General features: G+C 40.1%; 2 protein-coding genes and 1 long non-coding RNA gene across 3 annotated transcripts; all 3 read left to right on the top strand.

Annotated features, from left to right (window-relative positions):
* Positions 1 to 1,694: 1,694 nt before the first annotated feature.
* Positions 1,695 to 13,279, top strand: stx12 (syntaxin 12). The gene is made up of 10 exons (XM_084379531.1): positions 1,695 to 1,785; positions 2,494 to 2,635; positions 5,845 to 5,914; positions 6,258 to 6,357; positions 7,869 to 8,006; positions 8,166 to 8,209; positions 9,258 to 9,363; positions 9,517 to 9,589; positions 12,215 to 12,297; positions 12,383 to 13,279. The coding sequence occupies exons 2-10, from the start codon at positions 2,536 to 2,538 to the stop codon at positions 12,473 to 12,475; spliced, it is 807 nt and encodes a 268-aa protein (XP_084235657.1). The 5' UTR covers positions 1,695 to 1,785; positions 2,494 to 2,535; the 3' UTR covers positions 12,476 to 13,279.
* A 3,782-nt stretch (positions 13,280 to 17,061) lies between these two features.
* LOC311272346 lies at positions 17,062 to 19,877 on the top strand. Its single transcript, XR_014624552.1, has 4 exons — positions 17,062 to 17,318; positions 17,760 to 17,850; positions 18,027 to 18,109; positions 18,276 to 19,877. It is a non-coding gene; the product is annotated as an uncharacterized lncRNA (long non-coding RNA).
* An 8,908-nt stretch (positions 19,878 to 28,785) lies between these two features.
* epb41a (erythrocyte membrane protein band 4.1a) lies at positions 28,786 to 97,573 on the top strand. Its single transcript, XM_084378569.1, has 21 exons — positions 28,786 to 28,870; positions 43,070 to 43,390; positions 45,977 to 46,279; positions 51,714 to 51,818; positions 53,367 to 53,409; positions 53,505 to 53,580; positions 55,179 to 55,397; positions 58,748 to 58,835; positions 60,988 to 61,140; positions 62,010 to 62,107; positions 62,704 to 62,879; positions 65,964 to 66,211; positions 68,221 to 68,295; positions 69,670 to 69,717; positions 70,816 to 70,878; positions 73,098 to 73,268; positions 79,864 to 79,992; positions 88,956 to 89,057; positions 92,212 to 92,292; positions 92,606 to 92,725; positions 94,149 to 97,573. Exons 2-20 carry the CDS (start codon positions 43,082 to 43,084, stop codon positions 92,702 to 92,704), a joined length of 2,586 nt encoding a protein of 861 aa, XP_084234695.1. The 5' UTR covers positions 28,786 to 28,870; positions 43,070 to 43,081; the 3' UTR covers positions 92,705 to 92,725; positions 94,149 to 97,573.
* Positions 97,574 to 124,359: the final 26,786 nt, after the last annotated feature.

Below are 124,359 nucleotides of genomic sequence, written 5' to 3'. Positions count from 1 at the left end.
ACCTTTCCCAATGTAGCCTGTTGTTGCACTGCCACAAATGGGGCACAATGGGGCAATGAATCTTGATCAGGAATTGTTGGATTTTGGACATGTCCATAGTTTAATGGAGTACCCCTACATTTCCAGCACGCAGAATTTTAAACTATCTTTCAAGCTAAATCTATTTAAGCCACAGAAGTCCAGTAGTAGTACAAGTTTAAATAGTTTGAGCCGTTCCTTTAATCTTTTTAAACCAAAATCTCTTTCCCAAGCACAATTAAGGGCTGTAGTTGTTCTATTACCCTATAATCCAACAGCGATTATCACACTTTTTGCTTGTTTGCATAAATAATGCTAAATTTAAAGCAGCTCTTTCTAGTGATATTATATTGTTATATTTCTAACAATTTTCTTTCACCCCCTTTCCCTCTCCATGTGTCTCCTGTGTGTTAGTATTACACTTGTAATTAACTGATTCCAATTAATTGTAAGCTTTGCTGAGAGAGACATTTAATCTGTGGTCAGCAGCAGGTCAGCTGAACATGCAAAAATGTGAAATTTGCAAAATGAATAGAAAGAATAAAAATAAAGAAAACCTTATTTTCCCATATCATAATACCGCTACAACAAAACAACACAAAGGGTTACATGTTTTATTTTGACCATTTCAGCAGTCATATAATCACCATATTAAATTGTACTGGCAAATGTGTTGGCAAACAGTTGATAAATTACACATCTAGAAGATACGTGTTTAGGGTTGTGTTTTGACCACACAATGGCCGTAAGTCCAGTATTAACTCTCTTTATAGCTCTGGTTTAGTTTCCACCAACTCCTGAGAAAAATATAATCTTTGACTCAATATCACAGTATTTGTAGCAGCTAGTTGCTACCTGTGTCTGCTGTTGGGTGCTGAGCAGGAAGTGTTAGATTAGTTAGTTTTTGTTGTTCTACCAACAACGCGAGTGTTTTGCAGGGAATGAATTCAGCAGCTACTCAGATGCAGCCTTTTTTTCTTTCTTGCACGTCTTTTTTTTATATGCAGTAACTGGAAAGGCATTTCAGTCGAATTTCACAAAAGCATCGAGTTGTAATCAAACTAGATCATTTTAACATATGATTAGTGTCTGTGTTTAAATAAGATTACATTTATCATTGGTCAGTTGTCTTATGTCCATACCCATAACCCACACACAGTGTGTGTGTATGATTACAGTGGCACTCAGGAAGATGTGTGTCTCCCATAGATAGCCATAACAAAAAAATGATTAAAAAATCAAACAGTCCATTACTATAACATATCAGCAAGACTTCACGAGAAGAATATTCTTGATATATGAAAATTGGAACAATGTGTTTGGACATGTGTGTTGTTATTTGTGTTTCATTGATTATTTGATCTTGTCCACTTTTTTAGTCTGCTCTAACCTAAATGTAGGTTAGTTATAGTCTTAGTTTAAAAGCCAGATTAGACAACAGCTCTGGCTTTGGTATGAGTGATGCCTTGTCTCATGCGAGTTGGGAGTGAAAATAGATTATTTTAGCTTCTCTAAATATCTGGAAAAGAAAATTCCGAAGTCGTCTTCAAAAATGCCTTTAACGGTTTGCTGTGAGCCCATCGGAGCCCTCCGGAAGACTCTACTTGCGCCTTTTGAAAATGTCAGTTCACATTTTGTAAATAAAGTTCATAAAAAACCTCTCTCCGCGTGCGTCATTTTACGCAATGACGTCACGGATCAGGAAAGGCAGTATTTTCACAGCAGACCTCATTAAGCCTATGTGTTCATTTTTAAACAGCCAAATACGTAAGTATGTTTTTGTATTAAGCGCTTTAACGTTTCTCTGTTGACAATATGTTGTTGTTTCTCAGTCTCTGATGGTGAAGAACACGCGTACTGCTTTATAGACAGCTAGTTTATCCTAAACAACTGAAAGCTGACAAGTTAGCGTTAGTTAGCTAGAAAGCCGACAGCGAAGCATAATTGTGTACAGCCTTCTGGTAGATGATCAGGAAGATATAGAGCCCGTTGAGTTTACTGGCTTAAATTGTAGACTGTGTATAGAAGCCATTGTAATATAAGTTCCCATTAACTTTAACAGATATCCATTGCCTGACAGGGTCGTTGATTCTAATCAGCTTGAATGATACGACATTGGCAGCTAACATGTTAGTAGCGTTAAGCTAACAGTTGTTATTCGGTCCAAGTTAGATGCGCTTAATCTCTCCTGTCATTAACATCTTATCATTCCGGAACTGAGAGTGGACTGTGACACGTTGTAAGAGTGAGTAAACTAGACTGCCATAATATTAAAAAAAGAATCGATTGGTAATCGTAACTGACAAATGGTTAGTTTACACCTGCTGTACTGATGCTCTTTGTAAGTTGTCAACTGGTCTGACACTATGATTATCTTGCCTGTTCAAATCTTATAATAAATATGACCGTTAAATCACCTGACAAACTCTGCACCTATAGATGGTTTCTACCTTTTTTTTCTCTGTTTATCTTCAGCCATAGCTCAACGCCCAAGGCACAAAGCACCCTCTGGCAGACATGTCATCCAGCAAAGCAGAGGCCTACCGCCCTGTCCCACGGGACTTCAACACCCTCATACAGACATGCAGCTCCAACATCCAGAAGATCACACAGAACAGTAAGTGTATCTCCAAGTGTGTAACAGTACATCTATTAGTGCAGAACCATCACTGTACGGTGCCAGTCATACAAGAGCATGTGGTACATTGCATGCCTACTCCAAAATCCACAACTTTACCCTGTTCATGTCATGGATTTTCTCAAGAAACATCGTGTTGAAACTTCTGTTAAATTCATGGGACCTCGCAAAATCCTGTAGCTGTATTACTCTGTAATTTTTGAAGTTTGGCCCTAAATTTCAGCGTTTTTGTAATTCTGTGTATGTGGTTTCTAAACCTCAGCAATCAGTTATTTTTATACTCGATTGGGTTGAAATTTGTCCTGAACATCCGAGAGACCCTGAGGAAACATAGCAAAATGTATTTATGTAAATAGTTGCTGAATGATTACTTATAACACCAAACAAAGAATCTATCATTTTCAAAAATTCATATCTCCGCTTGTTTTCACTTCCAACCAAGTTTTGGTTCTGTGTAGTATCAGTGCAGTTCTATCCCACTTAGAAGTTATTTGGTCCTGCATAAAAAGTTCACTGTCATAGCTCTTGTTACATAAAGCCTTGGAGCTGAAAATCACACTTTTTGGGTTATTTTGACTGTAGATTTTCCCAACAAGGATTATTTTTTTAATTTCCTTTAAACTTTTGTATGTGAAAGTGTTGATACCCAATGCATTCATGTGTATATATATATATAGAACTATAGAACCTAATCAGAAGAGCTGATCGATAAACACAGGAGATCGTTTCTGTATGTGCTGCTACAATGTCGTATAAGTGTTAAGTGATATTAATCACAATGTTTAGTTTTAAGACCTGGACTGTCCAATCCACAGATTTTCCAGTGTCCATGGGCATAACTGTGATCCGTGCATCACTGCTGTGTGTCTTTAAAGTGTAATCAGTTGAGACGTTTACGTTATTAAAGTTCTGTAGTGAATATAGTTTAGACCTACACTTGGAAATTAGATTGTGATGAACTTGATTCATAGATTGATTAAAATAAAGATATTATTTCTTTTGCAGTTAGTACTCTGCATTATTTTACTGCTGTCTGTGTCCTACTGTACATTATAACCAATCCTGCCCTTTATACCTGTTTAAATATATTTTAAAGAGACGACAAACAGTTTGGCTCGATGATCACTTTATTTTTTCAATGGCTGATCTCTGGAGAAACACTAACAGCTGTATCTACATCTGCTTCGCTGTCTGGTTTTGTGGTTTGAGTTCAGTTCCTGTTTCATTGTCACAGTTTTATCACTGGACATGTCAGGATGTGATGCTCCTGCTGATATCCTGATTATTCATTTTCATGCAAACGATGGTTCTGTTATACACATTAAACTTCTGGATTTTTTTTTTTTTTGTGAACCATCAACCTTCAAGTTCTGTGGTTTTCTGTCCGTTACATGTTTAACAAACACCTGTGCATGAATGACAAGCTGCAGTCTGATTTATACTGTGTACTGTGTCTGCTCAGAGGCACAGGAACCATTTCAACTTGCAGAATACATCTCTATATTTATTCATCATTTGCCTCTGTATTCAGTGATATTCTGATTGTGAAATCATCATTTAATAACCCAGAATGTGATTATAGTGTCTTTTGAACTCTGGAAGCTATTTTTAGGCTAAATGTTTCAGGGGAACTAAAATGATGTGACAGATCAAACCTGACGCTCAAGAAAGATCAGCCTCACGTGTTTAAAAGAGACCATGAAAAGAAAAATGTTTTTAATAACTGAAGAAAGATGTTTGTGGTCCTTTTGTTCTCCTACAGTCAGGCTGACTCATTTTAACTCAAAGTAAGCTGGCAATCCGCTCACCACTGCCAGTGCACACGTATAAATGCTCACTACTATGTATGCTGCTATGTATGACATAACATTCCCAGATTCCACTGTAGTCCATTCCATTTTAGGTTTTTTAGGACAAAATTAACTTATTTGTCAAAAATTACAAAACATTCTCAGGAAAGATCAGAAAAATACCAAAACACACTGGAGACGGGCTCCAAAAAACAATCAGATGGAATGCAATTTAGTACTTCAAGCTTAAAATATCTCCTAATGTTTAGAATGTCCATGTATTCATTAATTCACTCATCTAACAAAATAACATTGGCAGTGACATATTTTTGAATGTTTATAGCAAATATATAGCATTCAACACAATCTCACCCATTAAACTGATTGGAAAACTAAACACTCTGGAACTGGATATTGGACTTCCTAACAAGCAGACCCAAGAGAGTTCTGATTGACAGTCACACCTCCTCTACGTTAGTGCTGAACACTGAGGTTCCCCAGGGCTGTGTGCTCAGCCCCCTCCTGTTCACACTGTACACCCATGACTGCACTGCCAGACATCAGGAGAACTCTATTGTGAAGTATGCAGACAACACCATCATCAGCGGCTGCATTATAAACAACAATGAGAGTTCATATTGTGAGGAAATCCATAACCTTGGTCTACAAAGAACTATCTCCTGCTCAACATCAGCTGATTGTTGATTTTAGAAAAAAGGAGGCAAAGACACACACCCCCGTCTACATCAGTGGAGCTGAGATGGAGCAGGTCAACAGTTATAGGGTTCTTGGATTTACCATCATTGAGAACCTCTCTTGGTCATCACACATCACCACCCTGTTTTTAAAAAGCACAGAAAAGGCTCTACTTCCTACACAAACTTAAGAAGGCTATATTCTTGTGCAAGATTCTGGTCAAGTTTTACAGAGAAGCAATAGAATGCATCCTGAGTGGAAACATCACAAACTGGCATGGTTGACCACTGCCCAGGACAGCAAGGCTCTGCAGCAGGTGATTAAAACCACCCGGAACATCACTGGTACCATCTACAGAGCATCAGTGACATCAGTGAAGTGAGACGTATGCACAGAGCCCAAATGATACGAAAGGCAACACCCACTCAAGCAACCATACTATGGAGCAGCTTCTTTTCCCCAGGCTGGAGGCTCCTGAACTCAACGCAACACATTTCGTTTTTTAAACCCTTGTTTAAAAAATGACATTAAATATACCCTGTACCTTGTATCTTGTATATTTTGAGCCATATTAATATGCATACGTGCACTGTTGACCTGGATAATAGCTATTTATTACGGTGTGTTGTGCCATTTGTATAGGCAGATGAGTTGTTCCATTACAGGATTAAGACTTATCACTGTATCTTGTTTTCATTACAGCTGCTCAGATCAAGAGTATGGTGAACCAGCTGGGGACCAGACAGGACACCAGTGAACTCCACGATCGTCTGTATGTATCAGCCTTATGTCTAGAAACTCTTATATTGTTTCTCCTCTCTGCCAGACACTCACTTTTGACTTGTAAACCTGATCTGTTATGGACAGTTGCAACTGCCCCAGAGCTGTTATACTCCAAAACCTCTATTAAACTTAGGCGTCAGGGTTGCTATCTTTAAAACGCACAACCTTGTCCTCAGGGAGGTGTGTCTGATCACTTTTAATTTGTTACTTGAATAACTTAAAAACTACAACACTATAATGTCACATGTATTAGAAATGTGTTCTTTTTGTGCAGGATGATATTGGGTAGTCTGGAGCTTTGGTTGTTATTCTAACTGTTGGTGTTTCCACAGGCAGCAGATACAACACTATACCAACCAACTGGCAAAAGAAACCAATAAGCACCTGAAAGAGTTGGGATCAATCCCTTTGATCTCATCACCCTCAGAGCAAGTAAGTGTCAGGCTACATTTATTAATACATCACTAGTATGGACTGATGAGTATAGTAGAAGCAAAAGTGACTGTGGCACTCCACCAAACTTAATGTCAGTGGAAATTAAGAAAGTGTCCTCTTCAAAATGACTCTTTCTTTCAATCAGCAGAAATCAAAGTTAGGCCTTATCCCATTTCCAAGTTTTTACCCCTCCCCTCGTTTTTCGAGGGCTCTCTTGCCCCTCAGAAAAGAGTTACAGGAGGTAGTGATTGAAATCTCCCCCTTTGAAAAGGGACAACCCTTTAAGCCCCCAATATGGCATCAGCTGACGTCAATGGTGTTTACATTTCGACCGGACAATTGCAATATGGGGTCTTCACCTGTAGTGTTTTCTCTTGTGTTACTATGGCAATCACAGTATTATCACAAAGCAATTAGCTATTTATCTGATGGAGATAGAAAAGCATGGAAGCTGTGTGTTTGTCTGTGTCTGTCTGTCTGTGTCTGTCTGTCTGTCTGTGTGTCTGTCTGTATACATATATATACATATATATAAATACAATCCACTATCTCGCTACTGGACTTGAGTTTAATCCGCAGTAACAATGTAACGTTAGCTAGCCATCCAGTTAGTTGCTGAGACATCAGCAAAGTGAGCTTGATTGTTTCATGCTTGTTATAAAGAAAAGGACCGTCATACACTGAAAGGGTAAAGAGTTCTCGTAACCCTTGGTTCATTTTATCTCTACATGACCTAGTTAATTCCTAATCATAATATTCATAATAATCTTTTCTGTAAATTAAATCTTATTGTGATAGTTGCTTTTTAGAACTAAATGACATTAAATAGCCTATGTATCGTTTGTTTAAAAAAAAAAAAAAAAAATTACGGGTAATAATGGATTATGACCTTATTATGAATGTTTACAACCCTGTCCGCAATTTTGAATAACACTGAGAAAGTTAAGTCTAAGTTATGACTGTAATAATTTGGGTGGACTGCAGCAAAATGAGGTGGATGTCTGTCCCTGACATAGTTGAGTGAGTAATGAAGTTACACAAGTGGCCGGTTCTGTGTTGGAGCTTCACCATTGGCTGTTGCTCTCTCAAATTGAAGTGCAAACATGAGTGAAGGGGCAATCCCCCCAAGATATGATTATCATTATACAAACAAGATTGCAAAACAAAATGATAGCTGCCGTCCCTTTATTTTAAGTATAAAATCCAAATAATATAAATCAATGGAAAAATAATAAATCATAATTAAAGCTGCAGGCAATGTTGAATGAGCTCTTGTACCCCTGTGCGTAGTGTGCAGCAGCTGCAGCTTCAAGGTGTTGAGACTTTGCTGACAATATACAGTATTAGGTGTATTCACGTCAGTGGTTTGAATTCTTCTTCATCACAGTTTTTCCAGCGGGTTGATGTAATTTTTCTCCCTTTGCTCATTTGGCTCTCTTTATGAATTTCCTCCTTGTGTTTCTAACTGGTGTCTTACCATCTGTTTTTGCCTTCCTGGTGGTGTCCAGAGGCAGCAGAAGATCCAGAGGGACCGGCTGATGAATGATTTCTCAGCAGCTCTGAACAACTTTCAAGCAGTTCAACGGCGTGCAGCAGAGAAGGAGAAAGAGTCAGTTGCCAGAGCAAGAGCTGGATCCCGCCTATCAGTAAGTAGGATAAGAGGTCAGATAGAGAGATCACCTAACCACATTAGAGAGAGCACAACAATGAGAGAAACTTCAGATTTAGGTGTCATGTCATCATGTCTTGATAATCTGTGCTTTGCTGACTTGACTGGCAATAGTGAGTTTCTCCTTTTCTTTCAGACTGAAGACAGTCATCGGGATGAAAAGCTTGTTTCTTTTGATAAGTAAGTAAAGTCATGTAATAATCATATGAATGATAAAAAGAATTCAGATCCCACTGTATACATGCCCATTCATTCAACTGCAGGGTATTGCCATGGCTCTTCCCTCAGAAAAAACATAACTAGGATATATACCCTGTAAACCTACTGTACAATGACATCTGTAGCTCAAAGTAATTTGAAGCAGTAGCATTACAAAGTGAGGTGGGTTGAAGAGGATTTGAAGATTTCTCCATTCAAAGACATTGTAAAACTTTTCAGAAAAAAAGAGCTGAACATTTTTATAGCTGAATGGATTCTGTCGCTCAAAAGATGCAGACGTAGTAAAGAGCAAAAAATGCACAGAAGAAGTTAAAAATAACTAGAAAATGTTTTTCCTGTGAAAATATAGTGTGAATGCTAACATCTGAGAGTAATTATTTTTAATGAAGTGATTATTTTAAAGGAGTGATTTTAGCTTGAACTGGGGTTATGTTGTTCAGTGTCACGTTTGCCTGGCACAAAGTCACAGAAAACGGCACTGGAAGTGGCTGGCAAATTAAACAGACCAAGAGCTGCACTGGCCAGCTAGGTTAACACACACACACACACACACACACACACACACACACACATAAAAGGACACACAAAAAATGCGCGCGCACACACACACACACACACACACACCACGGACTGACGGACGGACGAGAATTGGATAGAAAAATAGAGCATCAACTTAATGTTGCTGTTATTTGAGACCACAAGTTTACCTGCAAGTCTTTCTTGTTGTGTTTTTTTCATGACCAGAAGGATAGTTCTACCTCATTGAAGTTAGAAAGGGAGCGCTGCCAAAGCAACTGCACAAAACAACATTCGAGATCCTAAATATAAAAAATATTATGTTGTTATATATTTAGACTATGGTGGGGGAAATTGTCTAGGTAATGATTAGAAAACACTGACTTGACGAGGAACAACCCTGGCGCAACTGAAGCCATTCTCATGCATTGTTGTAACAGTTAAAGTCTGTGCCGTTATTCAAACATGTTATTTTAATGTTGTGTATGTAAAGCCAAGAGGACTGGGGTCAGATTACCACCCAGACAGAGGAGGTGGCCATCACAGAGGAGGACCTGGAGCTCATCAGGGAGAGGGAAACCAACATCAGACAACTGGAGGTTAGCCTTTGCTTACTTTTTGAAATATTACCAGAACATAGTGGAAGTTTATAGATCCCAACAAATGACTACTACCCTCTGCTAAAACTCACTGTCATATCCTGGAACCACACACATCTGTCACTGCTAATTCTATCTTATTACCTGTTTTAGTCTGACATCCTGGATGTAAACCAGATCTTCAAGGACCTGGCAGTGATGATCCACGATCAGGGAGAGATGATTGGTGAGTGGCAATGGGGTTGATACTTTCAGGACTCTCTATTCTAGTACAGGCCCAAATGCTTCTAATCTTCTACTGTTGCCATTGTAATCAACATTCAAGTCAGTATTTAAAGGAAGAAGAAGTTGCGTTGGCTGCACCAAAAAAGAGCGAAATGCTGATATAGAACTAGGAATTAAGCACCTCTGTGGCGTTTAAGTACTGAACTTGGCACAGCGGTCGCATTAATCAAATATTCCCCATCATTGATTAAATTATTTAAACAATGACAATGAAATGAAAAATTGTAGGCTGTCTGTCATAATGACAGATCAGAACTCAGAGGATGATCTATCATAACGTTTGCAATTCATATGCAACACGTCAATAATCACATGTACCACCTGCAGTAGAAAATAAAAAAAATCATAATATTAATAAAATGTATGATAATAATTATTATTGTTTCTGTGGTTGACCTTGTACTTTATGAGTCGGAGGTTAGGTTTATTTGTCATTGTAAAATGTGTTGGGGCAAATTTTGGTCCAGAAGTCATTGTTGAGGATAAGTCATTTTCTCAATTTGCCAGGGAAAGAGATATTGTTTGGTCGGTGATGATACGTTTGTACGTCTTGGAAAGGGTTTTATCAGTTGTTTTGATTTTAAATATTTCTTCTGCTCGTGTGGATGTTTGAATAATGTCTTATTTGAGATTGATCTTATGTGTTAGGACTGATTTAAACTGTAGATTTTGAAAAAAGAAATTTTTGGTCTATGTTTGTGAATCAGTTCAGCGAAAGTTGTAAAGGCTTAGTTTTGGATTATGTGTTGAAGCTGTATGATACCTTTGTCTTTCCAAGTGGTGAAGGTGATTTTTCTTTTTGTTCGAAGTCCACGTTATTGCTAGTGAGAGTGTTAAGTGCATGATTTTGTGTGCTTTCCGCCAAACTGTCAGAGCTGTAGCTATGGTAGGGTTCTTGAAACTGTTGTGTTTTATGGAGTTTCTGATAAACGCTAGGGTTCTTTGCATTGTTGCTGTTCAATGTCTTACCAGGGTTGGCCATGTTCGGTGGGATGATCCATTTTATTATGACTTGTAGTTGATTGGCCAGAAAATAGTTTGAAAGTTTAGAAGTTCGGTGCGTGAAGACCTCCAAGGTGTCTTGGTCAGTTAATTATTGTTCTTTTGTTTTTCCAGTAAAATGTTGTTATAATTGAATCAAGAGAATTTAACCATGTGAGGGGTGAGTATGCTGGAATCATTGTAGTTTATTTTTGGGAAATATTGTCATCCTGTGTGGTAAATACGAATGTTGACTCGATCAAAAGCTTTTTCGTTGTTTCCTCTTTGTTCTGGCTTGTCTGGTGGATTATGTTAAATTGTCTGCATGTGTTATTGGGTGCATGAGTTCCTTTGATAAAATCTGCTTGATCAATATGATTTATATAGGGTGACAGTTTCAATTCTGGTGGATAATGCTTTACTTTTGATTTTTAAGTCTGTGTTGATTAGAGATAGCAGCCAGTAGTTAGTTGGGAGGGTTGGATCTTTGTCTGGTTTTAGTAATCCTGTAATGTAAGCAATGTTCACATGTGGTGAGATTTTACCAGTTTCTGTCAGTCTTGTGTCTTTCTGAAAAGTAGAAGTGAGATGGCTTGCCAGAAATGTCTGAAATGCAGGGAAGCCATCCAGTCCTGGTGCTTTATTTGGAGGTATTAGCACGAGTGCTTTGTGAAACTCTTCTAAATGATATAGCTATTGCTTCAGGTTGGTCTTTTGTTAATGCTGGTAAGTCTATATTATGGAGGAATATATTCATTGTCTGATAAATACAGTTCATGGTAGAATGTTTGGAAGGGGTTTCTTGTGTCCTCTGGTAAGATAAGGGTCTTCCCCACTGAGTTTTTTTATATACTTTCCCAAGTCTGTTTAGATTTCATTCTGTTGGAGGCGTTGCGTAAATAATTTCAAGCTCTTTTATTTTTTGTTTTCAATTGTTTTCATAGGCTGTATCTGTTTTCTTCCTATATGATGAATATGAAGTTATTTTTCCCTTCCATTACTGCTTTGGCTGTTTCCCGGAGCAGTGTTGGTGACATGTTTGGAGAATCATTAATGTCCAGGAAGGATGCCCACTCCCTCCTTAAAAAGCTGTCCCAATCTTGGTCTTCGATGAGTGACATATTAATTAATTAATTGATGAATCTGTTATGTCTTTCATGATCAGTTTGCCGGTGACAAAATAAGTCTGTAGGTGAATGTGTGAAAAATATGAATTTTCTTTTGCTGCTTATTTATTTGCCAACCGTCACCAAGTCTGACCTCTACGTACTTGGTAAATCTTAAACATGTCACCCTACTTCAGTCTTTGTGTAAATGATGACATGTCTGTCCAAAGCAAACACAATAACTAGTTTGTTAGCTGTCCTTTTTTTGTTTTGTAAAGGAAGCCAATCCTTTTTTCTGCGCATTGACAGTTAAAGTAGGAAATAATGGAAATAGTGGTGACAAAATTAAGAAAGCTGTTGTGCAAGAAGGGCACAAGTGAAGAGACGAACTGTCTGTTTTTACTGTGGAAGCAAAGCTAAACAGTTTTCTTTAACTTCATAGGTTCCCAGTTGACCTTGCTGTATATTCTGCCCTGTAGATAGCATCGAGGCCAATGTGGAGAATGCTGAAGTTCATGTAGAACGAGGAACAGAGCAGCTCCAGAGAGCCGTCTACTATCAGGTAAGTCTGCAGCAGTCTCTAAAAGTGCTGTCTGTCAGTGAAGTCCCTGCCAACAACCATCATGTCTCTGTTTTCTTTATCACAGCAAAAGTCCCGGAAGAAGATGTGTATCCTTGCAATAGTTTGTTCCGTTGTGCTCGTCATACTTGGCATCATTATCTGGCAAGCTGCTAAGTGAGTTGGCTCCTCACAACTGATGTGTCATTACTGTATTTTACCCTGCCCGCTCCCACCTGCAGGTTCTGGCTTGGAATCACTGATAACTTTTAGCCAAGTAGATCAATGCAGAAGGATGGTTAGTATGAAAAAAACGTACTCATCTGAACTGATCAAGCCTGTTTTTGTAAAAAAAAAAAACAAAGACATTTTTAAAAAGCTGTTATAAATCCTATTCACATTAAGATAAAGAATAGGATGGAGGACTGAAGTGGTGTATGGGAGCATTTTAAGATATGAGATTCCTTGCTTCATTCACTCATTTATTCTCTTATTTACTGTATTAACACTAACTGTCACTGTATTTCAAATGAAAAAAATACTGGGAAGCATTTCTCAACAGGCAAAATGAAAAAAGGAAACAGGCTGCTTGTTGAATTAAAAGGAATCTGTACTTTTTCAGGGGCTGTAAATTTGTTTTTTTGTTACCTATTGTGGTGGCATCTTCTGGTGTATAGTACATGGAGTGCCTTAGGCCCTGCTGTGGCTCCTGGCCTTCATAGTAACATTACATGGGACTTATATGACTCCTGGTGATGATGCCAGCCATGGTTGTAATATACTTGTTGTAAAATGAAAGCTTTATCACATGACCAATCCATGTCTGTAAATATTACAAAGTGCTGCGTTATATTCTACTCGGAACATTATGGAGAATAGATAATTACACTATCAACAAATTAAACTCAATTCTTCAATTAAAACATTTATAAATTAATTTCTATGACACCTGACATTATGCATAATAAATATCTTCAACACTTTTGCCCTTCTGGATGTGTCATTTCTTTTGTTTTTTCATGTACATGCTATCTCACTGGTTCTCCTCAAGGAGCCTCAAGCCTTAATTTGGGCTGGAATGTGTAAGGCCATGGTCACATGTGAATGCAAGCGAATGAAAATCTCCTCCTGGTGCTGAATGTGGGCAGTGCAGGATGTGAGGCACACAGAACTCAGTGTGCTAGTTTGTAGCCTATTTGATTGGTCAAGCACACACGTGCTTGCTGTTGGTATAAAACTCACCAAAGTCAAAGCCAAGACCTGGAAACATGGCAATGTCAACAAACACAGCAAAATGAGTTAACAAACACAAGAGGGCAGACAATCAGATCAAGTTTTCTTGAAGTACATTCAGTATTTTTACGCATTAAAACTTGATTCCATATACCAAATGACTCCAGAGAGCATAAGTGAGTTAGGACTTAGTGATCAGCGGATTGCTGTTATACACATAGCAATGCCCATGACATACACGTTAACTGACTAACAAACATATTTTAACCTAAATCATGATCTTTTTTCTTAGTTTTGATGTCTTAACCTAACCAAACTGCATTCGTTTCACAACATTAACCATGTGTTTATTATTATTACAAATACATGAAGATATGGGCAAAAAAACTACTGGGGGTGTGTGTATTTTCAGAGCAAAGGGCCTTTTGTTTTTCGAGGTAACAAGCTGTTGGTCAAATGGGCTTTTACCCCTGAGGTTTTTAAATGAGCACAATCCACAGTTGTTGAAAAGTTGTTTTTCCTCTTGTGTCCAAGGAAATTTGAAAACAAATTAATTCAAAGTGTAATTTCATATAAAATTCAGCCTCATTACATATCAGCAACCAACAGTTTAATATGTGAGGATAAATTCAAGTATTGGCCTCTAAAGCAGACTAAAGTCTTGATTTTTGCTTTGATAGGTGGTATAACTGCACATCCATGTTAGTCTATGTATAATTAATCAGCACTGCATAGTTTGATAGTTTGATCTAAGTTTCGGGAACCTCCCTTTACAAGCTGGAACCATTATGGCTACCAACAGGTCAAATTTGTCATATTACAGCTAAACAGAAAACTAAAAGTCAACCAGCACATCTAGTTGATTATGACACCCTTTTGTTGTGTGTCATGTTCAGTGCAGAGCTTATTATTTACAGTTTATTTTTATAACAAGTGGCATATGCAGGCATATTGCTAAAATCGTGCAAAAATAAAACCGTGTCTTTCATGTTTATTTTTTTCTGTGGATTGTGTAAACTGATACAACCAACCATTTATAACACTGGAATGGAATGCTGGATGAGTTTGACTTTTAACAAGAGAGAGCATTGCACACTGCGCTGTCAGAGCTTGTGTCAACAGAAACAGTCCACAGATGCTTTCAGGCCATTAATGAAACAATCAAGTCGGCAGGAATTCTCAGCTCTTCCTCCCGTCTTGTTGATTGTTTTCCAGCTTCTTGTAGTCACAATAGGAAATGCATTTGCAGCTAGGCCTGTGACATCACACAGTGACAATTTCCATACCTTGCCATTTGTGTGTGGGTTACATGGCTGGGTCGACATAAAATGGCCTGTTTTGATTGGTCCAGACTTTACACATGATATTAGCCTAATGAATGTGGTCATTTTCTTGTTTTAGAAGAGGAAATGTTTTTAGTCTTTATTGTAGTAACCCTAACCCTTTAAGTGTTAATTTTACTCATTAACAATAACATTTTAAATATACTAAAATTGTGCATGTTCTCCTGGTTATTAATGATGGGCCACTTTTACAAGTGGGTGGATCCAAGCCTGTTAGGCCCACCCACAACGCCGTGCCTGGTGTACATGCATTGAGTATACTAACTGCACTTTTTGGGGGGGTCTGAGATGCTAGTGTGATATCCAGTGGCAGTGAATGTCAAATGAATAACCGTTTAATAACTGATTCAGTTTTACTAATTTAGACCACAAAAGAAATGGCTAGCTGCTAGAATTATTGCAAGGTGTTTTTATGTGACTGACTCAGTGATATGATGTGAGATGAAGTAAGGCTGATGTCTGGATGGAACCACAGAAAAATCTCCCTTGCTCCAAAAATATGTGTCGCTATTTTGCTGTGTGATATTCGCTTTCTCTGTGAAAGTACTTGTATGTCTGTCACCACCCAGGACAGAAAATTATGAAGATAATGTGACAAAGGTGGCTTAAGATGAGTAACCTTGATTGTTCCCTGCCCGGACGGACAGAGCTAGATATGTTGGGGGACTGAAGCTGTTATATCCACCTGTGCTATAATCAAAATCCACCAGGCTACTTTGATAAGTCATTTTTATCTTGCAGAACATGGGAGTTGCTGCCTTTATCACTTAAATGGTTTGTTACTTTGGTGTTTGTGTGTGTAATACATTTAACAGACTGGACTGGGCCAGGAGGTTTAGGTGAACAGGTTAAGTGCGACCTCTCCACCTATCAGAGATATGGCCAGTGCTGCAGTGCTACTCCAGAGGGGCCCCTCTCGGAGCTCTGTAAGCTGACACCAGTTTTCTGCAAATCGTTCTTGGTTTTCGCCAATCTCGTTTTAATGTGATAACATACCTGTGTCGCAAAATCGGATATTGGAGCATACTATTATATATGTGCATTGCTGCAGGTGTGAATAGTTTTGATGCGACACATGATAGCTGAATATTTCACCTTTTTGTGTCGTTTATTCATCATGTGCCTGGTGTGTTAAAGCCTTCACTATCTCATCATCATTTAAAAAAATACCAGTCAATTGAATCTGGAAAACCTGACAACCAGCTGTGATTTACTGGATGGCTTGGGTTCAGGCACACATTCTCTTGTTTGCAGGGGTTGCTTGTGTGTGGTGGCCACATGTTGGGCTTTTGGTTTTACATGCAGGCCTCACTATTGTTAAGACCATATGGTGAGGTCCCAAGTCTTCCCTCTGTCTTACCCCACTATTTAGCTGGGTGTGGTTTTAAAGTTCCTTTAGTCCTAACAGGACACCAGTGTTAAGTAGGCTTCTGGCAGAAACCCTCTGGCCTTCAAAGCTGGTTAGACGACTTCAAACACGTTAAATACATTTCTGTAGACTAGAGGTTCAGCAGATCTCATCAGGGCTGTGAGCAGGCCCTGCGCAGAGGGTCAATGGCTTGGACATCAAGACACTGAAGAGAAGAGACTTGAACTGAAGATACACTGGGCTTCCTCTTTTTTTGTAAAGTTCTACACAGTGGCAGGGGCACAAAACTTTACTACTCCCTCTCTCAACTGTCTTGTACTAACTGATTTCTTTTGTCAAGTTTCTTTACTAAAGAATTAATAAAGTTTATTTCAAGTTCATTCCTTTCAGGTTTAAACTTGGCCTCCAAAGCTAGTGAAAGATTCCAAACAATCACATATGACGCATACCAAATATCATCTGCTGTAATATATCACACATCATCTGCTGTAATACGCATTTTCTTTACTTCATTCACTAGTCTCTCCTGATTGAAATGTTTTTGAGCCCATATGTGTGCTGTTTCAAGTTACCAACCAGTAATGGACAGGATGAGGCAGGCAACAGGTAATGTTTCCAAATCTCGCTGCTGCCGCTCTGAAGACGAGAGCCAGATACCAGCTACACTAATGCCTGTCTGACCAGGGAGGCAATGCCCCCTTGTGGCAAAATGGAGATGAAGCTCTGAGCATAAATGCTCAGTAAACCGTCTGAATCACACTCTTGTACAACAACATATAGACGGGTTTCTGTGCAACGTCATCGCACATATGCGCGCGCAGCCAGGGGGCAGAAAGCGGAACATTTCTTAGTTGTTTACCTGAGGAGTCAGCGGAGAAGGAACATGACAAGGAGCTGTTGTGCTGTAAACTGCACGAATCGGCAAAAGAATGGATGGAAACTGTTTAATATCCCGAGGGGATCTCATCCTTTTGCCAAGAGAAGAAGAAGATTGTGGCTCCAGGCCATCAAAAGGGCGGATTGGGGTCCTGAAGGTCCCAAAGGCGGCGAGAGTCTGTGCAGCGCCCACTTCGTGTCTGGTATGTTTGTCTTTTCCAACATGAGCTGGATAATGAGTAAGTTAGGACTGCGTGTGAGTTTACCATAGTTAATGAGAACATATTAGTGTGATTCAGTAGGTCAAAGGCTAACTAACTGGCCAACAAATTAGTCTGTCTTCTACTTAATGTTTGTAAAGTTTAACGTTGGCTCTCATTTGTAACGTTAAGTTTAGCTTTTGTGCTAACATTAGCTGCATGGCTGGTTTAGGTTTCTTGGTTCAGGCTGAAAATTATACAAGAAAGTGTCTTCAAACAGCGAATGTTACATGTAGTGTACGATTTTCTTTAACTCTGAACTAGTAACTTTAATGCTTGTGCTATTGGTGCTCATTATGGCTGAGCTCGTTAAATAGCAAATAGGCTAAAAACGGTGAAGATAAACAATAAGCAGAGCTAATCTTATTTTCTTTCTCTTACCAGGAGCACCGTCCATGGATTGTGATAGTCCAGATTTTGTTCCATCCGTTTTTTCACACAGCAGCACCAGAGACACCTCAGGAAAGGTGGCGAGGTCAGTGTCATGTCATGTATTTGTAATTTTCTACTTTCTGGGTAGCTTGTTAACTATCTGAGCAAATAAGATCTTCTTGTGTGTCCTTTATTATGTTATTGCATTATCTCTTAATGTGTTGATTATTTGGGTTTTTTAACTTAACTGTACTCTATTGTTTGTCCTATATATGACAGAAAGAGAACACAAGATGAAGATAAGGCCCCTGCTACCTGCCCCACACGCGAGCCTGAAGCAGATACTGTAGATCCTTCTTCTGGTATGCACAAGTCTTACTGTTAAGTGTGTGTTTGTGTTGGTTGGTTGGTGGTCGGGTGAGTAGAGTGACAGAGAAACAGACAGATAGTGTGTGTGTTGTGTGCATGTCTGTGTATGAAAGCTGATGTGTTGCACATGAGTTAATTTATCTCCTTTTTGTGTTGTAGATGAATGTAAGTGTGTGTCCAGAAAAGAGATGCACCAACTCAACCTGCAGTACAACCAGCTCCGTGATGATTATGAAGCTCTGAAAAAAGAACTGTATGCCACACAGGAAGAAAATAAACAGCTGAAGGAGCAACTTAAGCAGTCTAAGTTTGGGTTTGATTCCATAAAAGACACAAATTCTAAAATAATTTTTTTTACTGGTTTACAGTCATTACATATGGTTATGTGGCTGCTGGATATTGTAAAAAGAAGCACACTTGTGCTTAAGGGTGGGTTAAGCTGGGACAACCACCTCCTTTTGGTTCTAATGAAAGTAAGACTTGGACTCACCAACAGAGACCTTGCCTACAGATTTGGGCTTCCATTCTCAACGGTATCAAAAATATTAAGAGACTGGATACCCATGTTGTCCTCAATAGTGAAACCTTTGATAATGTGGCCTAGTAAGGATGCAGTGAGCGCAAACATGCCAACGTGTTTTAAACCCAAATTTAGGAATTGTCGTTGTATTATAGACTGTACTGAGATCTTTATAGAAAGAACATACAATCTTAAAGCAAGGGCTGAAACCTGGTCAAATTATAAGCACCAAAACACAATTAAATATCTAATTGGAATCACACCAGCAGGAGCTATATCTTTTTTGTCTAGTGGGTGGGGAGGTTGTGCCTCTGACAAGATAATAACTTTAGATTCTGGCTTTTTGCGTAAACTTGAGCATGGTGACGAGATCCTTGCAGATAGAAGTTTCCTTGTTAGAGAGGATTTGGCCAGTGTAGGAGCAACATTGAGAATCCCAAGTTTCACGAAGGGGAAATCTCAGTTGCCAGGTTCTTGTGTTGACACTTCACGTCAGTTGTCAAGAGTTCGCATACATGTGGAACGAGTTATAGGTCAGCTTAAAGCCTTTCAGATACTGAACACTGTCATACCCATCAGCCAAGTCGATATGCTAGATGACATTTTAACAATATGTGCTGGTCTTACGAACCTTAGGGGGGCTGTGGTGGCCCGGCGGTAACTGTGTTTAGAGTCAATGAGATGTACATTACTTTCCATGATTGTGTCAGGCTTTTAAGGGCTAATGAGGGCAGTGATCACTCACTACTTGCTCTCTGTCTCTCTCTCACTTACTCATCACTCTCTCTCTGTATAGCCTGACTGTAAAATTAATAACAGTTATGAATAACTAAATTTGATCAGACAGGATCATTCAGAGTACAAAAAGGTTGAGAACCACGTACACAGAGCTATTTTATTTATTTATGATAATGGCCATTTTAGGACCAAGGTTAAGGGACCATTTTGGAGAAACTGCTTTTAAAGCTGAAACGGTATATATTATAGGCAGTGTAATGCAATGAAAATTAAATGTTCATCTCAACAATGACAAGTGTAAATAATTAATACTATATCAACTCATCTAACATTTATACCTGGAAATGATTTTTTTCCCTAGCTTTCAGCTAAGTTTTGAGTATTATCATTGTCTGCAGAACTCAAACTGCACTTCTTTCTGGGGATGAACAATATATATCAGTGCTGTTTGTGATTTTATGTAAATGTACATTAAGAAAAAAATAAATGAACACTTAAAGAGTCAGATGTGTTGTTTGTTGTTGTGTTAACAGTAATGAAGTCAGTTAGATTTTGTCAGGTGTACCTATTCATCTTTGCTCATTACATCAGTTTTTCCTCACGCGCTGTTGTCCAGCATCCAGTATTTACCATCGTTGGATGTATCTATTTGCATCCACATTTCCATTTTTGGAGTATCTGGTCATGTTCACACATGCATAGTGAAAGTGTTGGCAGCAGTCTGCACTTGATCATTTTGCCAAAGCTTGGCTTTTTGCAGTACAGACATTTGATCTCTTCCGCCAGGTCGGGGTCTTTGCAGTGGCAGACAAGTTCTGGTAGGAGGTGGTCCATGAAGAAAGACTCAGCCTTGGGAAGACTTTCTTGTAGAAAGGGCTCATCTCTCCGTAGCCGGCAAATGATGCTGCTTGTCTTCGTCCACACCATGAAATCACATATGTCCATTTGACAAACGTACATTGAAACCATACATGAAACCATACATCATATCAGTGGCGGTCCTAGCTTGCATGACGCCCCGGGCGAACCTCACCTTCACCTTTTATTTTATTTACCTCAGTATTTTATTTTACTTTATTTTATAGCTACTTAAGCATTTTATTGTATATAGTATATTATTGTTTTTTGTATATTGTATTGTGTTGTGAACTGTACTTTATTGTTTCTATATTTGCCCTTGTATTTTGATTGTATTTGTACTTGAATGTACTGCTATGATAATCTAATTTCCCTGTCTGTCTGTCTGTCTGTCTGTCTGTCTATCTATGACAGAAATGTGCTTTATTTGGAAACAATTTGTGATGTGATTGACTTTAGCCTACTAATTGCATTAGTTATGCATTATTATATGAATCCCCTGCTTCACAGCTCCCCCGCACCAGTAGGGAGCGCTGAGGTCCAGAGGTGAACCTATCCATCCATCTATTTTTTTTTTTTTTTTGTGGGCTCTCATGCCGCCCCTCCACAATTGCTGCCCTGAGCGGCTGTCCATATTGCCCATATGAGGAACCGCCCCTGCATGATATACATAATTTAATTACATAATGTGACCACACTCCTGTGTGTCACACACTCCCCTGAAAAAAGCAATGGCTCCTTACATTTGAAACCTTTTCTTCATAAAACTCAATTCACAACCTGATATATCTTGTTGCCATTCCTGCAAATGCATGCAAAATTATCCTTAAATGCCTATCCCTGCTGAGCCCAAAGTTCATTCCAAGCTGATGTTGAAACATTTGGAGCACAGGCATGGCTTTGGAAAGGTGATAGTGGGATTTTTTTTGTTTCTGTCAGTGATAGATAGGAGTTTGAACACACTTCATTTTTTAAATCAAAATTAAGCCTGTAGATGACCTGTAACTGCCCCTACTTGCTGAAAATCACAATGGGTAATGACAGCATCACTTAAAGAAGGACATTTAACACGTGTTTTTCTAATTAAATATCCAGGCACCTGGGGAGAAAAATGCAATTTTGTGACATCAAAATACCCCTGCTTGAGAGAAACAGGGGCAAAAACTCAATATAGTTCTTTACTTCCTTATTTACACTAACTTTATGCATATCATATAGTCAAAAACAAGTGCTTGGGTGGAAAAACGAAGAACAAAATGCATACAATTACATTAACTTGCATAATTTCTGAGTTTAGGGCTTTAAAAAACTGATATAAACTATATATTGCTGGATTTGATATCTCATTTGCTACATTATGCATCAATCATCCAGAATCTGGCATGTAAGTGGCTCAGGAGAGACGCAAGAAGAGATGGTGGGTCACCGGTCTACATGATCACCCATTGGCTGTGGAAGGCTTTATGTCAGGCATAGAATCTTCTATCTGCTCAAATGAGCTGTCAACCAAGCTGCCATCTTGGACCTAGCTGGTGCAGAGGGTTTTGCTGTGGCAACGGTGGTGTATGAGGATGAGGCAGCTGGTAGTTTCTCCAAATAATGCTACATTTTAGTTTTTTTGACCATATTTTTTTCAGCTTTATTACTGGAACACATACTGCTTATGGCAGAAATACTATCACCATCATTGGTTTTGGATTAAGACCATCACGGCCAGTGGTGTCTTTCGACCATCAAGCCTGACTCTTTGGACCAGCCCAGGGAGGAAGAGAGCCGGGATAACAGCCATGCTAATCCAGCTTGGTTTCAGGCTGCTCCTGGCTAATGTCTGGTCACAGGAAAAGGAAATAGATAAAATGGGACTCAGAATAAAATGGACAAACAGACTCAGAGATTTGGGACCTTGATGAAATCCTGATTACACACAGAGACGTGTGTGGGGGTTTGTGAAGCTCGTCATCATTTCATAGTCTGTAAAAAACTGATTATGTACAGTAGATTGTCTTTTTAGGCTATAAAAAGCATCACATTAACCCGTAATACCAACTGTGACCACGACACACAGATTCACCTCGGTCTCCATCGCTGTTCCTTGGGGTTTGGAATACACACACTTTGAGGGGTCGGTGGCGGCCCACAGGTCATTTTGGACCCTGTAGGCCTATTGATTTAATCCTGCCATTGTAACAGCTAGAACTTGTTAGTGTTCTTATCAACCATAGAAGTCTCTGGGAAAGTTGATTGAAAGACCAAGAATACTTTGACTGCTGACAAAACATAGGATGAAGGAGTCCCTATTTGAGTCAACAAAAAGTTCATAACTGAATCCAACAGCATTCTTAAAAGGGACAACCTGAGCTCTTCTTCTGAGTGTATGATCTGTCCACGACTTGTTACTGATATTTATAAAGTATATTGTGCCATGTTTGCCTCTGTAGTGATTATGCGTACAGCTCGTAGACAAACAAAGATACTGACACTACTGAAGAAATCATGATTCTGATAGAATATTAATATTATTTTATCTTGTTAATCTTGAGATGAGGATAACTGCTGTTCATATCCCATTAAATAGAAAGTCATCTAGATGTCTTTTATATATTTTGTACAGATTTTCCCACAAATCTGCCTGACATATATTTGGTCACTTTAGGATCTTCACTAGAATTTAAGACAAAGTCCTGTGGGTTTTAACAGTGTTTAGCAGCACTGCATGGTTATGCTGTTCAAAGGTTACCTATGCACGTTGTTTCAGTCCACTGCTCCCCTCTACACCACGTCATATAAACAAACACATACTGGTCTACATTCTGGGGGTACACTGCAGAGAGGGAAAGGGGCCACGTGGAGGAGTGTTGAAGCTGAATTGTGGTGTTCTGGGAGCCACTGTGCTGTCATTCACCTCAGCAGACTGTCTGGCTTAGCACCTGCTTCTCACACCAGGGGGAGGGGGAGACTGCTTGTATATTGATGGGGGAGGGAGCCGTGGCCTTTTGTGTAATGATGGGGGAGGAGTGTCTGTATGAATGTGTGAGGAGATCGGACTGTACAGACTGCTGATGCAGGGAGCGTTGTGCTGAACAGGCCACTCCCCAGACAAAAGCACTCAAAGTGACTTAGATATGCCAATTATAACCGTGCAGCTGTATCCCTGGAGACCCACTTTATATGTCTGTGCACTGATTTGATACTTGGCTGGTGGTTTCTGTTGTGCTGAGTGTTCATGATGTTGCTGAATTGAATGTTGTGTTTTCAATCTTCTAGTACATATATTTAAAAATGTTAGAATTGTAAGATGCCTCTGCAAACCACCCTCTGCTTTTCAGATGAGGTCGATCTTTTGGTCATGCTATATTTTAAATTAGTGCATCATTTAACTTGGGGGGGGGGGGGGTATGAGTCCACTTATACTACAACAATGTGACAAAATGTGCCACAACAATGGGGAAAAGTTGTTCATTTAAAGACACAATTGTTTACATCCTGCTTTTCTGTCTTTAAACAAGACTTTTTACCAATTGAAAAGGAATGGTTTGATTCATAAAGATGGCTAATGTTAGCAAACTTTGAATTCCACAGTGGCATAGGCCATTACTTTTGTGCAGCATTCCCAGCTATAGCAGTTGGTTAGCACAGGTTTTGGTGTTTATACAGGCAGAACCAAACCTGAAAAACTCACTGTGACGACAAGACTTCAGGAACCTGTGCAGTCTGTGTACTTGACTAGTTACAGCACATGATTGCCCCTAAAACCACAAACCATTATATTCTGTCCTTTTTTTTTTGTATGCATTAAACAAGTCAAATACAAGGTCTTAATTGGGAGCCCACCAACAAAGAGGTGTTGGTGGGCTTATTTTTAACTTTTGACAGAGCCAGGCTAAATATAGTCCTGACTCCAGATCTGTACAAACACACAGACATGAGACTGATATTCATCTCTCATCTCACTCTGAGGAAGAAACTGAGTCAGCATATTTTACAAGAAACTGAAATATTCCTTCAAGAATTTGGGTACTTTCCTCCTCTGCAGTATGCTGTGTATTGTGTTGTAACTGGAAGCAGCAGTCTCTGTGGCTCCACTGTTCTAAAGCTTGGTTGGGGTTTTCAGTGATGCCAGGTCAGATCACCACTGGTATAAATATCAGCGTTGCGACCGCTACAGCTGCACCTATTTGCCTATTTACACATTGCAAGCAAATACAGAGAAAAGCAGAGCTTAAGCTTAGGAAAGCGGAGCCAATCAATTACGTTACGTGACAGCTGATTACAGAACCTTGTTTCAAATGCACCCAGAATGGAGGCCTACAACAATCTATTATGTAACAAATAGCGTCCAGACATGATCTCAGCAGTCTCCACCATCTGTCACCAAATAAAATGTCATCTGAATTCAAATTCATACACATATATGTGTGAATTGATTCTGGTGACTTCAGCCAACACATGTTCCTTTTTCAGCTATACATTGTTTCAAACTGCTGAGTGAAAATGAATGCATTAATTTATATGGAACAGGGACCCTTGGTTACTGATGGTGGAGCTCTGCCATGATCTGCAGTTCTGAGAGCTGTGATTGGTGCAGTCTGCTCCCATCACTGTCCTCATTGGCTGCTTCCACAAATACACTTGCCTCATTACATACAAAGCTCCAGCCTCCTGCGCATGGGGGGTGGGGGGTGTACGGACGTGAAAGCCCTCTGTGCTGTCTTACAGGCTGGGTGAATCAACATAGAAACTTGACTCAGGGTACATAATAATAAAACACACGATGCAGCAAAAAGACAAGAAATAATAGTAGAATAAAAGTATATATTCTGCTATTAGTTTATAAACAAAGCACACAAACAAAGCACAAATACGAACAATAAGAAAGAAATATGGAAACATAGATATGACAACAACAAGGGAGACAAACGATAAATCCTAATTACAAACGTACACATATAATCTACTCAGTACATGTAGATGGCCCAAGGCACTCAGTGGAGAGGGTTATGTAAAATAAATGACATCGAGGCGAGGCTGAGGGTGGGTGTTCAACTACAGGACCACTTGGTAAAGAAATGTAAATGAGCAGAGAAAGATCTTCATTGGCTGATTTTTTTCTGCCTAAGCAAACTAAATGATCAAACTCTCTTTGTTTTCATGACTAAAAAAACAAACTGACCTTAAAGGACAACATAATTTATACTGTTTTACTTTGTTTATATGTGACGGACCCTGCCACCTTTCTAGCTTCAAACAGTGTTCTGGGACCTTATTTTCCTCTGAGAACAGCTTGTTTATTCACTGATGGAAAAAAGACAAATTTCTGTTTGTATTATTTGAATTTCTTCTCCAAAACTACATTGTAGTCCTTTAAACTATGGAGGTTCTCAACTGCTTTAGACCAGGTAGACAGAGTTTAAGTTCTAGCTCTGTTAATTGTGGCAGTGGCCTTTTTTAGTAAGCAAATATCTTTCAAATATAAAGTCAGCCAGGTTCTCTTCATTGCAATGGTGGGTTCAAACCAGTTCTTAATTATAGTTTTCTTAGCTGCAGTTGAGGCAGAAAATATTATCCGTTTGTCCTGAAACGATAGAAAACTATTTGGTTTGTACGGGTTAAGAAAAAGAACAGGGCAATTGAGAAGAGCTTCATTAATGAAAGTGCCTACAATATTACTGATACATTCCCAAAGAGGTTTAACGGTTGAGCAATACTTAAACATATGTGAATAACTTCCTCTAACAAAGCCGGGACGTTTAATACAAGCGGCACTGTCAACCAGTTTTAATCTGAATCGAGGTGTACGAAAAAATGTGTGGACAAATTTTAATGAATTATCTGATATTTTTCGAATAGTTCTCCTTTAAATCTTGAAAAAATCTTGAATGGTCTGTAAAACAGTGGATACATTTTTTTGAGCGTCACAACCCATGAAATGAAATGACTCATTTCACTGTCGTAATTTGAGCCATTTGGTCCAATAACATTTGGAAAGTCTGGAGGAGCTTCACGATTAGATTATTTTATCCCCAGTGAAGTTAGCCAGCTCAGTAGATTGGTCATCTCTAGTGTGCTCACCTGCCGCACGCTCTATTGGCCGCACAATGTGGAAGCCATGGTCATGGCCTCATGAGACTTTTTTGTAGATCTTGGTGTTATACACATGGGTACCAAATGTCATACATGTAGGTAAAACTTGGGGGCTGCTCTTTAGCGGGCAATAGCAAGTCATTTTGCCCCGACCAATTTCATGAGTATTCAAGCACCTTCAGTCTGTCAAAAATGTGATTTAATAAAGAAAGAAAGAAAGAAAGAAAGAAAGAAAGAAAGGCCCTAATAATTATATGCATCTTACTATATATGAAGTTATTTTCCTAACTCTACCGCCTTTCCCTTACAATAACTCTAACCCCGGGTTTCTTCTTTCACTACTTTGCCATTTCATGATGACTCCATACAACCTTCCTTCCTGCTATAACCTGTTTCATTGCTCACGCTCTAACACTTTACAAAGTTTACATAATGTATCATAGCTTAAGGATTAATTTGATATGAGTATCTCCTTTAACTAATGATCAAATAACACAATCTTATCAAAAACTAAGGGAAGGGAAACCCTAGTTAAAGGGATCATTTGATGCACTAACATTATCATTACAACATTATCAATATAGGATTATTTGAAGAGGATGATAAAGAGTCTTTCAGTATCAGTCAATAAAATAATTTCAAAAATGCCACTTATTTAGTGACAGTATGTTTGATTGCCCAGTTCTTGTGTCATCTCCCAAGCAATGTTGTCCAGCTGCTCCTGGTGGATCCACAGGCAGTCCCAGCCTGACCCTGAAGGTAAGGGTCGACACATGCAGTAGACTGGTCAAATGTCCGCCTTGCCTTCCAGCTCCTTAATCCCAAAAAACATTTTTAACCATGCTTAAGTGAAAGCAAACCCAACCCAAAATAAAAATTTTGTTCCTTCACTTTGCTTTTATCATCGATAGTTGTCAGTTGATAGTATAAGCAGCGCTTTAAGTGGGCCGATACTGAACCTACACATTCAGGTTTTAGTCTTTGGCATACTGTGACTTTTTCTTGCGTACCGGCACTTCTACAACCTGCCGCCACTCTTACTACTCTTCTGCCCACTCGACATCACACCCTGGAGGCAGAGGAGCAGCGAGGGCACCGATGCTCTGCACGCTTCCTTTCAGTGCCCAATGCCCATGATAACCAACTGGGCAGTTCGGGCAGAGTGCACCACAGTGTGGAGCTCTGAAAGCTTCTGAAAACCTTTATCTTGTTTGTTCTGCCACTCTTTCTACTGCTACACTCTAATCCAGTAGGTGGTGGTAATGCCACATCATATTTTTCTTTTGCACTAAGTAATATTAGTTTGCCAACGACTGACACAACTCTGTAGAGGGAGAGATAACTACAGTAACAGTATGAGAAGATGTGCTCCGTTGTATTATGAGTTTGGTTCAGTTCATCAATTAATAAACTAGTCATACATACTGTACACATGCAAAAATCCTTTTTGTATCAAAGGCAGGTGATCTCTGCTCATCCCAAACACATCTTCAAACTTTCCCCGGGACACCTTTAATCTTGAGTCCTGGACCATGAATGAATTAGTCAAGAATGAGCTGCAGCATTCTGTTCTGAGAAGAGTAAGTCCTGGAGCCAGACCTATAGGGCATCTCCACAGCGAGCATCTGGTGATTAGGCCTTGACCCATAGTGCTTGGCCTGCACAGCCAGAAAGAACTACATGGAGCCAGGCCCCTGTGGGCCCACAGCCCGCAGGGATAGGGGTAGGGTGCTTTACAAGTGGGCTGGCAGGCAGAGGTAGAAACTTTGGTGTGACTCCGAGTATTATAGGCTGATCCTAGGGAGGTTACCTCTTGTTGACAGACTGAGGCATTTTAAGGACACACTGCTACCAATCCACATGTTTACTGCCCTGACTTGACAGATTATTGCTAACCTGTTCCGTTGCTCTGCTCACTTTTTTGCAGCTCACTCTCTCTTGCTTGTTCCACTACACACTTGCTATGCATAACTTCAAATTATCCATACAAAAATGCAATATTAAAGGGTAGAAATTACATATTTATATATGAATTACTGGATGGACAATAATAATTGTTTTCATTTCACTTTTTTTTTCATTTGGCATTTATTAATTCATTCAAAAAGTAAATTAAATGTATCAATTTAAACAGACTTTCCAATGACAACTCATTTATTTATTGGTGTAGTTTAACAAAAGTCAAGCCTGAACATTAAGTGTTGGTCTGGTTTGATTCAAAAGAATAAAACTAAAAAATAAAAGGATCCATTTTTCTGCTGCTTTCAGCCACGGTCTTCCTCCATTTGCTGATAGAAACTGCTTGCAAATGCCGTGGAGCTCCTGCAGAGGAGTGTAGGGGGATTATGCATATTGCGCCTCTCCTGCCTGTCTGTCAGACAACACTGAGGGCATAGAAGGACCCCCGACGCTCCGCTGCTGGTACCTAAACACTTTGTTACAGCCGCTTGATAACGCTCATCACTGCTTTATCTCATGTTTGAGAAGAATACTGCCCGCTGAGCATCCATTCTCACACAGGATCTGTCCTTCTGCTGGATTACTGAAACAGAGCTGGGTGAGTGATTTTTCTCCATCACACTGTCAGTGATCACAGACAATTTGTTGACATTTTTTCACACTGAGCGCCATTTGCAGACAGGTATACCGCCCCCTTTATTATTCGCACTGTCAGACGCACTGGTTTTATTATGAGAAAACGCAGGGAAACCAGGAAAGGTATACACATAGTGTTTAAATGAATCTTCCTTGTAATAATGTGATGCCTGATGGAGGGAATGGAGCGACGCTGTAGGCCTAATGATATGAACGAGAGCAGCTGTGAGGTAAACAGCGACGCTTACTGAAATGAAAGCACACACTGTAAATATGTGTAATTCATCTGGTGTGTTAGGTCTCATGATCACCATCGTTCTCTCGGTTGTGATCAGTCTCCATGTTATCCAGCACTGACACAGTAGTGAGGCGTTCGCCGGTCACATCTGCTTTTTCAGACTAAACCATCATGGAGACTGTTGATTGTGTACAGTCACAGGGCCGGCACAGGGTCAGCACAGAGCGGGGCTTAGCCTGTGATTATCACTGAGTCTGGCTCATGATTTCATTAACTAATACTGCATTAGATTGAAGTTCTATGAGTAGATAATTATTATTGTTATTATAATTATTATTGTTATTGTAGTTGTTATTGTTATTATTTCAGGCCAGTGGTGAAAAGGGCACAAAACAAATCTTTACTCAAGCACCAGCACAGTTACATCACTGAGATGTTTCTCAATTACAAGGAAAACTACTGTTATTAAAATAATACTGAAGCAATGTACAAAATATTCTTCTCAAATGCAACGCAGCATGAGTTACTTTAACTGTGTCAGCCGGAGCCATACAGGTCTTCAGTGTGAATGACCCCCTGCTCCTGCTCACCTCTCCCAACCTGGGCCTGCTGCACAGGTTTGTGGGGGTTTTGTCTGTGTGTCAGGCTTTTCATTGGCCCGCTGGTGATCGGCTGCTCAATACTCAATTATGATTTTGAAAAGCAACTAAGTAGATTATACTTGAGTAGAAGTACTTGCATACTTGAGTACATACTTGAGTACAAGTAAAATTACAAACTTGAAAAAAAAAACAACTCAAAAAGTTCAAGTATCCAAACCCCAAAAATTACTTAATTACAGTAATTTGAGTGGATGTAATTAGTTACTCCCACCCCATCATCAGGCACACTGAACTGTCAAAACACAGTTTTTGCCTCCTTCAACATATTGCCTATCAAATAAAAACGAAGACCTATTTTAGACAACATAGCCTAAAATAACTCACCTCATTTAATGATGTAACTTTCACATGATTTTTATGCTATCTGTATCTATTTTAGCTTATCTATCGATACACTGTATACTTGGGTATTCATACAAAATAGGTGAAACATATATTATATATGTTAACTTATTCAGATTTAGATATTTAAACGGAAAACTTCCAAAGAGGTGAAACCACTGAAATACTTTTTGCAGATCATTGATACTTATGTTGTATATGTTATCTCAGAATTCTAAAGGCATGCCTTATGGAACAACAAATTCAAAGAGGAAAGTCTACATAATTAAAAAAAACACTTAGGTCATATGCGAAGAAGTAAAATTAGAATCTACAAAATTTTACAGTAAACATCACAATATTTCTCCAGTTTATGAGCTGCCACTGAGTAAACAAACTGTATAACGCTGTGGCACAACTACCTTCAGATTCCACAGGGCACATATGTGTCGCATTCCAGCTGCTACAGCTGATCAGCCATTCTAGAGCATGGTCATGGTTCCACCAGGCTCTGCTCTTTGGAGAATACTTGAAGCCCTGCTTCTGAATGCTCCCAGAAGCGACTTGATAGTTAGTGAATCATCAATGAGTAATTCCTGAATAACTGTGATACAAGGATCAAAAAGTAGACGATGATGAGTTGCCACAGAACAGAGTGGAAGATACTTGGTAATGATAAGTTCTATCTGTGAAATAACATACTGACCACTTTCCTAATGAATTATTCCTGATTAACTATAAACCAGATGCTTAATGGCATGAGCTAGAGATGATCCATTAATTACAAATAACAAAAACAAAACAAACTATTTGTGGGCTGCTGTAGCTCAGGAGGTGGAGTGGGTTGTCCAGTTACAGGAAGGTTGCTGGCTGGATACCCCAGCTCCTTCAGCTGCATGTTGAAGTATCCTTGTGCAAGATACTGAACCCTAAATTGCTCATGATTAGCAGGTCAGCACCTTGCATGGCAGCCTCTGCCTTCAGTGTGTGAGTGCGTAAATGTGACAAGTGCTGTAAAGTGCTTTGAGTGGTCAGAAAATTGCTATAGAAATGCAAGTCTATTTATTATTTATTTTATTGAGTGAAAGTGTGGAGGATAAATTGAGGAGTCTCACAGCCTGATGAATGAAGCTGCTCTGTAGTCTGGTGGTCTGGCAGCAGATACTTCTGTATCTGTTGTCAGATGGCAGCAGGGTGAACAGACTGTGACTGGGTGGGTGTTGTCTTTTAGTATCTTTGGGCTCTGTGCAGACATCTCACTTCACTGATGCCACTGATGCTCTGTAGATGGTACCAGTGATGTTCTGGTGGTTTTAATCACCTGCTGCAGAGCCTTCCTGTCCTGGGCTGTGATGAACCATGCCAGTTTGTGATGTTTCTACTCAGGATGCTTTCTATTGCTCCTCTGTAAAACTTGTCAAGAAATTGGCTCTGGAATTTTGCCTTCTTAAGTTTTCTTAAGAAGTAGAGCCTTTTCTAAAACTGTTCATCTGCTCCATCTCAGCTCCACTGATGTAATCAGGGGTGTGTGTCTTGGTTTTGCTGATGTTAAGCAGTATATTGTTCTCTTTCTGTTCTTTCTCCCCATCCCTGCTTTCCCTTTTTGCACTGACAGTCACACACAAACTGTATGCAGCTTGAAGATCACAGAATCTGATAATAAATAAAGCAAACAGTGTTGTAAATACTGTAAATGTAAGAGGAGGCACATTTGATTACAGGGTATTAACATTGCTTATCCATGTATTCATATCCTTCTCTTCCTCCCTCTCCTCCTTTGCAATGTAGTCAGGTAACATCAGAGCCTTACTCTCACCTGAACCTGGCTGTATAGCCTTTATCCATCTTTTGAAAAACAGACATTTCTTTGGAACCATACTTAAAATTGTAAAAGTGCTTGACCATAGCCAACGTCTTTACTGCCTCCAAATTTATCACACAGGACATAACAGAAACAAATGTTACAAGACGTAATTTAAATTATCATTACCTCACGTTATCTTCACCTCAACTGTCTCTCCGCCTCTGCTATGTGTAGGTGTGACTGCCAATCTGACTCTCTGGGGTCTGTTTGTGAGGAAGTCCAATATCCAGTTGCAGAGTGCTGAATCCCAGAGTGTTTAGTTTTACAATCAGCTTAATGTGTGAGATTATGAATGCTGAGCTGAAGTTTAAAAAAAAGCATTCTTATGTAGTCCTTGTTATTTTCAAGGTGTGTGAAGACTGAGTGAAGGGCAGTAGATATGGCATCCTCTGTGGCTCTGTTGGTTCTGGAAGCATACTGATGAGGGTCCAAGCTGACAGGGATGTTGTGTTTGATGTGCTGGAGAGCCAGATTCTCAAAGCACTTCATCAGGATGGGGGTGCGAGCCTCAGGGCGGTAGTTGTTAAGTACTAGACGTTTTGTATAGGTACAGGGACAATGGTGGTTGTCTTGAGGCAGGTGGGAACAGTCTCCTGTGAGACTGAGGTGTTAAAAATGTAACATCAGCTAGCTGATCATCACCTGTTTTTAGTACAAGGTCAGGTATATTATCTGGACCAGCAGCCTTATTTATATTCACTCTCAGCAGGATTCACAGCTGAGTCTTTGTGGAGGAGATCAGAGCGAGCATTAAATGTGTTCAGCTCATCCTGTAGCGTGGCCTCACACATGATGGGGTTATGCTTTTGTAGCCTGTGACATTTTGAATCTCCTGCCACATATCTTTAGTGCTGTTGGTGTTAAGGTCCCTCTCCAGCCTCTGCTGATGTCTCCTTGATGCCAGCTTTCTGTCTTGCTCTGGCGCTGTTGTATGCTTCCTTGTCACCTGACCAAAAGGCAGCTTTGTTGGCTTAGAAAAGAGCCCTCACCTCTCCAGTCCCTCTGGTTGGGGAATGATCTTACTGTCTTTGTGATCAAAACATTATCAAACATTCAAGGTACATTTAAGTTGAGCCTCATCCACTTTATTGTCCTGCGACCGGACAGTAGCCCGAATTAGCCTTGGTAAAGGAACAGCTCTTGGTCCAAGTCAGGTCAGCTTAGAGCTGATGCCACCTCGCTTTCATCGGTCTGGTCTGGCTGACCGCTCAGCAGATGCCGCTGGTTGAGATCCTCTCGCAGTCTGCTGCACTCAGTCCAAACCCCACACAACTTTTTTCCGATGTTGATAAGTGCATGTCTATTGTAGGTAAATATTGCTTCAGCAGAAGGGGGCACTGAGGCCAAAAAATAGAGAAATATATCAAAAATGTAGCGAGTATTGAAGGAGCTAAAGGCATACATGTCTGCAAATATGAGCACACAGTTCATACAGACACAGAGCAGTTTGCCTTTGATAATTATCGATAAATATGATGACGTGATTTTCCTTTGCATCAGGTGTGAACGGTCTAACCTGGTAATATGGACGCCGAAATGAAAAGCGAGAAGTAACGCCACGCAGCAGCCCTGCACACACATCCAGTGTGTCAAGCCTGTCTGACATTCAAAAGCTTTATATGGCCACGTTCAGCTTAATCAGGTGATAAAAGGCTGAGCCCACTGATGTATGAAGTTTTTTTCTCGCAAACTTACGATATATGCAAAAACCTATTTTTTTTCAACTCGTAGTAGTGAATCCAATCTGCAGCAGGAAAAGTAATTAAAAGAATTTTGATAATTGGTCAATCAACAATTTCCTGTAGTTAGAATCAAAACAGGAATTGTATCATATCTTGGCAACAATAACTCCGATTATCTCAAAACTCAAGATTCCCAAGCTTTAATGAGGGTCTGTGCAAACCAAACAGCTGCTTGGGGGATAGAAGTTTATATCTGATTATCTTATAATCAGATGTGTGGATTCGTACACATTTTGGTGTGCAAGCTCTAGGGTGGCATTTCAGTAGATTCCTTCAATATGGTTATGATCATTTAAAGTGGGAATTCACACGTACGTACAAAGCGCTGACATTTTTTCAGTACAACCACTTAATGGTAACAAAACTTTGCTGTGCTATGGTCAATTCAGAAGTGTGGCAGTCTGTATTTTGTTAAATATGAAATATCTATAAATGTCTATATCTCCACAAGTCAAACTTCAAATGTTAGATTATGTTCTGATCCGGTCAAACGATGTGTCTGCAGTTATATTAAATATTTTGCTGTCACTTGCAGTTTTTAATCTACTTTCAGTATAGTGTTTGACAATACACTTGAGACCGGCAGAATGATGTGTGGATTTTTCAAAACTGTATCACTAACAGTTAAATTTTACTTCCCTCTCTTTACTGAGCTTTTGTCTCATTCGTCTCCTCTCCAGCTCCCCTCAGCCCTCCTTCTCCCCTTCCCCTGTCAGTTCAGCTCATAGTAACCCAACTGTCTGCTCTCACAGACCAGAGGCTAATTCAGTTCATATAAGTAGAAAGTATGTAATAAATTGATACACACATGGATAAATAAACATAAGTTTTAGGTATGAAACAAGTAGTAGGATTCAGTAAATAAAGGGGCTTTTGGATAGATCTAAACTGAAAGGTGTTATTTACAGGATGGACATTTCTATAGGAACATTTTTCAGCTGGTGCACTCCTACAACTGCATTTTTCTACTCTCATGACTAAACTACAAAGGGAGTGAGTAAAAGATAAATGAATGAATGAATATAATGATTGACTTGTGGACTCATATCAGGATGTACATTTATATGAATAAATTAGTTGAGCTGCTACACTCGTGACTGCACATCTTATAAAAATATCTGATGCTGCCCTCTATGAGATTACAAAGGGTGACAGTTATGGTTTCCTGTATTCTAACTATGATAATTGTTTTACTGTATTGTAGTAGGGGTGCTGGTATTACTAATTACTTAAAGTATGAAAATAATCATGCAGTAAAGTAGTTTCTATCAGTGTTTTCCTATTATATCTGATGTTTTGGGCTTAATATTACAGCTGCATTAATATGTATGTTTAATTTTACTGCTGTAGATGTTGAGTTTGAGCTCAACTTACTACTTTATATACTATTGGCTTGTTTAATCCAAAGCAAAGCGTCATATTCTATAAGATATCGTATTTTTTTTGTCATAGCTGTCCTGCAAGAACCAAGTATAGATATAAAGTCAAAATTTCAGTGGAATGTACTAAGTTAAATTCCACTGACTAACAAGCACAATGACAGAGAAAACTACACTATAGAGAACAGCACTGTCCAATCCAAGTCTGGGAGTGCAGTCATGGGTGTACAGTGTGAACAGGAGGGGGCTGAGCACACAGCCCTGGGGGGCCTCCAGTGTTGATTATTAACGTGGAGAAGTTGTGACTGCCTATTCCAATCCATATTGGGGTCAATATCCAGCCCCAGAGTGTTTAGTTTTCCAATCAGTTTAATGGGTGAGATTGTGTTGAATGCTGAGCTGAAGTCAACAAACAGCATTCTGATGTAGCTGTTCTTATTCTCCAGGTGTGTGAATACTGAGTGGGCAGTAGATATGGCTTCCTCTGTGGTTCTGTTGGTTCTGAATGCATACTGGTGAGGGTCCAGACTGGCAGGGATGTTGTCTTTGATGTGCTGAAGAACCAGTTATTTAAAGCACTTCAGATTGGAGATGAGTGCCACAGGGCAGTAGTCATATCTCTCATTGTGAGAGTGATATGTTAAATATGTTAGTAAGTGCATCAGCGAGTTGATTGGGACATGTTTTTTTATAGGACCAGCTGCCTTACTCATTTTCACTCTCAGCAGGACTTTTATCACATATGTCGTGGTTACTGACGCTGGCTGTTCCTCTGGAGGTGGAGTATTGTGGGAGAAAAGCCCTCTGAAATTGGGTTCTAAAGCTGTGGATTATGAGGAAAAATTCCCTAACTAAAATAATACTTGTGCATCCGGGAAAGTTTTGGAAGAAATTCAGTTCCCTTTGTTCAGGTCTCAACTTATATGCATGGGTTCATATATGAAATAAATTGACCCCAAACAAAAAGAAAGAATCTTAATGTCAAAGAAGATCCCTATTTATGTGTATGTGGTGTTCATGTGTGTTTGTGTGTAAAGTGTAAAAGGATAAGTGAGAGAAAAGAGACTATATGGGTATACAACCCTCCTCTTCAGTAGACTTTAAAGCTGACTCATGGTTGAGATCGAAGCGAGCATTCACATAGCTCCTGGAGAGCTATGTGCACGATGCATTGATGTCTTCCTTTGGCATATTTCTGAATTTCCATTGGATGCAGAACTCCTTAAGTATAATAACACCTTATTTCTGATGAGGCTTTTTTCTATCCCTTGTTCTTCTGACTCTGTCTATCTCTGTCTGATTTACAACTTGAGTTTGATGCCCATGGCACTGGGAACAGCGGTAGCCTCCGTCAGATGCAATCCACACATACAGGCCATTTTGTCCTCAAGTGCCTTATGATTGCAGCCTGCACATCAAGAGAAATGGCTGGATTTGTACACATTATACTGACTTTATCCAGTTAGTTCCATTATCATAACACTGTCATCTACAGTCAGATATTAATTCCATGTTCACTCAATAGCTGCAATTTCTCCTTCTGTCTTTATTGAAAGTTCCTTAAATTCTATTAAAACGTTCTTGTATTTTCCACCCTCAGGCAGTTTGATGGGTATATCTTATCAGCAGTACATTTTGCTCTGCTTTTGAGACATCTGGTTTTGCATCACACATTATGGAGTAGTATGTTGCCTCTTTCACTCAAAATAGTATTTTAGACATGCTGTGCACAAAGATCAATACATATATTTCGACTGTTAGGCAAATAGTAATGGGCACAACTTTCTTTTCCTGTTGCCGGTTCTGCCCAGTGTTTTGTAAATTATCATATAGGATGTCATCATACTTGATTATGCCTCAAAAAATGCCCATTATCTGGCTCATTGAGTCGGTGTGTGGTACCTCTGAATGGCAGATTCCTGGAGGCTTAATACAGTGTAACATCCAACAGTCTCTGTCGTATTGCTTTTTTTGACTCATTTGCTGTGGGTTCTCCCATTTCCAAGAAGTCTTTATGCACACTGCTTCTGTCATGCTCTGTCAAAAGCTTTTACATTTAATGTTGGCAATTTTCATCCCATCTGTGGAATTCAGTGCACTGCAAGACGTTTTCTCCAGTTCAAAAGAGCCAAATTATGCTTTTTTAAAATTGCTATATGTTACCCAGTCCTGCCTCGTTATTCACAGCCAGAGGATTTCGAATATGTCAGGTAACTTGTGAACGCCCTGCTCCTCTGCATCTTTGGACATTTCTTTTACAACCTCTGTAAAAAAGCGCTCTATTGGCCATGGCGCGTATGAGGTTCACCATGTTGGAGTCATTTTATCCAGCCATAATTCTAAAAATGTGTCTCTGATGCTATTACACTTGTGCTCATATCATCCACCTGCTGCTCTGACTCTAGGGTGGGGGCTGCGTCTCCCTCCCTCTGTCCAGCGCAGCTAGCTTCTCCTGCCCTACTGTCGTCTGTAAGCTGGGTTTCCCCTCCTCTCTGGCTGTGTTTAAAATCACATACTAATGTAATGCCTATCTCATACTCAATCAGTATACTGCATACTACCTACTAAACGAACGTTTAAACTGATCACATCACATTGATTACATTACCGTTCTACATACATGTGCCAGTGACCGTTGAAAGGGAATTGAAATCATCAACATGTCCACCACTCAGTGTAGCCTAATATTTTCCAGTCTTATTTTAAGGGAAACTAGAGATAAAAGCTAAAGAGACGTGGTAAAGGCTGTTGTTTGTGGTTCATGTTTGAATTTTAAGTATAAAGTATTAAGCTGAAATAACGATTAGAATCAAAGATGAACAGACGAGATATTTTCAGATGTAAAGCATTGTAAAAGATTTCAATGTAAAGCTTTCTGGCTAAACATAACCAGCCACTGTATTTTTTCTGTAACTAGAAAGCCACTTGTCTTGATATTATTTCTTCCATCACTGATGCGTCCAATATCCAACATCTTGATCTGTAAGGCCCAGTTAGTGTTGGGACTCTGTACTGACCTCTACCCACACAGATGCACTGTGAGGGGAGGGGGTTGGGGGTTGGGGAGGGACTGGGAGACATCCAGCTTCCACATCAGCCTTTAATCCCACACAGGCCCGATTAATTTTAAAGCCGCTTTCAGTCCTTAAGCTCACTTTCAGCACTCTGACACAAGACACCATGCAGTCAGAAATACAGATATGCTTAAGCATGTTTTTACATTTATATTTCACAAATGCATTTCTTTTTTAACCTATGAACCAAACCACCAAATCAAATAATGTAATAAGATCATTATTTTAGTTTGACCAGAAATCAATTTGAGTTTGGATGTTTTGGTGCTCAGTGTTGAATGATACTTTCCATCAGTTGATCTTTAAAAAAATGCCTGTCAGAATGTTAACCAAAGAGATGGATAAAGGAAGAACAAACATGTCTGTGCACTGTATGGTCAGAGGTGTGGTTAATGCCGTTTGTTGTTATAGCAGCTGGGTAGAACAGGTCTATATGAATCTTTTGACCTCTCAGCAGCTTAAGGTGAAAAGTATGTTCAAACTTTATCATGAGAACATCTTAAGACTGACACGGAATGTGTCTATGGAGTGTTGGTACCTGGAGGATGCCATGAGATTTTTGTTTTGTTCAGGCCTTGATGATGCCTTCAGTGAAGATCGTGACTTTTCGTTGGAAGGCATTCCTGGCATTCTGAATGCTTCACCATGAAACAAAAATGTTGTAACCAGGCCTTAATTGTGCCAGATGCTGCCGGATATTTAGTTATCTTTAGTTAGTTATATTCAGTCATCTCTCCTGTCCTTCTTTTATTTTTTTTGTGAATGTATTTTGCAGGCATTTTAAATCTGATTTTAAGAAGAGATCGAGGGAGCAGTTCTCAGGCATGATGTCTGAAGCGTAGGCTAATTAAAGCTGTGACTACGTGCACAAAACACAAGCCAAGCTGGCATATGGTTAATGCATTTTATTGTCCAAATATTTTGTCATATTTTCACTGTAAACCCAACACGTGAGTGGCCGTTGGTGTTTAAAGTAAGATTTTAATGTAAATAAATATCTGTTAAGGCACTATCTATCGACGGATGAGGTGACACAATGATGATTGAGCCTATGGCCCACTGATGAAAGCCCTTGCATTTGCTGTAATACCAAAGATGTACACTAGGTGTCGGTGGCGACAAAAGAAGTGTGTTGCTGCTCAGTGCACTAACATTACGTCTCCACGTCCCGTTTATTATTGTCTTATTAAACCAGCTCAGTTAGATACCCAAGACACTCTGTTAAATTTGTGGCAGCAGTGTTTCTTTTCTTAGACGAGGGCGCTTTTAAACCTGACACAGGGATGTATGTTGGTGTTAACGGGAGATAGTTTCCTCTGCAGGGTGAGACAGTTGGAGATTCATGTCAGAGCAACAGCAGCAGCTACAGTGGTGAGCTAATACACAACTGCTGCCTTACGACAACACTGAGGGGACACGCTGCCTCAAATTCATGAACAACGATGTCAACGTCCATCATGATGTTTCACTGTAGACATTGTCATATCCAATTCGGCAGACACCGCCCATCGCTATAACGTTACTTTTATAGCAACCATTTTTATTCAGTAAACAGGAAGTGTTCCTTTTTTAGCTTTCATGGGGTGTTGTTATGGAGGCGTGGCAAAGCTGCCAACTGCCAACTGACTGACGTCACCCAGGCGACACTGGATCTCTGGGAATTAAATCTTGGAGACTGCCACTTTAAGATGTCTGTGCGGTCCGTTGGTCTGAGTGTGCGTAGCTGTTCACATACTGAAAAGGATCCGAGGCGATCAATCAGACGCACAGACAGCCAGAACATGTCACCTAGTTTGGTTTCTTAGCCTGCTGCTTTTTGTAGTTGTTGATTTTCCGGCCCTAATTCCATTTCCCCCCATTGTAGCAGTCCACAGACAGGGAAGACGAGTCGACAGGGAGGTGAAGGGGCAGTCGAAGAGAGAGAGAGAGAGAAAAAGAGAGGGCGAGAGAGCGTGTAAACAGTAATGTTAATCATCTGTTACTACACACCTCTCCCTGCTGATTTTGAGTGATTAATGTGAATGCTCTGAATAATACATGTACATAAAAAATGCTCTGTTTATAATGTGTTCCCTCACTTTTTTGCCCCCCCCTCCCCGCTGGAACAGCAACCTGTCTGTAGGTTGTAAACTGTCCAAAGTGCCTCAAAATGACATGTTTGGGAAGGGTCCTGGCCTGATGTCATCTACATGCAAATTAGAAGTCATAGTCAGCAACATGACATAAGCCTTGTGTGACAATCAAATGATTTACATGAAATTCCTATGGTGTTGTTCAGACTTGATATACTGGAACATGACCTGTAATTAGTGTGTGTTCTGTTGAGACCCAAAGTGGACACAGGAAATTACATTGAACATTCAAACTGTGTCAATTGGTCGGTGTCCGGTAATGAGGCCACGGCTGCCCCTACACGAGCGGGGTAAGATGACCTGTTCAGCGAGCTTGCAGCTTCATCCTTAGTTTGCCATTTCCATTAAGAAGCTTACTTTCTTTTACTTAAAGAAAAGTAAATTTTTTGTACAACCCTGTGTTGTATAATGACAAAAGTAATCTTTTATCTTGTAGTCTTCATCAGTGAATTGGCTCAGTAGTCATTGGTCAGCACTAAAACCTTGAAAGGTAAGATATTTTGAGGTAAAAGCAAGTCTTTTCTGTATAATTGCTGTACTTCATGACCTGCTGAACAGTAGCAGTGTTGTAAGGAGCATCTAGAGGGGCTCCTAGGGGGCAGCTGTAGTGGTGGTAGTTTGAGGCTGCCATTAGCACTAGGGTTGAAGGTTTGATCCCTGTCCTTAAGCAAGATCTGCAACCCTAAAAACATTTTCTGGCTCTTCCTAGCTTTCTTAAACAAGGTCCCAAAAACGTAAGTAACTCAGGACAATAACGCTTTAATGGTATGTCCTAGGACATTAGAGTTGTGAATCTTTACTGGCCTTACGATTCGATTCAGCTGTCAATAATTGGAATGCAAAACGCTTCTCGATGCATCTAATGCATCTCTATGTATGGTCAATGGTCTGTTGGTCTGCACAGTGCACACAGATCAGATTTTCATCATCTAAATTCCCTTTTTATTTAGAAAGTCCAGAAATCTGTCAGCGGTGCATTTCAAGTGTGCTGTAATCTACAAAAACATTTTCACAAAGCAACTCTAAGACAAGGGACGTTCTGAATGTGTCAAACATCACAAACATGACTCTGCCACACACACCTCTCTCAGTGTTGGATGGCAAAGTGGACAGCACTTCTCAATTCTTGGCTGATTAGCCCTGCTCACTGTATTCTTTATGACTGCACATGTATTGTTGTGAGGCACAGTGCATGCCTTCCTGCAAGTTCATAAAGTCCAACATGTGCCCTTAGATGTCTGCTTTAGAAATACTGTCTGTATTCTGTAATCACTTGCTGCTAATCTCTACAAAACTATTTGTAGTTATTTGCTTTCACAGACAAGAATGAATAAGTCCTGTTACGTGGCCAATGCCTCTCATTCACAGGCACATTTAATTCAGGAAGAATAGCATGGTCAAGGTAGCTGTGGACTTCAAAACTTCTCTCCAAACAGGGCTACTGTACAACAACACGTGCACACTTCTAACAGCAACACTCACATTAGTAACACAGGAATTATGTGCTTACCCCTACACTCCCCCGAGCAACTGCAATCAGCAATAAACAACGATGCATAAAAGATGCACACATAATCACAAACTAGATCTATACAGTTTCATCTCATTACCTAAATTTAAAACACGTAGCTGAAGGGTTTCAGGCACACCAAATTGCAAATAAATATCAGAATTTACACAGTGCTACTGCAGTATGTTGCTGTGTGTTTTACGTCTGTGGTGTCATCCACTTTGACTGCTATGAATGGTGCTGCGTTTATTTCTTTGTCTATTTCTCCCTGAATCACATGAGCAGTGCTTTCTGTTATTTTATTACATTAGCAGCTAATGCTAGATGTGCCGGAGCTGCTGGCCGATTCGTTGTGGCCCCGGAATGCCTGCTCCTGACGTCCAAGATACAAAAGAGCAACAATCAGTGTCTTCAGAATAACACGATTTCTGTCCACCTGTTGGTTATGCCTTGTCATGCTTATTGCAGCCACTTGATCCAGTGCCTCCTTAATCCTCACTTGTCAGTTCTAGTGTAGTTCTCTTCACAAAAAGACTGAGCTTTTCCCTCAGCTCTCCACCGAGCCAGGTCAAGTTTTGATGTCAGCCTTCCGTTCTGTTTAATTTTTTAGCTGCACCTCAAAAGCAAGCGTAGTGAAGTCATTTCGAAAATCGAGGTCCCCATCTCCATTCATTCTGTGACGGCTTGCTAACTGCCCACTGACACTAAATTTGGGCTAGCTGGTTGGAGATCAGTGCTGGCAGAGTTTTTTTATGATAATAGTTTGTGATTGATGAGACACCAGGTTCAACCTAGCTTCCCTTGTTTTGTTTTTTAATAATGAATTGACAGTTCAATTGTGAGCCTGGCTTCAATCTGATTGGCTCATACTTTTACTTTTTTTCTACAAGGGAAGCCAGGCGAGGCTGTCTCATATGAATCATCCACCTTCATTGAAGTGTAATACAAATGCATTGGAGTACTTCTGTAAAACAAAAGTTCAAGTGTTCTGAATTTCAACATTGTAGAAGTCAGTGTCAGTGTTTCACTTCAACAGTGTTTTGTTGAAATGAGATACACCAATGTGATACATAACATTCCTTTTAAAAGGATGTGTATATATATATATATATATATATATATATATATATATGTGTGTATATATATATATATATATATATATATATGGAGAGAGAGAGAGAGAGAGAGAGAGAGAGAGAGATTCTGTTTTTTAACTTGATTTGTCCTCAATCTCCACAGCTGGCTGTTGCCATGACAACAGATGAGGCAGAGAGTCTCCAGAAGAAGCCGCGGCAGCAGGAGGAAACGGGCCAGAACCCCGAGCCGCCCTCACCAGAGGAGGAGCAGCTCCGGCCTCGCAACCGCAACTCTGCCAGCCGTGGCCTCTCTCGCCTCTTTTCTTCTTTTTTAAAGAGGCGCTCGCAGTGTGAGAGTGAAGCGGGAGAGAAGGAGGACAACGAAGAAGAAGCTAAAGCCCCCATCGCTGATCCTGAACCTGAGCTGAGGACAGAGGGAGAGGTCGCCCTGGATCAGCACTCAGTGAGCAGTGCTGAGGCTCAGGTCAGCATGCATGCTGTATATCTTTGTCTATAGTACATCTAAAGCCATTTTCAGACAATGCAGAAGTGGTTGAAGTAATGATTCTCTGTCAGACTTTTACGTTAATGGTCCTTATGGTTTCATTAAGACATGAAAGAGAGAGCTAAAGAGGAAGAGATCAAGAGGCAAGCAGTGAGTTACAAATGTGTTCTGCTCTCTCATAGGCTGCGTCAATGATGAATTTGAAAACGTGTTTGATGTTTAGGCCTAAGTGACCATCGTGAGACTTTGCCTCCTGCTTCTTACAGTGATATGTTTTGGCATCTTTTTTCATCATGTGATGTTATCAGAGCACAAGCATTGAATGACACGACGCTAAGGTTGGACTCTGGGGCACTGAGGGTGCGGGGGCCTCTTTGTAGGAATAATTGCACATTTTTGAGTGGCTTCGGATGACTGAAAACTGGAAAATTGCAACACACCTAAGAATTTACAAAAATTGCATGGTCCTGCAGTGATTGGGCTAGGGAGTGGCCAGTGGGCTCAATTCATTACATTGAACACTCATAAATGAAAGCTCTGCAGCATTCCCCTTATACCTTCTCTACACAGGAGGGGTATTAGCCATGTTTTTCAGACATTCGCTTAACGAATTTTCTCAACTTGTTTATGATGCTCAAAAACTTAAAAAACTTTGAGCCAATTTACAAGCTGGGGTTTGGCAATCTGGCTTGAAAGCACCCCTACAAAATTTAAACAAAGTAGCCCCCACATTATGTTTCACTGATAATGTGCAAGGCAGCCAACAACATGCAGCAAACTTAACAAGTTAAAAAAATAAAAATAAAATAAATGTACCCAAGCACCCAAGGTTTCCCAGCAGAACATCGCATTGTGATGAGATGATCAATGTTATTCACGTCACCGGTGTATATATATATATATATATATATATATAGCAGTGTTTGTGGTGTGTCAGGGCACATGGTCCTGTTGGGGGCCACTGCCATCGGGTAGTGTTGTTGTGATGAGGGGGTGTACATATACTGTATATATATATATATACATATACATATATATATATATATATATATATATATATATATATATATATATATATATATAGTTTTTTCGGGTCATATCTGCTTTATTTAGTGACATGAAAGACAGTAGAGAGAGACAGAGAGAGACAGGAAAGATTGGGTAGAGAGAGGGAGGGTGACATGCAGTAAAGGGCCAGTGCTGGAATTAAACCTGGCCTGCTGTAGTAAGGACTCAGCCTTAACACATGGTAGGCGGTCTCCCAGATGAGCTTCCAGGACACCCCTAAATGTTTGATGAGAGTCAAGGCCTTAGGATTTGTACAAGTCAATATTGAATCATAGTCATAACACCACCTGTTGACAACAGAGGGCTGCCATGCATGAAAATAAATCAAAATTATTTGATTTAGATTGAATTTACAATTCGTCTTCACTGGATATACAATAACATCTGTTGATGTTTGAAACGAGGTTGCCATGGCAGATGGATGACGCCACAGCAAACAGGAAGTGTGAATAACTCTGCAATGTCTCATCTAAGCCTCAAACTTTATGTGGTAAACCACTCCTAATCACAACTGTGACATTCTTGAGCCATAGTGCCACTTACTGGCATCAGGAAGCAAGCCACATTTGACAAACATCTTTTCATTGAGGCTATATGAAAATTACATTGTGCGATCATGTGTTATTAGTGCATGTTCTCTAATGGCACACAGGAAGGGATTTTCAACTCCTTTGCGCTATGTTCGATAGATGTGGAGATTTAGGGCCTAGTCAACCAACTTAGTTGAGACCATGAATGTTGGTCCTGAATTGTGCAGGGGAATGCAAGGGCCTGTTCAACATTGCTTGAATCTGTTATTTATTTTTTTTTAACAATGGCTAATCGTGTATGTGGCCAGCAATAAAAACATGGGAAAATAAATCTAGTTGGTCCAGTCGTTCTAAGGAGAACATGATATCAATAGTTTGCTTACCACTTTCATGCAGTGTGCATTTACCTTGTAAACCTTGATTATATTGGTCATGAAAGTTAATTAGGAACATAATCGATGGCAAAAAAGACACTATTCTGTCTGCATGGGCTGCCTAGTAATGCCAGTTCAGCAGCAGAAGTTTCAGTCCTTCAGTCACTGTCACTGGATGTGTTCAGAGAGCCCAACCCACTCAGTAGTTTCACATTTATTACAAAAGAAAATAGTAAAAAGACTGTTTGGCCGGTGCTTTGTCACATAAAGTGTCAACTGACATAGAAGTGTGTATATTCTGTTGAATGATGTTAAGAGAATGTCTGAAAAACATGGCTAATACCCCTCCTGTGTAGAGAAGGTACAAGGGGAATGCTGCAGAGCTTTCATTTGTGAGTTTTCATTAGTTCCCTCAAGTGTTTTAATGACCATAAAGGCAAACATATGTATGTGCACATCCATGCCACTGGGACAGTTTAACTTGATTGTAGACAGATTGACGTTTCTAGTGTTAATGCCTATAGTCAAGTCATAAATCTGTCTAAAGGAAATTATTAAGAGGGTGTAGAATGCATTGTCATTTTCTTTGTCAGGCTGTCCAGGTAGAGAAGAAAGAGCCTGAGGAAGAGAAGGTGGAAGAGGACAAAGAGAACAACAAGGAGAAAGAAGAGGAGGCTGTCCTGGAGAAAGAGGAGAAAGAGAAGGAGAAGGAAGAAGAGAAGGAGGAGGAGAAGGAGGAAGAGAAGGAGTCTGGTCCTGAAGGATGCAGTAAGGAAGAGAAAGACGAGAAATTGACAGAGGAGAAGGCCAAAGCTCCCAGAGGTCCACGCCGACCCAAGACCATGCAGATCAAAGTCACCCTGCTGGACAACGCGCTATTTGAGTGTGAGCTGGATGTAAGATCATTTTCCCTTTCTTTTTCATTCATCATGCACACCAACAATGAAAAATGAATTCTAACTGGCTAAATTATTTATGTTTAAAACATGCATCCACATGCTTCTCTTGAAAGCATCATATCCATTTAGAAATATTAAGCCAGTGTTTCTCAATGGGGGCATTCATACATTCAGCCATTTTAAAATTCAATGTAAAATAGAAAACAAACACAAACAAACAAACAAATTATTTATAACAACAAAACTAGAAAATGATCTGGTCATAAAAAAAAAAACTTAAAATGAAAAATGTAAATTGAAAAAGCAATTATACAAAAGCTGAAATGGAAATACTCAAACTGAAAGCATTTGTAAGGATGAAATTGTAAATGGCTATGAAATAAGACAAGGGAAATTTTGTCTTGAAATTTTAAACTCAAAATGGGGACTCGTTAAGCTTAAATGGAGTTTGTTAAGGAGAAATAATCAGTAAATCTCAGCAATACATATTATTTAGGCTACAGCTGTCATGATAAAATCAATTAAAAAGAAATCTATGATGTAACTTGTTAACAGCTCTATCAGATTTGCCAAATCTGTTATTTGGCATTCAGTGACATGCTTTTTAATGCTTAGAAGGGTATTCCAGACCTCCTTCTCCCCATTAACGCTTTCCAGCTCCTCCTGGGGGATCCCAAGGCGTTCCCAGGCCAGACGGGATATATACTGTAGTCCCTCCAGCGAGTTCTGGGTCTGCCCCGGGGTCCCCTCCCAGTTGGTCATGCCTGGTACACCTTCCAAGGGAGGCGCCCAGGAGGCATCCTTACAAATGCCTGAACCACTGGCTCCTTTCAACGCGAAAGAGCAGCGGCTCCACTCTGAGCTCCCCGCAGAGGACCGAACTCTGAGCTGAGCCCAGCCACCCTACAGAGGAAACTCTGACAATGGAAGGGGGTGCTGGCCCAAAAATGTTGAGAACCACTTTATTACGCAGTGTTGGGGAAGCTACTTGGAAGCTTTACAAGCTACCATTTACTTCATGCTGGAAGAAGCCGAACTTCAACAAAGCTACCCTAGGGAAAAATGAGATTGATCAAAGTACAGGTGACAGTTTACAAAGTTATAACTAAACATTAAACATAAAAGTTACACGCCAGCAAAAAATTAAATTAACTCGATTAAGGATGCTTTCACACCTAACCTGTTTGGTTCAGTTAAAATGGACCCTGGTCTGTTTTCAAGGTTAGTGCACATTGTTTGGGCTGGTGTGAAAGCTGTCAATCGAACCCTGGTTCAGACCAAACAACTGGACCAAGTACGCTTGAAAAGGTGGGTCTCAGATCGCTGTCAAGCGGACTCTGGTGTGGTGTGTCTGTGGTGTGAAAGCAAATGTATACAAATGGAAAATGCAAAAAAAAAGGTATAATAATTTAAAAAGAAAATACCCCACTATACATTGGAAAATGCAAGAAATGTTAGTTTTTGGTTTTATATATATTGTCCATCAGTCAGACACCAAAGGTTGGAAAATCAGTTAGCCAGGTAACTTCTTAAATAGTATGTAACAACTTCTTTCAACAATTTCTAATAAATAGGAATAGTCGATATTTCTGATTAACTGGCACCTAAGTCATGAGTGCATTACCCAGGCATGCCTTTACAGCAGTCAGGATGAAGGAAAGGGGGCAGGGCTGGTCAAAGGGGGTTCAATAACAGTAGAGCAGCAATGGTAAAATTAACATTTAAAAATAATCCCTTTCCATGTATTGCCCCAAACTATTTAAGTAGTTAACTACACAACAAATGTAAGTATTTGAATTATTATTTAACTACCATGAAGGTACTGCAAAATGTAGTTAAACTGCTAGTTTAATTGCTAGTCACTACTCTCCAACACTGGTGTTAACACGAAAACAATAACGCAATCAGTGTTAAAGCCTTCAGTGTTACACTAGGGTTATTTTTCCAAGTATGTTTTTATTAGAGCTACAGATTATGAGTATTGTCATAATGAATGAATGAATGAATTCATTCACTTGGCTTTGTGTTATGGTAATCATGTACCAGGGTCAGTGATCCTGTTTGGTGTAGCTATGCTGCTCTTGTGTCGATCTGATGAACTGCAAGTCATATGCTTTGAGGAACAGAAGTAAGATGCTATTAGCAACCTGGCAGAAGCACTCCCTTAAATAATTAATTAAAATCTTCTCCACTGTTAGTTTTTGTCACTTATTTATGAAACCTTACTGCTGACAAGAGCTAACTTTCTGGTAAAGAAGTCTACACTACTCCCTTTATTGAGTGCAAGCGTCGTCAAGCTTGTGAGATGTTTGTTAGCAACATCCATGCTAGGCCAGCTAAATCTGGAAACACTGTTTAGAGGGAAACTTTAATGACTTTCAACCAGCTTTGTGACATTACAATGCGGGTAGTATATGCAAATCAACATTAATCTTCCCTACATGGGCTGTTGTTCGAACTACAGATTGTATTGCATTTTTGTATGCCTGCTTCCATGGACACAAAGAGCATAGACGTTGGATTGAGAGAGAGCTGCCCTTCTCACCCTCAAGGCAACTAACTCTTTTGAAAGACATGTTACTTTGCCCCAATCCTAATACATCCCTTGCACCAACCACTTAGCCCTAGGACTGCATTGAATAAGAAGCCTGACAACATGAAAATAAGCTTTTTATTAAATGTACACTTTTATTTTTCTTCTGAAGAGATGGTTATATTTACATGTAAGTGAGTGAGATATAAGGTGAAAATATATACATTTTGCTTTAATGGACATAAATTTGACTCATCCCAGTGGCAGGAGACATTTGTTTTTAAGGCGTCAGCATCTCTAATGACTTGGACATGAATATTGCTGTTTATGTGTTGTGAATATAATCATTGAAATATTTTGATATCCTGCCATCTGTGGTCTGTTAATAAAGAACTAACTTTGAACTCCAATGAAAAACAAGTAGCTACTTGTCATTATCATGAGGTGATGATTAATCTGAGTATACTCAGTTTTATGTGTCACTTAGATTGAGGGGGGCATGAAAAGAATAACTAAAGATTAAGTATTTAATGAGATTACTCAGTATTATGTTTGAATGAAGGTACACAAAAAGAGTAACTAATGCTTAAGTAATTAGTATTTGATGATGATTGTGATTTTGATCTACTCGGTAACTACTTAGTATGAAGTTTCACTTTATGTGAAGGTGCATAGAAACAGTCACTACTGCTTAAATTATTTAGTATTTAATGAATGAATTAGTATAGTAATTAGTAATTAATGAGTCATCACTAGTTGGTGCCTCTCAGCAGTTGGTTCATAGTTAATGAGGAACAACTCATGAATAAAGTGGTCAGTATGTTGTTTCACTGATACTTATGAACTAATCATTACCTAATGATTCAAAAATCTAGTTTCTCCCAGTCTGTTCTCTAGTAACTCATCATTATATACTATACAGTCCTCAGATCACAGTTATTCAGGAAGTACCTAATTGTTGACTTAACTATCAAGTCATTCCTGATTCATTCCTTATTCGCTCCTCAGTAACTACTCACATTTTTGTGAGTGTTACCGTTTTCAGGAAGATATTTTACTGTACTGTTTAGCTGTAATACAAGATAGTTTGTGGCCAGATTGTCTCAAAAACTGGACGAGAAAACACTAAGCATTGGCCCACACAGAGTATGGCAGCTACCAGTGGGGCCAGTGCGGTGGGCTGCGGTGCGGTGTACTCTGGTTGTTGTATACCTTTCGTGCAAAAGGAAATACCGGAGCACCTTTTCTGTTTTCAAAACAAAACTTCCAAAACAATTTTCTATTCTCTATTCTACTGCATAGACAACCTAGTTCTATCACAATCTTTCCAGTGGTGCGATACTAACTCAATGTGTTTGGTGCAAAATTGTTGACATTAAAACTCATTAGTAAAATTGCTGAGTATTTTTTGTTCCTCTTGTGTTGATCATAGAAAAAACTTTTGATGACATTCAACAAGTCTTGAGCAGCAGGCAGACTGTCAGTTGGTTTAACCTCCATTCAGTCCTCTTCTGCTCTCCTTCATTCCTTATATTGTTATTAAAACCTGCTCACTGTTTAGCTACTCTCTTTAATTATTTTTATGTTACTGTTATCAGATAACGATGGTACTGGTTACCTGCAGGTAACCAGCAGCATTTTGCCACAATCTACAAATGAAAGGATGATCCTGTCTCAGTTTCAGGATGTACTCCTTCATCAGCTGAGCTTCAACTCTTAGTCAAAAATTATACCTAGCTTACAGGCCTTTTTTAAAACATTATTTGATAAGGCATGCAGACAAGACAATAATGTTAATTCTGCAAGTGTTGGGGTATTTAGTATTCTAATTTGGGGTAATTAGACTGGGGAAATTTTGGCGTCCAATTTCCTAAATGTACTACAAGGACGCACTTTATTTTAGAGTGCACTAATGAGATGTAATAAGTCGTAATTTTGTATTAAATTAGAAAAAAACTAGAAACACTATGTTCTTTATTAGACAGTAAACAAACAGTTATATTCTAAGCATACTAATCAGACATAATAAACTGTACTTTGTGTCAAATTAGACAAAAACGAAATAAATAGTTTGTTGTTAGACAGTAAACACAGAAAAACCCTAATTATCAACCACACACCTAACCCATGCTGTAATTAGATACCTCATATAATGCCTTATTAGATCTAAGATAGAGATCATGCAATTAGAAATTAATATGCTATTTTTTCCCTTAATTCCAAATAATACTGTAATTAGACAGTACATTAAATTCCACCGACATCGACTTACGATGGCTTTATTTGGCAAAAATGCAGTAATTTGACAAAACTAAAAACATAAAAAACACTTTATAGCAGAGCATTAAGAAGTGAGTGAGGAGTCTCATCCTGAGGAATGAAACTGCTCTGTAGTCTGTTGATGCAGCATTGAATACTTATGTATTGCCAGATGGTAGAACAACTGGCTTATAACAGAACAATTTTTGTTGTCCTTGCTTCCGAGCTATAACTTGCTGTTGGCTCATTATTATGAAGACAACATTATTAGGGAATGCTGATAACTTTTGCCATGTCAACAACTACCATCTGTTAGTTACAGTTATTAATCTTACATTCACAGTTTCACACACTGCAGATCAAAACTAATGAAAATCAATATTATGTCCAAGCATGATTTGCCCCAGGGGTGGCATAGTGAATTGAAGGAAAGCCAGAATAGACCCTTGGGGGACTCCACAAAAGAGATGAGCGCAGGAGCAGGCACCTCCATGAATAACAGAAGGGCCTATGGGACAGAGAATCAGAATCAGCTTTATTGGCCAAGTATGTGTACACAAACAAGGAATCTGACTCCTGTTAATTTTTATATTTTTTAATTATTCTGTGTCTTGTTCACTTTGTCTATGTGTGTGTCAGAAACATGCCAAAGGTCAGGAGCTGTTCATGAAGGTGTGTGACCACCTCAACCTGCTGGAAAAAGACTACTATGGCCTGGCCATCTGGGAGACACCCAACATGAAGGTGAGAAATTGTCACTAGTGAAGTCTCGTTTCCACCTAGCATTAGTATTTTTGCATTTCCATTGTCAAAAGTTGTGGATGGTGCCAAAAAAAAAATCGTTCCATACAACCGCCCCCCCCCCCATCACCATTCAGTGAGTAAGTTAAGTAGCTAGCACACTGATCCAATACTAAAAAGGTTGAGTTAGTTTTTGATTGTTTTTTTACTGGTCAAGTCAGATGGTTGGCCAACATGAGTCAAGGTCTGCTCCTAGGTTTCTGCCTCTTAAAAAGGTTGTTTTTCTCGTCACTGTCGCCAAGTGCTCGCTCATGGGGTAAATTAATTAATATTTTAGACCTGCTCCAATGGAAGTACCATGAGATAACCCATGGTGGTAATTGGTGCAATATAAATAAAATTGACTTCACTGACTTAAATCCTTACATATTGCACCTTTAAAGGAAAAATAATTTGCAACTATTTTGACAACCAATTATTACTTTCAGTAATTTTTCAAACCAAAATGTCAACATTTTTTGTTCCCAGCTTCTTAAATGTACACTGCGAAAATCTAAATATAAGAAAGAAATGCTTGATTTGAGAAGATAGATTTAAAAAAATTCTAATTATCTGCCAGTGCAATAAGATAATTTGACTTGACAACATGTCAACAGGAGTATAAATAAGTAGGGCTCTGATTGATTACTTACTTACTTAACCTTGGAAAAGTTTTTTCTGTTGATGAAGGTTCTCAGTCATCCAGGTCATGGTAATTCAAAGTGCTGTATGCAACTGGACTTGTTTCAGAGATGTTTCACCTCTCATCCAAGAAGCTTCTTCAGTTCAGTTCTTCAGAACTGAACCAAAGAAGCCTCTTGGATGTGACTGTAACTAGTTGTGTGACTGTCTGCTTTGCCCATGGCACAAAACTTAATGAATGTTTAAACTGCACAGATTTAGGCTGCAAGTTAGTTATGTGATAATACAATTACCTACATCTAAAGCACCAAGGTTGGTAAGCACCAGTAAATAAAATGCCTCTGGGCATCATCATATTGGATTAAAAAATTGCCATGAGCTAGTGTTAAAAAGTAAAATAATACAATCTCTAAAAGGGTTGACAGAAATACAGTAGCCCATGAAAAACTAAAAAAATATACAGAAACAAGACACTCAAAGCCTGCTCATACTTTTCCCCCAAGCAGCAACTGTGTCATTAGAGGGCAGCTAACAGGTACAAGAACAGTACAGCAAATAAACACAAACATGCATGCAGCATGCTCACTTCTTCTTGTCAGATACAACGAACAACTCACATATAATGCCATTGCAAAAATGTACCTGCAGCAAGTTTCTCTTGTGAAATGAAATGCCGTGGGCAGGCCTCTATCCAAAGGAAAAATAAATCAATCCAACAGTCCCAACCTCAGTATTCCATAAGACAAGAAAAAGGCAGTTCTTTGTATGTAAATATCATTGATGGTCAACATGTTCAACAGTGTTTAAGGACTTCTGACACTGTCAGTGCAAACCTCATGCTATATACCTCTTTTTTTTTTTTTTTATTAGACTTGGATGGACCTGACCAAGGAGATCCGCAGGCAGGTACAAGGTGGGCAGAACACCTTCTGTTCTAATGTTCTGTTGTTACATGTTTCTAATACATGTTCACAGTTATTTCATCACAACCTCCTTTTCCTTCTCAAGGTGCTAACTATAATTTCACCTTCAATGTGAAATTCTACCCACCGGATCCAGCCCAGCTGTCTGAAGACATTACAAGGTATTACATGGGATCGAGTGATTTTGTCAACTGCTACCTACAAACCAAATGTTGTTGCATCAAAAGATTCATGTGAAAATGATTCATATCTCCAGATGAGGTGTGATGATTTTAACATCACATTTAACATAGTACTCAGTGTTTTTAGGAGTGAATGCGTGATTTTATTTGCATCTACCTTTAGCTAAATAAAGATTGCAAGACTACAAGCAGCAAAAGCACTGTCAAAAGAAGGCTGTTTTGTAGTGGACCCAGAGGAGGAGCTTGAGGTGGGCTAAGAAATACCAGAATTTCTCAGTGAACAACTACAAAGAATTGTAATTTTCTCAAACTATAATTGACTTAACTTGATACTTGTATACTCTTGCTACAGTTTTGTTGCCTGTGCTGCAAAACTTTACACCTCTGTAGCTCCAGTGGTATGTGTAAAAACAGTAAATGTACAGCCTTGCTATTCATTAGTATGCAGACACATTCACACTTTAGTTATTCATATCAAACACCAGAGTGTTTAGTTTTCCAATCAGCTTCATGGGTGAGATTGTGTTGAATGCTGGCAGGAGTGTTGTCTCTGATGTGCTGGAGAACCAGTTTCTCTCCAGTTGCTCTGGATAGAGCCCCCACTTCTCTATTCAGCCAGGCCTTCTAACTGGGGAATGATCTCTGTCTTTGTGATCACCACATCAACACATTTGCTGGTATACTGTATGACGTCACTAAAGAAGTTAATTCCTCAAGCTGCTGATGCTGTTACTCTGTGTGGCAGAATCTCTGAACATTTGTCAGTCTTTGCACTCAGAGCAGTCCTGTTGCTGCAGCTTCAATTGTCCTCACATTAATATTTTTTAATGATTCTGAGCAAATTTCAGGTGGATCTGGTCAGCCTCCTAAGAAGAGTATATAAAAGTATGGCTAGATGGCGCTATGACTCTAACTGAGCTTTGGCATATTAATGTGTACAGGTATTATCAAACGTGAAGTTTGGGCAGATTTAACCATTTACAGTGGAGTTACGGCAGAAAAACTTCTAATAAGTTTTCATTGTTAGGGTGTTCACTGTGCACTGACCCCATGTGTAGAAGGAGTTCAAAACAGTACATCGCCTGTAAATGGCAAAAACGTCAAAACTAAATTCAAAATAGCTGACTTCCTGTTGGCTTTAGGGTATGGCACCAAACCCTAAATGCTGATGTAATACACAATACACACCTTCCATGGGAACGCGGTGTGATGTAGACAACAACTTTTGATAACTTGTCATCCTTAGGGTGTTCACTGTGCACAGGGCCCTAATTATGTGTGGCCAAGAACATATGTTCCGAAGCAGGAGAACAATAATAATAAGTAGGGTGAATTTTTGCTATGTGCTTTTAATATCAAGATTAACCCATGTGGATCAAACATTGTAATAAACCATTACAGGGGTGTAGAGATAAGAGGCGACTTAAGTATGAAAGCTGACAACAATCTTAACCAAAAGTCCACTGACTAGCCTTTTCTGTACAGTACGAACCCAGTACAAGCCTCCAAATAAGATTATCTGTTATAAAACCTTAATTCCATACACAGTACATCTGATCCCTGTTTATGCGTTGCAGGTACTATCTGTGTCTCCAGCTGCGGAAGGACATCCTGCAGGGCCGACTTCCCTGTTCCTTCGTCACACTGGCCCTGCTGGGTTCGTACGCCCTGCAGTCGGAGCTGGGTGAGTATGACCCCGAGGTGCACGGCAGTGAATACGCTAAGGAGATGAAAATGGCCCAGGGTCAGACGAAGGAGCTGGAGGACAAAATGATGGAGCTGCACCATACATACAGGTCAGAACACTGCCACAGTCAAACAGTGTTGGAAGTGTTCACATACAGTACAGACCAAAAGTTTGGACACACCTTCTCATTCAAAGAGTTTTCTTTATTTTCATGACTATGAAAATTGTAGATTCACACTGAAGGCATCAAAACTATGAATTAACACGTGGAATTATATACTTAACAAAAAAGTGTGAAACAACTGAAAATATGTCTTATATTCTAGGTTCTTCAAAGTAGCCACCTTTTGCTTTGATTACTGCTTCGCACACTCTTGGCATTCTCTTGATGAGCTTCAAGAGGTAGTCACCTGAAATGGTCTTCCAACAGTCTTGAAGGAGTTCCCAGAGATGCTTAGCACTTGTTGGCCCTTTTGCCTTCACTCTGCGGTCCAGCTCACCCCAAACCATCTCGATTGGGTTCAGGTCCGGTGACTGTGGAGGCCAGGTCATCTGGCGCAGCACCCCATCACTCTCCTTCTTGGTCAAATAGCCCTTACACAGCCTGAAGGTGTGTTTGGGGTCATTGTCCTGTTGAAAAATAAATGATGGTCCAACTAAACGCAAACCGGATGGAATAGCATGCCGCTGCAAGATGCTGTGGTAGCCATGCTGGTTCAGTATGCCTTCAATTTTGAATAAATCCCCAACAGTGTCACCAGCAAAGCACCCCCACACCATCACACCTCCTCCTCCATGCTTCACGGTGGGAACCAGGCATGTAGAGTCCATCCGTTCACCTTTTCTGCGTCGCACAAAGACACGCTGGTTGGAACCAAAGATCTCAAATTGGGACTCATCAGACCAAAGCATAGATTTCCACTGGTCTAATGTCCATTCCTTGTGTTCTTTAGCCCAAACAAGTCTCTTCTGCTTGTTGCCTGTCCTTAGCAGTGGTTTCCTAGCAGCTATTCTACCATGAAGGCCTGATTCACACAGTCTCCTCTTAACAGTTGTTCTAGAGATGTGTCTGCTGCTAGAACTCTGTGTGGCATTGACCTGGTCTCTAATCTGAGCTGCTGTTAACCTGCGATTTCTGAGGCTGGTGACTCGGATGAACTTGTCCTCCGCAGCAGAGGTGACTCTTGGTCTTCCTTTCCTGGGGCGGTCCTCATGTGAGCCACTTGCTTTGTAGCGCTTGATGGTTTTTGCGACTGCACTTGGGGACACTTTCAAAGTTTTCCCAATTTTTCGGACTGACTGACCTTCATTTCTTAAAGTAATGATGGCCACTCGTTTTTCTTTACTTAGCTGCTTTTTTCTTGCCATAATACAAATTCTAACAGTCTATTCAGTAGGACTATCAGCTGTGTATCCACCTGACTTCTGCACAACACAACTGATGGTCCCAACCCCATTTATAAGGCAAGAAATCCCACTTATTAAACCTGACAGGGCACACCTGTGAAGTGAAAACCATTTCAGGTGACTACCTCTTGAAGCTCATCAAGAGAATGCAGAGTGTGTGCAAAGCAGTAATCAGAGCAAAAGGTGGCTACTTTGAAGAAACTAGAATATAAGGCGTATTTTCAGTTGTTTTACACTTTTTTGTTAAGTACATATTTCCACATGTGTTAATTCATAGTTTTGATGCCTTCAGTGTGAATCTACAATGTCAATAGTCATGAAAAGAAAGGAAACTCATTGAATGAGAAGGTGTGTCCAAACTTTTGGTCTGTACTGTACATTACCTAGTAAAGTAAAAATGATGTAAAAAGGCAAACCCTAAAAAATTTACACATAAATATTATCAGCAAAACTTAATGAAGTATCTAAGGTAAAAGTATAAACGACAGTGCTGTACATGTTCTTTGTTTAAAGGAGAAATTTGCCATGTTTAATGTGGATATCCCAATCAGTGTTGATGATAAATTGAGGAAAGCAATGTTGTAAAGTTTTCAATGAATACAACAGAAACAATAATATGGAAGATAGCTGAGTGGACTGATTCACTAATAACGTTCACTGATGACCCGCAGTCGTCACAGTCTGTCACTTCAGGTCATAGTTCAAGCAATTCTGAACGAAACAAGGAGAAATGTGCATAACACCACCTGCTCTGTATATTATCTTATGGTATTAATAATGATTTAAAATAACGATCAAAAGAGCGGGACTCAACATGTAACGTCACCATACAGCTGCAAGTATGAGGGATATTATTTGTCATGTGTATTGCCTGTGGTCTGCAAATGTCTCAGCACTTAACCCATAATTACCTTATCACTGCTCGTAAAATGTAGTGTGCATTGATTCTTTGAAACATACAGTATGGGTAGTTTCAGCACAAATAAGGGCATGATGAATAGAACTTTACTGTAATTACCTGTTATAAATGACACATAAAGTGTATCCTGCCCTGTAACCCATTTGTATGAAACATGCAAAATATTTTCTTAATACTGAATGAAGACAAGGTAAGTACCATGAGATGTCACTGTTGTTACCATACACTTTCATAGACTCTACATAGCACAAAGAGATTTTGTAAATACCAGAGAAATTCCCCCTAACTAAGCCTGCTTTTACCAATAAAATCGCAAAATTGATTTCACATATGTAAATGAAATGCCGTTTTATTGTTGTCATAACTGTCACATTCTACTTTTCCTGTGCCTGGGAAGAAAAAACATCATGGTTGAGCTGGTCTCAACTGTTTTAATACTTACCCTTGTAGCATTTGTGCATTGACAAATAAGTAAAACAAAATGAATGAACCATATTATGGTAATAGCACTTTGATACAAAACCTGTTAGCATAATCAGTTCATTTGAGTGTTTAATAGAAAACTATGCAGATATTTGACTGCACTAACAATAAAACTATGAAACATCACTAACAGAGAATAAAAGAAATGGCTGTCTTCTGGCTGTTTCCTTTTGGTACGTAATTTAAGTCAGAGCGGAACTAAACAAAATCAACCTAACAGTAAAAACGCTTGAACTAAATAACAAGACTGGATTTTTAACTGAGAGGCAAAAGATGACTCATGGTTTCATGCTTTGATTTTTTTGGGAAAGGCCTGCAAATTCTGAGGAGGGGCCCTCAACCTGACCTCTGAGCCCTGTATCTCTTAAAATGCTATCGTGTGTTATAAATGACAACAGAAAAAAACAAGTCAGCAAATTTCACACATCTCTACAGTGCAAATCAACCATAGGTCGTCTATCTAGAATACCTCACAGTGATCCAGTCTGTAAGCCACAGCGAGCAACTGATCACACCAAGACGCATTGCTGGAAATCCCTTGGTGTGATTAGAGCCTTGGTGTGATTAGAGCCTTATTGAACAGACGTCTCTCTTAAATTAGCATGACCAATCAAAATATGACAGAATTTTCGTTTGTGGTGTTGTGGCAGGTCAATGAGCCCGGCCCAAGCAGACCTTATGTTCCTGGAGAATGCCAAGAAACTCTCCATGTACGGAGTGGACCTTCATCAGGCCAAGGTGAGCACAAAATGTTTTCTGTGGTGACTCTAGAATCAAGTGTGCTTCATAGATCAAATAAAACCTCCAACACACACAGTATGGATTTGAATGTGGTTCAGCCTTCCAGTGCTCTATGTGGGCAAACAGTACAGATGTAAAACAAAAGGGAAAAGACAACAAAAACAAAACAAGCGGCTCTGCAGCTTTGTCTGTTAGTGTATTTGTTATGCATCACAGAAGTGTGTGTTCCAGGTCTAGACAGTAGGTAAACATGTGACATGTCAGGTTTTACAGTAGAAATCAGGTCACACTCTTTGCATCAGGGTGGGGATTTAAGCTAAAATGGAGGGAGAGATTTTAGAGGACTATACCGCCCTCCTGTGGGTGATGGTGAGCACTACAGATAAAAATACAGTACAAGACAACTTTTCTTTTTGTGGTGTGCTCTGATTCTGAGATAAGGAAAACTTTAAGGAAGTGATAGAATAATCCATTTAAATATAGATAAAGAATATTGAAATGACAGTTATGAGTTTACAATTATTGCTGAAAAAGCATGAAAATTATTAGGTTAGAAATTCCTAGTAGAGAGGTTTGATCGCATTTTATAGAATCTAAAATTTCAGTATCGAATCAGCTTCCAGAATCCTGATCTCTTTGAAATTCTTATCAAATCCAATTACACCATTTGCAAGTAACAGAACTGAACTCAAGATAATAATAATAAGAAGAACTCAAAAGATTAATTTCAGATCACTGATCACCTTTTAATAGCTCATAAGGCACAAATAGTTTGTAATGGAAGCCTAATTATCACAATTTGTAGTTGCAACCTGAAGTTGAAATGAAGAGCAGAAGATATGAAATGTAGATGAACTATGTATCTGATGCATCATAGATAGCTGCATTTCTACATGGAATGGAACTGTCACATGACATTTACATCAACCCTACTCATACTGAGGCTGACAGTGATGGAACATTCTTGAAAATCAAAACATGAGTGTGTATTCTGGCAGGTGCTTCACTATAGTTGTTAACCAGAGTAAAGGTAATAGAGGTACTGAGAGCAGAGGAAAAATTGCCCTAAATTGATCTAGTTTCTTTGTCTAGACTTTCTCAAGTGTTTTGAGAAACTGCTTCTCCAGCACATTAAAGACAACATCCCTGCCAGCCTGGACCCTCAACAGTATGCTTTCAGAACCAATAGAGCCATATCCACTGCCCTCCACTTAGTCATCACACACCATGAGAATTAAAAACACCTACATCAGGACTGTTTTGAAAACTAGACATTTGCTTGACTTGAGCACTGCACTCTGCAACCGGACATTGGACATCCTCACAATAAGACCCACTCACTCATGGCTCACTCATATACTTTAGTGCTCAACAATGGAGTCCTCCAGGGCTGTGTGCTCAGCCTCTTCTCATTCACACTGTACATCCATGACTGCACTCCCAGACATTGAAAGAAATCTATTGTGAAGATTGGGATCAACAGCCGATCAACAGCCGCTTGACAAACAACAATGAGATATTGGGATGAAATCAATGATCTTACAGAGTGGTCTGCTCAATGTCAGCAAAACTAGGGAGCCGGTTGTTGATTGTGCTGTGAAAAAGAATGAATGAATGCGGTGAAAAAGAATTTCCCCTTCACTTAAAAACATGTTTCATTTCTTATAACTTCTTCACAATAAAAGCCCCCCATGTTTAGTCATTTTAAAGCTTTTATTGTGAGGCAGCATTACAGGAAATGTTGCATTTCCCCAGCAATAAATTAACATCCCGAAAACACTCCCGAAACAGCGTGGCTCGGTTTGACTTGGCGCAGCCAAACTTTGCATGTGCGCATCTTAGTTGCACTCCAATACTTAAACAAATAGCACTACACAACCAGATGGCATTCACAGTTCAGTCCACCACCATAAACAAAACATCACTCGGAAAAATGGTAATAAGTAGGAGGCGGACTGAAGCTGTTTTGGCTTGTGGTGGAACACACACCTTGATATACTGCCTGTCATTTGTCACCCATTTAAGATCTCTCTTCATCTTTGTTGTCCATTTCAGGTTTCCTCAGAAGGTCATAGCACTCTGAAATCTGCATAGTTTGTTGACAGTTGATGGAAATCTTTTGTTCTGTCTTTCTGGGTGTCTCTGTCAGGATCTGGATGGTGTTGACATCATGCTGGGGGTTTGCTCCAGTGGTCTGATGGTTTACAAAGACAAACTGAGGATCAATCGTTTCCCCTGGCCCAAAGTCCTCAAGGTCTCATACAAACGCAGCAGCTTCTTCATCAAAATAAGACCCTCTGAGGTACAGTGATTTCACTATACACATTTTCATCCACCTGTAAAACTTGTTGCTCATTCAGAAAACAGTATGTAGGGAGTGTTTCTCTGGTGTGGAAAATTATGTCCATCTTGTGCTCTTCAGTTTGGTGATCCTACTAGTTCAGAATTGTTGAAGAGGTCTGAGGCACTCAGAAGGGTGGTGAGTGAAAACGCCTTCAATATCCAGCTACTGAATATAACAACAGTAAAAAACAACAACAAAAAAACATGCCTATGCATTTAGCCTTTAAGGCCTTCATCGGAGCAGATAAAAATGGTCGCCTTTGGGCTAGCAAATGGTCACATGATCAATATGGACAGATAAGTAGTCACGTGATTATCATAGGCAGTTAAAGACACATGATAGACCATGGATGTATCCCAGTTCCCTTAAATCGCATCAACGTTTCCCTCACTTGTGGAGAAATAAGAGTTTTTGGATGGCCTGCAAGATAGACCAAAATGAATACTGGTTCAAGTAATAAATGAGGAGCAAGGAAATGTCAAATTAGGAATTGAAATGTAACCCGAACATGATCTGTCATGTGACTTTAACTGCCTATACTAATCATGTGACTACTGATTTGTCCATACTGATCACATGACTATTTGCGAAGCTATATGAAATAGCTCAAAGGCCGAGAAGATCCCCCGTTTCCCCGTTGAAACGCATAGGCATGTTTTTACTGTATATATGATTGAATAACTGAGACATTAAAGGCTTTTTCACTCATCACTCATCGATTCTGTTGCTCATTGTGAAACACTGAACCAACCCTAACCATAAATGAAACCATAAAGCTGATTTCATTCTGCTTGTTTTTCTGAGATTTTTGTTTCTCGTTTCAACAGGTGGAACAGTATGAGAGTGCAATTGGCTTCAAACTACCAAATTATCAGGCAGCAAAGAAGCTGTGGAAAGTGTGTGTGGAGCATCACACCTTCTTCAGGTGAGATATTGTATCTGTTAAAAATGTAAAGGTAGAAGCACTTGGACTTCTTCGATAGGTTTATATGTAGGTATAAAAATCACAAGAAAACTCCAAGGCACTCCCTGAGAATGGCTTGATGCTGAAACGCATCAGAGTTTGTTTGTAAGGTCTAATATCGATTAACAGCTAGCACTTACCTGTTACCAATATCCGGGGTCGGGTTGCGGTGGCAGTGAATAATAACACTTTTTATCTGATTCGTTTTAATAGTGTTACCCTCTCATATTCATTTTTATTCTGTTTTAATTTATTATGATTTTACATATGTTTTCCTATCTTATATGTTTTTATTGCATTTTATTGTAGTGGATATGATTTTGTCATGCATATTTTTTTTGTATTTTTAAGCACATTGAGTCTATGCCTGCCGTATGAAATGTGCTATATAAATAGAGAGTGCCTTGGAGTTTGCTTGTGATTCCCAAGGTATTGTGCTCTTTAAGTCAGTGTGTCAACACAGCTGCATAGTAGACATTTTACTGAATATGGTTGCTAGCTGGCGGTCCCACAGTCAAATAAGAAGATCGGTATCAATGTTTTTTTTTTGTGGTCAGGCTGACTTCCACTGAGATGGTCACCACTCCTAAGAAATTCCTGGCGCTGGGCTCTAAGTTTCGCTACAGTGGTCGCACTCAGGCTCAGACCAGACAGGCGAGCTCTCTGATTGACAGACCAGCACCGCTTTTCCAGCGCTCTTCCAGCAAGAGGAACTCACGCAGCTTGGATGGAGGTACAGTGCTGTTTGTGTCATCTGTGTGTGTGTGTGTGTGTGTGTGTGTGTGTGTGTGTGTGTGTGTGTGTGTGTGTGTTTGTCACCATTTAAGGGATGAAGATGTAATTCAGAGGTGTAATGGTATGTCACCATAATCAATAATGGTGAATAAATAGTAAATAAATAATAATTTAAAGCTGTTGGACAAGTCGTGTTCTTACTCATTCTTACTCACTTACTTATTCTGAAACTAGCATTTGTTTTATAATTAATATAATTAATATGGAGCCTAAAAGAAAATTCCGAATCAATCCAATGTCCCAAGCATTAGATTAAATTCACTTTGTTGAGTGGAGACTCATCAGTAATATTAAAAGTCAACTCAGTAGATGAATGATTGAATGTATTTTTTAATCTAAGACTTCTGCTTGTTTATTTAATATGAAATTGTTTAAAAGAAATTTTAACAAATAAAATTCTGATTGCAGAGAGCTTTGAATTTAAGTTACATATGAGTCAGATGTTTACATAACTGTGTGTCCACATACAGTATAACTGAACAGAACAATTAGATCATATATTTGGAAGATCATTGATCTAAATAGAGAAAAGTTCTTGGAAGGTCCTTGAAGAGATCCTCATGGTACACCTTTTTGTGTTATGAAGGTAAGAATTAAATCAAAGGAGAGGAGCCACTGATTTATGAACGGAGGTGGCAAATCAACCAAATTCACAGCGTCTACATAAAAACCATAAAAGAGCACAAGGTCAAATGTGTATCCACTGTAAAAGCTGGGATGCTTAACATATTGGGTTCGAATGGAATCATATAAAATTTTCATAAGTTATTATAAATGATGTAAGTAATGTGAGTAATGTAACATTTTTTTAGATATAAATATCAACACTTTCACATGTTTTAAGTTTCAAGGAAATTAAAATAATCCTTCTGTGAAAAATCTACAGTCAAAATAACCCACAAAGTGGGATTTTCAGCTCTGAATATATTTAGCAAGAAACGTGGCACTCGTTTTTTTTATGCAAGACCAAATAACTTCTAGATGTGACAAAACTACATCAATATTACGCATAACCAAAATTTGGTTGCAAGAAAATGAAAACTAATGGAGATTTGAATTTTTGAAAATGACAGATTACTGTGACCATTCCTCAACAACTATGATGATTGAATGTTGTCAAGTTTCCTTAGAGTCAATTCGATGTTCAGGACAAATTCCAGCTTCTTAAATGTAAATATATTCTTGCTTCTTTAATCATATATGACAGTTAACTGAATATCTTTGGTTTGTGGGCAAACCGGACTTGGGCATTAATGCTGATCAAAATGTTTCCAACATTTCCTGACATTTTAACATCAACTGATCCAATACTCTACTAAATGCTCAACAGATGATGGACAACTAAAATAATTATTAGGTGCAGCCCTGTTAGGAATTAGGTTCCATCAGTGTGTCAATCAGGATGTGATTACATCCTGAGTGACACACTGATGGACACACTGAAGCCCCCTTTCTGTAGTACTCCCCATCACACTAATGTCCAGTGTTCCACTGTGAATGCCGGTGCGATACAGGCCACTGTCTCATCCTTAGTGATCTTCAGACATGATCTGAGGCAGTGCAGTGGAGGACAAGACGGCACTTCCCACAGTCTTAGGTGAACTGCAGTATCAGAGACTCCCTGCGAAACAAAAAGGTTTCCTTGATTTGTTAAATGCCTTCTTCATACTGTATGTTTTTACTCTTGAAAATGGCAGTTTGGCCGAAAGAGCGGATACAATTAAGAGTCATACAAGACAAAGCTGGAGAATTTCACAAAATTTTGTTCTAAAGAATTCCCTGTTATTTCTTTGGTGTGTTGCATCTCCTTTATTCTTGGCACAACCTGGGATATTTTCTGTCAAAATGTTTTGGTTGGAATGCACTGGAAGCAGAAAAAAACAGATACCTTCCACCATCACTTAAGACAGGACCACTGCTATTTTCAACCACTTACTGTACAAAGGCTGTCAGGTAATCTAGTAGAATGAAAAGAAGGTAATTTGAGGCATGGAGTTAGTGTGCAAGCATTACCTTCTTTTCAAGTGTATCATCACTGTCTTGGGCAGGTAGTACTTCTTAAGCTGTCGCAGGAAGTATATCCTCAGCAGGGCTTTTTTGGTTATTCAGCTCATGTTCAGCTCCCATTTAAGATTCAGCTTCGATGAGACCTTGACAGACTGGTGACTACAGGTGCAGCTGTTGATGTACAGGGAGGGGAGCAGGGGAGAAAGGGTGCAGCTTTGGGGGGATCGCTTGCTGATGGCTCAGGAGTCAGATACATGTTTCCTCCTACATTAGGTAAATGCTGTGGCTTCGTTGGCTATAGAACATACACAGCTAATGCTAAACTGTACTATTTATTACTGTTTTTATTACTGAACTGCAATAAATGTTTTTTACATATCTGTTTTTTATATATAAGACATCTAGGGACTTTTTTCTTTCGTGGCCTTCCTTTCATGGTGTCTTGTCTGCTGAATGTTGTTGCTGTTTTTCACTTACATCTTTGATAAGTGTGTATTATGAGAATGACAAATAAATAACTTGAACTTGAAATTGAAATGCAGGCTGTTATTTGCAACATGAAAAGATTTCCTCTTGTTCATTTTGAATGATTGGCACAATCAAACAAATGCTATGTATTTGTCCCATGCATGACCATGCAAGAGTCCTTTTGGATACTCAAATCTATTTTGTGAGTGAAAAATCAATTTTGAAACGTGACACTGCCACCATTTGCGATCTGTAAGCAGGCAGTTCTCACAAATCAGTTTTGTGAAAAAGGCCTCTGGAGGATGTGGCGAGGGAAAAGGACATCTGGGCCTCCTTGTGTACAGTGGCCCAGACTCAGATAAAAAAAATAATGGATGAATGAATGGACAGTATTATAATTTCATGATCAGTTGATATCATGAGGGCATGTTAGAAAACAAGGCCAAGCAAAGTTTCCAATATTTCTAAAAGCTGCAGATACCAATTTTCTTTTGTATTGTTTTGTTGTTGAAGTGAGGCCATTGTCTCTCCTCTCTGTCCACCACAGCCATTGAGTCGACTCCAGACAACAAATCCACTCGTCCAGTCAGTGCCCCCGTTATGTCACCGGTGTCTCCTGGGGAGGCAACCCCATCACCGCTACTACCAACCCTGTTTCGCTCTGACTGTCATGATGGCTCCACACCTAAAGACCACCGCTCTGCTCACAGGAAGGCAGAGGTAAAGCTTGGGAGTCAGCCACCTGAGTACACTAAGAGCCACAGCCGCAGACCAGAGTCCACTCCAGAAATCAAGGTAATAGACACTATCCTTTTACATCGCAGTCACAGGCGCAGGCATCAACTCTGTTCATTATTGAACAAAAACAGAGGTGATAGGGCACCCATAATCAGAGGTTAGGGAAGAGGCCATAGAGAAGAGCTTATTAATAAAGAAATACAGTTAATCTTTGGTTGAGGGCCCCCTTGGTGACATTAGCAAGTAGAATGGCACTCAGTAGAGCGCATATCTCTGCCAAGCCCCAACAGTACCCTTTAATTAAATCAAATCTAATTCAATATCAGACTTGATAGCACAGAATTATTGTAAAATGGAACCCACCCATAACTGCTTAATCATAATTTAAGATCACCAGATCTGTAACAGCCTACCATTGGGACAACAAAACAATGCAGTTGGAATCATAATCTCCACTGTGTTTTGGAAGAATAATAGGTTGATAAATAGGGAAACTGTTAAAACAGAGCTGTACTGAAAGATGCCTTTTTAACCATTTCAGATCACATCAATGGTCATATTGTGCACCTATTTAACAATATTTGCCAAAAAATCATTCAATTTCTTTGTATTTCAATATCAAAATCCAGTCATGTCTTTGTGCTGTAAAACAAAATGTCGGAGTAGATTGTTTCAGGGACCAGACCTCACTGATTACTGTAGATAACACACATTTATAACTTTATTCATCGATTGCGGTGAAAGTGCATCATATTTTATTGAGACAGTATTTTCTGGTTTTCCCTTTAATGTCCCTCCTGCTGCTCTGCCTGAACCCTCTGTGATTGATGGCTGTAGTTGATGCAAAAGAAGCCGGTTGAGAGACCAAACACGAACTCAGAGACCAACTGTGGCCAGTTTGATGACAGGGAATCAAGTACTGTGAATGTGGTTATTTGTGTATTGAAAAAGATCAAATCAAATCAGTTTTATTTATATAGACCAAAATCACAATCACATTGCCTCAGTGGGCTTTACAATCTGTACAGTGAACAACACTCTCTGTCCTTAGACCCTTGATTCAAGTGAGGAAAAACTTGGCATATTGAGGGGAAAAAAAACTTAACAGGGGAGAAAAAAAAAAAAAGAAAATGGAAGAAACCTCAGGAAGAGCCACAGAGGAGGGATCCCTCTCCCAGGACGGACAGGCATGCAATAGATGTTGCATGTACAGAAAAGAACAACAAAATCAAAGTTTACAGGTTGCATTGACAGAATATCTGATACAAATTATAATATATGTAAAGTGTGTGGATCCAGGAGACGACAGAGCAGGACGAGGCATTGCCAAGTGGTGCCCGAGCCACACGACCTCACCTCCACCATGGTGACCTGGAAGAGGGCAGGCCACACAAGATAATTAGCAGTAAAACAGAAAAGATCAGAGTGAAGAGGCATCAAATTTTACAGAAAAAGAGCAATGATCCAGCAGAGCCCAGGGTATGATGATGCATATCCATCAATATGTGTTTTGTACAGTTTTGTATGTCATCAGCAGCACCTTAAAGTCTAATCTTATATGAATTGGGAGCCAATGCAGTGAGGCTGGGATTGGTGTAATGTGATCAAATTCTCTTGTATGTGTTAAGACCCTAGCTGCAACACTCTGAACAATCTGAAGACTGTTAGTGCTCTCACACATCAGATCAGAAAATAAGTCATTGCAATAATCCAGCCTAGAAGAAAAGGCATGAATCAGGATCTCTGCGTCAGCCGTGGACAAGAAGGTATCTAATTTTAGCTATATTGCACAGGTGGTAAAAAGCGATCTTGCTAGTTTATTTGATGTGCTGATCGAAAGAGAGGGTAGAATCAAAAATAACACCAAGGTTCTTGACAGAACTTTGAGAAATAACACAGTTGTCAAGAGTTACGTTCACCTGATCTAGCCCCGGGTTGCCAGGAGCTGAATCCAGCCAGAAAACCACCTTGTTACTATATACCCTGTAGTCAAAGTGGCAGCTATTGGTCTCCAATGCTGTGTGAGGTCCTTGATCCTGAAGTGTATGCTTTGTCTGTGCTACCAGACAGTGGCCAGGAGAGAGCGGCGGCACTCCCCCTCTGTGACCACTGCCAATGGGGAAAGAGAGAAAAAGAGTCAGGTTTGTTTGCTTGATGCATGTTGGAACCAGTTGAACGCTAAAACTATAACTGAAACTATATACAATATATTATGCACTGTGTACAATGTGTAAGAAACTGGGGCAATACAAATACATAGTAGCAGCAAAATATAGATACAAAACAGCATGCACTGTCTATCTTTGAGGGTAAAAAAGGAGAAAAGAGGAAACTAAATAAAATTGACGCCATTAAGAAAACTATGGATGATACATACCATCAAGTATGAAATAGTGGCCTTAACTTAATCAAATGCGGAGAGAATAAGACCTTTATTTGAAAAAACAGAAGAGATAGGCCATTTTACCCAAGTGTCCCTCTTTAGAAGATAAAAAATATATTGTTAACTTATCTATTTTATTATAGTTGGTCACAGAGAGTAAGAAGTCTCCCTAATCCTCCCTGCTCTCCATGATCTGTTTCACTGTTTCAGTTTGCCTTTTAAAGGAAACTCAACACTTCTCCCATGTTTACTCATTTACCATAATGTTCAGTATAATGTACATTTTCACAGCAGTAATTCCATAAGTACAACAACAGAGCCATGTTACACTCACTACTCTGCTAATTATCTGTAGTTACTTTCTATTTTGCCTTCTTTTTGATATCGCTGTAAGCTACCATCAACAGAACTCTAAACTTTCTTCAAAAATATTTATCGATAAAAGCCTTCCAATGGCTCACATGGCATCATTTGTCTCTTGTCTAATACGAGTAACAATATGGATGAAATCCTCTTCTACTATAAATGTAATTGTATGTCACAATAGCAATATATACAGTATATATATATATATACAGTATACAGTATATATATACAATATATATTATGATGTAATACACCCAGCAGTTTCAATTTGTTGATGACCAACATTTCTGCTATTGCCTAATCCAAATTGAATATGTGAAGAATCAAAGTGCTAAATCACACTGATGAAAAATAATATGACTGATTAATTGCTTTATTAAACCAATCTTTCCCCTTAAAGTGAATTGCGAGCGTGATGTGAGAATGTCCACTATGCTAAATTTACCATGAGCTCTTATAATAGTTCATTATTTTTTAGTAACTCACTGCTTTTATTTGTTCATGCTGGACACTTGGCCATTATTTTATTATTGGCTTTTATTTGAGAATTTAAGTTTTTGAAAAACATAGCACTTGTGAATTTTATATATTCAGTTCAGTCAGTAGTTAATAGTTTAACTGTCAGAGGAAGTGTTACACCACTTAAGTCTTTCACGCATGTGTTTTTTTTACTGTATTACAAATGGATGTTTGCTACACTGGCCAGGTACACAGACAAAGGACCTTAACATACACTAACTATGTCTTTCCTCTGATGGGGGAGCAGCGCTCTCCTCAGGACAAAACAAAGATGGAGTTGGTGCAAGTGAGGAAGGTTAGCACGCTCCTGAGCTGGTATTCCTGCTGACTCACCACCCCCATCTCTGCATCTGTCACAAATGAAGATACTTTTGTATCTTTTTGATATTTTTGTTTTTCAGTTGTCTGAGAGTGCTGTTTTCATTTCGCAGAGACACAGAGTGCTTTAATCCGTTGTTTGTCTTTCTGTGAAGACTTTTGCATGTCCTATCATCTGTAAAAGAATGTCCTGATTGACCAAGGACAACAAGTGTTTCTTGTTAAAAACTTGGGTTCTTCTCCAGAAATAAACATCTGGGTATAGTGGCTTAAAAAATAACATTTGTAAGAGAGAGGATACCTTTGTTTTTCACACATACCTCCTTGTTAATTTCAGTTTGGACTTAATTTAGACTGTTTTAACTCCAAATTTACTGTAACTGCTGGATGTAGAGACCTGAGTACCATTTGGCTGTCCACACACCTAATTGAATTTATATGCTGCCAGCCAGCCAGAGTAGCAGTTATGCAGTTGATGTGTGGACATGCTATGTGTGTGTGTGTGTGTTTGTGTGTGTGTGTGTGTGTATATATATATATATATATATATATATATATATACACACACACACATATTCACTTAATTAAGTGATTGACAAGCTTACTGATAAAAATGAGCTCATGTATATATACATAAGCTCATTTTTATCAGTAAATAAAAATGTAAATGTTCAAATTGTTGTGTTGTCATCACAGTTGTGATGTGAACATCATGACAAGAGAAAATAATTTTATAATATGAAAATGCTTGTAGTGAAAAGCAGACACCGTGATGCTGCACCTCCTGTACACTGCACTGCACTGCAGCAGCCTTTGCATGCACAGCATGTGACTTCTCCTCACAGCAGTGAGTGTGCCTGGCTTCTCATACACATAACTGGTGTGCTGAATTCCTCACCTGTCCTCTGCTGAGCTGGGCCCACTGGGAACTGCAACCCACACTATGTGTTCCTGCAACCTCATAGTTATTTTAATTTTTGTTATTCACGTCATCTCAGTGGATTCCATTGCAAAGCAGATAATAAAATGTTTGAATGAATTCAACCAGCTCTTCCTTTTTCCTCATTTTCCACAGAAAAGATCTAAGAAACTTGAGGGAGAAACTATTTATATCAGACATAGCAATTTAATGTTGGAGGTTTGTATCTTCAGTCTTCAGATATCTGTTCTGGCTGTTTGCTGTCATGTTTTTCTGCCTGCGTCAGTGATTGTTGATTTTCTTTTTGCTTTGACACCTGTTTCTCTTAATTTCTCATCTTGTTTTCAGCTTAACCCTAGAGGCATGGCATGCACTATTTTCCTCTCTGATTCTCATGCAAGTAGTGTCATTTCACTTTGACATTGTCTTTGTCATTTCATATTTTATGTCTATGAAATATACTACCGGGGAAGGTCTCTTTTTTCAGTTTAAACTGGTACTGCAGCTTGGCCTTTGGTGCTGAAATAAACAAAACTGTCTGAGATAGAAGCTATAATACCATTGTACAAACCTACAATACACTTACTGTTGAAGTCAACAATACTTATGCTTCTTTTCAACAATGTAAAGACGTGGATCTCTAAGAAAACCAAATCCAAAAAAGCAAATACTTTACTGTCCTTCCCCAGTCATATATGTCTCTGTGCTTTCACTAGAAGATTCTGGACACTTCTGTTTCTCTTCTAGTTTCTTTTCATTGATTAATGTAGTGTAAAAACTCCAAACTCCCCAACAATGCTTATGCTGTAGTTACTGTTTGTTGTGACTCTGAATTTCTGTTGCCCTGATGACTGTGATCAGAGAGGGATGATATGTTACATTAGCTTGGAAACGCTAATGTTGGTGAATTTTCCTTGTAGAGCTGCATAAATGAATATATTTTATTTTGTCATTGGATCAAAAGACTACAGTAGGTGTAGTGACACACATAGTTACAAACCCATGGATAATTATTAGTAATCCCTTCCGCTGAACTGACTTTTATTGTCCTCTACAACCACATCATTACCAGGCTCTGGGTACAACCTCAGCCTGCAATTAATGTGACATGTCGCACCCCTCTTCATGTGTCTTTACTGTATGTCTTTGCTTCTCAAATTCAGCCTACCTTCATTTAAATATGCAGTGAAAGTATTGATACATGGTGGCCACACACACATCAAACTGCCATTTCGTGGCTGTACAATATTAAAACAACATTTTGGTAAATGGCTCTGTGTCCTGAAGAGAGCTACTGTATCTCCAGGAGCTCCAGGATGTGTTTAGCCTAGCTTAGCATCCAGGTCTTTCCCTAGCACTGATTCCAGCTTAATTCTTCAAGCAGAACAATAAATCACTGTTAAGTTGTTTGAATGTGAAGTAGAGAATACATTCATATTTATGATCCCATGAGGAAGAAACAGGATGTCTGCCTACTGAATACTGCAAGCATGCTAAATGTATTAATGCAACATTTTACTGAAGAAAAACTCTCAGAAAAAACAATTACCATCATAATTGTTATCAGCAATCTGGTTGCTTTAACAGAGTATGTTTGTAGCTATTGAAGTTCATTCCTGACCCTGAAAACAGGGATTGCAAAAAATGTGTAAAATGTTATAATTATACATAATTAGCCAACACCATTGAATTTCTTTCTGCTGTCTTAATTTACTATAATTTTTGGAAGCTTGAAATATTTAGTGTATGGACTACCTGTCTCTTTCCTTTGTATGCTGGATGTGCACATCATTTATTTTCATTGCTTTAGTCAGACAGACTTGCTCTCCATATGCAGGTTTTCCAGAGATACATGACACCTCCATGTAATATGTCATCAAACATCTCCTCTTGCTGGCATTGCTGAAGGCATAATCTGTAAGCCAGTGATTCTGTGCTTTATTAATAAACACTAATCAGGAGTCATCCTCTGTGCATCTGCTGCTTTGTTCTATTGTCAATAACCCACGTGTGGGGGGTTTAGAAAAAGCTGTAAAATCCAAATTTCAGTGACCTCAGCTGGGCTGAAAATACATCCCAGATCACAGGAAAACAGATGATGACTCCTCTCAATGCTGTTTGGTGTCTGGTTTGTCAGACAAATACATTTTCCATGGCCTCAGCATGCCATTAGGAATAGGCAGACTCAATCCAAGAGAAGTAGAAGAATCCAAGCTTTTGAAAAATCCAAACTGAGTCAAAGAATAATTTACAACGTATTTTTCCAATCTGGGTGATTCATTATATCCTTTCTGTACTCATCTAACCTTTGTTTTCCATATGGTCGTATAGTCTTCTCATTTCCTTTTCCCTTCTCATTTTTTTTTATCTTGTTTTCTCTCTTATCTTATCTTATTACTGTTATTCTACCTACTCTGACTTTTACATTCTTGTTGAAGGACGTGGATAAGACCCAGACTGAGATCATGCGTCACCACACTAGCATCAGTGAGCTGAAGAGGAGTTTCATGGAGTCGGTACCGGAGTCTCGGCCCAGTGAGTGGGACAAGCGTCTTTCTATCAACTTGCCTTTCTGCACAGCAAGCTTCAACGGCCAGCTGCAACCAGTGGTGAGTCCACCAAAATACACAGCAACAGTACTTTCATACTACAATTTTTCCTGAATAGACATACATTCTTCCAGTGTCAGATCATCCGTAGGCTTTATCATTATAAAACTTTCCAGTTGTTGAAAGGTGTTTTTTCATGTAATATCAATATGCTAGCAGTTTATGAATAATAGCTGAATCGCACTGAGCTGCTTCAGTTTCAGGGTCCAGGCATAGCACATACCACCCACTGTAACACTGCCATGAGCCCTTAATATTCTAAAACCTATGCTTTCCTACCATGACAGGAGTGTGTAGATTGATGTGGGCCTTTTAACACACATCTGTTAAATGTTAAATGTATTCAAACTACAAGGTCAAGACAGAGCCTCAAAATTTGGTTAAAGAATGAAATATGAGAGGCTTTCAGGTTTTAGTGAGTTTTAGTCATGCAAAATAACAAACAAATTCAATTGTCAAATTATCAGATCAGTTATGGGTCTTCAGAAGTGACGCTGTATGTACCCACTATTTTAAACGTTCATATGCACAGACTTTCATGGAGGACTATTATGGGTAAGACACATATATATGTGCAGTATTGAACAAATATACTGTTGTTTTCAATGGAGAATATGCCTACAATGTACTTTACCATCTAAAACTGTACACTGATCTGCCACTTGGTGATGATGCTGGCTTTCTCCATTTCATCCCACTGTTTTAGCATGGCTGCAAGTTACTGCAGTCACAGTGGGACTAAACACTTAAGGACTTTTCATATTTGCTAATGTGAAGAAGGTGTGTGTGTGTGTGCAAAGGAGGATGTCCACAGTTGTCAATACAGAGTAGTTAGCAGCGTGTCTGAGTTAAAGGTACTCTGATCTGGCGCTCAACACTGTTCAGCGTTTCTTTATGAGCAATATATATGACTGCAAACAAGCAGCTCTCCAATGCTTCCAGATATAAAGGGGTCACTGTATTTCAGACCAACTAGTTTGTCTAAAGTGTTGTCTAAACATGTCTAAAGCCAAAAACGTTTATAGTTGTTCTGAATAACAACACTTGCACATGTAAAGCTTACAGCCATAGTGAGGGACAAGATGTGATGAATTGTACAAATGAGGGTGCACACTTTTGGACGCCTCCTCACTTTCTCTCAAAGGCATTAAGGTGTTGCACTTGGATACTCACATTAAAAGTGACAGAAGTAGATGCGTGAAAAATGATAAACGCCCATTCATACTGTAGGATTCACATCCGGTTTGGACGTTAAGTTAGTTCAATAAATGAATGTTAATAAAAGCTATAATAAAGATTACTGTTAATCACTCGACCAGCGATATGACCTTATAGTCAGCCCAGTAACAAGAGAACACAGTGAGTGGATCTGTTAACGCACATATTAATTCTGGGGAAATAATTAATTATGATTTTCATAAGCATAATGGGTACGCGTTCAGTGATTGAGTTGTGAAATGTACAGAAACCACAAAAACAACAGTCTTTAATAACTAAAGCAGAATCTTAGGTTTGAATCTAGTATTTCCTGTCATAGCCTACACTTTAAATTATAAACATCAACCGTGTTCAACCATGAGAAAATGTGTTGAACCTGATGAGGCTGTCGGGGAAGGAGGAGATGTTGTGTCTGAGGTTGGAGGATGAAGAATGGGGATGAAGAAGGAGAAGGCATTGTACTGGTCAGCCTTTATTGGCATGTTTGCTCCATGCTGTGGCAGGTCCTGCTGGGCCCGCATCTCTCTCTCTCTAGCCCCATTCACACTGCCTTATCAAGTTGGGAATGTTGCACCTTTATTCCGCCTCGCCGTCTGTATGACATGAAAGTGAGAGACGCAATCGGGGAATGGTTTCGTTCTGCCTCTGATCCGCCAGCAGAGGTAGCAACAGAGGCAAGACGACGTCTGTGTGTAAGTGTAAGCTGGCAGCGCGGGACAGGGCTGTGATGGTATGATGGTGTTCACAGTCTGACAACTAAACAAATCCTTCACTCGTCAAATAAAAGAGAAATGTCCCACACTTCAACCCATAAAGCAATGTTACAGGACCAAACAACAATGATGTGGTAGGGTAGGTGTCTTGAACATCTTATGTGAGGAAAAAAATATAGAATTTATTCATGGAAAAGTGGCTGTCATCCTGTCTGTCCTACCGACTCTTTGTCACACTTCCACCTGAATATCATTGTCTTTCCCTGGCAGCAAGAGCCTGCTGTTTACTGGTGATGATTATGTGACATGATTTCGAGGGAAAACTTTATTATGTCTTTGTGTCTCACATGTCTCGCCTTCCAATATTGTGTTATTGTTGTTACTGTCTTGGATAAAATAAGTATGTGATAAAAAAAAATGTAAAAAAGGTATTTGAAAATGTCTTCAAAAAGATGCTTTATGATACGAGTGGAAAAATGTGACAACAAACAGGAAACATCAAACATTAACTGACTGATGATGTGACGTAGCAGGACAGTTTTCCCTTCTGTGACAATGATAATCCTGACTCTGTGTTCAGCATTGCTTGCATACCCAATACCCAATACTATCGTTGTGCTGACATAATCGTGTAAGCACAAAGTACCTCGTTTATACGTTAATGTTTTACTCACAGGTGTGTGAATTGACCTGGATATGAAGCGGCAGTGGCAAGGAAAAAATACAACTTTACAAGTTTCGAAAGTAGAAACTTTAGTTTATCAAGTTGTGAGTCCTCTCCGTTTATATGCTGTGTGTGACAGCGCAAAATAATATAACATTAGTTTCTAAAGTTATAGTCCTCTTCTCCCTTTATGCGTTATGAAGCCCCCATAGCACAAAATAATATAATGTTTCTTAAAAAATAAAACACAGCCCTCGCCGATCCTCCTCTCTTCTCTTTCGTCTTCTCCTGCTCCTCTCCTTTCTCATCTCCTGTCGCCTCTCTTCCTGATATTAAAAATATTGAATTACATTTTTTAAACCGATTTATTACTTACCTTACTTTCTGCCATATAGATTCAACCATTATTATACCATTATTGAAACTGGTCTGATAATATAAATATGTCTGAGTGGGATAAAGCTGTAGATAAATGTAGAGTCATGGCTTTAAGACTAAATGTTGCACATGTCCATTCTGAGCAACATTTGGTTTGACGACTGTAGTTCAGGGAATTTCTGAGGTATCAGATGATAAAGATGAGCACAACCATAACCAAACAATAACAATAATTTTGAAGGGTTTTCATGTAGAAGCATGTATGTATGTATCAACTTATTAACTTTTATGTCATCGATAATTATCAGAACTGAAGATTTGTGTTTTTCACTGGACAGGTCAAGCTTCTAGTTAAAATCTAGTAAACTGAAAAAAGTAAAACAATAACATTTAATGCTTTTAAATATCTAATACATCACTGATTGGAGTACTCAGCCCAGTACTGTCATGCTGTGCATATAACCTTTAAAGGCCTTAAATTGAAGCAGTAATACTTCTTGGGGCAGGGTGTAGTTGTTTACATGACACCACCATTGGTTATAAAAAACAGTTGGCTGCATAACTGTTGAAGATAATATTTGGTTGCCTAGCTGCAAAATGTAACTTCTCTCTTTGGCACAGGCAAAGAGAGAAGTTATACTTGATTTATCTTGGAGTCACAGCTGCATTTATACAGCAACATTTCTGACTGTCAGTTCATTTTAATGGGATTACTGCTATCAGAGGATGCTATCACTGATAACAGTAATCCCATTTTGGACTCTGCATGCTGTCATACAGAGTCAAACTGGCATACAAGTCCGACAGGGAGCAGGCAAGAATCAAAATCCAGTAACAAGCAAGGTAGAGGTGAAACAAAGCAAAAATCACTTGAGGACCTAACCTGACAAAAGGCTGGAATGCTGAACACACAAAGACAAACATGGAGAGGAAAACATAAAGACTAAATAGACAAGGTAATAATTAATGTATAAAACAAATTAAAGGAAAAAGACAGGATAAAGACAGTAAGGAAATAGAAAATGGTTCCCCGCAAGCGTAAAGAGCCCAATCCAAATTAACATACTGATAAATGATATATTTAGAAACACTGGAAGAGGGTTTGATCAGTCTTTATTTGCAGATGATGGTGCCATTTGAAGAAGAGGAAGAAATGCAGAGTTTATTTTAAAACAAGTTCAAATGGCTTTAGTTTCTGTAGACGAATGGGCAGACAAATGGGGCTTTAAAGTCTCTGCTTTGAGGTCTAAATTTATTATCTTTGGTTTCAGAAGGAAGTTACACAACCTTGGACTGCACATGTATGGATCTTTACGAGAGAGAGTGAAAAATGAAAAAAAAATGAGGCGATAGTTTGCTGTTCATATTGCAAATATACTAATGAAATGTGATAAAGTGTTAAATATCATGAGAAGTCTGGCTGAATTTGACTGGGGGCCATGCGTTTAATATATGAGGCAATGATAAGACCTGTGCTTGATTATAAAGACGTTTTGTTTATGGCTCTGCTGCTAAGTCAGTGCTCGTAAGAAATTCTGCAGACCAAAGCATTTAGGCTCTGTTGTTGGGCTTTTCAGACCTCCCCAATTCTTGCACTGCTGATTGAAGTGAGAGCATTAAAGTGGGTATTGCAGGTTAGAGACCCCAGTGAATCAATGTATAGGAAAATAATGTTGAAACTAGATTTTCAAAAAAATAAACATATACAAAGTGACTTCTAGAGCCTTTTTTTGAGAGTTTTACGTACACATCTAATGATGGCCCCTCTGATGGACCTCATGGGACCTTTTTTCGGAAAAAAATATGTATAGTAGTGGATGGAGAGAGACAAATAATTTTTTGATCCTGTTTGAGTTTTGTCATGAATCACACATATGATGTTTGTCAATTTAAAAGATAATTTTTCCAAGTCAATGAAGACGAAGTTTGTTGTAAATAAAGGAAAATACCATCTAGTTTTGTGTTATACCACTCTATGAACTACATCGTCTCGCTCAACACACGTCACCAATGCAACATGGCCGCCCAAGAAGGGGCTTGACTTTGACTCTCAATAATATTGACGCTGAGGAGATTGAAAATGTACATTCTATGCATACGACGGACAACCTTGTAACTATGAGCCTGCTAGGCATCCAAGAGACCAGGGACAGACCAGAATTAGGCAAAATAATGGCCAGAGACTTGTGTTGTAGGGAGAATTAGTGGAGAACTCGGCAGTTGTCTCGGTTTACATCACAATGTTATAAAGTGTTTTATCAGGCTATAACAAAACAAATATCGGTCGTCTTGCACCGGCAGTAGTGTTGATACTTACCCATAACAAAAAGTCAAATTTTGCTGGGTTCATGGGCATGTTGGAATTGAGGGACATTAAATAGCCGATTCTATGGCAAAGGAAGAGATTGTGAGACCTAGGAGTCTTATGATTTTCTATTAAATGTTTCTTTGGCCAAAATGGCAACCACCAACTGACCACAAAAGCAGTTTTAAAGTTCCTGCATGATTCCAGGTTATATACAGAATATGACGGGTGATTGTGTCAGTTAAACATTTTCTGCAGTGGGCAGTAAAACTTGCAGCAGCATCCAAACTGCTAAAAGTTCAACAAAAAGAAGAAAAACTGTGTGGACTGTTTTGTTGTTTTGGAGCCCCCTACTGGCAGTTTGTATGCAGCAGTGTTAGACTTATCAGGACGTTGTTGTTCAGAAAGAGATGAATGGCCGTATGTGTGCAACTAACTGAGTTTTAGTAGTAATATTCCTTCATCCTCTTCACGTGCCTTGTAATGCGCAATATCTATCAGTATATTTGTTTATTAGGCTTATGTTATTGAGGAGCACAATATTTGGCGGCTATATAAGAAAACAGTATCTTTATTTGCAGATTACAAATTTCTGTATGGTAATTCAATCATGCTAATTATGCTGAATTTATTGTGTTCTCGTGGCAGTACATACATATTTTAAAAGACACTTGTTGTCCAGCAGACGATCAGAGCAATGAAAATCTCTGTTTGTAATTGACACATTATTATTTCCTAACTGTATATTCAGGGGTTGTCTGGTGTTAATGCAACAGATTGTGAGCCCAAGTTTCCCTGCCAGTAAACTCTCAGTCACTTTGGTTGCTACTGCAGTGTCTGTGGGCCTGTTAGGTGAAGCAGACAGGCCGGGTGGCGGCAGGGGAGCCCAGCGGCAGCCCACCCTGCAGACAGCCAACCTGTTTGCTCCATCCAACAAGCCTAGAGACACCAACAGGTGCAGCAGAAGACCGTGTCGGTGTGAAAAGGTCAGAGTGTTACTACAGCTCAAAACCACCAAAAACAGACATTACCAGATCTACTGCCTGAGTCAACAGTCTGAGTCAAGCATAGAGAATGCAACCAACGAAGCCAACCAATCAGAGGCGGAGTCTGGTGGGTCTAATGAGAACTCAGGTGAAACCCATAATAACGGGAGTCTTGTCTTCTTGGACCGTATGATTGTCCCCTCTGCTGTTCAAACAGAGCAATACAGTCCCTAATCAATGTTCAGTTTCTTGCCACTGAGTATGTGGTTTTATTTTGTATTCAAAGAGCCCTCAAAAAGTTTGTTGCTGACTGTTTATCTGATCCCTCTAGTCTCCTGTGCTAAAGATGCAGACAATCACCATCTCAGATGTCACAAACTCTCTGAGAGGAAGTGTGACATACAAGGACATCCCCTTAGTTCACACTGAGACCAAGACCATCACATACGAGTCACCACAGGTGAGCGAAATTCAGGGAATTGAACACAAAACAGAAGATTTGATAAATTATCTGCAGTCTTGATTAAATGCAGTTATTTGTCCTAGTTGTCTCATGTTGTATGCAATGCAGTGATAATTTATAGCTGTCCTAGCACACATGTTGACATATGTTCACTGTAGAGTGAATATAATTATGTTCACAAGCTTGTCTGACCTCTGCCAATGGGTTGAAATCAGCTAAACTCACTAAACTAGGATATAGAACTTTTTTTTATCTCAGTTAGAGGAAATGGTCATTTAGTATTTCCATAGATTAACCATTTAGAAGGCCCCTAGTTGCCACATATGTGGCACCTGTGGCAGGCCAGGACCTTGCATAATAGTTCACTGGCATGGGTGTGAGAGTTTCAATGGGTGACTAAGGCGCAAATTGTAAAATGTTTTGGAAAAAGTTGCTGTTTAAATGCAGCCATTACCAATTTACCATGTACAGTGAGCCTGGAGCCTTTGGGTATTCTGAGGGTCTGGGGACCAGGGGCCTCATTACAGTATACGTTACATGAGTTTTATTATTTTAGCTGTCATATATTTATTGTGTTTAAAATTGCTGCAGTGAACATGACAGTGCTGTCAGGAGCACACTGTGTGCTGCAAAGAGCGTACTGGAGACAGCACCCTGTCCACACACACTGCCTCCTCCAGTCCTCTCACCCGGCACATCCTCACCACTTGCACATATAGATTGTATAAATTATCAAAGCTTGGAAATAAAACCAGTGACAGCTCATGCACAAACATTACACTCCATATCCTCATTAGGATATTATTTTTATTATATTACAAGTCCACCCTAACAAATGTTCAATTAATAAATTGTGTTTATGTTAGTGCTGTCAATCAATTAAAATATTTAATCGCGATTAATCGCATGATTGTCCATAACCGTTAACTTGCAATTAATCACACATTTTTTATCTGTTCTAAATGTACCTATGTACCTGTTGAGAGTAGACATACTCCAATGGTAACTCAGTTCACATCGACAGTAAATGTAAAAAACGTATTCTTGTTGAGAGAACCATCTGGCAGGGCTTTGAAGCTGAACTTGCCATTCAAAAGACCCTTTTCTTTATCCATTTCTGCTCAAGGAGTTTTGTTTCTGCTGCCATCCACAACATTACTGCTGCATCGCATCCTGATTTCCCAAACTACGGAACGGGCCGAAGGTCACAACTTGTGTGTGTTAATTGCGCGTTAAAAAAATTAACGGCGTCAAGAGGAATTTGCATAAATCCGTTATTATCGCGTTAAATTTGACAGTCCTATTCAAACTTCCATTTTCAGATGATATCCCAGTGTGGCAGATATCACTGATTGGCGCAATCATTTTGGCACATGAAGCAGTCAATCCAATTGCTGTAAACATACAAACACTGTGGCACTAGACATATTGCTGAGTGCACAGACTGTCCCCGCACTACTGAAGGACAACATGAATGGAAGAATTAACAATATGTGCTTTGTAACCTCCACCTCACCAATAAACGACTTGTTTTCTGAATCAGAGAAATTCATTCAACAGTGTTCTGGGGTGAGTTTGTAAATTAGTTTTTATTGTTAATTCATTAATATTCTGAGATCTCCTCCAAAACTACATAGTACCTATTTAACATTTATGAGGTGCTTTGCATTGACCCTTTATGGTTGAATATGGGTGGGGAGTAGGCGGGATATGTGGCTGATCCACGTGCGCACATTTCAAAGTTGATTTGAGAACATTCACCTTGTTGTCTTTCGACCAGTTCTGTGAAGCTTTTGTTGCATGTCCAGGATTTCCCTATATCTTGCTGCATTCATTTTACCCTCTAGCTTTACAAGCCAGGGCCTGCTGCTGATTGGTGTGTTTGTGGTGATGTGCAGTGTTTTGTGTCTGCCAAACATAGCGTTTAGTCTGATGGCCAAAAAGCTCCATTTTGGAGTCTTCCAGTTGACCTTGGAGTCTCCTACATGCCTTTGGGTGAACTCTCGTAGAGATTTAATGAGCTTTCTTCAACAGTGGCTTTCTCTTTGCCACTCTCCCATAAAGCTTTGACTGGTGAAATACCCGGGCAACAGTTGTTGTATACAGTCTCTTCCAGCTCAGCTGCTGAAGCTTTTAACTCCTTCAGAGTAGTCAAAGGTGTCTTGGTGGCCTCCATCACTAGTCTCCTTCTTGCACAGTCACTCAGTTTGTGAGGACGGCCTGCTCTAGGCAGATTTACACATGTGCCATATTCCTTCCATTTCTTAATGATGTATTTAACTGAACTCTGGGGGATGTTCAGTGACTTGGAAATGTTTTTGTATCCATCCCGTCTTATACTTTTCAATAACCTTTTCACAGAGTTGCTTGGAGTGTTCTTTTGCCTTCATGGTGTAATTGTAGCCAGGAGCACTGTGTTATGTGGGTGAGTCCAAAAAGGAAAGGTAAGTAAGGTTGTAACAGGGTTTATTCCACATGGTAGCACAAGCAGAATCACATCTTCTTTTTAGCTCCAGGATCAACAACTAACAGCCAGTAGTTACTTCCGCCTTCTCTTCTTCACTCACTAACTCACAGTGCCTCCTAGTGGCGGAACATGGATGCAGGAATACTAAGTGAACACAACATCCCCCCTTTACTTAAGAACAGTTCTTCCTTCAGCTGTAATGTAATATAGAAACATAAATCCTTTACTTGTCAATTCTCTCTCAAAGGTCTTTACACCTGAGACCAAATAATGAAATTAAGATTAATACACAGCATATGTTTCAACCTAGACTGCTTCTTTGTGTCAACAGAATCAATAACATTGTGTTTGTTCCTTTTAACTATTCTTCCTTTCTCACAACACAGTAAGAAGATCGAATAACATTCAGCTCAATCATTAATTTCTTTTAAGCAACTTATTTTGAACATTATCACAACACATTGTTTGTTTTTTTTTTTTTTTTTTTTTTTTTTTTTTTCCTTTTAAGTCTTATAGTCTTTGAGCCAAGCTGGTGGGTTATGTGCTCTAACAGGACGACTTCCGGTCTGTTGCACATTTCCAGGCTCAACTGTTCCTCCCACTTCAGTTTCTGACTGAGCCGAGTTTTCAGGAAGCTCAGCGGGTACTGAAGTCAGATGAGAAGCATGCCATGTTTTTCCATCATCCAAGATGTAGGTGCATGGACCCACTTGCTTTTTGATCATGATGGGGGCAGAGAATTTCTGATGTCCCTTTAACACATGTACAGGTTTGCGCACCCGCACCTTGTCTCCCTCTCTGAATGAAGGAGTGCGAACTCCACGTCTGGTATCAAAGTACTTCTTCATGTGCTTTTGTCGAAGGGACACTCTCTGACGCAGCACATCATCACGTGCTGTCATGGCAGGGGGAGAAAGCACGTCGAGCTTTGTTCTCATCTTGCGGCCATGCATCAGCTCGAACGGTGATGCACCCGTCATGGCGTGTGGTGTAGCACGATACACTTGTAGGAAATCAGCTGTAGCTCTTTTCCATGCTTTGTTTTGAAGCATTGTGGCCTGGATGCAGCTTTTGAAGACTCTGTTAAACCGCTCTATTGCACCGTTAGCAGCTGGGTGGTACACAGAGGAGCGGATATGAGTGATTCCTCTTTCTTTCAGGAATGATGAGAATTCAGCAGATGTAAATTGCGGTCCATTGTCAGTGACCAGGGACTCTGGATCACCACACCGGCTGAACACACTGCTGAGAAATCCAAGCACAGTTACCGTGGTGACAGATGGTGCAAAAGCTACTTCGGGCCATTTTGAGTAGTAATCGGTGAGTGTGATTGCAAACCTGCAGTCGTAAGTTGCATTTTCAAAAGGTCCAACTATATCCATGCCCAATTTCTTCCAGGGGCCTTCAGGCAGAGACACAGGTTGCAGCGGTGCCTCAAAAACCTTTGCAGACTTGTCAGAGCTTTGACACACTGAGCATGCAGATATTTGAGAACGTACCAGTGCATCCATTCCAGGGAACCAGTACAACTCTCGCAGGCGCTGTCTTGTTCTCACAATGCCCTGATGACCTTCGTGAGCTAGAGCAATGAGTGTGTGGCGTAAAGAGGCAGGCACCACTAGGCGTGTCCCTCGAAACACCAAATTGTCCTTCACACACAGTTCATGCCTCATCTTAAAGTAAGGCTGCAGAATTGGCTCCACGGCTTTCACAGAAGCTGGCCACTGCTGGAGGATCTGTACACGCAGAGAAGCAAGTTCAGAGCAGGAGGAGGAAGCATCCTCAAACTCACCAGCAGTCACAGAGACAGGACATGTTGACAGCAGAGCCACGAGTTCAGGATCAGAGTCTGTAAGGAGAGGAGAGGCAGCAGGCAGAGGTAAGCGTGAAAGGCAGTCGGCTGTGTGATTGAGTGAACCAGCCCGATAAACAACGTCATAAGTGAAACAGAGAAGGCGCGCAGACCATCTTGCAATGCGCATCCCTGCTCTATCAGTCCCTTTCGTTGAGAGGAGTGTTGTGAGGGCCTGATGGTCGGTGCGCAGTGTGAATTTCCGGCCCCACAAGTAAGTCCTCCATTTTTCCACTGCCCAGACACACGCGAGAGCCTCTTTCTCGACAGTTGAATATTTCCTCTCAGTCGGCGTCAGCGTCCTTGATGCAAACGCCACTGTTCGTTCTGTGTGATCTGGATGCAGTTGAGTGAATACAGCACCAAGACCATAATCTGAGGCATCAGTTGAGATTATGGTTGGAAAGTCCGGGTCAAATAAAGCAAGGGCAGGGCTATTCACCAGTAGCTGTTTCACATGAAGAAAGCATTCTTGAGCTTCATCAGTCCATTCAAATGTGGCATCTTGACGCAGACAGGCACGGAGTGGTTCTACCACTGTGGCGTAGTTAGGTATGAATTTTCCATACCAAGACAGCATGCCTAAGAAGGAACGCAGGCTGCAAGCATTTTTGGGAGCAGGAGCCTGTGTAATGGCTTGTAGGTGTTCAGTGTCAGGCTGAATGCCTCTTGCTGTCACTAAATGTCCCAAGAACTTTAAGCTGGTTTGGCGAAAGTGGCATTTCTTTTCATTCAGGTGCAAGCCTGCATCTTTAAGGCGTTGCAGTACAGTTTCCAGAGCTATGTCATGCTCCTGTGCCGTGCGTCCATAGCAGATTATGTCATCCAGGTAGTACTGTACATTAGGCACACCACTCAACACTGTCGCCATCAGTCTTTGAAATGCTGCTGGAGCTGAAGCCAGACCATAAGGGACTCTGCAATAACGAAACAGTCCCTCATGTGTGATGAAAGCAGTTAAATCCCGACTCTCAGGATGCAGCAGCACTTGGTGATACGCACACTCCAGGTCAATAGTTGAAAATACAGTCGCACCTGAAAGTGTCGAGAGCAATTCCTCCATGTGAGGGAGAGGGTAGCTGTCTACTATGATTGCTTTGTTTGGCTCTCGAAAGTCTCCACACATTCGAATACCTCCCGTTTTCTTTTGTGTGACTACTATCGGTGAGACCCACGGAGAGGCTTCAATGCGTTCTATCACACCAGCAGAAAGTAGTCGATTGAGCTCCTCTGACACAGCAGCTCGCACTGAGAAGGGAAGGCGCCGTAGCTTTTGACGCACAGGTACAGCTGTTTGTGTGACTTTTACCTTATGCATGAACCCTTTGGCGCATCCTACGGTTGCAGGAGAGGCTGGCTGTGAGGTGAGAGAGGCCACTGCAGCTGTAGGAAGCAGAGGAGGAGGTGAAGCAGTTGGTGGGTGTACAGTGTTGTCCTCAATGCGCAGGCGAAGGGCAGATATTAAATCCCGTCCCATCAGTGCAGTTCCTGAGTCCACCACATAGAAATTTGCCACGCCTTTAATGCCATCCATGTGTACAGTCGCCTTCATGCATCCTAACACTTTGATAGGGGTCTTTGAATATGTCACCAGTCGGACAGAGGATTGTTGGAGTGGAGCTTCTCTGAAATGCTCCTCATAGATGCATCGAGGCAGAACAGAAACAGCAGCACCCGTATCCACAGTCAGTTTCATTGTTTGAATTGTCTTTGCCGTCTGAATGTCCACTTTGCATTGTATTCTGTCCGGAGAGTCTGTTCCATCCACCAGCAGCAGCGTGTATTCAGGCATTTCAACCTCTTTCACTGCCTGAGTTTGCTGAGATTGACACACACGTGCAAAGTGTCCTTTTTTATTACAATTTCTGCACGTTACTTTGGCTGCTGGGCATTCACGTGAGTTGGCCAGGTGTTTTTGTGAACCACAACGGAAGCAAGCACGTGCAGATGAGGTCGAGGCAGGTTTATTAGCAGGTTTTGCAGAAAAGCTCCTATGTGGCTGTCTTGGCCTGTATGCTGTATCATGAGCCTTCACAACATGAACAGGTAAGTGTTGATCACCTGCCATAGACTTAGCTTGTTCACTGGCAGATTCAACTTGAGTGGCTATTGTAATAGCATCAGTTAATGTCAGTTTATCTTTAAGAAGCAGTTTCTCCCTAATGCGGGGGTTAGCCACATGCTCCACGAGCTGGTCTCTAATCATATCATCAGCATTGGCAAATTCACATGTTGCAGCAAGCTCTCTTAGTGAAGCAATGTATTGTACAATTGACTCCTGGGGTCTCTGTGCTCTCTTCCTGAACGTGTGGCGCTCCACCACCACGTTAACGGAAGGCATAAAATGTTCATTTAATGCAGCAATGGCGGCTGCTAGGTCGTCACCTGTGTTCGGCAGAGTATGAAAGATCCGCTGTCCCTCCGAGCCCAGACAATGCAGAAGTAGCGCTCGTCTCCTTGCTTCTGGCCACGCGTCTCCATCTGCACGGATGACCAGGAGGTAGTTTTCGAACATCCTCACCCACGTCTTGAAAGGAATGGCCGGCTCCCCCGGGCAAGGCAGGAAAAAATCCGGGAACGGGGCATTTACAGCCATCTTCCGCAAAAACAATTGCAGGTTCGACTCGTCGCCAATTTGTTATGTGGGTGAGTCCAAAAAGGAAAGGTAAGTAAGGTTGTAACAGGGTTTATTCCACATGGTAGCACAAGCAGAATCACATCTTCTTTTTAGCTCCAGGATCAACAACTAACAGCCAGTAGTTACTTCCGCCTTCTCTTCTTCACTCACTAACTCACAGTGCCTCCTAGTGGCGGAACATGGATGCAGGAATACTAAGTGAACACAACACACTGATTAACCAGTGACTGGACCTTCAGACACAGGTGTCTTTACACTACTATCACTTGAGACACATTCAGTGCACTCAGGTGATCTCCATACTAGCACCAGTATGTAAATGCAACTGAATTCTTATCCAGTCACTTATTTTACATTACTTTGTAGAAATCTGTTTTCAATGTGACATTAAACAACTTTTTTTTGTAAATTCTTTGTTTTGTATATTTTTTGTATATTGACCACTGTATGTGGCCCTCCACTGGCCCTCCACTGCTGGGCCTTCTGCCACTGCCGTTTCACAATTATCTGTCCCATCATCAACTCTGTTTGACTGCATATGATAAAGTACACTTATATTTACCTGAGGAGGAGGAGGAGCATGGCTGCGCTTCTCTCTGTGTGTAATAGTGATGCGCGGGTCTCAGTCCGTGGATCAGGCGGGATGGGTCATAAAAATTATCATCCTGATCAATAGCGGGTGGGATGCAGGTGGGTGAAATATGTCTCTATGAGAAAAAATTAATGGCATTACCTGCAGCGATCCTCCAGCAGCAGAAATGATATGTGTATCTCTACATTAACATGTGCATTTGATGCACAAGGAACAGCTGATAAACCTTGTTGATTATTTAAAACTCCTGACTCACCAACAGGATTGTTTAGTATTTCCTGTTAGTGAATGTTCTGTGTTTTTCTACATATGAAACGGTCTCACACACAGTTCAGATTCATACAGTAAAATAGTTTGGTGTGAAGCAGCTGTCCGGATAAATCCTGATATCCTATTTATTTAAGAAGCTAAAAGTTTAATTCTGTTTTCTCTGGAGAGTTTCCTCTTCAGCTTTTAGATTAGCTGCTTAAATGTGCCGCGATATTTGTTACAGTTACATTACTGCGCCCATGGAAACGTTTACGATAACTGAAAGCAGCCTCTGTACCCGTCCGTATAGGCGTATATTACTGCCTGAATAATGTGAATAATGCACCATTGATTTTAGACCAGCCCTTTGCTGGTCTACTGTGCAGTCCAGAGTGTTACGCCTGACTCGTTTTTTGGACAGCCAATTTCAGAATTTCGGCCATAAAAAACAACTACTGGCATATGTTTTAAATGCTGTTATAGAATATAGTGTCCATTTGTAATAACAAATGTTATCATTGTGACTGTTAACGCTTATTATTGTATTAATTGACTGTTAATTAATGCTTATTACTGTATTACCTATTTAGCGACTATAAAGAATTAAATAATGTAAACATGAATACTTTAGTTAACATAAACACCATTTGTAAATGATCACTAGACATATTAATTAACTGTTGTTAACTAATGTTAATTAATTTACCCTTATTGTAAAGTGTTACCATTAACTCATCATGCCACACACTTTACGCAAACTAAATTAAACTCACCAACTGTCTTAGTTTGTGTCTCTACAGCCAGCTCAAGTTTGATGAAGATAAATTCTCAATTAAGAGTGAGATGTAAAATAATACCGGCTCTACATGCCGTTTTCACCCACTGCTGATGTTTGGCTCTCTGTTGCTTCCCTCCTGCCTGCTTCATTCCTCTCCTGTCCTTGCCCCATGGAAACTATTGATTGAAATCAGAAATTTTTAGATCAAAGAATAAGACATATTTTGGTCGGTTAAAAAAAGTTCTGAGGTTCAATACCCAGCTGTAGTTCCAAGTAGTAGTCTCACAACTTTACAAATTACAGTTCACAAATATAAATTACAGATTAGAGATAATTGAGTATGCTTAAATATTGTGTAACACTTAAAAGCTGTCTCTCCCACAGCCTGTGGACAGCCTGGCAGAGAGGGACACAGGAGTGCTGCTGAGTGCCCAGACCATCACCTCCGAGACCATCAGCACCACCACCACCACCCAGATAACCAAGGTCTGCCCACTAACAGCCCCACAATCAGTAAATAGAGATCAATACAAACCACCACTTACCACTTTCATTCACTTGTAACAGCAATATTGACCCTTCACACCACACTACTTAAGAACGTGCTGCAGAGTGACTAAGGAGACTGTAAGCGGTCTGCCAGTAGTTCTCATCGAAATCAGGGATACTAGGTTTTTAATGTGTATGTGGCCTCACAAGCCTGATATGAATTGTTTGCATTTACATTTACATCTATACAAAAATGATTTATGCAACACAACATAAGTATACTGTGGAGTAAATGTACGTTTTCTGTTTTATAAAAGATATAATGTAATCTGGTCGGCAAATTATTATCTTCTTATTTAATTATCGTTTTTTAGATGTTTCACACCAATTTAAACTACACTGTCATATGCAATTGAAATACAAACACAATTCTACAAAAAAAGTGAGTTGACTTTATTGACTTGGAAATTCAAAGTCAGTTCACTGCTGGCGTTCTTCAGAAATGCGTCCACAGAGCAAAACAGTGGTCATTTTCTGCATTCCGGCATATTGCCCAATAGGCGCTTTTGCTTTTCACTTTGACAACAAATCCTCCGCCATCACCTTTTGCAGTCAGCTCTCCTAACTCTCTCCACTCCTGTTACTCTGTGTTGCGACTCTGCTGATGGCCCCCCTGCTGCATGGAGGAGAGGCCTATGGCAGTTTGTAATTACAGCGTCCGTCATCAGAGTATTGATTTTTTTTTTTTTTTTAAATAAAATGACTGTGGGCAAGTAATGTAATTGGTATAACACCTGGAACACCGACTACGCAGCAAGCCTAGTGCAATTTTTGTTAAATATGAAGAAAATGTGAGCAGAAGTGCTGCCAGGTCTCTGGCAAGAAATAAACTACAAATGTATTTCATGTATTAGTTTAGAGCAAGGTTTCAATAAGTTATTTAAGAGTAGGGAAAAAGATCTGCACTAACTGTTAAAAATACATAAAATAAGAAGTTATACAAACGGCTGTTTGCATCTTTGTATTATTATGTTCATAATGGAAATAAAACATGACATTTTCAGAAATATTACTCTGTAGTACTTGAACCATACATTCCTATGCACAGCTACTCAAACTCTAACTAAAAATAACAAAATCACATAGTGTGAAGAGTTTTGAAGCTCAGTAGTGGTTCATGTGATGGACACATTGTTTTTATTAAACTTCTGTGGCGTGGAGTAGGGTGTGCAGGCGTTACATTCTGGTATTGTGAAGTGCGTATAGCCTCTCCTAAGTAACTAAGCTTTGCCTAACTGGAAGACCTTGTGAATTACCGATGACTGTGAGCTCTTTGCTCCTGCAACTAAAAAAACAAAAATAACCAAGTTTATTATGTTCATTATGTAAATCTTTTATGTTTTGAATCAGATTGACCCCAGCAATTTAATCCTACAAATCAACTGTAGTTTACAGTGTTACCAAGTTACAGTCAGACCATCAGCAAGGAACACAGAGTTCAGAATTAGAATACTTTATTGGCCAAGTACTGTACAGTATATTTGAACATACAAGGAATTCAGCGTGGTGGTTGGATGTATATATCTAAAGACAGAAAGAATAAAACACCATGTAAACCAATAAAAAAGAATAAAAATAAAAATGAAACATTAATAAAAAAAACACTATAGGAGGGCTCAAACTGTCTCCCTGTGGTCATGGTGATCTCTTGGTAGTGGGTTTGTTCTTGGGCCTCCAGGATTTTGATGGTGATCTGATAGATCCAGTCATTAATGTTTACTTTTTCAAAGGGGCAAAATGATTGACCACATTAACCTTATAATAACATCCCAGTTCTCAGTAAAATTCTTGAACAGATACAGACAATTTCACTTAAACTTATCCTCTAATCCATAATATCTATGATGGTTTACAAAGCTCTCACTGGCCTGGAAGCTAGATGCTTTTTTTTAATCCCAAAAAGTATCTTACTGCTGCAACGTCCCCCCACGCTTGTTTTTCCTTAAGACAGCAATGCAGTTAAGCTGCTAACTATTACTCAAGAAATGCAGCTCAGCCTATAATATATTTTGCGTCGTTCAACCTCACTCCACTTTCCCAACTATTTTTACTCCTTTAACTGCTACGTCAAGCAAAGTAAAGCCAGCAGTTCAGTTTATCATGAGCTTTTCAACAAATAACAAATAATTCTTTATTGATCCCTGAGGGGAACTTGGTTCATTACAGTAACTCCTTCTAGAATAGAGATATAACATCATAGAGAGATTGAATAAAATATAAATAGAGAAAACAAGAAATGAGATTAAGAAAAATAAAATAAAATATACCTGAAGTAAAATATAAAATAACTGTAAAATCTGCATTTAACTATAGATGTACATTTGTATATAGAGTAGTCAACAGTATAAGTAATAGGTAAATGCTTGAATATTGCACCTGATATTGCACAGAAAATTGATAGGAAATCAGTCAATTGAAATATTGGGCAGTTAGCAGTATTATAAGTATGTAATGCTACAGAATTGATAAATGCTACATAAATTGTGGCATTGCTATTCAGATACTGATCCTACTCAGACCTACGCAGCTTTATTGAAAGGACATGTTCACATTCAAATGAATTTGACTGTATAACAGTTTCTTGTTACTCTTAATGTACTAGGCTGAACAAAGACAGGTTAAAAAAAACAAAACAGAACTATTATGTTATAATGTTCTACTTAATATACCGAAACAAAACATTGGAGGATAAAAAAAATCATAATTATTGTCAGTGTGTTAATGTTACCAGTGGAATTTGGTACAGCAAACAGAGATGTGCTGTGCTACCTCATCAATATGTTTCAGCATGACATGCTGCAGGTCTAGGGATTTATTTTCATTTGAATGCGGGTTCAGTCTTAAATTCTTGAGTAAGATATTGCCTTACCAGTACAGATTATTCATGTTATGCATACATTCATGATCCATTGCATCATTCTCCAAGAAAAGGTCACCAGACAGTCTTACATGGTGATTGACAGGCAAGTGTTGCCTGGGTTTCATGTCAAATTGGATTCAGTTCTCATTCAAAATTCTTTCAAATAAGATGGGTTTTGGCTATGCGTTTTTGCTAGCTTGAATTTTTGTTTGTGTCATTTCTCTGTTGTAGACAGTGAAAGGAGGGATCTCTGAGACTCGCATTGAGAAGAGAATAGTCATCACTGGAGACACTGAAATCGATCACGATAAGGTGAGGAATGTATATGATGGAAGAAGAGTCTCTGATGGACAACATTTTTTCAACCCTCACTGTTCACACTAAATTTTGTTGGGGTAATGTTTTTCTCAAAACTCTGCAATAAAGAGGTGGTTTAATTGTGTATTGTCACAGATTTCAGTTTGAAATGCACATGTGCCTGATTGATAAATCTGAAATTATCTATATGCTTAATTTGCCTCATAGATTGTGTTCATAAATCAGTTAAATTTGGTCTGCATGCAGTCATTTGAATTAAATGATGTGTTCTACTCACCTGAATTGTTGTCCTTCTTTCACTCTTCAGGCTTTGGCTCAAGCCATTAAGGAGGCAAAAGAGCAGCACCCGGATATGTCTGTTACCAAAGTGGTTGTGCACCAGGAAACAGAGATCACTCCAGAGTAAGACTGACTGATCCTTTGTGAGGTGAGTATCCAGCCTGAACCCTCACTCACCTGCCCCTAACAATCCATTCTCTGGTAAGATTGGAACTCTTCACACAATAAATCACCTGCTGTTCATGCAGATGATATGAATATTACATTCCCTCACCATAAAACGATCACATGACACAGCAACTTAAGATAGCATGGGCTCACAAATGGAGCCTGTGCCCCCTAACCTCCCTACTCCACCCAACCACCAGAAGGCTAAGTAATGGATCAATTAATAAATACAAAACACAACAAATTATAAATTAATTAATTCATCTAGTTAAGTCAAATAAGGTTCCTAGCCAGCTGAGCTGTAAAAGCTATAGCAGGGTTGGACAATACGTGACTACAACATATGAGTATGATTAGCTGGTGACTATCAGTTTAACAAGATTTGTTTGTGAGACTACATTTTGCTTGGCTATTGTTACAGTAAAGCCAGAAACAAATCTTGCATTGTAAGTCAAACACAAGAAAGGGAAGTTTAACACTCAGAGTCAACAACTGAGGTGAATCTTTTTGATTTGGGTTTAACAAGAGAAGTCAGTTACTGAAGCAGGGGTTATTAATGATGTTAAATGACATGTCTAATATAAACAAAAAAGTGTGACTTGAAATTTCAGTTGTTTTGACAGACTGAGAGGATCAAAAAGGCACCATTGTTATAAAAATTATTGATAGTTCTGGGTTACACCAGGGCGAGAGCAGATAAAGAAGGCACTAACATCTGTGCTAAAATACTAAAGGCAGGCCAATTCAGTTTACATGTCTATGTATCAGCGAGGGTCTGCTTTGGTCCATGTGACTAAAAAAGCTTTTTACTGTGGGTTATATGCAAAATAGGGCTTCAGGTAACTGAAAATGGAGCTTTTGGAAAACTCCGGCCAGGGTCCATCTATGTGTAATTATAAAAGGGCAGCGGAGGAGAATTGTCCAGAGGAATCCGCCAGGCTATAAATGATTGAATTTACCATTTGAACAATTATAGCACAAGTCATTCCAGCGTGGCCTTAGTTTTTTCCCTGGCCTTTCTATGTTTGTGTTGGCCACTTCCCAGGCTTCTATGTGAGAATCACCATTTAGTGAACACCTGATTTTATTTGAAATTTACTGCAACCATCATTACTATCATTTACATTATTATGATTTCAATATCAAATTTCATAATGATGTAAGGGCCTCCTTATGAATAACATTTAGTAATGATCTAAATTAAAGCAAGTAAAGTCATTAAATTAAGTTAAATTTTATTTTCTTACTTTCCCTTCTGTGATTTTGCTGGTGTATTCTTGTAATAAAATATAAAGTGCAAACGTTTGGTTGTTAATTTCCACTAAAGATATTTCTCTGTTTTTCTCTGACCATCTTTCCATCTCTCTTTCTCCCAATTTACCAATCTTTAAATCACCCCTTAGACCTGTCAGTTGCCCCCACTCTTCCTCCATACTTGTGTCACATCATACCATTTTGACTGCAGCACCCCCAGCCATCACACCCAACTGCACGGCCTTTGACATGAACCACCAGACCACATCAGAGGGAACAGGCTTCAACGTTGAACAATAAACTTTAACCTCCATGCGTGTGAAGTTTGCCCTGAAGGAGACAAATCACCAGAAAATTCCTAAGAACTTTCCCCGTATTCCCCACAATCCCCTCTTGTTCCACTTACTGCCAAAAAATCAACCGCTGGACTGATGACAAAAATAACTTTTTTTAAGGAGGAAAAAAAGAACATAAACTACAGCATTTGTGGTTTATTCCTCTGGAATATATACACTCTAGAGATTTTAAGAAACATTTTCAAGGGCATTTGGTCTTTTAATCTTGAGATTACTGGTACATTATTTTTCTACGGCTTTTCTTACCATCAGAATTGGTTATCAATAACTTGGAGGTCAAGTGTTTTTAAATGTGTTCCAAACAGCATTGACAAAAGAATTGTAGGTGATTTTTTGTGGGATTGTACACATTGGGAACCGAGCAACCCTCTCAAATCTTAGAGCGAGTTTGGTGTCATTTCTTGTACAGTTAATATTTTATTTTCCTTCTCAATGTGAAAAAATATTTTTTCAATTTATGTACAAAAAAAGATTGATTTTATCAAACGGCGGGGGCAATTACTCGTTTCACCTTGTGTAAAGCTCTGGCTTAAACATTTGTTGATGATGGATTTTACATCTTTTGATTGTTTTTAAATTGTTCTTGTTGTTGTAGTGCTTGTGTCACTAGAATGGGGCTTTTATCAGTACGAAGCAAACAGCAGTGACTGAAATAACCTTTTCTTTATGTATTCCCACCTCTGTCTTTTTTGTGTGTGTTTTGTTTTGTAAAACTACTCTGCAAGTGTGACTTCAACATTTTGTATTAAGAACATTCCTGTCACTTGATACAGTTTTAAGGGCCTTCCACATCAAGAACAATAACTATAACTGTCAGCAGAGACCACACCACAACTAAAACGAAAATGACATCGGGAAACGGTATCGCCTGGATCACTTTCAGAGCAATTTCATGAATTATAGAATAACAGCCAGGGACTTTTTTCCAACAACATAATATTGCAGGAGTGCTTATAATATTGGTCCTTCATGACGATCACCGGGATAATTGATGTTGACTCAGCCAAAAGTATGAATAAAATTTGTCTTCAAAAGTAGCCAGCTCTCCTAACAGAGAGTTGGGTTCTCCTAACTCCACATCTTTGAAGAACTTTGTAAAACCATATTTTCTTTTTCATTGCTCTGTGCAACATTGAGCAGTAACAGGTCACTGATACGCATGCTTGGTGCCACTGTTTACAGAATGTTATTTTTCATCAGTGTGGATGCTCACATTGTTATTGTTATGGGTATGGTTCTTGGTGTGGACATCCCTTTACTCATATCTACTAAGCAAGGCATCAGCATCTACAGTATTTCTGGTTATGTTTCACATTTGTACTTCATGTACCAAATGGGCAGTGTGTACTCAACTTAAGGGGGATTAACATGACATTAAAATTAGGTTAATTTGAGTGAAGTTTAAGATTAAAGATTAAAGCAATAATCATTGCAACTATTGCAACACTTCAACACATCTAAAAGGTTATCTGGTTAATGTTGTAATTACACTAATTAATTAGACCAGTTCCTAACCTACAGTGAGTGGACTTGCATGACATTCTCATCCCAAGCACGTTAGCACTGCTTTGTGACATAACTCAACACCCCATTCAGATGCACAAGTTAACCTTTAAGGACAGATGACTCCTAGCAAACAAATTACAAATTCTACAATGTCTGCTGCGATCTTCCTGAAGTTCTAATTGTGCAATCTGATTTAGTAAATTACGTCACTACGGTGCTTTTTTAACCAGGGTGGTGATATTGATGACCAAGATAGGTTCTCAGTGATGATAATTCCTAGGAACTTAAAACTTTTGACTTGCTCCACCTGCTCTACATTGATATAGACAGGGGTGTGTGTCTTTGCCTCCTTTTTTCTAAAATCAACAATCAGCTCCTTGGTTTCGCTGACGTTGAGCAGGAGATAGTTCTTTGTGCACCAAGGTTATGGATTTCCTCACAATATGAACTCTCTTCGTTGTTTATAATGCAGCCGCTGATGATGGTGTCGTCTGCATACTTCACAATAGAGTTCTCCTGATGTCTGGGAGTGCAGTCATGGGTGTACAGTGTGAACAGGAGGGGGCTGAGCACACAGCTCTGGGGAACTCCAGTGTTGAGCACTAACGTAGAGGAGATATCACTGTCAATCAGAACTCTCTGGGGTCTACTTGTGTTGAAGTCCTGTATCCAGTTGCAGAGCATTGTACTGCAGCCCAGAGTGTTTAGTTTTCCAATCAGCTTAATGGGTGAGATTGCGTTGAATGATGAGCTAAAGTCAACAAAAAGCATCCTGATGTAGCTGTTCTTAATCACCAAATAAATGACTTCAAACTATTTAGAAGGTTTTATATAAACTTAGGAATTGCTAACACCATGACCCAAGATGTGATAAACTTGAACCTCTGAACCTAAAAGTGATGTTTTTTCTGCTAAATAAAATTATTTAACAGAGTCAGACACTTCCAATAGATCAATAACAAGTGTAGCACTGTGTGGGAGCCTGTCTGAGTCATTAACAAATTAATTTATTAAAGCAGCACTAGTTTTGGGGAAGGAATTTTAATCAGAAGAGAAAGATCCTCATTGACTGTTTTTTTTTAAAATAAAATTTGTTTTCATGACTGAAAAAACAAACTGACCTTAAAGGACAACTCAATTCCATACTGTGTGTGTATATATATACACACATAAATATATATACATTTATATTGTTAATTGTTAATGTTATAAATTCTGAGTTTGAATTTCTTCTCCTAAACTACATAGTGCCCCTTTAATATACACTATGAAGCAGAAAAACCATCATTCAAACTATTGGTTTAACCAATTTAAAAATTGGGTTAGGGTTAGAAAAAAAAAGTACAAATATTATATGTATACAAATGCACTATAACATTACATTGTTGTAACAATACAGTACATAAGCCACAAGCCATAAGTTCACTTCCTTATTCGTGCACACTGCCCATTTAAATCAGACACATAATTAGTGAACACATGTAGTATATATTTTGTCAATTTTTAAACCTCATTGTCTGTGAAGTCCTCCCAACATGTTATAGTTTTGTCACTGTTATGTTGTCTTCATCGTGGCATTCCCGTTTTTATTTAAAACAAGCAACCCAACATTTCTTTCAATATCTTTCTTACTTGTGCACCCTAAATTTGCCATTACAGGCAGACATGTAATAAAATAGCACCATGAATAAACACAAAGACCTTGTATTTTATCTTGCTCTGTGTATACCTATTGTTCATATCTTTGATTATGATTTCACTGTTCTTATTTGTCTCATGCATACAGAGCCACTTAGGGGACATGGCCAGAAAGAAAAATCATTATGTTTCTGGTAGCTTGTGAACACATGAAAGTATCACATGCTCACGAGAAAGTATGGTGTGCGCTCAAAAATATACATACAGCAACTTGAACAATCAATTTAGGTGATCAAAGAAAGTTGTGTGAATCAAGTGTTCTTTGTATCATGGCCTCTTAACTTCCTCTGAGTGATTCTGATTGATAACAGCTGATGACTTTTCTGGGCCCATTTTAATAGGGCTTGTTTGATACAGCCATTAGATTCAGCCACAAACACTACAATGGGAAAGTCTAAGGAGCTCAGCATTGATCTGAAAGAGCACATTATTGATTTGAACAAGTCAGGAAAGTCTTGGAGCCATTTCAAAGCAGTTACAGGTCCCAAGATCAAGTCTACAAACAACTGTTTGTAAGTCAAGAGTCAAGAGTCAACCAAAAACCACCAAAAAGCAGGTCTGCAGTGAATTAGAAGCTGGAAGACAGAGCTGAGAGGCTGCTGTATTAGGAAGAAGCCCTTGCTCCAGACATGGCACTTTAAAGAATAACTACCGTTTTTTCAACCTGGACCTTATTTCTAGCATAAAATATGATGCTTTACTCACCCAGATAACTTTGGTGTCATTTGGCGTCGTTCGGACGAAATTAGATCCAGTGGAGCGCTGCGTATATCCATATAATGCGAGTGATCCAGGCACCGAAGCGCAGCCTCTATGAGCATTATCTGCCACGAAACTAGTTCATTTCACCAATATTTTGTTACGATACGCTAGTGCTATTCCCCTCTGAGTCCGGGCTTGTCTGTTGTCAACATCCGGGGTCTGTAGGTTGACCTACTACCTCTGACCTGGAAGATGTCATCTCTGAGCTGCGCTGGCACCCGCGACAGCTGGCTTGTTTACCTGTAGCAGCTACTGCTAGTTTGACCCCGGATGTTGATAACAGCCAAGCCCGGACTCAGAGGGGAATAGCACTAGCGTATCATGACAAAATATTGGTGAAATGAACTAGTTTGGTGGCAGATAATGCGTTATATAGAGGCTGTGTTTCAGTGCCCCTTCACTCGCATTATATGGATTTACCGGCGCTACACTGGATCTAATTTCGTCCGAACGACGCCAAATGACACCAAAGTTATCTGGGTGAGTAAATGATAATATTTTTTGCTAGAAATAAGGTCCAGGTTGTAAAAAACGGTAGTTATCCTTTAAAGCTCGACTGATTACATGGACAAAGAAAAAACCTTCTGGAAGAAAACTCTGTGGTCAAATGAAACAAAAACTGAGTTGTTTGGCCACAATGAGCAGCAATATGTTTGGAGGAGAGAAGGTGAGTTTTAAGGTAGTTTTAAGTCTGCTGTGGTTAAGCCTCTACTTAAGAAACCACATCTTGACCCAGGATCTCTAAATAATTATAGACCAGTATCCAGCCTTCCCTTCTTCTCTAAAGTCTTGTAAAGAGTTGTGTCCCAGCAACTTTCAGTTTACCTTCTTAATAATAATCTTATGGAACATTTTCAATCAGTCATTCCAACGGACCTGTCAAAGTGCTAAATGACATTCTACTTACTTTGGAGTCAAACTCTACCTCAGTGCTTCTGTTACTGGATCTCAGCACTGCATTTGATACCATAGATCATGGCATACTGTTAGACCGACTTGAAAGTCAATTTGGCATCTCGGGCCTGGCTCTCGCTTGGCTAAAGTCTTACCTATCCGAAAGAACACAATGTGTTTCTTACAATAATACTACATCAATATTTTCTGATGTGAAGTATGGAGTTCCCCAGGGCTCTGTTCTTGGCCCTTTGCTCTTCTCTTTATATATTTCACCCCTTGGCCAAATTATTCAGTTATGGAATACATTCAATTCAATTCAATTCAATTCAATTCAATTCAATTCAAAGGGGCTTTATTGGCATGAAAGTTTGTTGCCAAAGCATCTGTCCAAACACAGAACATTTCACACATACATTCCCACTGCTATGAGGATGACACTCAGCTGTATGTGCCCATAAAGGCTGACAATAAATCCCAAATCACGAAATTAGAGACCTGCTTGTATGCAGTGAAGGCGTGGATGTCAGAAAACTTCCTGCTCCTGAATTCAGATGAAACTGAGATGCTGGTCATTGCCCCTGATCGACAGAGACACCACTTTGATCAGGTGACAGTAACCCGCAGATTCCACTGGATATGGTACGGCTGCGTTAAGGCTCCGCCACGGCGGCGGAGCTGATCCGTAGCACTTTAGTCTATGTGTTAACTTCCACCAGGTCCGCTGCGCTGCGTGTCTGCTGCGTGCCAGCTCCGGCAGTCCGCAGCCCTGCGGAGCAGATACGCAGGACTTCTATTCTGGCGGACGCCGCAACACAACGCAGCAATTCAGCTGAATTTAGCACAGAGCAGACAGGAAGTCAGACACGAAACAACAACAAGAAATCCGGTTGATTTTCAAAATAAAACACTCCGTGTTGATACAAACACAAAAACCTCAAAAAAGAGACAAATACAAGCTCTTCTTCTAATCCGTCGGTCGGGAACACTTCGTGTTGTTGTGTTTATAACACATACATATAACTGCGTTCGTGTGTGATAATGTAATTATCGCGGGAATTCCTCGGTTTCGTTTCTCCAGCTGATCGGCGGAGCTGCGCCGCAGCGGACTCAAAACGCAACTGGTGGGGGTTGCCGGACGAGGACGACGGAGCACAATCGTACCGGGGCCGTAACGCAGCCGTACCGTAGCTGTACCGTATCCAGTGGAATCTGCGGGTAACTCTTGACAACTGTGTTATTTCTTAGTTTCAAGTTCAACTGTCAAGAACCTTGGTGTTACTTTTGATTCTACCCTCTCTTTCGATCAGCACATCAAATAAACTAGCAAGATCGCTTTTTACCACCTGTGCAATATAGCTAAAATTAGGTCCTTCTTGTCCACGGCTGACGCAGAGATCCTGATTCATGCCTTTGTTTCGTCTAGGCTGGATTATTGCAATGCCTTATTTTCTGGTCTGCCGTGTGAGAGCACTAAAAGTCTTCGGATGGTTCGGAATGCTGCAGCTAGGATCTTGACACGTACAAGAGAATTTTATCATATTACACCAATCCTAGCCTCACTGCATTGGCTCCCAATTCATATAAGATCAGACTTTAAGGTGCTGCTGATGACATACAAAACTGTGCACGGCCTTGCCCCGTCGTGCATATCAGATCTCATTATACTATATATTCCAACTTGTGCTTTACGCTTTCAAAATTCAGGGCTCCTGACGGTTCCTAGGGTTAAGAAGAAGTCTTCTTTTCTAGGAAGGCTTTTTCCTATCGTGCCCCCTTCCTTTGGAATAACCTCCCAGCTGACATCAAACAATCTTGTTACGGCTAGACGGGGGTAGGACCTGGAAGCACAGACTGGCAGGCGTATAGGAGCAGAGCAATGTTTATTTTAACAAAAGGTGTCCACAAACAAAACGAGTGGTGGCTGGCAAGGCAGCGGGGAAAATCCAGGTCGAACAAAACACTCAGGCACGGAGGCAACCAACTCAGGAACGCAGGCGACGAGGCAGCAAGGTAAGTGAAACTGAAAGAACACGAGAGAAAACACACGTCAAACTCACGAACGAAGAAACGAGCAGCACACTTAGAAATACTTAATACGGTCAGCTCTACCGACGAGACGGAATTATCTTGCAGAGGAATAGAGCGAAGACCAGAGGCTTTATGGAGGTGGTGATGAACTGAGTGAAAGCAGGTGTGCCTCGTCAGCCCCGCCTGCCCGGCCCTGCAAGGTAGACAAAAGAGGCGGAGAAAACAGACAGCGCAGAAACACACAACACTCACAAATCTGGCTCTACTGACGCCCTTAAATCTAAACTCAAAACTTACTTACTTATTTAGCCTTTAATTAGTCCTTGACTTCGATTGCTAGCTTCTTCAGTGGGTCTGTCTCAGTCTAAATGAGTTACCTATAGTATTAGAATTTACATTGTCCTGCTGACAAGAAACTATCTGCTTATTCTGATTAACATTGCATTTCTCTAACTTTTGTTTTTCTGTCCCCACAAGCTGTGTCGCTCTCTCACTCTCTATAGCTTCCTCCTTCCCGGCCCATGTGAGGCACTGGTAACACATTACAAACACACCTGCATGCCAGGAAAAGGGGGAACCTTGGAGCACATCCTCAGTTGCTGTCCGAAGGCGTTGAGGGAAGAAGGATATCGCTGGCGCCATGTCCAAGTCTTTAGGTCATTGGCAGACACAATCTGCACAACAATCCAAGAAAGCCAGAACCAGCACACCCCCAGAGGATCCATTACCTTTGTCAAAGCTGGGGAGAAAGCACAACACAAGCTTACTTCATCAGGAGGGCCTCTTGTCTCAGCTCGGGAGCACAACAACTTTGCTCTGGCCAAACATGGTATTAACATCAGAGTCAACAAATCAAGTGGTCTTGCTGGAACCCTGTCCCCTGGGAAGACAGAATTGAAGAGGTCAACGAACGCAATACGCAAGTCTCGCCGCAGAGTGTTGGAGAGAGCAATGGCTGAAGAGCCCGCTGTGAGTCAGTGGAAATTGGTTGCCGAGACCTTGCTGGCTGATCATTACAGACTAAACTCCTCGTTAAACTCGTTAATAATACATTTATTTGTAAAGCACTTTTCATAAAGTAATCTCAAAGTGCTACAGAAACCAGAAACAAAATAAACAAAAGACTAAGAGAAAAATCAGACACGTTAAAATCAGCAGTAGTTAAAACAGCTAAAGGAGGAGATTAAAGTGCAGAGAGAGAATAAAAACATCTAGGGACGACCTAGGAAAGCCTGTCTGAACAAAAAAGTTTTAAGCCCTTTTTTAAAGGTGACCACAGACTGGGGTTGTCGTAGGTGTTCAGGGAGGGAGTTCCAGATGTGGGGGGCAGCGGAGCAGAAGGCTCGGTCTCCCATGGTGTGGAGTCGTGTGCAGGGCTGATGGAGGAGGTTGGTACTTTGGGACAGGAGGTTACGGGTGGATGAGTGAGGGGTAAGGAGGTCTTTGAGGTATTGCGGGGCGTTGCTGTAGATGCAAAGGTGGGTGATGAGGGCAATTTTGTATTGGATTCTTGAGGTTATGGGGAGCCAGTGGAGGTTCTGAAGAATGGGAGTGATGTGGTCGTATTTGCGGGTTTTCATCAGAGTTCGGGCAGCACAGTTCTGAATGAATTGAAGTTTCTGAAGGTGTTTGTTGGGTATACCGATGAGCAGGCTGTTACAGTAATCAAGCCTGGAGGAGATTAGGGCGTGGACGAGTTTTTCTGCATCAGAGAAAGTGAGGAATGGGCAGAGTTTAGAAATGTTCTTGATATGGAAAAAGCAGGTTTTGTACAGATGTTTGATGTGGTTTACAAAGGTAAGTTGGGGGTCCAGCTTCACACCGAGGTTGGTAACTGAGGTAGAGAGGGGGATGTCTTGACCAGAGAAGGAGATGGTGGTTATGGGTGATGACTGGACCTGATGAGGGGTGCCAATTTGTATGGCTTCAGTTTTGGAACTGTTCAGCTGGAGGAAGTGACACATCCACACCCTAATCTCCTCCAGGCAGTTGGAGAGGGCTAGAGTAGGTGATGATGAGCGGACCGGGGTTGAACGTAGGTTGGGGTCAGTTCGGAGGTACAACTGGGTGTCATCGGCATAACAGTGAAAAGAGATGCTGGGTCGAGGTTGGGTTTCTTCAGGAGAGGCTTGATAACGGCAGTTTTGAGTGAGGGCGGGACATGGCCGGAGTTTAACGAGTGGTTTATTATTTGTGTGATAAGAGGGCTTATGACAGACAGGTTTGATTTGATGAGTGTTGTAGGGATGGGGTCCAGGGGGGAAGTGGAAGGCTTCATTTTTTTGATGAAACCCTCAACTTCGGTCTGTGTGACTGTAGCAAAGGTGCTGAAAAGTGCCGGTTGAGGGCAGGCAGATGGCAGAAATGGAGCTGGGGAGCCTGAGAGCTGGGACCGGAATGGAATGGAATTGATCTTGTCTTTAAAAAATACAAGAAACCTGTTGCAGTGTTCTGCTGTGGGTTCTGTATGGGTTTGGTTTTTGGGGTTAAGGAGATAGTTTATGGTGGAAAAAAGCTGTTTTGAATTTCCCGGACTGTTACTGATGATGTTGGAGTAATAGATGGACCGGGCTTCTTTAAGGGCTGCTGCATAGGCCTTCTGGTGATTTTTGTAGGCCAGCTTGTGTACCACCAGGCCAGATGATTTGACACGCCTCTCAATGGCACGGCCAGCAGCCTTCATCTTGCGCAGTTCTTTCGTGAACCAGGGGGCAGTGCGGAAGAAAGACACAGTTCTTGTTTTGAGAGGGGCATGTATATCCAGGAGGCAGCGAAGAGAATGGTTGTAGTGTTCGACTGATTTGTTGACTGATGGAAGGTTGACTGAGGCCAGCAGTTGGAGGTCAGAATGCAAGATGGCTGGGTTGATGTTTTTTATGTTGCGAAAATGAATATCGCGTTTAGGCTGGGGGAGGTGGGATGGGCAGGAAATGTCCATATAAATGATGCTGTGATCAGAGACGCCCAGGTCATATACTGACAGATTTTTGATGGAGGGAGAGTCTGAGATGACCAGGTCTAAAGTGCGCCCCCTGGTGTGTGTAGGTGCATCAACATGCTGTGTGAGGTTGAGACAGTCCAGTACATGAAGGAAATCAGCTGCCAGGGGGAGGAGGGATTATCAATGTGAATGTTCACATCGCCAAGTATGATGTTATTGGAGGATAGAGAGCAGAGCAAGGCGAGAAGGTCGTGAATCTCTGTGATGAAGGATGGGTGTGGTTTGGGTGGCCGGTAGATCAGTACAGCATTGATCTTGGAAGGGGGTTTTGATTTGAAGGCCAGATATTCAAAAGAGGACACATCAGGGAGAGACAGAGGAGACAGTTTGAGAGTGTCGCGGTAAATTACCGCCAGACCACCACCTCGGCCAGTGCAGCGAGCCCTCTGCAGGTAACTGTATCCGGGGGGACAGGCTTCATTTAATGATGAAAAAACCTCAGGTTGGTGCCAGGTCTCAGTGAGGCACATCAGGTCAATCTCTTTATCAAGAATGTGATCATGAACCAGGCTTGATTTATTTGACAGGGACTGGGCATTAAAAAGTTCAGTTTTAATGTGGGATTGATCAGTAGACCTCTGGATGGGACAGAGCAGGCTAGGATCCACACCTCTCCTTCCATCACACACAGCATGTCACAGTCTTGCGATGTTCCCGGCGATATTCCTTATACACTCTGATGACGTGTCCGCGATGCGACAGGAAGAGCAGCAGGCCAGGTGGATGAGATGGAGCCGGTGTCGGGAGGCTGGATGTAAATAAACTTTCTCCGCGAGCTTCCAGCTTTAAGCTGTGCCAGGGTAGCGGGTCCGTTTACCGGAGTAATCAGCGGCGCTGGCTCCGGGAAGAGAGGGCGGATCCATCGGCTGCATACGAACCAGGCAGGGGGAGAAGATCCTAGGCGCAACTCAGCTGAGGAAAAGACTCTCAGGTGAGCTTTGAGACGGGCAATCACACCCGCGCGTTTCCCACGTCTTCTAGAGCGCTTTCTCTGGGGGAGAGGGCATGACAGCCAGCATCGGTGTTCGGAGCCGCAGGGTCCGTTGGAGCGGGACTTTTGGTCATGATCCCTCCGGGGAGAGACAGTAGGCAGTCGGCGCAGGTGATCGGGAATGTCAGCCAGCACCGGTGTTTGCTGATCAAAAAGTGGGCGATCAGATGGCAACAGGGACTCTGACCAAGCCCTGAGGTCGAGGAGGGTTTGGCGATCATATGCCAGCAGAGCGGAAACATATCCGAAGGCAAAAAGCAATAGGAGCAGGAAAACAGACGTAACAGCAAAGGAGCGAGGCGGACGGCTTGCCATCACGGGCGCCATCTCCACCAACAGGACTGTAGCGCCAATAAGAACATCATGGAAGCCGCTGAAAAGGCCTCAAGGTGGCTGTTGATACAGAGGGGGATCCAGGGAGTAGTGTGCCACTTGGACACAAGTCAAGGACTGATCACCCTCGGCTGGGTTGCCATGGTGAGGATATCAGGTAATCAAAGACCCCAAACAACCTATGACCCCGGGTCCATCACTAAAGATGTGTCCAAGTAGCACCTGTATGTGTATTCTAGAACGTGATAACCTAGAAATTTTGACTTTATGGTGGAGAATAAACTCAGTTTTGAGAATGTTCCCATGGCAATTTAATGTACATTACATCTTATTTGTAATTATAATCCAGGGTTTCCTCTACATGTAATTGGCAAAATAAAAGCCGCCACACCTTCAGAATAATGTTTTGTTTTGTTTTACCTTGTTTTTATGTTGTTTTATGTTTATGTTAATGTAAATTATTACATAAGCCAAACTGCTAAACTGTAACCTACTGTAAATGTAGCCTAGGCTGAAAAATGAAAGGACATGCAATGAATCAGAATATTTTAAGGCCATGTTCAGTCACAGTATGAATTATCCATCAATAATAATATTTGGATGTTTGGATGGATAAGTAATAATGTGACTAAACATGGCATTAAAATATTAGGTCAAATTATAGTAATCATGACTCAGTAGTATACTCAGACTTTTCATTTTAAAAGTTCAACAGAGGATGAGACAGGAGAGAGAGATGAAGAGGTTGAAGGGACAGAGACAGGAGGAGAGGAGAGAGAAAGAGCAGGAGAAGGAACCAGTGAGATGCATGTGGAGTCTGCCGAATGTTGACCTCGGTATTTAAAAAATCCTGGCTACGGCCCTGTACCTAAGCTAGGTTATATTGATACAGTTTTGTTCAAACCCGTGAAAACGACCCTAATGTTATAGATGGATTAGGCCCCAGAAAAAATCCTGAGTCGGAATAAATGTGTTATTGATTGGTTAATACAGGATACGCATTATTTCTATCATTATTTCAGAGAGATTCTTATTTTTATATTAGTTTTGTACCATTGACACTTAAAGCAACACTAGGTAGTTTTTCGACCTTAAAATAATGTTTCTAAACTCAGTTAAGTGGTAGAATAACGGTTAATAGGATGAACGGTGACGCCTCTGCAGCCTGAGGGGGGTCGCGCCGGCAGAAACCGCACTGTGTAACTTCCCTGAGAGGGTAGCGACATACCTGACGTAAAGAAGTCTAGTGCAACCTGCTTTACGACACGTTTATTCATTGGTGGATTTAGCCAGCAGCTACTTGGATTTTATGTAATCCGACGCCATGGCCGAGCCAGCTAAAAAAGCCAAGAAGGTATTGTCTGAGGAGGCGAAGAAAAAAAAACAGAAAGTGATATAACATGAGCCGGACATGGATAAATATTGGACTAGCTTACGCTTGGTGGTGCGAGCTGAGAACTGATGGCGACCTAGCCTTGATGCTACTGGATTTGTAAGTCATATATTACATGTATACATATTTATTATCTTACTGACTTTTACTTTGAGTTGATTTGTCGTTATGTGGTGTTCATTGGGGCTCTATTTGTCCACAGTTTATAATGTAATAAAGCCGGGAGATAAGCTAATGCTGTCCGTTTCGATAGCTTGCTCATTTTCATGTAGTGACTGTAAACAATGACTAACTGACTAAAACACTATGAACGTCTTGTCTTGTAAAGTTGCAGATTCCTTAGTTCATGCAGATAATCAACGTAATTGTTGAACAGTGTGGTCGGAAGTTACGTTAGGCTATTGTTGTTATCGGTAACGTTAGCATGCTACTTAGCTACTGTTGTCGTACCGAGTTGGTTGTAGTTATTGCACCAAACACAACGTCAGCTTGCACGTTTTCATGTAGTGACTGTAAACGATGACTAACTTACTAAAACACTATGAACGTCTTGTCTTGAAAAGTTGCAGATTCCTTAGTTCATGCAGATAATCAACGTAATAGTTGAACAGTGTGATCGGGAGGTAACGTTAGCATGCTACTTAGCTACTGTTGTCGTACCGAGTTGGTTGTAGTTATTGCACCAACCACAACGTCAGCTTGCACGTTTTCATGTAGTGACTGTAAACGATGACTAACTTACTAAAACACTATGAACGTCTTGTCTTGTAAAGTTGCAGATTCCTTAGTTCATGCAGATAATCAACGTAATTGTTGAACAGTGTGGTCGGAAGTTACGTTAGGCTATTGATGTTATCGGTAACGTTAGCATGCTACTTACTGTTGTCATACGAGTTGGTTGTAGTTATTACGCCGAACACAACGTCAGCTTGCGATTGTATTCAGTAACTCCCGAAAAACGTCGGCTCCGTCAACAAATTCACGTGTATTCATTTTCCCCATGGATGCTCATACAGCGACAGTATGACTCTAGTAACATATAATTGCACTTCTCAACCAGCTGGGGGTAGTAATGAGTCCAAACTACCTAGTGTTGCTTTAAAGGTATAGTTGGTAATGTTGGAGAGCTAGCAAGATTTGAAAGTGGCACCTTGTCTAAGCTCCACCCCCTTCTCCCCCTCCCGTCAGTGCTCCATCCAAAGCCCCGCCCCCACAAACTTGAACGTGCATCAGACAGTCCGTCAGCAGGGCAGAGGAGAGCCGTTAGAATGGGGCTAATACAAGCTACAAAAGTAGCTAAGTTGGCTAACGTTACATATTTCATGAAAATAACAAATCCCCCCGAAGCAAAACAACTAATTACCTGTCCAACAGAAAGACAGCAACCTCTGCATCACTTCTGGAAGTGCTACTTTTGGCTGCATTTTCTCTGCCATTGTTGTCTCTTGCTAACTGTGCTAACTCTTTCTTCTTCTACTGTTGTTTTATGGCTGTCGGCAAACAACTGTTAGGTGTGCATTACCGCCACCTTCTGACCTGGAGTGTGTATCTCCTGCTAACTCCATATGCAGTGTGCTGAATATATCCGGCAACAGTGACACGTGATGAGTGCGCGCAGGGAGGAGGGGGGGACAGAGGGGGGTGCAGGCAGGACAAGACATGAAGGCATCTGATTGGTTCCTTCAACTCGGACCGAGAGGGAGGGATTGGTCAGAGTTTTTACAGGCCTGCAGCTGCCACAGAGGTCTGATTTATTTCCTTCCTTTTTCTGAACACATTATGTATGGACTACTCTCAGGATGGGAAGACCATTTCACCCAGTATAACAAATAGTGTTTCTGAACAGGATTACCAACTATACCTTTATAGAGAGATTACTTTAGGCCTAATAAAGCATGTCGAGTCTTTGGTCATACAGTAGAGAGAGATATTATTTTGTTGTAGATTAATTTTTAACTCTAAAACTTAATTTTCTATTGATAGAGGAAACCCGCTACGTTTCAGATACACGTTTTAAATAGCACGACATAACGTTAGCTTAGGTAATGCCCAGGTAATTTTCTGCAAGATCCTATTTTCAATTATTATTTTCAATTCATGTACCGGAAACCCTATAGTAAAAAATGTATTTAGAAAAACATTCAGTTTGAAATAGTCATAATTTCACATTTCAAAATTCATGTTGTCGTCGTCGTCACCCCCCCTCTTTCAACCGGTTTTTCAACCGTTTTTTTTTTTAAACCGTGGGGGAGCACGGTTTAAAAAAATCCTGGAGGAAACCCTGTAATCATTAATAATTATCCCAGATAATCATTCATTATTATTGACAGCCAAATTTAACCACAATTTCCTGTTAATGTTGCACAAAACGCCAACACGATTGGTCCCCCATGGGAGGCAGTGTAATGTTGGCAATAATTCATAATTGTGCAATATTAATTTCAGCATAATGTTGGCAAATGCTAAAGTTTTTGCCAATTTTCAATTTTAATATCAATCTATTTCAATTTTGGCATACTGATGAACACACCAGAAAGCCCCCTCAATGTTCTCAGGGGGTGCCTTAAAATATGGTGTCCAGTGACATTAGTGCTACTCGAAAGAACTACAGGCCATTTCAGTTTGGATATCTAGTCTCCTCCTCTGGGTATCTGATACATTCATGGCATGATAGATTAAAATAATACATGCACAAGGGGGTGTGTCACCTGGGACAGAAACACAACACTTCTTTCTTATCTATGCAAATTAGCCATGTGTTCAACAGTGAAAGTGTCATTTTAACATGAAGGCAGAGGAAGTTATAGAGTGGGAGTCTTTTTACAGTGTTTTTACTGACTCTGATACTCAAGCAGGATCTCTATTTGAGTCAAAGTCTGAGCTGCAGCTAAATTAGTGTAAAAAGGCATTGTTGACAGTGACTATCCAGAGTTGCCGTCAGAAAACAGTGACTGGTAAGCCTTTGCTCACATTGCCATCCGATTCCAACAGAAACGGAATATTTCTTTTGCAACCAGACAACCACCCTGAAACAGCATGTGCGTTTCAGAGGTGTGCCAGAGACTTCTTCAGGATCCCAAGGATAAACTGGAAGAAAAAAAACAGCAGGGCCGAGAGGAAAGACATTTTGTTGTCTAACGATATGTTTGGGGCAGGCTTTTTTAAAAAACATTTAAGTACATTGAGAAAATGTGTAGGTGTAGCCCTTCTCAAAACAAATGCAACAGTGGTTTATGTGTGCGCCTATGGAAAACACACACTAAAGCTTATTGTAATTAATAAAACACAAAGCCCCGTAATTCATAGCCCTAAGGACCCTGAAAAGACTTGTTGAACGTCTGTCTCCCTAGTCATCAGAATGAGTGAAGCTGAGCAAGAGGAGTATCTTTAGTAGCTGGAGCGCAACACGAAGAGGGCGTATCGAGTGAACACAGAACCAAGCAGCATCTCCGATTACGCACAGGGCTGTTGCTCCAACAGGTGACAGTGAATCCAACCTGGTGGTAAGCCTGCAGCAGGTCATCTGTCAGACCACCAAACCTGCTGCAGAGGAGGAGAGGAGAGAAACAAAACTGATGAAAACTGTAATCAAAGAATTACAGACAGCTCACAGCCTCACACCAGCAGCCTCTGAGCCCTAACAGAATGATCTGCCTCAGCTTCATAGAGTGACTTTGAAAATGCCAAATGACTTGCTTTAACAAATTTTGTTTGTTTATACAATGAAGACTTAAATATTATATATATTATTTCCTTCTCAGCAGACAGACCACAGGCAATACATTTGGCATATAATATTCTTCATACTCGCAGCTGTAGTGAAGTTAACGAGCCACATGTTGAGTCCTGTCTTTTGGATGTTATTTTTAATCATTATTAATACCACAAAATAATATACCAAAGTTGTCAGGTGGTGAACCCAGATTTATGCATATTTCTCCTTGTTGTTTTTAGTGTTGCTTGAAATACGACCTGAAGTGGCTGTGGCTACTGCGAGTCATCAGTAAACAGTTGTTATTTCATTGGTTCACTCCGCCATCTTTCATAATATTGTTTCTGTTGTATTTATTTAAAGCTTTGAAACAGGACTTCACAGTTTTTATTGTGAAAAATGTCATGAATTAATATTTTTCTCACTAAACTGAGATCTAAAGGATACTAAATAAACTGTATAATATACATCACTACCCCATATAAAACAAATATTTTGCCTATGAAATATTATAACAATGAAAACTACGATGTTCTTGTCACATTCTTTCTCTTCTTCCCTTTACTGGCAATGTCGTAGTTAACTTATTTCAAATGCCTTTTTTTACACAGCCCTGTTTGAAATCCCCACCTCCACGTGCTGGGCACCTTTGGTAAGTAGTAGGGGGTGGAGCATCAGGCGGTTGCACGCAGTGCATCCTGGTACATGTAGGCAGGCTGTGCAAGCAGGAAAACTCTAATAATCCAACTTTCTCTGTCAAGACAGGGGTTACGGCATACTGAGGAATTTATTGCTTCTATTAACTATATTTACCATCGCCACTGAGTGGGATATCCACATAAAACATGGCTAATTTCTCCTTTGGAATCATATCTCAAACTGTTTAGTCTTTATGTTTACATTTAACCCCACAAGTCTGCTACAGGAGTAGATTTTGATTTGTACTTAGAAACAAGTGCATTGTGGTGAGAATTGATTTATCAATCAAATTTTAACCCATTTGATTAATCAGAATCTTTTATGTTATTAACTACAACTGTGAGCGTTTGCTATTGCTTTTCAAAGATACACACAGTTCTCAAGCAAACAAATTCCTGCAGTTTGATCTTTTTTTTCCCACTCATAGCTGTATTGTTGTCTGTCATGTAAAGTACACAGTAGCAACACACACACACACACACACACACACACACACACACACACACACACACCAGTCAGAATCCCAGAACTAGACTGACTTGGTATAACCACAAAGCTAATGCTGAGCTAGAGTTGAGGTATGTAAGAGTCACCAGCATTTAACTTACTACTTGTCATTTGGTTGCCTTCAAATGAGGCTTAATCGTTCAAAAAGATTCACTTGACTATCCCTCAATATTAAGTCAATCAAGTCAATTTTATTTATGTAGTGCCAATTCACAACAAAAGTAATCTCACAACTTTTCAATTAAAGGTCCCATATTATACTGTTTTTCATCAATTTCACACAGCTGTCAGAGGTCCAACAACACTGTATTTGAAATGTATTGCCCCAAACCCATCCGTGGTCCTGAATTTCAGCTGTCTGAAAGTCGCTCAAGTGAGCTCTACTGAGAACAGGCTGTTTCTGTGCCTGCACCTTTAATGCTAATGAGCTCCGTCCTGCTACACGCCCCTCTCAGGGAGAGGATGCCGTTCACGCTAATGTTTACGGTGGATGTATCACTATGACTCGCGAGATGCTGTCGTTCAACCACACCAGTTTGACCCAGAATTGGACCCAGAAGGAGAGGCCCAGAAAAATACAGACTCAGCAGGACTCCCTAACACAACCACCCGGCTCCCATCCCCCACTGACCTGCAACAGGTAACATCTAAAAACAGCTAGCGAAAGCTGTGTTTGTCTCCAACACAGTCTCCAAACTCTTGGACACAGTTCGCATAGTCTGTCTCCAGTCTGCACATTTCCAGACTTTTCACTGTGACAACCAAGCTCCCTCGTAATATTATTATTATTAAACTCGCTTCAAACGCCGTTGCATAGAGGACCGAAGCGGAGCTAACTTGTTAGCCAATTTCAAGCTGACTTCACCATACTCATAGGCAACTGTAAATACTATCAAAACGGTCGGGTGCAGTTGCTGGGTCCCGTATTGTTGGGACTGATCCTTTTACGAGGGTCAGTGTCGAGGCAAAGCCAGCTTTGTGCTGACCCTTGTTACTTACTCAGAATTTTTATCTGAATTCTCTGAGTTTTTATCAAGTCTAGTCCTCAAATCAGATAAAGTAATTATTGTAGGTGATTTTAATATTCATGTGGATGTCGTTAATGATAGCCTTAGTACTGCATTTATCTCATTATTAGAGTCTATTGGCTTCTCTCAGTGTGTACATAAACCAACTCACTGTTTTGACCACACCCTTGACCTTGTTCTAGCTTATGGTATCGAGATTGAAAATCTAACAGTTTCTCCACAGAATCCTCTTTTATCAGACCATCACTTAATAACTTTTGAAGTTCTATTACTGGACTACACACCATTAGGCAAAAACTCCTTCACTAGATGTCTATCTGATAGTGCTGTAGCTAAATTTAAGGAAATTATACCGCTGGCACTAAACTCAATGCCATGTCTCAATATAATAGAGGACTCCTCCACTAACCTCAGTTCCTCACAAATCGATCATCTTGTTGATAGCACTGCAGGCTCATTGCGAACAACACTGGACTCTATTGCCCCCCTGAAAAGGAAACCTATAAAACACAGGAGGTTAGCACCCTGGTATAACTCGGATACCCGCAAATTGAAGCAAACATCACGGAAATTTGAAAGGAAATGGCGTTCCACCAACTTGGAAGAATCCCGCTTAGCCTGGAAAGATAGCCTTAAAATATATAGGAAGGCCCTCCGCAATGCCAGAGCAAGCTATTACTCGTCATTAATAGAGGAAAACAAAAACAACACCAGGTTTCTTTTCAGCACTGTAGCCAGGCTGACAGAAAGTCACAGCTCTACTGAACCATGTATTCCTACAACGCTCAGTAGTAATGACTTCATGAACTTCTTTAATGACAAAATTTTAACTATTAGAGACAAAATCCATCATCGCTTGCCCTCAACTGGCACTATTGTATCTTTAAACACAGGAACCTCAGAAACAGTTGTAAATTCTGACTTATATTTAGACTGCTTCTCTCCCATTGACCTCCACCAACTAACTTCGATGGTTTCTTCATCTAGACCAACAACTTGTCTCCTAGACCCCATCCCAACTAGGTTGCTGAAAGAAACTTTACCTTTAATTAGCACATCTTTACTAGAAATGATCAACCTGTCTCTATTAACAGGATACGTACCACAATCCTTTAAACTAGCTGTAATTAGACCGCTCCTTAAAAAGCCTAATCTTGATCCAGAAGCTTTAGCCAACTATAGACCTATATCCAACCTCCCTTTCCTCTCCAAGATCCTTGAGAAAGCAGTCGCCAACCAGCTATGTGACTTTCTTCATAAAAATAGTTTATATGAGGATTTTCAATCAGGTTTTAGAGCACATCATAGCACAGAGACGGCACTGGTGAACGTTACAAATGACCTCCTAATCGCTTCTGACAAAGGACTTGTCTCTGTCCTGGTCTTACTAGATCTTAGTGCTGCATTTGATACCATTGATCATCACATTCTACTACAGAGACTGGAACACTTAATTGGCATTAAAGGACCCGCATTAAACTGGTTTAAGTCCTATTTATCGGATCGATTTCAGTTTGTACATGTTAATGATGAGTCATCCCTGTATACCAAGGTTAGTCATGGTGTTCCTCAAGGCTCCGTGCTTGGACCCATACTATTCACCTTATATATGCTCCCTCTAGGAAATATAATTCGGAAACACTCCATAAACTTTCATTGTTATGCAGATGATACACAGTTATACCTATCAATAAAGCCAAATGAAACTAATCAGCTTACTAAACTCCATGCATGTCTCAAGGACATTAAGACCTGGATGACCTGCAATTTTCTGCTGTTAAACTCAGATAAAACCGAAGTTATAGTACTTGGTCCTAAACACCTTAGAGATGCATTATCTAATGATATAGCGAGTTTGGATGGCATTAACTTGGCCTCCAGCACCACCGTCAGGAATCTGGGAGTTATCTTTGATCAAGATATGTCCTTCAACTCCCACATAAAACAAATTTCAAGGTCTGCATTTTTTCATCTACGTAACATTGCAAAAATCAGGCCCATCCTGTCTCAAAAAGACGCAGAAAAGCTAGTCCATGCATTTGTCACTTCCAGACTGGACTATTGTAATTCTCTATTATCAGGCTGCCCTAACAAGTCTCTAAAGAGTCTCCAGCTGGTCCAGAATGCTGCAGCACGTGTACTGACAGGAACTAAGAAAAGAGATCATATTACTCCTGTACTGGCCTCTCTGCACTGGCTCCCTGTAAAATCAAGAATAGAGTTTAAAATCCTTCTCCTCACTTACAAAGCTGTCAATGGTCAGGCACCATCATATCTCCAGGAGCTCATATTACCCTATCACCCAACTAGAGCATTACGCTCCCAGAACGCAGGATTACTTGTAGTTCCTAAAGTCTCCAAAAGTAGAATGGGAGCCAGAGCCTTCAGTTATCAAGCTCCTCTTCTGTGGAACCATCTTCCTGTTTTGGTCCGGGAGGCGGACACCCTCTCTACCTTTAAGAGTAGACTTAAGACCTTCCTCTTCGATAGAGCTTATAGTTAGGGCTGGTCCAGCTCTTAGTTATGCTGCTATAGGCCTAGTCCGGGGGACAATGACACACTGAGCTTCTCTCTCCTCCCCCTCTCCTCTCCTCTCCATCTGTATACATTATGCCTGTATACATGCCCCATCTCTGCATGTCACTGACTTACTTCTTCCCCGGAGTCCTTGTGCTTTCTAGTCCTACAGGCTCCCTTGGATCCTGGCCGCGCCCGGGTCGTGGATCATGGATGCGCCCACTGCTATGGCCCTGCCTGATCGTGGATGCGCCCACTGCTATGGCCCTGCCTGATCGTGGATGCGCCTACTGCTATGGCCCTGCCTGATCGTGGATGCACCTACTGCCATGACCCTGCCTGACACCCACCACTACTGTCGCTAATATTAGTCACATCTCTGTTACATACGTTCCACTACTATTATCGTACTGCATTGCTACATACCATCCTTGCCATTGATCACTACTACTGTTATCACTAGTAATCACATTTCCATGTGCATTTCATCATTATTGCTGTAATACATCTTTGTGTACTTTCACTCCTGTCAACCATCGCTTATAATTGAATACATTGTGATCTCGTTGATCTGCTCTGTACATGCGACATCTATTGCACGTCTGTCCGTCCTGGGAGAGGGATCCCTCCTCTGTGGCTCTCCCTGAGGTTTCCTCCGCATTTTTTTTTCCCTGTTAAAAGGGCCTTTTTTTGGGGCAAGTTTTTCCTCACTCGAATCGAGGGTCGAAGGACAGAGGGTGTCGTCTCTGTACAGATTGTAAAGCCCTCTGAGGCAAACTGTGATTTGTGAATTTGGGCTATACAAATAAAATTTGATTTGATTTGATTTTGATTTGATGCAGTCCGATGTGAAGTGGTTAGCACACACAAACAGACTTACAGGAACCATAGCCGGCACGTTGTTGTTAAAAAAACGCAACCACTGTCTCTTCTGTTCTTCTGTAGCTGGGACAGAGTATAGGCACTTATGTTGATTTTTACAACCAACAACAGAACACTTCTCGTTGCGCTTCGACATTGTGCTTTCGATAGCGTAATGGCGGATCTCCGAGACGGTAGTGTTGTACCTGGTGGGTGGACACTTTGGGTGGGATTATTCAAATGACCGGTCGTCAACGTCGACGACCGAAGCCAAATTTGACTCGCTCATCTGGAAACTGCAGGCAAGACACCGTCAGAAATCTGTATCTCACTCAAAAAAGCGCGGATGGTCTTTTTTCAAAGTTTTTATGCGTGTGGCAGCACCATAGACCCAAAATAATACCCCAAATCCCAGAAAAAGTGAGTTTTTCATAATATGGGACCTTTAAAGCAGGCTTAGACCGTATTTTTTCATTTACAGAGACCCAGCATTTCCCCTTGGGGGGAAAAACTGCCTCTTGGTGGGCGACCATCTGCCATGACCAGTTGGATTGAGAGAGAGAGAGAGAGAGGGGTGAAGGAGGCAGGACATGGAAATGCACAGCAACAAAAACAATAATAAAAAACAGCTATAATAATTGAATATGACTAATATAAATAATACTTGTAGCTTTAAAAAATATAGTACATAGTAGTACAGGTATGACTAATAATAACACCTGAAGCAGTGGGAGACTGGCAGAGATATGATCTCTGATATTAATACACCATGCAGCAGGTAAGGCAGTAATGCAAAGTCTGCTAAAAGTCAGCTGAATGACAGCAGAGAGAGACAGAACACTTTACTAGTTGGACAGCTAATAAATGATTGTCAAGAGGACAGCATAATGATTGGATGAAGAGGAGAATTAACTGGAGTAGACTAGGGATAGCGGGAGATGGCTCTTGAGTTTTATAATGCAATAAGCTTTCACTAAGCTTTATATTTGTGTATCTTATCTTCAGGGAAAGGAAAAACACGATGATGTTAAGTGTAAATGCACAAATAATGCAATTTGAAGATAATGTGATTAGATTTGTCTGGCTTGCATTGTGATCTGATCTCAGCAAGGTGTAAATGAAATTTGTATGGTGTTACTACATGAAATCTTATAACTCAGGCTCTCAAGGAACTGCTACCATGTGGACAATGAAGGTCACATGACCAGCAAAGGCAGCTGAGCTAGCACTAGGGCTAGCATGCTTCTCCACAGGCTACAATTACCTTATGACATGAGAAGTAATGTTAGCCTGGCAAGCAAGGCTTGTGCTTTGACAGCTCCCTTATTTTGTATAATCAGTTTTCTCCCTCTGATTCAGCACGCCTGATCTCTTCAAGAAGGGCATTCCACAGTTTGGGGCAAAAGCATAGTCACCGTTAGTTTTGAGTGCGACTTTGGAAAATTGATAGTAGTGTTTTGTCGGATGATCTCAGGCCATAGGGAGAGAGCAGCTCTGCAACATAAAGAGGTGCCAAACCAGACAGGGCCTTATTTAAAAGGAATTAAAATCATTTTAAAATCAATTCTGAAAGACAGACTAACCAATGTAAAGATCCTAAAATAGGTGTGATGTGGTCACATTTTCTTGAACCTGTTTAAAGTCCAGCTGCAGCATTTTCTATAAGTTGGAGGAAATGGGTGGGATTTTTAGAAAGACATGCATACAGGAAGTAACAGTAGTCAAGGTGAGATGAAATAATTGCATGGACAACCTTCTCCAGATCACTGATTGACAAAAATGCCTTGATTTTTGCAATATTACAGAGCTGATATAAACATGATTGGACAACCTTTTTTATGTGTTTATGTTGGGTCAGAATCTGGGGGAAAAAACACACCAAGATTTCTGTCTGAGTGCTTTAAATTGGAGCCAGTGGACCAAGGATGTGATAATCAGTCTGAGTCCTGATTTGGAGGGGGGCAAAGAGGAATACAACTTGGAATTATTGAGTTGGAGAAAGTTGTCAGCCATTCAGTTTTTAATGTCTGCTATACAGCTGTGGAGGCTTTGGAGGGAGGTTTGGTCATTTGGAGATAAAGTTGTGTGTCATCGGCATAGGAATGGAATTGACTGTTGTGTCTCCGAGTGATATCACCCATGCTCTCCCTGAGCATGTAGATGGAGAACTGGATGGGGCCTTAAATTGAGACTTTGAGTGGCACATAGCTGGGGATAATACAGTGTCACCTATGCTGAGCAAGAACTGTCTACCTGTTAAATAGGAGGTAAACTACTGAAGTTGATGACCAGAGATGTCTATGTTGTCTTTCAGACAGTTTTAGAGGATTGTGTGATCAATGGTGTCATGGGCGGAGCTTAGTAGTAGCAGTACAATTGGTGGCGGCGGTGGTAGTACCGGAGTGGTGATAGTGGTAGTAGTGGAAGCACTGGTGATAAGATTAGTTTCAGTATTAATGTATATTCTATATTTTTCTATTATTGTTATTTGGCCATCTTTTTTTGTATGCTGGTGCTGAGATGTACTCTGATGCTCAGAAAACCATAGCCACCATTTTGTTTGTTTTTTCCACACACACACGAGCGCGCACACACACCGTGTAAAATACATACTTAAATATTTGTTAACAGATCTTTATTCACTGTACTGTATTCACCTGTCTTCTTTGTTTTGCTGTGTCCATGCCTTGTCTTCACTGTACTGCATTCATTTGTCTTTCTTGTGTTGTTTTTTCAATGTCTTGTCTTGCAGTTAAAAATAAAAAAAATAAACAGTATAGTAAAAAATAATAATCTTGGTCCAAGGTCAGCATATTTGCTTTTTTCCAGAGCTTTCCAAACATGAAGCACAAGATAGGTCATCTGTTTACAGTGCAACAGAACAATGTTTTTAATAAAGAGGTGAGTCAAATATAATTGCAACACAGACAGCTTGAGTAGCTTTCTTAACAAGAGCAGGTCACAGTGAAAACGGTTAGTTTGCTGAGGAGTTGGAGGTGTTGCATCCTGTCTGCTGCAGCTCTACATATAACAGCTCACGGTGGCTGCCCCGGTACCACTATTCCCTGCAATATTTAAAATATATTGACCAAAATAATGTCATGGATGTGAGACTTGTTTTTTTTACTTTAGATTCATGATTAGACTGAAAAAGAAGGACTCACATGGGGCCTCACAGGAACTGCTACCTGATCATGTGTGAAGTGTGTTGCAGAGGTACTGGCCACAGACATTGTGCCAGGAGAGTGTGCTCTGTGCCTCATTACAGGTGAATGGACCTGTAACTGATTTGGGAGGTGGCCTTAAAATGGAAAGAATGTAGCAGAGGCATCTTGCTGTGAGGGAGAGTGGAGCTAAAAATAGGTTGGGTGTTTCGCCCACTTCCTGGAGGAACATCTACAAAATGTCTGCCATCTCCTCCTGTTCTACTGTGCCACCCGTGGTCACCTCTGCTGCCAGCTCTTTCTTCAATGCTCTCAACCCTGTTGCTGAAGGGAAACAAGTGAACGTCTGAGGAGTGTGTCCTGTATTCCAATGGTTGGCTCACTTAAATTGTTCTACTGTGTTTATTTTTCTCTATTTGGGGCGGTTCCAGTCTGAGGAGCTGTGAAAAAAAATAGACCAAGAGTAAAGCAAGAGTTTATAGCAAAAATCTGAATTTTGAGTTAGACAAGAACAATTTATATTCCAAGTTTACCAATTAGCTAACTTCCCTGTGAAAAACAAGTGTTTTTTGTCTTTGTCCTCTGAGGTTGAACTGAAACAACGCGATTAATCATGCATAAAGGGCAGTTTTGTCTTTCAGAAATAATTGAAGAACTAAAACTCAAATCTCAACATTATCATCTCTGTTCTTTTTCCCACAGCTGGCCACTAGCCAAGCCTCAGTGCTGCCAGTTGAATTGTTGACTGAAGTTAAAGTGGTGATCATTGCTTAAGATGTCTGCACACATGCTGGCAGCTTAGATTTGTTTCCATCTCTCCATCCTGTCTCTCAGCCTACAAACAGGCAGAACATAGACTTCTTCTATTCCTGGCAACCCAATCCCACTCTGCACCTGTCTGCTCAGTGTTAACAACATTTTCCCAAAAGAGCTCTTCCACATATCTTACATTCACTTTCATTCATATGTGCTACAGAACAAACATACTCTACTTTCCTGTCACATCTAACCACAGCAAAACCAGATAAGAGATGGTCACACTTTGCCGGTTTGCTGCAGTTTAAAGCTGCAGACACAGTGAGAGCTATGACACACCTCTGGCCCTGTGTAGAGCCGCCTCTGACGACACTGACTGCTTGAATGTACATTGGCTAAATGCTGTAATTTAATTACCACACACTTTTGTGAGCCTTTCATGAGTGAATGGCTAACGTGCCGCATGTGTCTGCCACCTGGTGTTTTATTTCCTGTCTGTCCTATGGCAATGCAGCTGAACAGATTGCCAGGTTTGCATCCCTGCTTCGATAATGCAGCATTTGCAGTATGTATTTTTATCAGTAGCAGACAACTGCAGATATAATGTAAGCAAAGCCTGAAAAAAGCACCAATGAAATTCATGATTTGAACAGCAACCACATGCTTGGAATTATTTCACAAAAAGGGTGCAGATTAACCAGTGCATCAGGGTCGTGTACTGCACATTAGGGAGGTAGGTGGTCAAGATAAAAAGGGGCACACAAAACTAGAGCTGCAACGATCAGTTGATGAATCGATTTTTCAACTGAATTAGTTGCCAAATATTTTGATGATTGATTATTCATTTCAGTCATTTTTTCAAACAAAAATGTCTATTATTTGTTGGTTTCAGCTCCTTCGATTAAAGAATTTGCTTATTTTCTTTGTCACTCGTGATTGTAAATATATGGAGTCAAGAAAGAGGGAAAGATTGTGAGCTTGTAAAATATTTTTTTTACAAATAATTTCACAGCCTGTAGTTGTATCACCTTTTTTGTGCATGTAAAAAGTATTTGCATGCACATATCTAAATTTGTGCACATGTCAAAAACTGTAGCTGTAAAAATATTTTCTGTATCTATGAAAACATGTCTGTGCACACATTTATATTTATAACAGTGAGGTTTCGCAAAGTCTGAGAGACGTACACTAAATTTCCTACACATGCATGCGACACTGAAGTTACATGTACAAGCTACGAGTTACATGCATGAATTCTGACCCTGTTTTTACACCTGAGCTGACTAACCAATCAAATGTTACCTACTGACAAGCCAATCACGTGATTCTGATGATGGGTCAGATTAAGACTGAGGGTGGAAGTAAACAGCCAAATGTACAAGATGAAAGAAAGTTCATACTGTGCTAGTGTAGACGATACGAGAAAAAGGTATAAACATAAAATCCCAACATATGTTGTAGATGATCGTCATGAATAGGAGCAATTTTTCGACTGAAGTGAAAGACTTATATAAACATTTATGTTGACGTAAAAAATATAGCTTGTCCTCCAGACACCCCTGTACTTCAGACCACAAATGAAAGCACACAAAAGTATGGAGACAACTTTTTTGTTAGCTGTTGGGTCAATGACCAACGTACCAAGATTCTCCACAATTACTGTTGCTAGTCTAATCTACAGGACAAGAAAAGAAAAGCCACTAACCTTGGCTAAAAACCAAATGATAAACACCATGGCCTCTCCAGATGTTAACAGTTGCTTACATCAATGTTACTAGGACGATCTCAAAGGTCAGGTGAAACCATTGACTGTGTAAAATAGAGGTGAGCCACCATGACGTTACCCATAGGTTTCTAAAGAGCCGGAATGCATGGGTGGTACCAGCTGTTGCCATCTTGGTAGTGCCGATTCCGCCTAACTCCCAGCTAATCAAAAATGCCGAGTCATGCCAGCAGTGTGGCTGTGCTAAGCTGTTAAGATGGACGCCGAAAATGAAAAGCATACACAAAAAGATTAGCGCATTTTGCCTCACGTTACTTGCATGACTTTGACCGTGGGTGTATTTGCCCCAAAATAATCAAATACTTAACCAACTGTACATTAGTACATACACAACTGTCACACACACCAGATACTCCCTTCTGTCTGTTATACTGTCACATCTTTTCCTTACCCCATTTCTTCTCTGTACAATCAGAGCAAGCTATCAAAGTAGCTAAAGTAACATTGGATACATAGCCCTCCCTTCAGCAGTCAATTAATAAAGTTACTGTACATTACAGTGTAGTTCAGCACCTCCATGGCTCATTATGGCAGGCAAGAGTGAAAATAAGTTTGGCTCTTGGGTGAAACACCACTAAAGACGTGGATCATCACCAAACAAGGCAGAGAGGTCATTGATCATTGTAACAATGCAAGTTATTACTTGTTAGTTATTACATTGCTTAATGACTTTTTACAGATACGTGGTTCTCAGGACAGCCATGCTACAAACATATGACGATCTTACAGTATGCATTGGTGTACATTAAACTAGCCAATAGTATATAAGTAGTTAAGATGAGCTCATCCTTAAACATCTGCACCAGTAACATGACATATACACATTAATGCAGCAGTAATATTAATCCTAGAAATATTAGATATAATAGGAAGACACTGACAGGGAACATTTTACTGCACAATGAAGGAGCTTCCATTTTTATAATATTACATACTTGTACTGAAAAAAGGAATATTTTACAATGTGGTATGAGTACTTTCACTTAAGTAAAGGATCTGAATACTTATTCCACAACTGGTTGCTTGAAGTTCTTGTTTCGAATCTATCGCAGGTTTACACCCACAGATAAACTGTGCAAAATAAATTTTTCCATGTGTAGTTAATAAAGAAAAAAAAAATAAAATAAAAAATAAATGTCTATCTGTTCTATTATTACATTTACATTTAGCAGATGCTTTTGTCCAAAGTGACTTACAGTAATTCATACACACATTCATACAGTGATGGCGGTGGCTGCCATGCAAGGTGCCAACCAGCACATCAGCAGTTTGGGGTTCAGTATCTTGCCCACGGACACTTCGACGATATATTTCCAGATTATCAGAGTCCCCTAATGCAGGGGTTCCCAAACTTTTCCATGCCAAGGCCCCCCAAACAGCATTAGCTTCCCCCAAACCACAGACAATGCTACAAAATATATAAAGAAACATCTACTTTTAGAATGTATTTTCTTACTTTTATTCACTATTACTATCGTTTGAGAGGGTCTCCAGACAGAGGACGCATTTTGGGCAATCATGGCCATTTTTCTGTAAGGCTGTAAAGCCATACTTCATGTATGCTGCCTCATATTTTCGGAATTTAGTTGGCCATGAGTTCTTAGGTTTTTTTGCAACAGAGTCCTCCATGGCAGGGCTGTTGGTCTGCTCCTTCGGTCTATTTGTTGTCAAAAACCTGTCCATTTTGCGCTAGCTAGCTACACGCTAGCTTGAGGAGCAGAGCAGCTTGATAACAACCGCCAGGTCTACACAGATTATGACGTCGTAATGCCGATTCTTTTTTCTTATCTTATTCTTATCTTCCCTCCAATTTTCTGAGGCCCCCCTAGTGCCCCCTGGCGGCCTCCCAGGAGGCTGCGGCCCCCACTTTGAAAACCACTGCCCTAATGTACTGTACATCACATGTGTATATATTATTGAACGGGAGATACCCATCCACAGCAGCTCTTTTCTTCTGGGTGCAGCCAGAAGGAGCGGACTTCACTTTTCACATGCAGCTTCTTTATATTCTCTACATATTATGCTTTTTGTTTTTGCCGAAAATGTATGTAGTAATTGCAGCCTACCCTACCCCACAATGATGAAACGCATACAGATTCAGCTACCAGTAGCTCCTTTTTAAAAAAAAATAAAAATTTCGCCCCCTTTCTGCCACCTTTTACTAAAGCACAATTTGCCTACGATAGAGATGCACTTATCAACATTGGAAAAAAAAGTGTAAGGTTTGGATTGAGTGCAGAAGACTGCGAGAGAATCTCCACAAGTGGCGTCGATCAAGCCACCAGCCAGCGGGACAAAACCTTGCTGAAAGCGCTGCGATCACCCCAAGAAAAGAGGAAAGACAGGCGGCATCAGAGCTAAGCTGAGT

The sequence above is a fragment of the Pagrus pagrus genome (assembly GCF_965226575.1).
Source record: "Pagrus pagrus genome assembly, chromosome: 17".
Lineage (NCBI taxonomy): Eukaryota > Metazoa > Chordata > Actinopteri > Spariformes > Sparidae > Pagrus > Pagrus pagrus.
This window is presented reverse-complemented; position numbering and strand designations above follow the sequence as displayed.

Bases quoted from the DNA above. Each gene is read 5' to 3' on its own strand.
- stx12 (XM_084379531.1), top strand. From the start codon at position 2,536: ATGTCATCCAGCAAAGCAGAGGCCTACCGCCCTGTCCCACGGGACTTC. The intron at 6,358-7,868 runs GTAAGTGTCAGG...GGTGGTGTCCAG, and splicing joins TCTCATCACCCTCAGAGCAA to AGGCAGCAGAAGATCCAGAG. The intron at 8,007-8,165 runs GTAAGTAGGATA...CTTTTCTTTCAG, and splicing joins GAGCTGGATCCCGCCTATCA to ACTGAAGACAGTCATCGGGA.
- epb41a (XM_084378569.1), top strand. From the start codon at position 43,082: ATGACAACAGATGAGGCAGAGAGTCTCCAGAAGAAGCCGCGGCAGCAG. The intron at 51,819-53,366 runs GTGAGAAATTGT...TTTTTTTATTAG, and splicing joins GGGAGACACCCAACATGAAG to ACTTGGATGGACCTGACCAA. The intron at 68,296-69,669 runs GTTTGTTTGCTT...ATGGGGGAGCAG, and splicing joins AAAGAGAGAAAAAGAGTCAG to CGCTCTCCTCAGGACAAAAC.